This window comes from Rana temporaria, chromosome 8 (assembly GCF_905171775.1).
Source record: "Rana temporaria chromosome 8, aRanTem1.1, whole genome shotgun sequence".
NCBI lineage: Eukaryota > Metazoa > Chordata > Amphibia > Anura > Ranidae > Rana > Rana temporaria.
In genome coordinates, this window is record NC_053496.1 from 29,981,957 (window position 1) to 30,082,894 (window position 100,938).

The 100,938-nt window shown below is 47.5% G+C and overlaps 4 protein-coding genes and 2 non-coding genes across 8 annotated transcripts; 5 read left to right on the forward strand and 1 right to left on the reverse strand.

Moving 5' to 3' along the window:
• Window positions 1–5,428: 5,428 nt before the first annotated feature.
• Window positions 5,429–19,252, forward strand: PRDX3 (peroxiredoxin 3). Its single transcript, XM_040361475.1, has 7 exons — window positions 5,429–5,534; window positions 7,501–7,615; window positions 9,587–9,728; window positions 11,711–11,846; window positions 12,930–13,033; window positions 14,753–14,918; window positions 19,075–19,252. The coding sequence occupies exons 1-7, from the start codon at window positions 5,499–5,501 to the stop codon at window positions 19,123–19,125; spliced, it is 750 nt and encodes a 249-aa protein (XP_040217409.1). The 5' UTR covers window positions 5,429–5,498; the 3' UTR covers window positions 19,126–19,252.
• Window positions 19,253–26,506: 7,254 nt separating this feature from the next.
• On the forward strand, window positions 26,507–51,711 carry SFXN4 (sideroflexin 4). Its single transcript, XM_040361481.1, has 14 exons — window positions 26,507–26,662; window positions 28,822–28,887; window positions 31,048–31,107; window positions 33,771–33,797; window positions 35,523–35,577; window positions 39,093–39,118; window positions 39,234–39,287; window positions 40,436–40,495; window positions 40,568–40,636; window positions 42,127–42,217; window positions 44,025–44,140; window positions 47,225–47,298; window positions 49,872–49,989; window positions 51,405–51,711. Exons 1-14 carry the CDS (start codon window positions 26,636–26,638, stop codon window positions 51,480–51,482), a joined length of 921 nt encoding a protein of 306 aa, XP_040217415.1. The 5' UTR covers window positions 26,507–26,635; the 3' UTR covers window positions 51,483–51,711.
• A 776-nt stretch (window positions 51,712–52,487) lies between these two features.
• DENND10 (DENN domain containing 10) lies at window positions 52,488–65,057 on the reverse strand. The gene is made up of 9 exons (XM_040361480.1): window positions 64,959–65,057; window positions 62,313–62,509; window positions 61,760–61,839; window positions 61,491–61,639; window positions 60,312–60,423; window positions 60,119–60,219; window positions 59,495–59,602; window positions 58,232–58,326; window positions 52,488–52,875 (listed from the first exon to the last, which is right to left on the reverse strand). Exons 1-9 carry the CDS (start codon window positions 65,023–65,025, stop codon window positions 52,699–52,701), a joined length of 1,086 nt encoding a protein of 361 aa, XP_040217414.1. The 5' UTR covers window positions 65,026–65,057; the 3' UTR covers window positions 52,488–52,698.
• A 79-nt stretch (window positions 65,058–65,136) lies between these two features.
• Window positions 65,137–92,288, forward strand: EIF3A (eukaryotic translation initiation factor 3 subunit A). 3 transcript variants are annotated; one of them, XM_040361476.1, is made up of 23 exons: window positions 65,137–65,185; window positions 69,429–69,619; window positions 69,797–69,933; window positions 70,019–70,182; window positions 70,269–70,468; window positions 70,556–70,764; window positions 73,374–73,545; window positions 75,321–75,425; window positions 75,510–75,608; window positions 76,928–77,044; window positions 77,279–77,464; window positions 77,633–77,980; window positions 79,105–79,209; window positions 79,299–79,412; window positions 79,702–79,824; window positions 81,882–82,035; window positions 83,092–83,273; window positions 84,379–84,461; window positions 84,551–85,563; window positions 87,303–87,441; window positions 90,176–90,300; window positions 91,525–91,712; window positions 91,826–92,288. In XM_040361476.1, exons 1-22 carry the CDS (start codon window positions 65,137–65,139, stop codon window positions 91,710–91,712), a joined length of 4,203 nt encoding a protein of 1,400 aa, XP_040217410.1. In that variant the 3' UTR covers window positions 91,826–92,288. The 3 variants fall into 3 exon arrangements, with proteins under 3 accessions (XP_040217410.1, XP_040217412.1, XP_040217411.1); XM_040361478.1 differs by having other exon boundaries at window positions 84,551–85,233; window positions 85,267–85,563; window positions 91,525–92,288; XM_040361477.1 differs by having other exon boundaries at window positions 84,551–84,957; window positions 84,988–85,563; window positions 91,525–92,288.
• Window positions 77,087–77,216, forward strand: LOC120912623. The gene has a single exon (XR_005743153.1). It is a non-coding gene; the product is annotated as a small nucleolar RNA SNORA19 (small nucleolar RNA).
• LOC120912624 lies at window positions 79,444–79,564 on the forward strand. The gene has a single exon (XR_005743154.1). It is a non-coding gene; the product is annotated as a small nucleolar RNA SNORA54 (small nucleolar RNA).
• Window positions 92,289–100,938: the final 8,650 nt, after the last annotated feature.

Sequence of the window (100,938 nt, forward strand, 5' to 3'; positions counted from 1 at the left end):
CTACACCTCATATACTATACACAGGGATGGGAACAGACAGCTGGATGCAGAAGAAATAGGGGTACACACTACACCTCATATACCATACACAGGGGTGGGAACAGAGAGCTGGATGCAGAAGAAATCGGGTACACACTACACCTCATATACTATACACAGGGATGGGAAGAGAGAGCTGGATACTGAAGAAATAGGGGTACACACTATACCTCAAATACTATACACAGGGGTGGGAAGAGAGAGCTGGATGCAGAAGAAATAGGGGTACACACTACACCTCATATACTATACACAGGGATGGGAAGAGAGAGCTGGATGCAGAAGAAATAGGGGTACACACTACACCTCATATACTATACACAGGGATGGGAACAGACAGCTGGATGCAGAAGAAATAGGGGTACACACTACACCTCATATACCATACACAGGGGTGGGAAGAGAGAGCTGGATGCAGAAGAAATAGGGGTACACACTACACCTCATATACCATACACAGGGATGGCAACAGAGAGCTGGATGCAGAAGAAATAGGGGTACACACTACACCTCATATACTATACACAGGGATGGGAATAGAGAGCTGGATGCAGAAGAAATAGGGGTACACACTACACCTCATATACCATACACAGTGATGGGAACAGAGAGCTGGATGCTGAAGAAATAGGGGTACACACTACACCTCATATACCATATACAGGGGTGGGAATAGAGAGCTGGATGCAGAAGAAATAGGGGTACACACTACACCTCATATACTATACACAGGGATGGGAACAGAGAGCTGGATGCAGAAGAAATAGGGGTACACACTACACCTCATATACTATACACAGGGATGGGAACAGAGAGCTGGATGCAGAAGAAATAGGGGTACACACTAGATCTCATATACCATACACAGGGATGGGAATAGAGAGCTGGATGTAGAAGAAATAGGGGTACACACTACCCTCATATACTATAAACAGGGTTGGGAACAGAGAGCTGGATGCAGAGGAAATAGGGGTACACACTACACCTCATATACTATACACAGGGATGGGAATAGAGAGCTGGATGCAGAGGAAATAGGGGTACACACTACACCTCATATACTATACACAGGGATGGGAATAGAGAGCTGGATGCAGAGGAAATAGGGGTACACACTACACCTCATATACTATACACAGGGATGGGAATAGAGAGTTGGATGCTGAAGAAATCGGGGGACACACTACACCTCATATACCATACACAGGGATGGGAAGAGAGAGCTGGATACTGAAGAAATAGGGGTACACACTACACCTCATATACTATACACAGGGATGGGAATAGAGAGCTGGATGCTGAAGAAATCGGGGTACACACTACACCTCATATACCATACACAGGGATGGGAAGAGAGAGCTGGATACTGAAGAAATAGGGGTACACACTACACCTCATATACCATACACAGGGATGGGAACAGAGAGCTGGATGCAGAAGAAATAGGGGTACACACTACACCTCATATACCATAAACAGGGATGGGAATAGAGAGTTAGATGCAGAAGAAATAGGGGTACACACTACACCTCATATACCATACATAGGGATGGGAGCAGAGAGCTGGATGCAGAATAAATCGGGGTACACACTACATCCTATACACTATACACAGGGATGGGCAGAGAGAGAGAGGTGGAGAGCAGAAGAGACTAGGGTACACACTACACCTCATATACCATACACAGGGATGGCAACAGAGAGCTGGATGCAGAAGAATTAGGGGTACACACTACACCTCATATACCATACACAGGGATGGGAATAGAGAGCTGGATGCAGAAGAAATAGGGGCACACACTACACCTCATATACTATACACAGGGATGGGAAGAGAGAGCTGGATGCAGAAGAAATAGGGGTACACACTACACCTCACATACTATGCACAAGGATGGGAAGAGAGAGCTAGATGCAGAAGAAATAGGGGTACACACTACACCTCATATACTATACACAGGGATGGGAACAGAGAGCTGGATGCAGAAGAAATAGGGGTACACACTACACCTCATATACTATACACAGGGATGGGAACAGAGAGCTGGATGCAGAAGAAATAGGGGTACACACTACACCTCATATACTATACACAGGGATGGGAATAGAGAGCTGGATGCAGAAGAAATAGGGGTACACACTACACCTCATATACTATACACAGGCAGGGCCGCTGTTATAAATCATGGGGCCCCATACAGCCTACCTAACGGGGCCCCCCAACCTCACCCTTGACCCCCATCCGTAACTCTGCCCACCCGACTAACCTGAGATTATCGGACAAATTATCTTCCATTTTTTTTATGCATGATAATTTCATATCAGCAGCGCTGCTAATGCATTCCAATGGGCAAAGGCGGTGGAGGAGCGGTGTATACACTGCTCCCGCACCGCCCCAAAGATGCTGCTTGCAGGACTTTTTCTAACATCCTGCAAGCGCACCGCCCCAGTCTGAAAGAACTCAGGCTTTCGCACTGGGGCTGCAGGCATTTTTCAGGCACTTTACAGGCGCTATTTTTAGCGCTAAAGCGCCTGAAAAATGCCCCAGTGTGAAAGGGGTCTATGGGTGGCCAGATGTAAACACACATGTCCATTTACATCAGGCTACCTCTGGTCTGTCACATAAAGGTCTGGAAAAATAGAAAAGAACACAGTCCTTTTCCCTTTTTTTTTCTTGACCTGCACAGACCTGGAGGTAGGCAGGTGTCTATGGACACAAGTCCACAAGGGGAAGGGAGAGGATAAAAACATGGCTCAACTGCAAGTTCTTACTGCCTCCCTTCCCCCAAACACAAGTGTAAACTAGCATGTCATGCTTATTATCATGATGACGATCACAGCACATCACATACTTTAGGGCTCTGGGTCAGTGTCACATGGCTGTTGGGTGCTGACTTCATTATGGCTGTACTGTAATACAGCCATAAGTTAACAAAGCCGGCCCCCAACAGCCATGTGACACGACACAGAGCCCTAAAGTATGTGATGTGCTGTGATCGCCATCATAAGCAGACAGTCGGGGAGTCTGGGAGCTGTACCTTCCTTCCATTGAAGTCTGTCAGTATCACTGTGTGCCACTTGTCTGTGCACCACCACTCGCTAGGGTGACCACGTGTCCCAGATTGCCCGGGACAGTCCCGTCTTTTGCAGGTCTGTCCCGGGCACCTTCATTCCAGGACAATACAGTGTCCTGGAATGAACCTGACACAGCCACCCCCCAAGCCAAACTAATGTCCACAAAAAAGACGGACACAAAGAGATGGACAGCATAGCTCCCAACTGTCCCTGATTTCGAGGGACTGTCCCTGATTTGGAGCAATGTCCCTCTGTCCTCCTCATTTGTCCCTCATTTTGGTCTGATCTATATAGTTGTATATAAAATGCACTTTTTATCTATCAGAAAGTGTTTTCCAGCACTAAACCTTTTATCTGATTTCAAAATTGCTGCATTTGTAAATTCCAGAAGCCAATATAAAGGAAAAGTAGTGGTAAAAAAAAAAGGACTTGTGGGTTTAACCAATCTTGTTTTTTTGTACAATTCTCCTTTAAGGGGGCATGGCAAGGGGTGTGTCCTATGCCTGCATACTTTTGCTGATAGGTGTCCCTCATTCCCATCTCAAAAAGTTGGGAGGTATGGGAGAGGTATCCCCAACAGTCGTTGCAGCTTTACAAAGGGCGCACCCAAGCATGCAACCCCCCCACCTTTTTTTTTTTGAAGAGGGAAGCAGGTCCTAATCAAAAAGGAAACACACTCCCTTGAGTGATTCATTGTATTTTGTTAGGGATGTCGGCCAGCTGACCCTATCGCCCCATACAAGGGAAACACCACTCTTTAGTAAAAGTTTTGAGAGTGACACAAATATTCATTTTCACAAAGTCTGCTGCCTCCATTTTTATGATGGCAATTTGCCATCTTGGTGTTGACGAGGACACGGCTGGAAATCACTCTGTAATGCTGACTGAGATGGAATAACAGACTGGAAACTATAAAAGGAGGGTGGTGCTTGAAATCATTGGCCTGGATTCAAGAAGCAATTGCGCCTGTGTAACCATAGGTTACACAGCGCAATTGCTTACTTGCCCCGGCGTAACGAATGCTCCTGATTCAGGAACCTTGTTACGCCGACTGCATATCTTAGGCTGCATTCTTGCGATGGCCGCTAGGTGGCGTTCCCGTTGTGCTCAGCGTATAGTATGCAAATTGCATACTAACGCCGATTCACAACGTTGCGCGAGCCCTGCGTACGCAGTTTACGTTGTTTCCGTACGGCGGTTTTCGCGTAAGGCTGCCCCTGCTATTAGCAGGTGCAGCCAATGTTACGTATACCCGTCGTTCCCGCGTCGCGAAATTTGAAATTTACGTACTTTGCGTAAGTGATTCGTGAATGGCGCTGGACGCCATTCACGTTCACTTTGAAGCAAATGACGTCCTTGCGACGTCATTTGCCGCAATGCACGTCGGGAAAGTTTCCCGACGGAGCATGCGCTCTACGATCGGCGCGGGAACTCGCATAATTTAAATGATTCCCGCCCCCTACGGGATCATTTAAATTGCGCGCGCTTACGCCTGGCATTTTGCCGGCGAGCCCGCGCAATTTACGGAGCTACTGCTCCGTGAATCAAGGGCAGCGCAGTAAATTTGCGGGGGCGCAGGGCAAAAACGTTGCCCTGCGCCTCTGTAAAATATCCGCAATTCTACCTGAATCCAGCCCATTGTTCTCCCTCAAGGAAACACATGCAGTCGTCATTCCCAGCACAGTTTGGTGATGAACAATGCATTTTCCAGCACGATGGAGCACCATAAGGCAAAGGTGATAACTGAGTGGCTTAGGGAACAAAACATCAACATTTTGGCAAAGACCGGAGTGGGGGAGGCGGGTTTGCAGCCTATTACCTCACCTGCCTTTCACATTGTGGGATTTCCTTGGAATGTAACATTTTATTTGTATATGTATTTATTTATTTATTTATTTTGAACATTCAATTATGTATTTATTTATTATTATGAGAAAATTAAACAATTATTGAAAAAAAAATACACATATATATATATATATATATATATATATATATATATATATATATATATATATATATATATTTACATCCTTATTTGTATTTGGCTGATCACATGAGCCCTATTTAATATTATGAACAATATTGAATTCAGCTCATGTAAATAGCCAAATACAAATAAAGATTGTAAAAATATATACAGTACTGACAGACCTGACCACAAAGAGTGGAGCGAGCGCCCTCTGGTGGTGGGAGGGTGGCAGCGCACTAGACTAGACCCCTTGTTCAGTCACATGCACACCGCGACGCTTGCGATTCTCAGCCCCGCCCACAAAACGGGAATCCCAATGATGTGGAATGTGCGACCAATAGGATAGGTCCTTTTCTTCGACACCGCCCCCTCTGGCTGACAACGGGTAGCCTTCAGACTCTAACTTGCAAAGATGGCGGCCTCCTGGGGAAGGTTACTGGCGACACGAGTGAGTGTGGGGAGATCCCGGGGTGTCCGTACTGGGGGAGATACCACTATGTACATTATACAGGGGGGATTACCTGGGAATATACCACAATACAGGGGAGATTACATGAGAATATACCACTATACACAATACATTGGGGATTACCTGGAAATATACCACTATACAGGGGAGATTATCTAAGAATATACCACTATGTACACTATACAGGGGAGATTACATGAGAATATACCACTATACACAATACATTGGGGATTACCTGGGAATATGCCACTATACAGGGGAGATTACCTGAGAATATACCACTATATACACTATACAGGGCAGATTACCTGGGAATATACAACTATGTACACTATACAGGGGGGGATTACCTGGGACTATACCACTATACAGGGGAGATTACCTGAGAATATACCACAATATAGGGGAGATTACCTGAGAATACACAACTATACAGGGGAGATTACCTGAGATTATACCACTATATACACTATACAGGGGAGATTACCTGGGAATATACCACTATGTACACTATACAGGGGGGATTACCTAAGAATATACACTATACAGGGGAGATTACCTGGGAATATACCACTATGTACACTATACAGGGAAGATTACCTGGGAATATACCACTATACAGGGGAGATTACCTGAGAATATACCACTATGTACGCTGTACAGGGGGATTACCTGGGAATATACCACTACAAACACTATACAGGGGAGATTACCTGAGAATATACCACTATGTACACTATACAGGGGGATTTCCTGGGAATATACCACTACAAACACTATACAGGGGGAGATTACCTGGGAATATACCACTACAAACACTATACAGGGGAGATTACCTGAGAATATACCACTACAAACACTATACAGGGGGAGATTACCTGGGAATATACCACTACAAACACTATACAGGGGAGATTACCTGAGAATATACCACTATGTACACTATACAGGGGGAGATTACCTGGGAATATACCACTACAAACACTATACAGGGGGAGATTACCTGGGAATATACCACTACAAACACTATACAGGGGGAGATTACCTGGCAATATACCACTACAAACACTATAAAGGGGGAGATTACCTGGGAATATACCACTACAAACACTATACAGGGGAGATTACCTGGGAATATACCACTACAAACACTATACAGGGGAGATTACCTGAGAATATACCACACTACAGGGGGATTACCTGGGAATATACCACTACAAACACTATACAGGGGGAGATTACCTGAGAATATACCACTACAAACACTATACAGGGGAGATTACCTGGGAATATACCACATTGTACTGGGGGATTACCTGGGAATATACCACTGTGTACATTATACAGGGGAGATTACCTGGGAATATACCACATTGTACTGGGGGATTACCTGGGAATATACCACTGTGTACATTATACAGGGGAGATTACCTGGGAGTAATACTCCACATAATTACAGGGACATGACATGTATGATGATGACGATTTGGATTTTGTCTATAAATATAAAGTTGCGTGTTAATCCCCCCAACACTCTGTTTGTCTTTGTGTATCAATAGTTGTGAAATCTTCAGGATTTTTGTATAATCTGCACGGACAGTTGGGAGCCATTTTTAGTAATTGGTAAATTTTGTGTTCGGACATTTCTCAGCGAAGTCCAAACTTTCCCTTATCAGATTGTTGTTTTTCACGGCCGGACCCTGCCCCCACTCTCAGGCTGGAGAGATCTGTTGCACAATTCTCCCTTTTGGCGCAGTTATTGCGGGAGGTTATCTCCGCCGGTCCAGTTGTCCTATAACAGATCTCTGCCATTTAATCCCTGCACACAGAGATCTGATGGCGTGTTGGGGGGGGGGGGATTCTCAGCTCTGTTGTGGTGTCAGGGGGAACACAGAGATTTGATTGAGAGGTCTGCTGAAAAGATCACCTTCTTGTTTCTTTGCAGGTAATCCGCGCTGCAGCGGCTCCCGTTTCACGTTCCGTCCAATGTCCTGTCATCGCAGGAGCCAGTGCAGGCCGAGCTGTCTTCTGTGCTAATCCAAAGTTTAATTTCAGCACCAGTGAGTTCTGTTCTTATTGATCTGTGCACCTCTATTTACTGAGTATTCCGATGTCTGCTACCACTTTATAGAATATGGAGGGCTGGGGCCTGGGTTGTATCTGCAGAGCGGAGCCCTACCCTCTAATCCTGCCTCTAGGAGTCATTTCCTGGGTTTATTGGTTTAGCTGCTGTGAGGAGACCTTCCTGTGCCCTGCCCCCTAGGAGTTATTAAATTAGGATGATTGGCTCAGTTGTAGTTGCCAAGAGGAGACCTTCCTGTGCCCTCCCGTCTAATCCTGCCCCCTAGGAGTTATTAACTGGGTTGACCGTCCCGGTTTTAGCTGCTGGTAGGAGACCTTCCTATGCCCTCCCCTCTAATCCTACCCCCTAGGAGTTATAACCTGGGTTGATTGGCTTGGTTTTAGCTGCTGGGAGGAGACCTTCCTGTGCCCTGCCCCCTAGGAGTTATTGATTTCTTAGAATATAAGCTCTAACAAGCAGGGCTCGCTGATTCCACCTGTATTGAATTGTATTGCAACTGTACTGTCTGCCCTAACGTTGTAAAGCGCTTTGCAAACTGTTGGCTTTTTATATAAATCCTGAAATAATAATAATAATATAATAATAATAAACTGGCTCGGTTGTAGTTGCAAAGAGGAGACCTTCCTATGCCCTCACCTCTAGGGGTGCAACGGATCGTCACGATCCGTGATCCGAATGGGTCACCCTGTTCGGATCGGCACACCACGCGATCCGCGGAGCGCTCCGGAGCCTCGGCCGTAGGAATATCCCCGGCTTAGGCCTAGCTCCGGAGCGACGGCCATCTTGCTCCACCCCCGTGTGCTTGTCAGAGCACAGCGTGACATGCCTCAGCGCGCTCACTACAGACCCGGAACTGCCTGCAGACATGTGGAGACAGCATTGGTGAGCTCTGCACCTGCAGGTAGGAGCTACACCATCACCTGGGGACCATGTCTGTACACCAGAGTGGAGGGGGGTGACGCCAGGGTAATGATAGTGATTAGGTGGGTGTAACAAGATTTGGCTTATTTTTTTTTTGCTGATCCGAAAATGATCCGATCCGTGACTCCTGATCCGAGGATCGATCCGATCCGTGATTTTTTTGATCCGTTGCACCCCTACTCCCCTCTAATCCTGCACCCTAGGAGGTATTGCCTGGGTTGTTTGGCTCGGCTTTAGCTGCTGAGAGGTAGACCTTCCTGTGCCCACTCCTCTAATCCTGCCCCCTAGAAGTTATTACCTGGGTTGGTTGGCTCGTCTTTAGCTGCTGAGAGGAGACCTTCCTATATCCTGCCCCCTAAGAGTTATTAACTGGGTTGATTGGCTTTATTTGTAGTTTCCAAGAGGAGACCTTCCTGTGCCCTCTCTAATCCTGCCCCCTACCTGAATTGACTGGCTTGGTTTTAGCTGCTGGGAGGGGACCTTCCTGTGCCCTGCCCCTTAGGAGTTACTACATGAGTTGATTGGCTCAGTTACAGTACCCTCCCCCTATAATCCTGCCCCCAAGGAGTTATGCCGGCTGTAGCGCTCCTCCCCCCTTCAGCGCATGACGGCTGTAGCGCTCCTCCCCCTTCAGCGCATGACGACTGTAGCGCTCCTCCCCCTTCAGCGTATGACGACTGTAGCGCTCCTCCCCCTTCAGCGTATGCCGGCTGTAGCGCTCCTCCCCCTTCAGCGTATGCCGGCTGTAGCGCTCCTCCCCCTTCAGCGTATGCCGGCTGTAGCGCTCCTCCCCCTTCAGCGTATGCCGGCTGTAGCGCTCCTCCCCCTTCAGCGTATGCCGGCTGTAGCGCTCCTCCCCCTTCAGCGTATGCCGGCTGTAGCGCTCCTCCCCCTTCAGCGTATGCCGGCTGTAGCGCTCCTCCCCCTTCAGCGTATGCCGGCTGTAGCGCTCCTCCCCCTTCAGTAAATTATGCCGACTGTAGAGCTCCTCATTTAGTATATGATGACTGTAAATTCTATCCTACAGGTTGCTCGCGGCTCTTCCCCGCCGTAACTCAGCATGCTCCACAATTCAAAGGGACAGCCGTTGTCAATGGAGAGTTCAAAGATTTAAGTCTGGATGACTTCAAGGGAAAGTACCTGGTGCTGTTCTTTTACCCATTGGACTTGTGAGTATTTCTTGGGGAGGGGCTTAGGTGGGGGGATAAATATCACAGGTAGTCTTGTTGTGGGAGATATCACATATGGCAGGGCTCGACAAATCCCGGTCGCCAGGTCGCCATGGCGACTAGAAATAGTGTCCTGGCCACTTGGCTTGGAAGTGAGCTGGCGCCATCTGGTGGTGAGCCGTTGGTTTTACAAGTTATTACCACCAGATGTGTAAGCTGGCGCCATCTGATGGTGGCCGTTGGTATTACAAGTTAAGCATTACAAGTTAAACAGCAATTCTAATGTCATTTTTCACTATTTTCACTGCCATCTTCTTCCCTCTAATTAGAACCCCCAAACATTATATATATTTTTTATCCTAACACCCTAGAGAATAAAATGGCGAACGTTGCAATACTTTCTGTCATGCTGTATTTGCGCAGCGGTCTTACAAGAGCACTTTTTTGGGGAAAAAATTACACTTTTTTTTTTTATTAAAAAATAAGACAACAGTAAAGTTATCCCCATTTTTTTAAATATTATGAAAGATGTTACGCCGAGTAAATTCATACCCAACATGTCACGCTTCAAAATTGCGTCCGCTCGTGGAATCCTGACAAACTTTTACCCTTTAAAATCATAATAGGCAACGTTTAAAAAAATCTACAGGTTGCATGTTTTGAGTTACAGAGGAGGTCTGGGGCTAGAATTATTGCTCTCGCTCTACCAATCGCGGCGATACCTCACATGTGCGGTTTGAACACCGTTTACATATGCGGGCGCTGCTCACGTATGTGTTCGCTTCTGCGCGCAAGCTCGTCGGGACGGGGCGCGTTTTCTGGCTCCTAACTTTTTTAGCTCCTAGATTCCAAGCAAATTTGTCAAACCCTGACATATGGCACAGTTGAGGGATGGGTTGGTGGATATCACATTCAGCTCTGGGGATGGTGGTAAATACCACATACGGCTCTTGTGATGGAGGTGGTCGATATCCTATGCATTTATGGTGGTGAGGAGGTGGTAGACATTGCATACGGCTCTAGTTACAGTGGCAGATGATACAGATACAGCTGGTAAAGGTGGTAGGGGGTGTCGGATGGCACATGGGGCTCCGGTGGTGCAGAGTGGTGGGTGGCACATAAGGCTCCGGTGGTGCAGAGTGGTGGGTGGCACATGGGGCTCCAGTGGTGGGTGGCACATGGGGCTCCAGTGGTGGGTGGCACATGGGGCTCCAGTGGTGGGTGGCACATGGGGCTCCAGTGGTGGGTGGCACATGGGGCTCCAGTGGTGGGTGGCACATGGGGCTCCAGTGGTGGGTGGCACATGGGGCTCCAGTGGTGGGTGGCACATGGGGCTCCAGTGGTGGGTGGCACATGGGGCTCCAGTGGTGGGTGGCACATGGGGCTCCAGTGGTGGGTGGCACATGGGGCTCCAGTGGTGGGTGGCACATGGGGCTCCAGTGGTGGGTGGCACATGGGGCTCCAGTGGTGGGTGGCACATGGGGCTCCAGTGGTGGGTGGCACATGGGGCTCCAGTGGTGGGTGGCACATGGGGCTCCAGTGGTGGGTGGCACATGGGGCTCCAGTGGTGGGTGGCACATGGGGCTCCAGTGGTGGGTGGCACATGGGGCTCCAGTGGTGGGTGGCACATGGGGCTCCAGTGGTGGGTGGCACATGGGGCTCCAGTGGTGGGTGGCACATGGGGCTCCGGTGGTGCAGAGTGGTGGGTGGCACATAGGGCTCCGGTGGTGCAGAGTGGTGGATATCATTTATTGCTCAGTTACATCGTACAGTCACAGCTTTGTCTCTGTGTCTTCTACGTAAAGGGAGGCTCCTGACTGTTTTCTTATCTGACCCCTCCTGGGTCTTGGGCCATCACTGCAGATAAGGGCGGAGGCATCAGAGATGGTGGAAGTGTGTGCGCTGTATAGATATCATTACTCTTAAAATAAAGGAATCTGACTTCCTACATTGTACTCTGACATCTCTGTCTCCTATTGCAGCACGTTTGTCTGTCCAACCGAAATTGTTGCCTTCAGTGACAAAGCCAGTGAGTTCCATGATGTCAACTGTGAGGTAGTGGCTGTCTCTGTGGATTCTCATTTCTGCCACCTGGCCTGGACAAATACCCCAAGAAAGGTGGGTGTAAGATCACTTGATTCCCATGCTTACAGGTTGGTATCCCTGATTTATAATGGCAGGCTCAGGAGTCGCATGGTTTTCTCCGCTTCCTTCAGATGTTGCTGGCAGTGTTTCAACAGATACTCCACCCTGCTACTTTATACACTTTTATCAGGAGTATAATTGGCATAGGCCAGCAATTTACATAATTGTGGTAAAGCATGGGTGCTCAACCTGTGGCCCTCCCAGCTGTTGCAGGACTAGAAGTCCCATGATGCATTGCAAGCTGCTGACAGTTACAAGCTTGACTCCTAAAGTCAGAGGCATGATGGGAGTTGTAGTTCCATAAGAGGTGGAGGGCCACAGGTTGAGCACCCATGTGGTAAAGGGTACTACAGAATAAATTTGTCACTCATGGGTTTTTATGTTTCACAAGATGAACAGTATAGGCAACTTTAATCTAAAGTGCAGGTAACATGTGTTCCTGGTGCCTTCATGACCCTTACATCAGGTGGTAGAGTCCTGGAAATACAAGCCATAGGCTCCCAAAAAAAATAAAGACCTGTTGGCCGTTCAAGGAATTACCCCTCCTGCTCCCATCATGCCTCAGGTTATTGCTGGTGTCCTAGGAGGACATCTTTGCTCTACTTAGAGAAGTTTTGATCTTTTTTTTGTTTTAACTAGCCTTTTTTATGTTCTCTAGATTTTTTATTTTTTTTTCCTCTAGTCAAGACTTCATCTGTGCGCTGCTAGGCTCACTATGCAGCCATCTAGATCCGCTCACCCTCAGGGCCTCCTTGGAGGCTATACTTTGGATATTGTTGGACTGTTAATCCTAGCAGTTATCCCATGAAGGCGGAAGTATAGCCCAGTTGTATCAGAATATCTACTGATTTTGTGCCCTTTATGAACTCCAAGTAGTAAAGGATTTTACAGTAAATACATAAATTGACATTTTCTAACCATTATTTAAGCCTTCAACATATTCACGAAATATGATATTATGTGAGGAGGGGACAATCTTCAAAAGTGAGTGTTCATTCTTTGCCGGCCTTTATTTATGTGAGACTGTCTGAGTGACTGTACCATATTGCCTTATAGAACGGAGGACTGGGACCCATGAATATTCCACTGCTGTCTGACCTAACAAAGCAGATATCCCGCGACTACGGAGTCCTACTAGAAAACCCAGGCATAGCGCTGAGGTAGGCTATGTTTATTCTATTTTTTGACACATGCCTTCCCTTCCCTTTTTGTCTTTGCTCTTTTTCCCCTTGTTCTTACTTTTCCGCTCCTCTGTCCATTTTTTTTTTCTGCTCTGTCCCCCTCCCCTTCTCCGTCCCCCTCCTTTTCTGTCCACGCTTTCCTTCCCTGTCCCTTCCCCTTCTGACTACGTTTCCCTTCCCTGTCCCCTCCCCTTCTGTCCACGCTTCCCTTCCCCGTCCTCTCCCCTTCTCCATCCCCTCCTTTTCTGTCCACGCTTCCCCACCCTGTCCCCTCCCCTTCTCCGTCCCCTCATCTTCTGTCCATGCTTTCCTTCCCGTCCCCCTTCCCTTCTCCCTTCCCTTCTCCATCCCCCTTCTTTTCTGTCCACGCTTCTCCTTCCCCCATCCCCTCCTTTTCTTTCCCCTCCCGCCTTCTGTCCATGGTTCCCCTCCCGCCTTCTGTCCATGGTTCCCCTCCCGCCTTCTGTCCATGGTTCCCCCTCCCGCCTTCTGTCCATGGCTCCCATCCCCTCCCGCCTTCTGTCCATGGTTCCCCCTCCCGCCTTCTGTCCATGGTTCCCCCTCCCGCCTTCTGTCCATGGTTCCCCTCCCGCCGTTCTGTCCATGGTTTCCCTCCCGCCGTTCTGTCCATGGTTTCCCTCCCGCCGTTCTGTCCATGGTTTCCCTCCCGCCGTTCTGTCCATGGTTTCCCTCCCGCCGTTCTGTCCATGGTTTCCCTCCCGCCGTTCTGTCCATGGTTTCCCTCCCGCCGTTCTGTCCATGGTTTCCCTCCCGCCGTTCTGTCCATGGTTTCCCTCCCGCCGTTCTGTCCATGGCTCCCCTCCCCTCCCCCCTTTTGTCCATGGCTCCCCTCCCCCCTTTTGTCCATGGCTCCCCTCCCCTCCCCCCTTTTGTCCATGGCTCCCCTCCCCTCCCCCCTTTTGTCCATGGCTCCCCTCCCCCTTCTGTCCCTGTTCCCCCCTCCCCCTTCTGTCCCTGTTCCCCCCCTTCCCCCCTGTCCTTTTTTTTCCCCTCCCACCGTTTATGGGTCACTGACAACTTTCACAGGTTAAATAACGTGTATTTATCATCGCCATTAGGCTGCATTCACACCTTGGCGCTGCGATTTTGCCCGCCATTTCAAAACACTCTGCTAAAATGTTTTAATGGCACCTAAAAACACGGCTTCAATGGCGGCAAACGGCATTGAACGAAGCTTGACGCCCGAAATAAGCTCCCGACCCTTTTTTGGGCGAGAAGCTTCACGCGGTTTGCTGCAATTGCAGCGCAATTTATCCCGCAGCAGAATGGCACCCTGTTTTTAGGTGCCATTAAAATAAATGGCATCTGAAAAATGGGTTGTGTGATTTATTTATTTTTGTTATTTTAAAGCTTTGAAATTGCGATTCTGCCTGCATTTCAGATGCCCAGGTGTGAATGCAGCCTTAGAGAAATGTTACTTCCGGCTGTCGGGGGTAAAAATGATTACAGGTAGATGATTACACCAGCCAGCTCTGCTCCCATTGGCAAAATCAGAGCAAAAGCCTCTCAACCTGCTGAATTTTAGGGTTCATTGAACACGGTCACCTGCACTTTCACTCCACTAATCTGTGGAGTACATTGCTGGACCACTGGGCATGGTGCTCATTGTGCCCTAATAAGTTACTGGAAGGAACTGTAGCGACATTCACAAGGCTGTCTTCTGTTTTTGTCTTGCAGGGGTCTTTTCCTCATCGATCCTAATGGCATAGTGCGACACATGAGTGTGAACGATCTTCCTGTTGGCAGAAGTGTGGAGGAGACTCTGAGGCTTGTGAAAGCCTTCCAGTATGTGGAGACACATGGAGAGGTGTGCCCGGCCAACTGGACTCCCCACGCTCCTACAGTAAGTATTCTGTCCAACTCCCCTTTCTAGGGAAGTACATGGCTGACACCAGTGAGTCTTTGCTTACCAGCCAAGTTGCACTAAACATCATCCCCCAATTTATACATTTAAAATGGGGGGGGAGGGAAGAAAAGGCAGACCTCCAATTCTCCTACATGGGAGATTGGAGAAGGGAATTGTATTAACTTTCATTACAAACAAATATAAAAAAGTAGCTTTCACATGCTATTGTTAAAAGCTAATCCATATCCCAGAAGAAATGATCACACTAGTATATTAATATATAATATGGTCTAATATTCTTTCTTGTAGATAGTTTACACTGATATGGAACATGATATATCATATATACTCGTGCATAAGCCGAGGTACCTACTTTTACCACAAAAAAATGGAAATACTTATTGACTCGAGTATAAGCCTAGGGTGAGAATGCAGCAGTTACTGTAAGTGGAAAAGAGGGTCAACAATGCCCATTGCAGCCTGACCTCGCTGTGTGCCTGACCTCGCTGTGCCCATTGCAGCCTGACCTCCCGATCTGTGTACCTGAGTCCATGACATGCATATTCAGATGGGGCCGTGCAGTGTTAAAAAGTCACACTCTCTTCCTTGTCTGTGATAGGCGGAACACTCAGTTTCCCAGCAGACACTGTGTTCAGTGTTCCGCCTATCACAGACACCCTCTCGTCCTCTCGTCTATCACGGACTGAACACAGTGTCTGCTGGGAAACTGAGTGTCCTGATTTATCATGGAACAGGACAAGGAGGAGTGCGACTTTTAACACTGCACGGCCCCGTCTGAATATGCATGTCACGGACTCAGGTACACTGACTCGAGTATAAGCCGAGGGGGTCATTTTCATCTAAAAAAAAGGGCTGAAAAACTCTGCTTATACTCGAGTATATGCGGTAATAACGGCTTGTGGCTCCTGATGAAGCCCTGGATATATGCGAAGCACACTGATCCACTAAGCTCTACAGTTATACTGTTGTGATCATTACATCTGGGATATGGATTAGCTTTTAACAATTATTAAGGGGGTTGTAAACCCTTGTGATTTTTCATCTTAATGCAGTCTATGCATTAAGGTGAAAAACCTTCTGTCATGCTGCAGCCCCCGCCGTGCCCCCATTCTACTCGCCCAAACCCAGTCTTTTTCACCCTGGGGATGAGCACACAAGCTCTAGCTGACGTCTCATGTCCTGATTGGATTGATGGCAGCACAGCCATTGCCTCCCGCTACTGTCAATCAAATCCAATGACGCAGGGGCGGGGCCGAGTACTGCTTTCCGTGTCAATAGACGCAGAAGCAGGACACGGGAGCATGCCCACATGGATGTCCCAAAGGACAGTGCTTCTCAGATGGAGCACTCGAGAAGGGGAGAAGCTGTTTGTTATTTAAAAAAGAAAAATTAGGGTTTGGTAACCCTTTAAGGTGCCACTCATGGCCATCATCCATACTGTATATTTGGAGAACAAACAAAAAAGGATCCCAGGCTGTACAGGCCACACAATGAGTAAACAGTTTATGGTAAAATCGTACAATGTATTGGTAACAAAAATGAAAACGTTTTTATCCAATCCACGTGTTGGTTATAAAAACAATACTAGTGCTGGTATATCATTGTGCATTTATCATGCACCAGGAAAGAATGCTGATAACCAAAGTCCTGTTCTGCAAACGCATTTCAACAGACTTGGCTTCATCAGGGCCTATGAAGACATTACAGTGCTATTATACAGTATCCATACATATAAGTTTTCAATATATTCTTGCGTTCACTGTAAGGGACCCACCTCAAGCACAAGAAGCACCATCACTCCCTGAGCGGGCGCTGGAGCTTTAGAGGACTCCACCAATCGCACTCCCAATAAAAAAAGTATACAGTCATAGTTCAGTCAGGATGCTTCAAATGGGCATAATCTATTTATTCTATGTGTCAGAGGAAAAAGCAATAGAAAAAGGGGAGGAAAAGAAGAAGAGAAGAAGAAGAAAAGGGGGGTAAAGATGAAGTAAAGTGGGGATCTCAAAAACAATGGTCTTCCAGCTGTTGCGAAACGAAACGTCCCATGAGGCATTGTAAAACTCTGACATTCACAGACATTACTAGGCATGATGGGAATTGTAGTTTCTAAACAACTGGAGGGCCGTAATTTGGAGACCCCCTGAAGGAAATGGAAGAAAAAGGCGAAGGCACATAGAACTTCCAAATCTATACTTGTATGTCATTTATCATTATAGCCCTATAAATCGGCCATTGCACTCATACCCCATGCTTTTAACAATTTCAGGTGTTTTATTATATGAATAAAGCTACTTTTATATTTTGTTTGTAGCAACACTTAAAGCGGGGGTTCACCCTAAAACTACTTTCTAGTATTACAATGTCCCGACACATTACAATACAATTATGCCTATTTTTTTTTATTTTTTATGCTGTACATACCTCGGTACAGCTAATTCACCCGCGGCTTCCGGGTTGCGAATCCTGCGGGAGTGGGCGTTCCTAACTTGCTGGTGATTGACGTGATGACCAAAAACGAGCTCCCCCCGTCGCGTAAGCTGCGTCACGGTTGCGGAAAAAAGCCGAACGGCGAGTCGGCGCTATACTGCGCCCGCGCACCGCCGTTCGGCTCCTTTCGGCAATCGTGACGCAGCTTACGCGACGGGGGTAAGCTCGTTTTTGGTCATCACGTCAATCACCAGCAAGTTAGGAACGCCCACTCCCGCGGGATTCGCAACCCGGAAGCCGCGGGTGAATTGGCTGTACCGAGGTATGTACAGCATAAAAAAAAACAAAATAGGCATAATTGTATTGTAATGTGTCGGGACATTGTAATACTAGAAAGTAGTTTTAGGGTGAACCCCTGCTTTAATTACACCCCCCCCCCCCCTCCCCAGTCTTCCATGTAGGAGAATTGGAAGTCTGCCTTATCTTTCCATTGACACATTTCCTTTGTATTCCTCATCTTCTAAATTTCTTCACAATTCTACTTTTGAGTATTTTCACTGTTCTTCTGGCTCTGCCCACTCTGATAATCTTCTTGTTGTCTTGGACTGTGTACTTCCTAGAAATCTGAGGATTTTTTTTTTTTTGTAAAATAGAAGTTTAGGTTATAAAATACCCCTCCACGGTGTTCCCTATTCCCTGCAGACATCGCAGATGAATGCTTTTTTTTTTTTTTCACGTGTTTTCTATGCCATCACGTGACCGCATAGCTCTGTCCCCGCTCTGTAAATGTGCAGCTGGTGGGAGGGAAGTCTCTTCCCTGCCAACATCCCCTAGAGCAGCAGTTGCCGGAAAGCGACATCACTGCTTTATAAATCATCTCTGTTGTTGCAACTCCAACTTATCGGTCATATGACTGCATAGATAAACAGAGCTTGGCATTCATGTGACCGCATAAAAAAACAGGGGGGAAACCAGCTATTTACTTTGCCCTGCAGAAATGGCAATCGGGAGTACTAGAGAGAGGTAGCATTTCAAAGGTGGGATATTGTATAGCCTAAAGTTCTACTTTAAATCTCACCCACATGTCATGCGATTCAATTAGCAGTGCAACTAGCTAGGCATATAAATCAATCTGGATGGACCATCTCTGTGATGTTTTGTGAAACACTTGATGAATCTGTGAAGGTGGGGGTCCCCTTTAATCACACTGCCTGTATCTGTCTGCTGGGTGTCATTGTCACAAACACGTCCAGGAAGGCTCTGAGGTTCTAAAGCAGGGAAATGCAAGTAGTGGACCTCCAGCTGTTGCAAAACTACAAGTCCCATCATGCCTCTGCCTCTGGGTGCCATGCTTGTGGCTGTCAGAGTCTTGCTATGCTCATGGGAATTGTAGTTCTGCAACAGCTGGAGGTCCGCTAATTGCATATCCCTGTTCTAAAGTGTTGGGAGAGAGGATGACAAGTCATGTGCGGGAGATATAAAATACTTGCTATGATTTTCCATTCCTGGCACCAATCCAATGTCAACATACATGTGGTAGTGGCCCCCCCCCCCTCTACATAATGGTGGCAGGAAAATCCTTTAGAAAGAGGACATTTCTTTGATTGGTTTTGTATTTCCCATGTATGCTTCTCCCACACATGGAGTCTGCAGCGCTGATCACATGCTCTGTGTTGGAAATAAAGTTTTTTCTCTCTTCCAGATTAAACCAAGTCCAGAAGGATCAAAGGAATACTTTAATAAAGTGAACTGAATGTCCCGCTCACCGCAGATGTCCACAATGCCGCCGGCTATGCCTGTGAGGGGGGTGGGAAACCCCCAACAGATTTTCCGCTGTATAGTAATGTTAGATGATTGCTCAATAAACCACTCAAACCATCCTATTGTCTGTGGATTGATCAGTTGGAGAATGACAGTGGTCAGTTATTGGTGGGGGGAGGCTGCGTCTGCTAAGAAGGAGCCAATAAGGATCCAATATCAGGAAACGTTGGCACTTCATGCGGTAGCGCTATCAAAGTCTCAGCTCATCTGTGTTTTTATATGTGACCACCATCCAACCCGAAGGCGCCCATTGCTACTTCCCACCTGGCTGCCCTGTTTAGCCCCTCCGCTTCTATACTTGGAAATAAGAATGTATGAGTTGTGTATAATTGTACCTTAACCACTTAACGCCCGCCGCACGACTATTTACGTCCGCAAAATGGCACGGACAGGCAGATGGGCGTATATATACGTCCTTGCCTTTCCGCGGGTCGGGGGTCCGATCGGGACCCCCTATTTGTTTATAGCCGCTCCGTCGCGATCGCTCCCCGGAGCTGAAGGACGGGGAGAGCCGTATGTAAACACGGCTTCCCCGTGCTTCACTGTGGTGGCGCATCGATCGTGTCATCCCCTTTATAGGGGAGACACAATCGATGACATCAGACCTACAGCCACACCCCCCTACTGTTGTAAACACACACTAGATGAAGCCTAAAACGTTCAGCGCCCCCTGTGGTTAACTCCCAAACTGCAACTGTCATTTTCACAATAAAGAATGCAATTTAAATGCATTTTTTGCTGTGAAAATGACAATGGTCCCAAAAATGTGTCAAAATTGTCCGAAGTGTCCGCCATAATGTCGCAGTCACAATTTTTGCGCAAACCAATCGATAAACGCTTATTGCGATTTTTTTTTTTTTTTTTACCAAAAATAGGTAGAACAATACGTATCGGCCTAAACTGAGGAAAAAAAAAATTATATATGTTTTTGGGGGATATTTATTACAGCAAAAAGTAAAAAATATTGAATTTTTTTCAAAATTGTCGCTCTATTTTTGTTTATAGCGCAAAAAATAAAAACCGCAGAGGTGATCAAATACCACCAAAAGAAAGCTCTATTTGTGGGGAAAAAAGGACGCCAATTTTGTTTGGGAGCCACGTCGCACGAACGCGCACCCCTCTGGACTTTGCTACACATAGCACCAGTAATGCTCTTTTCTGCTGATCTAGCGGTCTGTGCACCACATTACACAGCCCCAGAGTGAGTATTTATCATAATGCTTGAAATGAAAAGCACTCATTGGCTGGCATGACCATGCTAACCAATGAAAAGTGCATCTGAAGCTTCTAATAGGGTGTCTTAAAAATAAAAAAATAATCACTTATTGGTCAGGTAGTCGCACAGACCAATGACTGCTTCCCATTGCAAGCACTATGATCAATACTCCAAGGTATTCCTATGTATTGTAGTGCACAAGCCACTACACAGACTATCACGGCTGCTATGTGCAGTGGGATCCAGAGGGGTGGCCACTGGCCAGGATAATTTATGTTTTTGTTCACCTTTTTAGTTTTTCTTGGAAAAGGGTGAACTTGCCCTTTTATTATTATTATACAGGATTTATATAGTGCCAACAGTTTGCGCAGCGCTTTAATGAACCTAGATGTCCATGTACTAGCCAGGCAACCAGCATCTTCAGAAGCGGATGGGCAATGGCCCCTGGAAAGGTTTGCCTTAAAGCAAAAATAGTCTGCAATACTTGCTTCCTCTCCAATGTACACAGTTCCCTCACCAGCAACTTCCCCTTGGCTTTTTCTGGATGTTGGTTTTCAGCCGATTTGATTGGCTGGCATGGAATGACATAACTGCCATGCATGCGCAGCCCAGTATACATTCTACAGACACAACAAGCAGGCTGGTACAGCAAGTAGGGTTAAGTTTTGCAGAAGAGACATTGCACATACCTTCTGCAATAAATAGCCCATAAGCTTTTTTTTTTATATTTTACTTTAGTCCTGCTTTAAATCCGACCTATAGATAAATGGAACCTCAACCCTCCTTTTCATCCAGCCCCTGGTATAAGAAATAGCAGAGCAGATCACTGCTGAAGGACAAGGAAAACCCCCTCTAGTTGCTTACTACATCCACCATGCCTGCACAGGAAACCTATATAGGTCTGTCTGCTGGGACTGGGGAGGTGGCTCACTATACTGGTGGGGCCAGCAATGATGAGGATATTGGTAACCGAAGATGAGGAACCTTCCATGGCTGTCCTGCTGAGATAAGTAAGCAGCTTTGGTCTTGGTGTAGATTAGCTCAAGAGGTCAATGAAGGGTGCGGTGCCATACTTTATCTGAAAGTGCACTTGCATGTCCCGAGTCTCTGCTGATACAATGAGGATGATTTACTAAAGTAGCTGAGAATATTCACTGTACATGTGTAAACTTAGAAAGTGAATGAATCTGTGATTGAAGAGCTACATTGTTCCAACAACCTATGTGTGTAAGCAGAGAAGGGGAGCCTGTCGAGGACTGAGCAGAGTCTGTAGTTCAGGCGTGTGACCAGCTTTGCCAGGCAGGATTGTATATAATGTTGCTGACCCTACTGGACTATCCACCAGCCACTCGCCTCTTTACAATGTCCTTTTATCCCCATCATCCCCTCTGTACAATGTCCTTTTATCCCCATCATCCCCTCTGTACAATGTCCTTCTATCCCCATAATGACCTTGGTACAATGTCCTTCTATCCCCATAATGACCTTGGTACAATGTCCTTCTATCCCCATAATGACCTTGGTACAATGTCCTTCTATCCCCATAATGACCTTGGTACAATGTCCTTCTATCCCCATAATGACCTTGGTACAATGTCCTTCTATCCCCATAATGACCTTGGTACAATGTCCTTCTATCCCCATAATGACCTCGGTACAATGTCCTTCTATCCCCATAATGACCTCGGTACAATGTCCTTCTATCCCCATAATGACCTCGGTACAATGTCCTTCTATCCCCATAATGACCTCGGTACAATGTCCTTCTATCCCCATAATGACCTCGGTACAATGTCCTTCTATCCCCATAATGACCTCGGTACAATGTCCTTCTATCCCCATAATGACCTCGGTACAATGTCCTTCTATCCCCATAATGACCTCGGTACAATGTCCTTCTATCCCCATAATGACCTTGGTACAATGTCCTTCTATCCCCATAATGACCTCGGTACAATGTTCTTTATGGCACAATAAATGGTACAGTGACCTTGTTCAATCCCCATCTGAACAAATGTCCCTCTGTCCCCATCAATCCCTTCTGTACAAATGTCCCTCCATCCCCATCATGATGACACCAATGTGAAGTGGTTTCTCATTCCTGCAGTGTTTTGGGAGCATGGACGGCTCCAATAGCTCTCTGGCACCTGGTGTTTGAGTGACAGCAGGAAGGGTCGAGACAAATGGGTTATGTCATCCAATCGGCTTCTAGCTATTATTTTCAAAGCTTAAAGCGGTTGTATAGTTATTTGTTTAACTTTTACCTACAGGTAAGCCTATAATAAGGCTTACCTGTAGGTAAAAAAAAAATATCTCCTAAACCTTTACGATTTAGGAGATATTTCCCTCGCAATGATCCGCTGAATGCAGCGGTGCAAAGGGGATTTTCGGCTTAAGGCCCAGCAGCCGCTGACCCTTGCCGGGAAGAAGTCTCCCGTGGGAGTGACGACATTGCTGCTCCAGCCACTCAGAGCGCTGGAGCCGCGATACCCGGAAGACACGGCGAGGCAAGATGTCATCTCCCTCGGCGTGGACCAGGTAAGTTACTGATGCCTCGTTCTAAGGTAAGTATTTGGTAAGCCTTTTACTTTACAGGGTTAAAAAAAAAAAAAAAAGGTTCAGCGGGTTTACTACCGCTTTAAGGGCTCATTTACACTTGCTTCGGCTTCAATGCACATTAACAGTTCATTTACACTTGCTTGGGACAGGCTTTGTTAAAGCTCTCTGAACGCTGTCACTAAATAAAATGGTTAGCTTGCAGTCCTGTTTACACCTTGCTTTTCTTCAAAAATTATACCCCATGTAGCTTTAGTGGTGCTTCAAAGCCTCCATAGAAATCTATGGCAAAGCTCCCTTGAAGCCTCATTGAAGCACCAAGCAAAAGCAAGGTGTAAACAGGACTGTAAGCTAACCATTTTATTTAGTGACAGAAGCTTTGACGGGCGTTCCTGAAGCCTTGTTTTTGAAGCAAGTGTAAACTAGCCTTTAAAGCGGGGGTTCACCCTAAAAAAAAATCCTAACATTACATTAAGCTCCATTCTGACATTGACTGTACGCTGATCTTTTTTTTTTTTTTTTTGCCGTTCATACCGTTGTATCTTTATTTCCCCCCCCAGCTTCCGGGTAGTGAATCCTGCGGGAGTGGGCATTCCTATGCACAGGCTAATTGATTTACGTATGACGTAAGCTTCCCCCGGTGCATACGGCCGCGTCACGAGTTGCCGAAAGAAGCCGGACTGCGAGTCGGCTTTATACGGCGCCTGCGCACCGACGTTCGGCTTCTTTCGGCAACTCATGATGCAGCCGTATGCGCCGGGGGGAAGATTATGTCATACGTCAATCAATTAGCCTGTGCATAGAAACGCCCACTCCCGTGGGATTCACTACCCGGAAGCCGGGGGGAAAATAAAGATATAACGGTATGTACGGCAAAAAAAAAAAGATCAGCGTACAGTCCATGTCGGAATGGAGCTTAATGTAATGTTAGAATTTTTTTTAGGGTGAACCCCTGCTTTAAGGGGAACTATACTCAACTTCCCTCCAGCATTGTGGTGTCCTGAAGCTCCCCACCGGCCACTGACAACCTCGGTTGGACTGCTTCCATGTGCGGATTGTCATCGGCCGGCTGACATGAAGACTCTTCTGTGCATGCATGTGAGTTCATTAATCTCAGTGTTGCCGAAGTTCAACATGCATAGCACAGTGTATAGGCAGACAGTATACATAGTATGCTTCTTCTGTATTCGCCCTTTTACTACCACTGGTGATGTATGTGGTATGTCAGGGTCAGTGGCGGAGGGGTTGGGGTTACATGCATAGTGGGGGGAATTTAATAAAGCTAGTGCACCACTTTTCTGGCATTAATCCCTTGTGTTAATGTGTTGCACCAAATTCATGAAGCATTTGTGAAATTTTCGGTTCTGAGAACAACATGTGCACCAAGTTCAGGTACAGTGGTTCTAAAATGTGCCACTTTTACATTGTGTCACATTGAATGCGCCAAATAGTGATGAGCCGAAACACACCCGGGTTCGGATTACACCAGAAGGTACAATTTTTTTTTCCTAAATAGCTTCCTTTGCCTTACCTTCCTTTACTTACCTCATCCTTCCATTTTGCTTTTAAATGGCCTTATTTCTGCTGAGAAATCCTTGTGTGCATTCTAAAAGTGGCACAGCCAGGGGTGGACTGAATGTTCGGGCACTGCCTGAGGGCCCCATGCCACTAGGGGGCCCCATCAGGTTTTCCAGCCTCAGTAAAACCAGGGACAGTATGTAAAAAATCTGTGTTGTTTTTTTTTTTTTTACACCTGTCCCTGAAATGTCCCTTACTGACATCCTTTTGGTCTAAAAATCCCAAGATTATAGCTGCTCCGCCTCTCCAGTACCATTTCAGTGTGTGTATACTGTGTGTGTGTGTATATATATATATATATATATATATATATATATATATATATATATATATACATATACACACTGTGTGGCCCCATAATCTCCTATTGTCTGGGGGCTCCATGAGTTGTCAGTCTGCCCCTGGGCACAGCATGAGCCAAATTCAAGTACAAGTTCTACACAGGTACATGAATTTGGTGCATTCTTCGCCTCTTTAAGAATGAAAAAATGCAAGATAAAACGTTGCAATGATCGCCACTTTGATCCTTAGGGTGTCTGCTAAAAAAACATATATAATGTTCGGGGGTTCTGAGTAATTTCTAGCAAAAAAAATATGATTTTTACATGAAGAAGAGAAGTGCCAGTATAGGCCCGGTAGGGAAGTGGTTCAATAGGTTCTTGTCAAAGCAGGAAGAGTGGAGGAGCGGTGCAGGAATGACTAAATGCGTTGAGTTGCTGCCATGTGATTGGCTGATTAGCAATTTGTGTTACCAAGCAATTGAACAGGTGTACCTAATGAAGTGGCCGGTGAGTGTATAATCATGGAGTGTTTATCATTATAGGATGCATGTATATACAGGGAAATTGCTTGTTTACATGGGCATCTCCCTGTTCTGCCACTCCTTGTCACGATCGCAGGCACCCGGCGGACATCGAGTCTGCGGGTACGCTCCCACATCACGTGCCCGCTAGCCATCGATGACGGAGTGACGTACGGGTGCGTCGTTTTGTGCACCTGTGCCACTTTGCCCATGCATATCCGCGTGAGCCGGTCGGCAAGTGTTAAATAGCACCAAAAGAAGCTTTCTGTCTAAAAAAATAAATTATAAGAATTCCATTTGGGTACAGTGTTACATGACTGTGCCATTGTTATTTAACCACTTACCGCCTGGCCTATAGCAAAATGACGGCCGGGCGGTGGTGGCACTCCTGACAGAAGGGGTCTGCGCTGATTGTTTATCAGCGCAGCCCCCCCCCCCCCACGGATGCCCACACTGGACCACCAGGAAAGCCCCTAGCATGTGGATGGCCAGGTACATCCCCCATGGCCATCCACATATGCAAATACATGCCAAATATGTGCCAATCAGTGCCCACAAATGGGCACTGATTGGCACCATTATGAAACAAATTAATTCAGTGATGCCCAGCAATGCCACCTGTAACGGTCACCACCGTTTATGACCTTCCATCAACCCACGACAGCTCATCTGACACACAGACAAACCAGCAGGCATCCCATTTCCCAGAATAACGAGACTTTTTTTTATTTTCGTCCTTTTTTGTTTGTTTTGTGTGTAAAAAATAAAAACCACAGAGGTGATCCAAAACCACCAAAAGAAAGCTCTATTTGTGGGAAGAAAAGGATAAAGATGCTGTTTGGGTACAGTGTAGCATGACCGAGCAAATTGTCATTCAAATTGCGACAGCACTGAAAGCTGAAAATTGGCCTGGGCAGGAGGGGGGTGAGTGACAGTGCCCGGAGTTGAAGTGGTTAAAGATGTAAGAAAAAAAAATATATATACAAAAACAGCTGTGGTAGTAAAAGGGTTAAGAAAAAGTTTTTCTATTCACCAATCTTTTTTTTGGGGGGGGTGGGGGGCTCTAGAGTACCTCTGAACCAGCTGAAGTTATAAGCTGATTGGTTAATGTACACTATACACAGAGCTTCTCCAGCGCTGGTAAATTCCCCTCCCCCTCCTCTATATCATTCAGGTACTAGAGAGGAACTGAGCGGTGCTCAGCCGTCTGCAGTGAGCGGCCCGGAACTGATCTCATCGTGCATTGTTCCCGGGGGGAAGCAGAAAGCGGTGCACACAGCACACAGCAGCATGTCTCTGCAAAGCCCCGATTCTCCGGTGAGTGAGGGGTCATCACAGGGGAAGGGAGATACGAGAAAGAGGAGGACATATGAAAGGGGGGACAAGGAAGGCAGGAAAAGTTTTGCACCAATCACAGCCCTACACATGACCTTATTCTCCCGCCAGAATTCATCTGTCTGACCTCCAGTCTGTAAAGGGGAGGGGCTTAGAACCACCAATCACGGAGCTCTAATATGCTGCAAGTTAATCCTCCAAATCTATACATCCTAGAGAGATATATGAAACAATCTGTATTTATATACCCCATTATAATATACATCCCTGACTATATACCTCCCATGTACATCCTATAATGATAAACACTCCATGATTATACACTCACCGGACACTTTATTAGGTACACCTATTCAATTGCTTGGTAACAAAAATTGCTAATCAGCCAATCACATGGCAGCAACTTAATGCATTTAGTCATTTCTGCACTCTTCCTGCACCGCTCCTCCACTGCTCCTGCACTCTTCCTGCACCGCTCCTGCACTCTTCCTACACCGCTCCTGCACTCTTCCTGCACCGCTCCTGCACTCTTCCTACACCGCTCCTGCACTCTTCCTGCACCGCTCCTGCACTCTTCCTACACCGCTCCTGCACTCTTCCTACACCGCTCCTGCTAGGGTGCCCACGTGTCCCGGATTGCCCGGGACTGTCCCGCAATTGACATGTTTGTCCTGGGTCCCGGGCACCTTCATTCCGGAACAATACAATGTCCCGGAATGAAATGGAGGACACAGCCACCCCATACTAACTGATAACTACATTTCCGGAACTGGTTGCTAGGGCCAGTGCTGCCTGGCATCTTGCAACCAGTGACAATTTACTCTCAGACAGTGAGACTGGGAGCGAGGCCTGCGCCTAGTGCACCTCCTCCTTCTCCGGCATCCAGCGGCAAGCAGCAGGGACTGGTGTGATCTTCACTCTCCAGATAGTGATGCCACTCCTTTCCTTCTACGCACATGGCTCATGCAGAGGGAGTGGCAGAAGCACTGCATCTGGTGGCAGGCTATGGGTGGCAAGTGGCACATATACCTGAAAAATAACCCGCTGCCAAATTCCCCATCAACCCCCGAGACTACATTTCCCCCCGCCCCCCTCATCTTTTTTGGGGAAGGTGAGAGAGGGGGTGTGTCCCTGAATGGCAGTTTGGAAATGTGGTCACCCTAGACACCGCTCCTGCACTCTTCCTGCACCGATCCTGCACTCTTCCTGCACCGATCCTGCACTCTTCCTGCACCGATCCTGCACTCTTCCTGCACCGCACCTGCACTCTTCCTGCACCGCACCTGCACTCTTCCTGCACCGATCCTGCACTCTTCCTGCACCGCACCTGCACTCTTCCTGCACCGCACCTGCACTCTTCCTGCGCCGCTCCTGCACTCTTCCTGCACCGCTCCTGCACTCTTCCTGCACCGCTCCTGCACTCTTCCTGCACCGCTCCTGCACTCTTCCTGCATCGCTCCTGCACTCTTCCTGCACCCTTCCCGCTTTGACAAGAACCTATGGTTCACACTTCCCTACCGCGCCTATTCTGGCTCTCCTCTCCTTAATGTAAAAATCATATTTTTTTTGCTAGAAAATTACTCAGAACCCCCAAACATTATATATATGTTTTTTTAGCAGACACCCTAAGGAATAAAATGGCGGTTATTGCAACGTTTTATCTCGCATTGGGGGGGAAACGGTTTCATGAATTAAAAAATAACAAAACAGTAAAGTTAGCCCAATTATTTTGTATAATGTGAAAGAGGATGTTACGCCGAGTAAAAAGATACCTAACATGTCACTCTTTAAAATTGCGCACACGCATGGAATGGCGCCGAACTTCGGTACTTAAACATCTCCATAGGCGACGCTTTACATTTTTTTACAGGTTACCAGTTTAGAGTTACAGAGCAGGTCTAGTGCTAGAATTATTGCTCGCGCTCTGACGCACGCGGCGATACCTCACATGTGTGGTTTGAACGGAGTTTACATATGTGGGTGGGACTTACGTGCGCGTTCGCTTGTAAACGCGAGCTACTTGGTGATAAATGTGTGTGAATGTGGTGGGTAATATTTGCCTTGTGGTGACATTCATGGGTCATGTGACCATCACATACAGACTGTTGAAGCTGGGAGGAATAATGATTGTATCTTGTCAGTCTTTTCTGCAGAGATGTGACTACTGGCACGATGCTCTGGATCCCGCCCTGTTGCTGTCATCCGATGTAAGTGTGCACGGCGTTCCCTGACCGATCAAACCCTGATGTGTATGTAGTATTAGTACCAAGGGGAGGAGGAGCTTCCTAACTGTTATAACTCCGCCCTCTGTATTGTCAGAATGTTGTAATAGAATTATGGGGAGGAGCTCCTGTCTCTTATGACTCCACCTTGTTCTCATACAATATGTATAGGGGAGGAGCCTCTGTATCACTACAGTAACACCTTGGTTTGAGAGCGTTTTGTAAGACAAGCAACATTTTTTTTTTAACCACTTGCTTACTGGGCACATAAACCCCCTTCGTGCCCAGGTGAAATTTCAGCTTCCGGCACTGCGTCGCTTTAACTGACATTTGCGCGGTCGTGCGACGTGGCTCCCAAACAAAATTGACGTCCTTTTTTCCCCACAAATAGATCTTTATTTTGGTGGTATTTGATCACCTCTGCGGTTTTTATTTTTTGCGCTATAAACAAAAAAAGAGCGCCAATTTAAAAAAAATATATATATTTTTTACTTGTTGCTATAATAAATATCCCAATTTTTTTAAAAAAAAAACTATTTTTTTTCTCAGTTAAGGCCGAGACGTATTTTTGTAAAAAATAAAATAAAATCGCAATAAGCGACTGGTTTGCGCAAAAGTTATAGCGCCTACAAAATAGGAGACAGAATTATGATTTTTTTTATTATTTTTTTTTTTTACTAGTAATGGCGGCGATCTGCGATTTTTATTGGGACTGCGATATTGCGGCGGACGTATCGGACACTTTTGACACAAATTTGGGACCATTCACATTTATACAGCGATCAGTGCTATAAAAATGCACTAATTACTGTATAAATGTGACTGGCGGTGAAGGGGTTAACACTAGGGGGTGAGGAAGGGGTTAAATGTGTACCCTGGGCGTGTTCTAACTGTGTGGGGGGAGGGGGGTGACTGGGGGAGGTGACCGATGCTGTGTCTCTATGTACAAGGGACACAGATCGGTCTCCTCTCTCCCTGACAGCACGTGGAGCTCTGTGTTTACACACAGAGCTCCACGTCCCTGCTGTGTTACCGACGATCGCGTGTACCCGGCGGACATCGCGGCCGCCAGATACACGCATCGGCTCTTCAGCGATGCGCCGGGACAGTGTTTACCTGCTGCGCGCCCCCCAGAGGCGCGCGCGGGTAATGCACTTTAAAAGACGTCCAGTTGGCACCTGAGAGCCGCGCTGTTGATGTCTTTTGTCTATAGCGCGGGTGTCAAGTGGTTAAAATACATTTTGACTTGATATACAAGCGATGTCTTGATATACAAGTAGCGTCATGTTACAACTGAGTATAAAAGAGAAGAGAGGCGCCTGTATATGTAACAATATGGTTACATGTAATGAAGGTTCAACATTTGTCCGCCTGTCAGTTTTGACGGCGGACCTGAACGGCCGCTCCATGCAGTCCTATGGAGCGTCGGATGTCAGCGGAGACATGTACGCTGACATCCGACCCGATCCGATCCGCCAAAAATCAGACGTATGGCGATACGTCCCCATCCGTCCATGGCGGATCGGATCGGGTAAGATCTGATGAAAACGGACATGCTGTCCGTTTTCATCAGATCGCTCCATAGGAATCAGTGGCGCTGCACAAGCCCCTCCCCGCTCAGTGAGCAGAGAAGAGCTTGTCATCTGCCAGCTCAGCGGAGATCTGCGGACTGATCTTCCGCTGAGCTGGCGGTAGCAGGCGGACTCCGTAGCGACGGAGTCCGCCTCGTGTGAATGGGGCCTTAGAGGCTCCTCTCTCCTCTTTTATACTCTGGAGCTCCTGCTGGATTTTGCTTCTAATCCCCTTGTGGAGGCTTCCATTTGTGGGACATTTTATGGTTACACAACCCGGTCACATTGCTATAACCTTTTTATAGGGACTAGAAACTGAAGGACTTATGAATAAATGATTGTGGAACGAATCATCTGCGTTTCCATTATTTTCTATTGGGAAATTTGCTTTGATATACAAGTGCTTTGGATTACAAGCTCGAATTATACGAATTATCCTCGCAATCTAAGGTCTTACTGTATTTGCAATAGAAGGGATTAGAGTACAATACCAGCAGAAGGCCACATTAGTATATACTGTATGTTCTTCCAAAGAGCCAGATCTGCCCTCACCTCCCATTCTGTGTTGTCACAGGTTGAGATAAAAAATCGGAAAGATCTACTGGGGACACACGGAGAGAGCGACGATGAAAAGGTGCCAACACTGCGAAACTCATAGGAGGGCTACACACTGCTGTAACCCACAGATAAGAATCATGACATCAGAGTGTACAATAGTAACCGAGAATCACACACAGAGTAAGAGAAGTGATACTGTGCAGAGTCCATACATACAGAATAAGAGCAGATACTGAGAATTACACCCAGCATACAGGACAGGAGAAGTGGTACTGTGCAGAGTCCATACATACAAAATAAGAACAGATACTGAGAATTACACCCAGCATACAGGACAAGAGAAGTGGTACTGTGTAGAGTCCATACATACAGAATAAGAACAGATACTGAGAATTACACCCAGCATACAGGACGGGAGAAGTGGTACTGTGCAGAGTCCATATATACAGAATAAGAGCAGAGACTGAGAATTACACCCAGCATACAGGACAAGAGAAGTAGTACTGTGCAGAGTCCTTATATACAGAATAAGAACAGATACTGAGAATTACACCCAGCATACAGGACAGGAGAAGTGGTACTGTGCAGAGTCCATATATACAGAATAAGAACAGATACTGAGAATTACACCCAGCATACAGGACAAGAGAAGTAGTACTGTGCAGAGTCCTTATATACAGAATAAGAACAGATACTGAGAATTACCCCCAGCATACAGGACAAGAGAAGTAGTACTGTGCAGAGTCCTTATATACAGAATAAGAACAGAGACTGAGAATTACACCCAGCATACAGGACAAGAGAAGTAGTACTGTGCAGAGTCCGTATATACAGAATAAGAACAGATACTGAGAATTACACCCAGCATACAGGACAAGAGAAGTAGTACTGTGCAGAGTCCTTATATACAGAATAAGAACAGATACTGAGAATTACACTCAGCATACAGGACAAGAGAAGTAGTACTGTGCAGAGTCCTTATATACAGAATAAGAACAGATACTGAGAATTACACCCAGCACACAGGACAAGAGAAGTAGTACTGTGCAGAGTCCGTATATACAGAATAAGAACAGATACTGAGAATTACACCCAGACACAGGACAAGAGAAGTAGTACTGTGCAGAGTCCTTATATACAGAATAGGAACAGATACTGAGAATTACACCCAGCATACAGGACAAGAGAAGTGGTACTGTACAGAGTCCTTATATACAGAATAAGAACAGATACTGAGAATTACACCCAGCATACAGGACAAGAGAAGTGGTACTATGTAGACATGTGCACTGCCAAAAAATTCTTTTTTTTTTCGTTTATGTTATTTTCGATTTTTTTATTTTTTCGGAAATTCAAAAAAATATATTTTTTCCGTTTTTTGTTTCATTCTGTTTTTTTATTATTTTTTCGGAAATTTGTATTTTCGGGGAAATTCGAAAATTCGGAATTCCGAATTATCGGATTTCCGAAAAAGCAAAAATTACATTTCCGAAAAAAAATAATGAAACGAAAATGAAAAAAAAACGAATTTTCGGAAATTCTAAAAATTCGGAAATTTTCCATTTTCGAAATTTAGATTTTTGAATGTTTTTATTTTTAAAATTTTCGAATTTCTTAAATTCAGGTTTTCATAATTTTCGAATTTTTCAAAATTTAAATTTTTTTTTTTCGAATTTCCAAAATTCAGAATTTTCGAATTTTCGATTTTTTTATTCGAAAATTCGAAATCCAAATTTCCATAAATCCGAATTACCGAAATTTCAGATAATTCGGAAATGAAAAACTTCAGAAATACGGAAAAAATTTAATTCGAAAATAAAAAAAATCGAAAATTTCACAATTTCTAAAATTTTCGAATTTTCCAATATTTTAAATTTCCATTGTTTCCAATGTTTTAAATTTTCTAATTTTTCATTTTCGAAAACCATGAAAATTTGGAATTTTCAAATTTTCGATCTTTTTTATTAGAAAATTCGAAATCCAAATTTCCATAAATCTGAATTTCCGAAATTTTGGATAATTCGGAAATGAAAAATGTATTCGAAAATGAAAAATTTGAAAAATCGAAATTTCGAAAATTGAAAAATTCAAAATTTGAAAATCAAATATGAAAAATTTGAAATATAAAATATTTGAATATTCGAAATTCGAAAATTAAAAATTCGAAAATTCTAAATTCGAAAATTCTAAATTTGAAAAATAGAAAAAATTAGAAATTTCTAAAATTAAAAAATTTGAAAATTAAAAAAAAAGAAAAATGTTCGTATTTCCGAATTTCCAAAAATCCGAAATTCGGAAATACGAATATTCGGAAGTTAAAAAATTCGGAAATTCGGATATTAAAAAATTCGGAAATTAGAAATTTCGGAAGTCCGAAAATTCGAAAATGAAAAAATTCGGAAATACGAAAATTCGTAAATTAGAATTTTCGAAAAATTCGTAAATTTTTAATTTTCGGAAGTCCGAAAATTCGGAAATAAAAAATTTGTTAATACGAAAATTCGGAATTAACAAATTTCCCGAATTTTCGTTAAAAAACTAATTGGAAACGAAACAAATTGCACATGTCTAGTACTGTGCAGAGTCCATACATACAAAATAGGAGATACTGAGAATTACACCCAACATACAAGAGAAGTTGTACTGTACACAGTCCATACACAGTATAAAAACAGATAGTGAGAATGACCCAGTGCAGGGCGTGTATTCGGATGGTGACCCTGTGTGTTCTCTGTGCAGGTGGCGGCGGCCCGGAGGTTGGTCCAGGTGAGACACTGTTGATATCTGTGTACATGTCAGACTGTGGTGAGAGTTGTGAGTCCTGTACACTGTCCCCTGGACTGTGGAGTGTCACAGCAGACGCCTCTTATTACATAGTCATCTGGACTGGAAAAACCATAACAAGATAAAGGCCTCCCCACCCTAATGATTCAGATGTAAGAAAGGCCTCCAGCGCTCCCCAATTATCCAGACATAGGAAATACATCCCCTCTATTGATCCAGACAAAAGCCCCCCCCCCCCCCCCCCGAATGATCCAGACATAAGAACCCCCCGAATGATCCAGACACAGGAAAGACTGACCCCCTCATCCCCATCCAATGATCCAGACACAGGAAAGACTAAGGCCCCGTACACACGACAGAGGAACTCGACGTGCTTGGCACGTCGAGTTCCTCGTCGAGTTTTGGGATGAAGCCGCCGAGGAGCTCGGCGGGCCGCCTTCTCCCATAGAACAACGAGAGCAACGAGAAAATAGAGAACATGTTCTCTATTTTCTCGTCGAGTTCCTCGGCGGCTCCATCGAGCCAAAACTGTACAGACGACAGAGTTTCTCGGCAGAATCCGGGTTTTGACCGAGTTTCTCGGTGAATTCTGCCGAGAAACTCTGTCGTGTGTACGAGGCCTGACCCCCTCATCCCCATCCCATGATCCAGACACAGGAAAGACTGGCCTTCCCCCCCCCCACCATCCAATGATCCAGACACAGGAAAGACTGACCTTCCCCCCCCACCATCCAATGATCCAGACACAGGAAAGACTGACCCCTCATCCCCATCCCATGATCCAGACACAGGAAAGACTGACCTTCCCCCCCCACCATCCAATGATCCAGACACAGGAAAGACTGACCCCTCATCCCCATCCCATGATCCAGACACAGGAAAGACTGACCTTCCCCCCCCACCATCCAATGATCCAGACACAGGAAAGACTGACCCCTCATCCCCATCCCATGATCCAGACACAGGAAAGACTGACCTTCCCCCCCCACCATCCAATGATCCAGACACAGGAAAGACTGACCCCTCATCCCCATCCCATGATCCAGACACAGGAAAGACTGACCTTCCCCCCCCACCATCCAATGATCCAGACACAGGAAAGACTGACCTTCCCCCCCCACCATCCAATGATCCAGACACAGGAAAGACTGACCCCTCATCCCCATCCCATGATCCAGACACAGGAAAGACTGACCTTCCCCCCCCCACCATCCAATGATCCAGACACAGGAAAGACTGACCCCTCATCCCCATCCCATGATCCAGACACAGGAAAGACTGACCTTCCCCCCCCACCATCCAATGATCCAGACACAGGAAAGACTGACCCCTCATCCCCATCCAATGATCCAGACACAGGAAAGACTGACCTTCCCCCCCACCATCCAATGATCCAGACACAGGAAAGACTGACCCCTCATCCCCATCCCATGATCCAGACACAGGAAAGACTGACCTTCCCCCCCCACCATCCAATGATCCAGACACAGGAAAGACTGACCCCTCATCCCCATCCCATGATCCAGACACAGGAAAGACTGGCCTTCCCCCCCCCCACCATCCAATGATCCAGACATAGGACTTTGCACATGTGTTTTCTCCCTAATAGTATTGCAATACTTGCCACGTGTGACCTCTGCCTGAATGTATTCTTGTCATATCTAATGTCCAAATCTACCAAACTGACATTTCTCTCATGATGTAAAGGTGTCTGTGCACCCCGATACCGGCACCATCACCCCTTTCCCCTTCAGACCCACTGGTAAGTGACTGATATGTAGAATTTCTGTATAATGTTTTTATTTTAGAGTAATATGTAGAATTTCATATCAGAACAAATCCCCAGAACAGAGTTCTGTAGAACTGGGAGAGTCCCGGGAACATGTATTCATCCAACATGAAGCTGTACCATGTTGTGTACATCCCTCTACCATGTACCTTGTGTGGTATACATCTCTAAACATAGTACTGTGTTATGTAAAGCCCCCCCATGTACTGTGCTGTGATCATATCTCCAGCGTGTACTGTGCTGTGATCATATCTCCAGCGTGTACTGTGCTGTGATCATATCTCCACCATGTACTGTGCTGTGTACATATCTCCACCATGTACTGTGCTGTGTACATATCTCCACCATGTACTGTGCTGTGTACATATCTCCACCATGTACTGTGCTGTGTACATATCTCCACCATGTACTGTGCTGTGTACATATCTCCACCATGTACTGTGCTGTGCACATATCTCCACCATGTACTGTGCTGTGATCATATATCCAGCATGTACTGTGCTGTGCACATATCTCCACCATGTACTGTGCTGTGATCATATATCCAGCATGTACTGTGCTGTGCACATATCTCCACCATGTACTGTGCTGTGATCATATATCCAGCATGTACTGCGCTGTGATCATATCTCCACCATGTACTGTGCACATATCTTTACCATGTACTGTGCTGTGTACATATCTCCACCTTGTACTGTGCTGTGTACATATCTCCACCTTGTACTGTGCTGTGATCATATATCCAGCATGTACTGTGCTGTGCACATATCTCCACCATGTACTGTGCTGTGCACATATCTTTACCATGTACTGTGCTGTGTACATATCTCCACCTTGTACTGTGCTGTGCACATATCTCCACCATGTACTGTGCTGTGCACATATCTCCACCATGTACTGTGCTGTGATCATATATCCACCATGTACTGTGCTGTGATCATATCTCCACCATGTACTGTGCTGTGCACATATCTCCACCATGTACTGTGCTGTGCACATATCTCCACCATGTACTGTGCTGTGCACATATCTCCACCATGTACTGTGCTGTGCACATATCTCCACCATGTACCGTGCTGTGCACATCCCTCTACAGCAGGCATGTTCAAAGTCCTGCCCACAGGCCAATTGCGGCCCGTGTCACGTTTTTAATAGGGCCCCACTGGTAATTTGGATATATATATATCTTTTGTGGCCCCCAACGAGCGCCACTCAGGACTAAGGATGAGCTCAGGCGTGTTCACAACTCCACGTGCCCGAGCCCGCCAGGAAGCTGAGAGCTTGCAACGCAGAGATGGGGAAATGCGTCACTTTAACTGACAATTGCAAGGTCGATATGACGTCGTACCCAAACAAAATTTTCCCCACACAAATAGAGCTTTCTTTTGGTGGTATTTGATCACCACAGCGGTTTTTATTTTTGTGCTATAAACAAAAAAAAAAATTTAGATTTTGAAAAAAAAAACCTATATTTTTTACTTTTTTGCTATAATAAATATCCCCCAAAAAATGTATGTAAAAGAAACAAAATTCTTCATTAATTTCGGTCTATATGTATTCTTCTACATATTTTTACATAAAAAAAATCACAATAAGCGTATATTGATTGGTTTGCGCAAAAGTTATATAGCTAGATTCACAAAGACTTACGACGGCGTATCAGTAGATACGCCGTCGTAAGTCCGAATCCGCGCTGTCGTATCTTTAAGCGTATGCTCCAATTGAGATACGCTTCTCTGTTGCTAAGATACGACCGGCGTAAGTCTCCTACGCCGTCGTATCTTAGCTGCATATTTACGCTGGCTGCTAGGGGCATGTACGGCGATTTACGCAGAGAATATGCAAATGAACAAGATAAGCCTATTCACGAACGTACGCACGCCCGTCGCAGTAAGATACGCCATTTACGTAAGGCGTTTTCAGGCGTAAAGATAAACCACCAAAAAGATGGCGCAGCCAATGTTAAGTATGGACGTCGCGATAGCCGTTGAATTTCACGTAGTTTACGTCAGCCGATTCAGAATGGGGCTGGGCGTAGGTTATGTTCACGTCGAAAGCAAGGAGTATTTGCGACGCGATACTGAGCATGCACGCGCATGCGCCGTACGATCGGCGCTTCATTTACATGTATGGTAATGAATTGTGAATTCATTACCATACAACACGCCCCCTACCTGCCTATTTTGAATTAGGCGGGGTTACGCCGGGCCATTTGCGCTACGCCGACGTAACTTAGGAGGCAAGTGCTTTGTGAATACAGTACTTGCCTCACTATCTTACGTTGGCGAGTGCAAAGGGGATGCGCTACGCCGACCTAAAGAAGCGCCGCCGTACCTGAATCTAGCTGATAGTGTCTACAAAGGGATATATTTATGACATTTTTTTTTTATTATTGTTATTATTATTTTTTTTTACTAGTAATGGTGGTGATTAGTGTTTTTTTTTGTTGCAGCAAACAGATCGGACACTTTTGACACTTTTTTGGGATCAGTGACATTTATACAGCGATCAGTGCTATAAAAGTATAAATGACACTGGCAGGAAAGGGGTCAACACTAGGGGAGCAATCAAGGGGTTAAAGTGGAGGTTCACCCCGGAAATGTTTTTTTTAACCTTAGATTGATGCTCATTTTGTCTAGGGGAATCGGCTAGTTTTTTTTAAATCGAAGCAGTACTTACCGTTTTAGAGAGCGATCTTCTCCGCCGCTTCCGGGTATGGGCTGCGGGACTAGTGTTCCTATTTTGATTGACAGGCTTCCGACAGTGGCATCCATCGCGTCACGATTTTCCGAAAGTAGCCGAACGTCGGTGCACAGGCGCCGTATAGAGCCGCACCGACGTTCGGCTTCTTTCGGCTACTCGTGACGCGATGGATGCGACCGTCGGAAGCCTGTCAATCAAAATAGGAACGCCCAGTCCCGCAGCCCATACCCGGAAGTCACGGAGAAGATCGCTCTCTAAAACGGTAAGTACTGCTTCGATTTAAAAAAAAAAACTAGCCGATTCCCCTTCACAAAATGAGCATCAATCTAAGGTTAAAACATTTTTTTAGGGTGAACTCCCACTTTAAATGTGTTCCCTGGGAGGTGTTTCTAATTGTGGAGGGAGGGGACTGACAGGAAGTAGAGCGAGATCGCTGTTCCTAATCACTAGTACCAGCAGATCACTCTGTACTCCTCTGACAGAACGGGGATCTGTTTGTTTACATTGACAGATCCCCGTTATGGCTCCCTGAGGAGCAATCGCAGGTGGACGGCGGACATCGCGGCCGCCGGCCACACGCATGGTCTCTGGTGCCATGTGTGCTACCACTATGTATTGCACGAAGCGACGTACACCTACGGCGATTCATGCAATAGAGCCGACTGCGATTTAACTATCCCCCGGTTGGGCGGTAAGTGGTTAATAAATAAAACTCTGCACCGTATAGGTCCTTATATGGTCCTTGTATGCCGATTTTCACATGACATCTTTTCTTGGTATTTCAGCGTTCCTGTTTGTGGGGAGTTCACTGGTGAGTACACACGTTTGTTTGTCTGGCATATATGTCGAGGTGTGAATTGTCCCCCTTTTCTGGCCAGGCTGGGTTGGTGTATTATGTACAGCTCTCTCTCTGTGTCCCTTTACAGATACTCCCCACATTAATGCCTCACCAAGGTGTGATGTCTACATTCATCTCTCAGGTAAGATCATTCTCTAAGCTGCTGCAGGGCCCTGAAGACGTCTACATGTATGTAACGCAGGCATGTCCAAAGTCCGGCCCGGGGGCCAAATGCGGCCCACGTTTTGGTTTAATGCGGCCCCACTGGTAATTTGGACATATACATATCTTTTGTGGCCCCCAGCGAATCCCAGAGCATCGCATGGCACTCTGGGATTCTTTGGGGGGGCCACAAAAGATATATACCGTATTTATCGTTCTGGCAGCCTCGGAGGGGACAGGGAGGGGGGTGGGACGAGTACTGTCAGATAACATTCAGGAGAATCTCCTGTTTACTTGGCGGCCTCTGTAATAGGAAGGCCGCCAAGAAAACAGGAGATTCTTCTGTATGTAATCCGTTGGCACTTATCCCACCCCCCCCCCCCTCCCTGTCCCCTCCGAGGCTGTAGATGGGCATTGATCCGGCTGCACTGATGGCAATAGCGAGGCTGCATTCAGAGGATGCATTCATGGCAATTGTGAGGCTACATTCATGGCAATAGTGTGGCTGCATTCATGGCAATGGTGAGGCTACATTCATGGCAATAGTGGGGCTGCATTCATGGCAATGGTGAGGCTACATTCATGGCAATAGTGGGGCTGCATTCATGGCAATGGTGAGGCTACATTCATGGCAATAGTGGGGCTGCATTCATGGCAATGGTGAGGCTACATTCATGGCAATGGCGAGACTGCATTCATGGCAATAGTGGGGCTGCATTCATGGCAATGGTGAGGCTACATTCATGGCAATAGTGGGGCTGCATTCATGGCAATGGCGAGGCTGCATTCATGGGCACTGACCCTTATTTTGCTTCACAGTTCATTATTTAAAATTTAATTTTTTTCCTGAAACTTCCCTCTTAAAATGAAGGTGCGTGTTATACGCTGATAAATACGGTATCTCCAAATAACACGCCCGAGCTCATCCTTAAGACTCTTCACCACACACAGCCGCAAAGGCAACAGAATTCTCGTTGGGCAGCGTATTCGTTAATTTGCATTTAATTTTAATGGTTCAAAGAATGTCAGGCAAAATAGTCGGCCCTCACGCATTTTCACTTCATCGAAACTGGCCCTCTTTGAAAAAAGTTTGGACACCCCTGATGTAACGTGTGCCGTGTGTTGTAGCTTTTCTTCCAGGCGTACAGTGCTGGATTCACAGTGATGAACAGGAATCTCTCCGGGAAGGTCAGTACTGGTCTGGGGCAGGGGATTAGTTGGGGTGATATGTGACCTGACCTTACTCCCTGCTTCCTACAGGAGAAGAACTCGCTATCCCAGCATCCTCTCTACCTGTCTGGGTCTGTACTTAACGTGGCATGTTTTGGGGTGAGTCAAAGATAGTCTTCTATCCCCGCATCCTCTGTACCTCTGTACGTCCGCACTGTAACTGGCATGTGTTTGGGTGAGTGAGTAATAATAAACACTCTCTATACTTAGGGTGAAGATTTATTTTTCTGCTTGATTTCATGATCTGCCAGAAATGTGGACCTTTTTTTTAAGAACTTCTGATTTTCACCATTCTTAAAAAATAACTCCACTTTTGTGTAGGAAAAAAAGCATTCCCCTCTGGGTGATCTATGTACAGTACAAGGATGTTAACAAACTTTGTTACAGATTCCTACCTTGTGTTATTCTGAAGAAATAGCTGTGTGTTTGTCTGTGTCCATTTGCGAAGTGAATCTAATGGGCGTGGTTTTATAATTGTCAATCAGCTGCTGCACCTGCAGGGCTCTAATGCAGAAAAGTGGCAAAGTCTGCATCCCTCTAGACCACAGGTGTCAAACACAAGGCCAGCGGGCCGAATCTGGCCCTCCAGGCCATCATATGTGGCCCTTGCACCCAGGGCCATCTTAATAGCATCATGGGCCCCTGGGCAAAGTAATGCTCTGGGGCCCCTACAATGGAGACAGTGCAGGTAAACAGAAATCAAGTAGGTAGGAGGTAGGGAATATCTAGGGTGAAGAGGGGTCAGAGTGCTGGGGGGACATCTGGGATGTAGAGGGGCAGCCCGGGCTCAAGAACAAGATGCTTTGGGGAAAGGGCAGGGGCCCCCCATGCAGCTGGGGCCCCTGGGCAGTGCCCAGGTGTGCCCTCTCATTAAGACAGCCCTGCTTGCACCTCTCCTGCAGCTGCAGGAGAGCTCCAGCCCTCCTCTGGTCCTCCTCCAGACCCTTACTTTCTGCTTTCAAGAAATGCATAAGGGAAGGGGGGTGCACTGAGATGTAAGGGAGGGTGGGTGACTCAACTTCTGATGGTGGGGTGGCTCTTGACATCCAATATATGGGGAGGGGATGCGCTGGACATCTAATCTTACAGATACAACCGGCCCTTTCTGAGGGCAATCATAATGCTGATGCGGCCCAAAATGAAATTGAGTTTGACACCCATGCTCTAGACATTTCCTATTGGGAGTATCTCACCAAAAATTAAATTTTTGTTGCAGGGGGTGCCAAAAATCTGACTTTTCTTAGTGCAGACTTCTGGGAAAATAATGAAGCGAATCACACAAGCATGAAAATACCTATCTGGGGTGAAGGGTGTTCTGCACATTATCTGTGTACAGAATGCCCCCAGGCAGCCACATTGTATAGCATTTGACATTAAAGTGATCCTAAAGTCTTTTTTTTTTGTTTGTTTAAAAATAACAAACATGTTATACTTCCCTGCTCTGTGCAGTGGTTTTGCACAGAGCAGCCCAGATCCTCCTCTTTTCGGGTCCCTCATCGGTGCTCCTGCCCCCTCCCTCCTGCCTTACAGCGTGTGGTGGAGATATTTTTGTGACTGTACATGGATGCCTCACCTTTTGTCACCCGCAGGCTATGCCACTTTATGTTGTGAAAAGGTTGAAACTTAGCGGTCCATCAACAAAAAGCTTCATTGGTAGAATACTGCCTCCTCCGCTGTTAGGTAAGTAAGGGGTATGTTAGAGTGCCAAGTGAGTGAGGTGTGTGAATGTGGTGGGTGATAATCAATTGTGTGAGTGCAGTGTGTGCATGTGGTGTGGGAGTGCAATCTGTGAGAATAATGTGAGTGCAATGAGTGAGTTTGCTTTGTGTCATCTGAGTGCAGTGTCACCAGTTGTGTGAGTGTGTAGTGTCACCACGTTGTGTGAGTGTGCTTTGTGTCACCACGTTGTGTGAGTGTGCAGTGTCACCACGTTGTGTGAGTGTGCAGTGTCCGTGTCACCACGTTGTGTGCAGTGTCCGTGTCACCAAGTTGTGTGCAGTGTCCTTGTCACCACGTTGTGTGAGTGTGCAGTGTCACCACGTTGTGTGAGTGTGCGGTGTGAGTGTCACCACGTTGTGTGAGTGTCACCACATTGTGTGAGTGTGCAGTGTCACCACGTTGTGTGAGTGTGCAGTGTCAGTGTCACCTCAGTGTCACCATGTTGTGTGAGTGTGCTTTGTGTCACCACGTTGTGTGAGTGTGCTTTGTGTCACCATGTTGTGTGAGTGTCAGTGTCACCACGTTGTGTGAGTGTGCTTTGTGTCACCACGTTGTGTGAGTGCAGTCTGTGACCTCAGAGTGCCAAGTGAGTGAGGTCTGTGAATGTGGTGGGTGATAATCAGTTATGTGAGTGCAGTGTGTGCATGTGGTGTGGGAGTGCAATCTGTGAGAATAATGTGAGTGCAATGAGTGTGCTTTGTGTCATCTGAGTGCAGTGTCACCAGTTGTGTGAGTGTGCAGTGTCACCACGTTGTGTGAGTGTGCGGTGTCACCACGTTGTGTGAGTGTGCAGTGTCAGTGTCACCACGTTGTGTGAGTGTGCGGTGTCACCACGTTGTGTGAGTGTGCAGTGTCACCTCAGTGTCACCATGTTGTGTGAGTGTGCTTTGTGTCACCATGTTGTGTGAGTGTCAGTGTCACCACGTTGTGTGAGTGTGCTTTGTGTCACCACGTTGTGTGAGTGTGCAGTGTCACCACGTTGTGTGAGTGTGCAGTGTCACCACAATGTGTGAGTGTGCAGTGTCACCACGTTGTGTGCAGTGTCACCACGTTGTGTGGTTGTGTGCAGTGTTACCACATTGTGTGAGTGTGCAGTGTCACCACGTTGTGTGAGTGTGCAGTGTCCGTGTCACCAAGTTGTGTGCAGTGTCCTTGTCACCACGTTGTGCGAGTGTCAGTGCCACCACGTTGTGTGAGTGTCACCACGTTGTGTGAGTGTCACCACGTTGTGTGAGTGTGCTTTGTGTCACCACGTTGTGTGAGTGTGCAGTGTCACCACGTTGTGTGAGTGTGCAGTGTCACCACGTTGTGTGAGTGTGCAGTGTCACCACGTTGTGTGAGTGTGCAGTGTCACCACGTTGTGTGCTTTGTGTCACCACGTTGTGTGAGTGTGCAGTGTCACTACATTGTGTGAGTGTCAGTGCCACCATTTTGTGTGAGTGTCAGTGTCACCACGTTGTGAGAGTGCAGTCTGTGACCTCAGTGTCTGTGGTGTGTAAGTGCAATGTGTGGATCTGGGGTGTGCATGCAATGTGAGAGTTTGGCATGCGAGTACAATAGTGCATTGTGTGAGTGCTTTGGGTATGAGCTTGGTGTGTGAGTGCAATATGTGACCTCGTTGTGTGCCACAATGTGTGGTGTGTGTGATTGCAGTGTGTGAGCTTTGTGTACGATTTCGGTTTGGTCTGTGAAATAAATATCTTGTCAATTAAAGCCGAGTGCGCCATAATGTGTGTCGCCATACTGATCATGTGACGTGCATTTTCAGCACTGCTGGGTGGCCTGAACGTTTTACTTGTGAGAATTTCTGAAGCGGATAGCGGAATTCAGGTTGTGGACCGAGCGGGAAATGTTGTCGGCGTGTCTCCTAAAGCTGGGAAAAAGGTAATGTCTGAAATTCCTCCTCTCCAGATCGACTATACTGGCCTGGTGCATCCCTGATATAGGGAAAGACGATCACTGACGTCACACGTACAGCCCCCCCCCCCCTACAGTTAGAAACACATATGAGGTCACACTTAACCCCTTCAGCGCCCCCCTAGTGGTTAACTCCTAAACTGCGATTGTCATTTTCACAGTTAGGCCTTGTACACACGGTCGGACCAAACCGATGAGAATGAACCGAAGTTTAGTTTCATCGGACCAAACCGACCGTGTGTATAGGCTATCGGTCTGTTTTCCTTCGGTCCAAAATTTTAAAACATGCTTCAAAACCGAACCGATGGACCGCTGCCCCATCCGACCAAACCGATGGTTAGTACAGAAAAGCATCGGTTCAAAACCCGCGCATGCTCAGAATCAAGTCGACGCATGCTTGGAAGCATTGAACTTCGTTTTATTCAGCACGTCGTGTGTTTGACGTCACTGCGTTCTGACCCGATCGGATTTTGGACTGACGGTGTGTACACATATCAGGCCGTACGGCCACTTCAGCGGTGAACCGATGAAAACGGTCCTGACGGACCAGTCACATCGGTTTGGTCCGACCGTGTGTACAAGGCCTAATCGGTGAATTTTTATAGCACTTTTCGCTGTGAAAATGACAATGGTCCCAAAAATGTGTCAAAATTGTCCGATGTGTCCGCCATAATGTCGCAGTCACGAAAAAAAACGCTGATCGCCGCCATAAGTAGTAAAAAAAAATATTAATAAAAATGCCATAAAACTATCCCCTATTTTGTAAACGCTATAAATTGTGCGCAAACCAATGGATAAACTATTTTTTTTTTACCAAAAATAGGTAGAAGAATACGTATCGGCCTAAACTGAGGAAGAAAAAAAACGTTTTTTTATATCTTTTTTGGGGATATTTATTATAGCAAAAAGTAAGATATTGCATTTGTTTCAAAATTGTCGCTCTATTTTTGTTTATAGCGCAAAAAATAAAAACCGCAGAGGTGATCAAATACCACCAAAACAAAGCTCTATTTGTGGGGAAAAAAGGACGCCAATTTTGTTTGGGAGCCACATCGCACGACCGCGCAATTGTCAGTTAAAGCGACGCAGTGCCGATTTGCAAAAAGGGGCAAGGTCCTTAACATGCATAAAGGTCCAGGTCTTAAAGGGGTTGTAAAGGTAAAAAATGTTTTCCCTAAATAGCTTCCTTTACCTTAGTGCAGTCCTCCTTCACTTACCTCATCCTTCCATTTTGCTTTTCAATGTCCTTATTTCTTCTGAGAAATCCTCACTTCCTGTTCTTCTGTCTGTAACTCCACACAGTAATGCAAGGCTTTTTTCCTGGTGTGGAGAAAGCCTCTTGAGGGGGCGAGCAGGAGTGTCAGGACGCCCACTAACACACAGCTCTTTTCTCTATCTGCAAAGTAGAGAGCGTCCTGACCCTCCTGCTCGCCCCCTCAAGAGGCTTTCTCCACACCAGGGAGAAAGCCTTGCATTACTGTGTGGAGTTACAGACAGAAGAACAGGAAGTGAGGATTTCTCAGAAGAAATAAGGACATTTTAAAAGCAAAATGGAAGGATGAGGTAAGTGAAGGAGGACTGCACTAAGGTAAAGGAAGCTATTTAGGGAAAACAATTGTACCTTTACAACCCCTTTAGGTGGGTGAAGTTCTTCTTTAACTGACATCATATTCAGTTGAAAGTTCATCCCTTTGATCTCACGAATGTTCCATTGTACAGTATCTCTTAAGTTACAAATACTGTTCAGGGCTTTGCTTTGAGAAGCTATTTTTGTTATACACTGCTCAAAAAAAAAATTAAAGAAACACTTTGAAAACATATCAGATCTCAAACGGGCAAAAATCTCATGCTGGATATCTATACTGATATGGACGGGGTAATGTGTTAGGAATGAATGGATGGCACATCATTTGATGGAAATGAAAAGTATGCACCTACAGAGGGCTGAATTCAAAGACACCCTGAAAATCAAAGTGAAAAAATTATGCAGCAAGCTCGTCCATTTTGCTGAAATTTCATTGCAACAACTCAGAATGGTCCTCAGTAGTTTGTATGGCCCCCAAGTGCTTGTATGCATGCCTGACAACATCAGGGAATGCTCCTAATGAGACGACGGATGGTGTCCTGGGGTATTTCCTCCCAGATCTGGACCAGAGCATCACTGAGCTCCTGAACAGACTGAGGTGCAACCTGGTGGCACCGGATGGACCGAAAAAAAAATGTCCCAGAGGTGTTCTTTTGGAATTAGGTCAGGTGAGCGTGGGGGCATTCAATGGTATCAATTTCTTCATCCTCCAGGAACTGGCTGTATGCTCTCGCCACATGGGGCCGGGCATTGTCGTGCACCAGGAGGAATCCAGGACCCACTGCACCAGTGTAGGGTCTGACAATGGGTCCAAGGATTTCATCCTGATACCTAATGGCAGTCAGGGTGCCATTGTGTAGCCTGTAGAGGTCTGCGCGTCCCTCCATGGATATGCCTCCCCAGACCATCACTGACCCACCACCAAACCGGTCATGCTAAACAATATTACAGGCAGCATAAAGTTCTCCGCGGCTTCTCCAGACCCTTTCACGTCTGTCACATAAGCTCAGGGTGAACCTGCACTCATCTGTGAAAAGCATGGGGCACCAGTGGCGGACCTGCCAATTGTGTTCAATGGAAAATGCCAATCGAGCTCGGCAGTGAGCACAGAGCACACTCGAGGACGTCGGGCCCTCAGGCCACCCCCATGAAGTCTGTTTCTGATTGTTTGGTCAGAGACATTCACACCAGTGGCCTGCTGGAGGTCATTTTGTAGGGCTCTGGCAGGGCTCATCCTGTTCCTCCTTGCACAAAGGAGCAGATACCGGGCATGTGTGGGTGGAGCTGCAATAGTAATGCATTTGCTGAGAATAAAGGGCCATTTAAATGCTGAGGAGTCCGGCAACCAGACGGGATTATTAACTGGAGCACTCAGCAGATCCCCCTCATTTCTGTGGATTCATTTTAATGTGAAGTTTCAATATCTTACTGGAGTGCCCCTTTAACCATCAAATCATTTCTTTCAGGCAGTGAAGGAAACCGCACTCTCTAGAGCATTTCTGTGCGGTGTCACAGCACTCACCCCCTCATTGGTGAGAAAGTAAGTGCCCTCCCCTGCTCAACTATCTCTTCCAACCTTCTCAGAGTCATAATAGACACAGAGCCTCATTTTCCCATGGTGTAAACTGTGCCACATGACTTCTCATTATGGGAAAAATCAGAAAATATGAAGCTTGTATTGCTCAGATTGTACAATACGATGGTCTCGCAGATTGTGCTATATGATGCTCTGGTGGAGTGCTGACTGTGTGACTGTCTGGCAGCGTGTACGATATGATGGTTGGGGGAGTGCAGATTGTACGATATGATGGTTGGGGGAGTGCAGATTGTACGATATGATGGTAGGGGGAGTGCAGATTGTACGATATGATGGTTGGGGGGAGTGCAGATTGTACGATATGATGGTTGGGGGGAGTGCAGATTGTACGATATGATGGTTGGGGGGAGTGCAGATTGTACGATATGATGGTTGGGGGGAGTGCAGATTGTACGATATGATGGTTGGGGGGGGGTGCAGATTGTACGATATGATGGTTGGGGGGAGTGCAGATTGTACGATATGATGGTAGGGGGGTACAGATTGTACGATATGATGGTTGGGGGGGTACAGATTGTACGATATGATGGTTGGGGGGGTACAGATTGTACAATATGATGGTTGGGGGGAGTGCAGATTGTACGATATGATGGTAGGGGAAGTGCAGATTGTACGATATGATGGTTGGAGGAGTGCAGATTGTACGATACGATGGTTGGGGGGAGTGCAGATTGTACGATACGATGGTTGGGGGGAGTGCAGATTGTACGATATGATGGTTGGGGGGAGTGCAGATTGTACGATATGATGGTTGGGGGGAGTGCAGATTGTACGATATGATGGTTGGGGGGAGTGCAGATTGTACGATATGATGGTTGGGGGGAGTGCAGATTGTACGATATGATGGTTGGGAGGAGTGCAGATTGTACGATATGATGGTTGGGGGAGTGCAGATTGTACGATATGATGGTTGGGGGAGTGCAGATTGTACAATATGATGGTTGGAGGAGTGCAGATTGTACGATATGATGGTTGGGGGGTACAGATTGTACAATATGATGGTTGGGGGGGTACAGATTGTACGATATGATGGTTGGGGGGAGTGCAGATTGTACGATATGATGGTTGGGGGGGGGGTGCAGATTGTACGATATGATGGTTGGGGGGAGTGCAGATTGTACGATATGATGGTAGGGGGGTACAGATTGTACGATATGATGGTTGGGGGGGTACAGATTGTACGATATGATGGTTGGGGGGGTACAGATTGTACAATATGATGGTTGGGGGGAGTGCAGATTGTACGATATGATGGTAGGGGAAGTGCAGATTGTACGATATGATGGTTGGAGGAGTGCAGATTGTACGATACGATGGTTGGGGGGAGTGCAGATTGTACGATACGATGGTTGGGGGGAGTGCAGATTGTACGATACGATGGTTGGGGGGAGTGCAGATTGTACGATATGATGGTTGGGGGGAGTGCAGATTGTACGATATGATGGTTGGGGGGGGTGCAGATTGTACGATATGATGGTTGGGGGGAGTGCAGATTGTACGATATGATGGTTGGGGGGAGTGCAGATTGTACGATATGATGGTTGGGGGGAGTGCAGATTGTACGATATGATGGTTGGGAGGAGTGCAGATTGTACGATATGATGGTTGGGGGGAGTGCAGATTGTACAATATGATGGTAGGGGGGTACAGATTGTACGATATGATGGTTGGGGGGAGTGCAGATTGTACAATATGATGGTAGGGGGGTACAGATTGTACGATATGATGGTAGGGGGGTACAGATTGTACGATATGATGGTTGGGGGGGTACAGATTGTACGATATGACGGTTGGGGGGGTGCAGATTGTACGATATGATGGTTGGGGGGAGTGCAGATTGTACGATATGATGGTTGGGGGAGTGCAGATTGTACGATATGATGGTTGGGGGAGTGCAGATTGTACGATACGATGGTTGGGAGGAGTGCAGATTGTACGATATGATGGTTGGGGGGGTACAGATTGTACGATATGACGGTTGGGGGGGTGCAGATTGTACGATATGATGGTTGGGGGGAGTGCAGATTGTACAATATGATGGTAGGGGGGTACAGATTGTACGATATGATGGTTGGGGGAGTGCAGATTGTACGATATGATGGTTGGGGGAGTGCAGATTATACAATATGCTACTATGGTGAAGTGCTGACTGTTCAATTTGATGGTCTGGCAGGGTGCAGTTTGCACAATAGGATGCTCTGGAGAAGTGCTGACTGTACAATATAACAGTCTGGAGAAGTGCTGACTGTACAATATAAGTGCTGAGTGTACAATATGACTCTCGGGTTGGTTGCACAACATGACAATCTTGTAGTCTAGTAACAGCACAGTTGTTGCACTTTATGGTGGAATAGGAAGATCCTCTCTCTGGGTGTTAGATTGGAATTTCTCCGACTGCTTTTATTTGTGGCAGGTGTCATGTGACTGAGGAGCGCTGTCTTTATTTATAGAGAGGCGCATGTGACTGTAACATCCTGACTGAACTCATCCTAATGATTTTTTTTCCTCCTCCATAGTTCTCCTCAAATGCTCCGTAATCCTGGAGTTTTTACGGTTGTTAAACTTCTGATTGCCGCTCTCACCTTTGGGATAATGACTCCGATATCCTTCGCCTTATTTCCGCAGCAAGGAAAGGTATGTTCCAAGGTCATCCCACGGCTTGTTTTAGGACAATCTGTCACAATTATTCAGAGGATGACAATTTTATAAATTTTTTTTTTTTTACTACTAATGGCGGCGATCAGCGATTTTTTTTTTTTTTGTGACTGTGACAATATGGCGGACACTTCACACAATTTTGACACATTTTTGGGACCATTGTCATTTTCACAGCAAAAAAATGCATTTAAATTGCATTCTTTATTGTGAAAATGACAGTTGCAGTTTGGGAGTTATCCACAGGGGGCGCTGAAGGGGTTATGTTTCACCTAGTGTGTGTTTACAACAGTAGGGGGGTGTGGCTGTAGGAGTGACGTCATCGATTGTGTCTCTCTATAAAGGGTATGACACGATCGATGCAGCCGCCACAGTGAAGCACGGGAAGCCGTGTTTACACGCGGCTCTCCCCGTTCTTCAGTTCCGGGGAGCGATCGTGGGACCCCAGCGGCGATCGGATCCTGCGGTCCCGGAGCTTCGGACCAGGTCGCGACCCACAGCTGGGTAGATGGAAAGGACGTGCCCAGCCGTGCCATTCTGCTGACGTATATCGTCGTGCGGCGGTCATTAAAGCGGGGGTTCACCCTATAAACATCCCTTGTAATAGGAATAGTGTGTAACAGGTCCTCTTTAAAGCGGGGGTTCATCCTATAAACAAAAAAAAAAAAAAAAATTTCTTCTAGCATAAAATTAGGCATAGTAGCGTGAGCTACAGTATGCTTGTCTTGATTTTTTTAGCCCGGTACTCACAGTGCAATCGTACATTGAAGATACCGACTCCCCGCGGGGAATGGGTGTTCCTATCCAGACGGAGGATGATTGACGGCCGGTTCTGGCACGTCACGCTTCTCCGGAAATAGCCTTGGCTCTTCACGGCGCCTGCGCATAGTCTGTGCGCTGGCGCCGTATAGCGCCGTGAAGAGCCGAGACCTACTCCGGCTGTCTTCGGGGAGCGTGACGTGCCAGAGCCGGCCGTCAATCATCCTCCGTCTGGATAGGAACGCCCATTCCCCGCGGGGAGTCTGAATCTTCACTATGGGATTAAACTGTGAGTACGGGGCAAAAAAAAAAAATAAAGGCATACTGTAGCTCGCGCTACTATGCCTAATTGTATGCTAAAATGTTGCTATGGAGGGTGAACCACTGCTTTAAGTGGTTAAGAGCGAGTGGGAGCACGTGCTTTGTGAATCCAGTGCTTGCCTCTGTGCGCTGCGCCGGTGTAGCGTAAAAGAGATGCGCTGCGGCGGCATAAATATGCGCCGATGTATGTGAATCTGGGCCTAAAAGTTTATCTCTAGGAATTCTATGGCTAGGGGGGAACCTGATTTTTAGCATATATTTAGGTCCTATAGGAAGTTTTGATGTTCCATTCTTATCTCTTCATTTTGTTTTAGATCAAGAGAGACAATCTTGAGGATGAACTAAAAGAGAAGACATCAGCCTCAGAACTTTTCTACCATCGTGGACTCTGAGTGCCAAGTGGCTGCTGGACCCTTAGAACTTGCAGGGAGAGATGCCTGGGCAGAAGGATTCCCTCTCGCAGCATAATAACCCCAGACCAGGAAGTACGAACTGCTGACCTTAATGGGGAACTTGTGATCGTATATGACTTTCGGCAATTCTGGGACTACAAATCCCTCATCTGTCACCCCTGATTGAGTGATCCTCTGTTTTCGTCTCCAATAAAACATTTTCTAGACAGCTGGTTACAAATTTCTCTCAACTTGAACTGGATTTCCCTCTGCCTCCCCTCTCCTGATCTACAAGACCTCCTTTTACCTCCCTGGATCTCTATAACTTCCCTCAATTCTAGTGTAGACAAGGTTCTGATGTTACAGGTCAGTCCTGGTGTGGACAAAGCTCTGATGTCACAGGTCAGTCCGGGTGTAGACAAGGCTCTGATGTCACAGGTCAGTCCTGGTGTAGACAAGGATCTGTGGTCACAGGTCAGTCCTGGTGTAGACAAGGATCTGTGGTCACAGGTCAGTCCTGGTGTAGACAAGGATCTGTGGTCACAGGTCAGTCCTACTGTAGACAAGGCTCTGGGGTCACAGGTCAGTCCTACTGTAGACAAGCCTCTGAGGTCACAGGTCAGTCCTACTGTAGACAAGGCTCTGAGGTCACAGGTCAGTCCTACTGTAGACAAGGCTCTGAGGTCACAGGTCAGTCCTACTGTAGACAAGGCTCTGGGGTCACAGGTCAGTCCTACTGTAGACAAGGCTCTGGGGTCACAGGTCAGTCCTACTGTAGACAAGGCTCTGGGGTCACAGGTCAGTCCTAGTGTAGACAAGGCTCTGGGGTCACAGGTCAGTCCTGGTGTAGACAAGGCTCTGGGGTCACAGGTCAGTCCTGGTGTAGACAAGGCTCTGGGGTCACAGGTCAGTCCTAGTGTAGACAAGGCTCTGGGGTCACAGGTCAGTCCTAGTGTAGAGTGTTAATGGTCTCCTGACTAAGGAAAGAGAGAACATGACAGCACGTACTCAGAATACAAACATTTTATTATGAGAACTCACTGGGCATCCTATCTGGCCCAAACAAACCGTGTCTTCCTGGTAGGTAAATGATCCACTGTATATTCAGTACTCTCTGGAATTTCCTGGAGAGAAGGACGGCTCCGCCAGGCGCCTCTAGGTAACGCACAAAATGGCTACTGGTCCCGTATCGCACTTCGTCAGGTCTGTCCCTACATCACGTCAGTAACATCTGCTCAGCCGCTGCCAGATGCATCAAGAAATTTTCTGCAGCTGGAGGGAATTTCTTCTGTCTGAGCTGCTCCAGGTTTAAAGTTGGCCTGTCACGGTCTCCCGTCTCCTGGCTGAGCGAGGACAGAATAGAGAGGATCTCTCTGGTCTTCACACATATATCCTGCAGAGAAGAAAGGAGTGAATGTACACAAGGCTGGTCTGCTCTACTCCCCACATGGCCATCTAACTATTATCCCATTCCCGATCATCTGGGTTGAGTACTTTCCAAGTCACAAACCAAGAACAAGAGAAAGTTATAGAAATGTTCTGAGAAAGTGACGTATTTTGGTAGTCCATGGACTGTTATCAGATTTCTGCCTGGATAAACAGTTATTGTATTTTTTGCATTGTTGAACACCTAAACACTTTCAAAGGTTCCTCAAACCACAGGGGAGCAAATGAGAGAAATTCACTGTTAAGAGTTTACACACACTTTAACCACTTAAGCCCCGGACCTTTAGGCAGCTAAATGCCCAGGCCAGGTTTTGCGATTTGGCACTACGTCGCTTTAACAGACAATTGTGCGGTCGTGCGACGTGGCTCCCAAACAAAATTGGCGTCCTTTTTTCCCCACAAATAGAGCTTTCTTTTGGTGGTATTTGATCACCTCTGCGGTTTTTATTTTTTGTGCTATAAACAAAAATAGAGCGACAATTTTGAAAAAAATGCAATATTTTTTACTTTTTTCTATAATAAATATCCCCCAAAAACATATCTACATTTTTTTTTCCTCAGTTTAGGCCGATACGTATTCTTCTACCTATTTTTGGTAAAAAAAATCGCAACAAGCGTTTATCGATTGGTTTGCGCAAAATTTATAGCGTTGACAAAATAGGGGATATTTTTTTTTTTTTACTACTAATGGCGGCGATCAGCGGTTTTTTTTTTGTGACTGCGACATTATGGCGGACAATTTTGACACATTTTTGGGACCATTGTCATTTTCACAGCAAAAAATGCATTTAAATTGCATTGTTTATTGTGAAAATGACAGTTGCAGTTTGGGAGTTAACCACAGGGGGCGCTGAAGGAGTTAGGGTTCACCTAGTGTGTGTTTACAACTGTAGGGGGGTGTGGCTGTAGGACTGATGTCATCGATCGAGTCTCCCTATAAAAGGGATCACTCGATCGATACAGCCGCCACAGTGAAGCACGGGGAAGCCGTGTTTACATACGGCTCTCCCCGTTCTTCAGCTCCGGGGAGCGATCGCGAGGGGGCGGCTAGAAACGATTCGTCCCCCGCGGGTTACCGACCGCCGCATGTACCGGGGGGGGGGGGGGTCCCGATCGGACCCGCGGAAAGGCGGGGATGTACATGTACGCGCCATTCTGTGGACGTACATATACATGCGGCGGGCGTTAACCGGTGAAAAGAGAAGTGTGGGTTTTATTTTATTTTTTCCCAGAACCATACTTACATAGCTGGATGTGGCATCCGTCTCCCGCGGGCTCTAACACTGAGAACCGAACGATTAAACACCGCCAATCACTTGGTTCTCATGGCTCCCTGAACAAAGAGCTAGTGCTCTGCCCCCCTCCTTGCTCACTGGGCTGTAGAAGAGATGGAAGCAGCCTGCTCAGGCTCTCAGTGGCTCGCTGAGAGGCTGAGCCGGGTGACGGTCCAGGCATGTGGGTAGATCCCAGACAATATGGTCGCGGTCTTGCCCGAGCCTGGACCGGCTCTGTGACGTCAGTAAACTTCAGCCCGTTGTCTGCTGAAAACAGGTCACAGGTGTGCAGAACGAACTGATCAACAGGAGAAGTACAGACAGATGAGCTTTGGCTGTACTGCTCCTTTAATTCCCCAGCAGAATTCTCTCACTGTTCCTCTCTGCGCCCATGCTGCCGATTGGATGAGGGAGAGATGTTCCGCACCTCTCTCAGTCTCAGAGAGCACTTATAAGAGGGAAGAGAAGCTCCAACCAGAATCTTGGTGCAGTACCGTTTTAATAAGCAAAGATATAAAAATAGCCACTCACAAAAAGGTGTGTACAGAGCAAGTGTAAAGCCTCGTACTCACGATCGGATTTTCAGATGGGAATTGTGTGATGACAGGCTGTTGTCGGAAAATCGGACCGGTTGTACGCTCCATCGGATAATTGTTATCGGATTTTCCGTCAACAAATGTTGGATGGCATGCTTTAAAAGTTTCCGACAACAAATGTGTGTTGTCGGAAACACGCACGCTCAGAAGCTCACCATAACACAACATTAGCAGAAGTTGCACAAAGGGTGGCGCTAGAGAGCTGAAAAAACACCTAGTTTTGCATTTGTTGGCCGACAATTCTTTGCCGTTTGTATGCAACACAAGTTCATGGCCAATGCCCTTCGGACAAAAGTCCTACGCTTTGTCCACGGAAATAACGAATCGTGTGTACCAGGCTTTAGGCTCAGAGCAATAATGTTCTGCCTGCAGGGGGCCATCAGTCCATGCCGCAGTGGTGGCTCCAGAGAAGGTGAATGTCGGAGGATGCTGGGGAGCGACCGGTCAACCAGGAGGCGAATAGCCAATTGGGACGCGCTTCAGAGGCAAGCCACGCCTCCTTCCTCAGTGTCCTGGACTGATGGCATGTGCGTACTACACCAAGAGTCCGCTTAGCGATTCTCTCCCCTGTACCTCTTGATTTGCAGTATGGGTTTCCCAGCCTGTGTGGATTACAGAATCCTTGCATCCCCCTTGGAATGAGTCACTGGCCCAGATTCAAAGAGATCTGCGCTATATTTGCGGAGGCGCAGGGCCACGATTTTGCCCTGCGCCCACGCAAATATTTTGCGCTGCCCTCGATTCACGGAGCAGTAGCTCCGTAAATTGCGAGGGCACGCCGGCAAAATTGCCCGGCGTAAGCGCGCGCAATGTAAATGATCCCGCCTGGGGCGGGAATCATTTAAATTAGGCGCGCTCCCGCGCCGAGCGCATGCTCCGTCGGGAAACTTTCCCGACGTGCATTGCGGCAAATGACGTCGCAAGGACGTCATTTGCTTCAAAGTGAACGTGAATGGCGTCCAGCGCCATTCACGAATCACTTACGCAAACGACGTGAAATTCTAATTTCACGTCGCGGGAACGGCGGCTATACTTTAGCATTGGCTGCCCCTACTATTAGAAGGGGCAGCCTTACGCTAAAGATGCCGTACGGAAACTCCGTACCTTGCGTACGCAGGGCCCGCGCAACATTGTGAATCGGCGTAAGTATGCAATTTGCATACTATACGATGACCACAATGGGAGCGCCCCCTAGCGGTCATCGCAAAAATGCAGCCTAAAATCTGCGTGGCATAAGAGCCTTATGCCACGCAGATTTTAGGCTGCAGTCGGCGTAACGAGTTCTCTGAATCAGGAGAACTCGTTACGCGGGCGCAAGTCAGGCACAATTGCTTACTGAATCTGGGCCACTGGGTTTTAACCCTCCAGTCATTTATTTGCTGGACTTTACACCCTATTATAATCTATACCCTTTGGTCTATTGACATTCCCACAGAGAAGGGTAGCGCTGTTTGTCAGAAAGAACTTATGCATGTGTAGTCTGAGAACCAGCTATAGCCTCACCATCTAATGTTATGCATTCTTAGGGTGTGGCCCCCCAAGTCTATCATTGTTAGTCTGAGAACCAGGCGATACACAATGCTGCCCATGCATGTGCAGATGAGTCAGATAGATGTCATGCATGTCCAGCGCAGGAAGTCCCACCCCTAGTAAACACGGCCACAACTGTGCGCATAGGTGGCTCAATAAGTAAGTGTTATCACAGCAGCAAAAGACTGAGGAACCTGAATGAAAACACTGCTATGGGACAACGCTACACACTTAAGAGATTTCCACAGAACAAAGAAGCCATCACTGATCCAGGCTGCTGGACTTATGCAAAACCCAATCTTCACCCATCACATTGTGCTTGCCCAGAGGGCCTTTTTAGGGACATGACACCCTCAAAAGATCACTGCCCTGGACCTGTGCTCACTGGGTTCCGTGGAGAGTGCTGCCTGCAGGATTCGGTGCCAACTGGCAACATTACAAGCCTTCCCAGATCTTCCACAGAGGGGTCCATGTACCACTGCTTTGTGCCTCAGACAACCTGGATAAGCCCCTTCCCTATCATCGATTCCTGGCCTTTTTTCTCTGCCAGTGTCACCTGAAGGCAGCAACATAACCCAAAGAATCATGAATATGCATATGCCGTGTCCTGTGATTAAGGAATTGTCTAAAGCTAGTCAATCATATCACGTCCCCTCCCGCAGCTTGGGAGCGGCTTCTTAGCCGCATCGGTTGTTATCCCAAGACAGCCGACCATCGGCTCTAAGAAAACAGTGCTGGGGTGACGCGTGCAGCTGCAGGCATCACCCCGGTACAAACCCTTCAAACTGAGGCCGCATATTTGTGTATAGTCGGCGCGAAGCTGTTAAAAATGTCTGCGGGCCTGGTTAATGCGAATTCATCACGTGAACTGACGGGCCAGAAATTTAGCGGCAGCAGGCCGTGTGCGACCGACCGGCAGTAGGTTGCCGACCCGTGTTAGACCCCTGCAAAGCCCCACAAATTCTTGTTAAGTCAATCTAATGCAGCTTCTTATGGTGCGACAACGGTACTGCACTGCTCCTAAACTCAGAGCAGAGTTTCCACTCTCATGTAAGCTGTGCTTGTTTAACCCCTTCCTGCCGGTGTAACACATATACGTGGCCCCACTGGACTGGGCTTTTTTCTGTGGGGCTGCATATATGCATAGCTCCCTATGTGCTGGAAATGAGCCGCACAGCGCGCTCCCAGCACAGAGAATGGGATTTCACAGAGAGGCTCGGGCTCCGTCCCAACGATTGGGACCCGGAACTCCTGAGTCCAGGTCACCTGATTGCTGTGGTAGCCTCTGATTGGCTACCACAGTGATCAGTCAGGAAAGATACGTTGTATCTTTCGCTTTCCTTGCAGAGAGGAAAAAAAATAAAGAAAAAAAAATATCAAATCAAGGTTTGATCTAGATTACTGTCTGGGTTAGTGTTTGGGTCAAAGGTCAGGTTCAGTATATTTTGGGCAGGATTTTTTATTTAATTTTTAATTGGCATCAGTGTGTTTTAGGGAGGACAAAAAAATAAATAAAAATGTACCACGGGTACAAATAACATACACATAGGTGGTATCACTGCGATCATCAGGAGCAAGAGAATTTATTTTGGGGTTTTCTTTGGTGGTAGGTTATGGTAGCAACAAAATATATACAGCTAAATTTTTTTTAAAATAAACACAATTTGGACCAGTTTTCCTTTGATAATAAAAAAAAATTGTGCAAATTTCTTTCCTGCACTCGGGGTCTGCCTAAAGCTCCGCTTTTATTAAATGAGCCTTGTGCATCCAGTAGCTACATTTAAAACCTGTTTAGACTGCCACATAGGAGCCTTTAAATTCATTTACAGTGCACTCCAGGTATGCCTAACTGATGTTTGTGTATGTCACTTTAGAATGCCCTAGTGCCAGCTGTACCCCTTACCTTAATCACTTGACTCTCCGTTTTATCCGAATCCTCTGCAGACTGCACCATTAACTGTCCAATCTCCTTGTGTAATTTGCCCAATGTCAGCGCCTCTGTGGGGGGGAGAGAGACACAATCAGCTCTATTCTGACCGTCGCCTTGCCTGAACTGGATACATTCATGTAGGATTTAGGTGAAGGGCCGCCCTACAGATCCCAGGAGTGACATAAATATCTCACAAGTAGTCATATTGTTGTACATACACCAGAGATTAGAGTCCTGAGATCTTTCCAGTTTCAACCTACTCTCCATGTGACTGGCACAGGAAGCCTTAGAAGTCGGGCTCCTTTCTGTGAAAGTTCCTTGGTCGTCATTTCAGAGAAAGTCAGGCGATGAGCATTGTGAGGAGATCAGCTATGGTGGCCCCAACAGGAGTACAAGGGATCCAAGGGAACAAGGAGTACACAAGATTCCTGGGGACACGGGGGTACGCAAGATTCCTGGGGACACGGGGGTCCGCAAGATTCCCGGGGACACGGGGGTCCGCAAGATTCCCGGGGACACGGGGGTCCGCAAGATTCCCGGGGACACGGGGGTCCGCAGGATTCCCGGGGACACGGGGGTCCGCAAGATTCGGGTACGCAGGATTCCTGGGGACACGCAGGATTCCTGGGGACACGCTCGATTCCTGGGGACACGGGGGTACGCAGGATTCCTGGTGACACGGGGGTACGCAGGATTCCTGGGGACACGGGGGTACGCAGGATTCCTGGGGACACGGGGGTACGCAGGATTCCTGGGGACACGGGGGTACGCAGGATTCCTGGGGACACGGGGGTACGCAGGATTCCTGGGGACACGGGGGTACGCAGGATTCCCGGGGACACGGGGGTACGCAGGATTCCCGGGGACACGGGGGTACGCAGGATTCCCGGGGACACGGGGGTACGCAGGATTCCCGGGGACACGGGGGTACGCAGGATTCCCGGGGACACGGGGGTACGCAGGATTCCCGGGGACACGGGGGTACGCAGGATTCCCGGGGACACGGGGGTACGCAGGATTCCCGGGGACACGGGGGTACGCAGGATTCCTAGGAACGCAGTATAGACCGGATTGCAGGAAACAGAGTGAACAAGATTGCTAGGAACGCTTGGTACACTGAGAGCAAGAAGTACATAGGTTTCATGGGAACATGGTGTATATTATTAAACATGTGCCAGACACCCAGGAACCCCACAGGCCTGGAGAGGACGATGGCCCCCGCAGGGTAATGTTTACCTTTGGCGCTGTGAGAGATGGAAACGGTGTTCTCTGCCAGATTCACAAAGACGTCGTACAGATCTGAGCGGTTACCGACCTCAGCCTCGTGAAATCCTGCAATATAACCTGAAGAAAGGAAAATGTCAGAGACCCTCACAGGGGTGAGCGCATTATATGTGGCCCCCACCACTAAGGTGAGAGGACCATGTGACCCCTGCCAGTCAGGTGAGAAAGACAGCGTGGCCCCTGACATTTAGGTGAGAGGACCACATGACTCCCCTGCCGACCCTCCACCCCCCCCCCCCCCCATCAGGTGAGAGGAATATATGACCCCATCATTAGGGTGAGACCACAAGACCCCCCGTCAAGTGAGAGGAATGCATGACCCCCCCCTAGTCATGTGAGAGGAATGCATGATTCCCCCCCCCCCCCAGTCAAGTGAGAGCGTGACCCCTATTGGTGACAACATAACCCCTGGCTGACAGTCCGATGAGAAGACTACATGACTCCTCCCCCCACAATCAGGTGGGAGGATGGCACAACCCCCGCCAGCCGGGTCAGAGGACCGCGCAAACCCCGCCAGCCGGGTCAGAGGACCGCGCAAACCCCGCCAGCCGGGTTATAGGGGTTATCTGGTCATACCTGAGACGCATTTGAGAGCGTCAATCTCATCTGGGGTCAGGTGGACGTAAGGCTGGAGAATTGACCAGTCCTGCCGATGCCACACCAGAGCCGGGAGAGACCTGAAACAAGAATAATGTCAGCCAGGAATGCCCCCACACTAAGGATCACTGTCCACTCTTCTCCCCTTGTGTATTGCCTGTGAGAGGAGTACCTGCTAAATTCCAGCACCACCTCCGCTTTGGGGTGATAGACAGCAATACGCTTCTTCAGCATCAGAGCCGTGTACAGAATGACTGACTCCATCCCGAACTGCAACACCACATCTGTAAGACAGAGCCAAAAGCGGTCAGGAGCCCTTTTCATTATACCTTCCCCAATATGGCCTTCAAGTGCCTCGCTAACTGATCCTCTCCCCAGTTTAGCTTCCAGCTACCCCTTTCCACTGAGCCGCCACCTAATTTGAGCTCCAAATACCTCTGAACCCCACAGCAGCATGGCCTTCAACTGACCTTCCCACTGAGCTTCCACCCAATATGGTCTCCAACTATGCAACCTCTCACTCAACCTCCACCCTAATATGACCTTTAACTGTCCCTCCCACTAAGAATTCCAATATGGCCCCCAACTGCCCCTTCCCATTGAGTCTCCATTCAATATGGCCCCCAACTGCCCTTCCCACTGAGCTTCCACCCAATATGGTCTCCAACTACGCAACCTCTCACTCAACCTCCACCAAAATATGACCTTCAACTGTCCCTCCCACTAAGAATTCCAATATGGCCCCCAACTGCCCCTTCCCATTGAGTCTCCATTCAATATGGCCCCCAACTGCCCCTCCACTGAGCTTCCACCCAATATGGTCTCCAACTACGCAACCTCTCACTGAACCTCCACCCTAATATGACCTTCAACTGTCCCTCCCACTAAGAATTCCAATATGGCCCCCAACTGCCCCTTCCCATTGAGTCTCCATTCAATATGGCCCCCAACTGACCCTCCCACTAATAGGGCCTGCAACTGTCGCTCCACCCAATATGGCCTCCAACGGTCTCTTCTACTGAACCTCCACTCAATATGGCCTCCACCCACCTCTATCACTAAGCTTTTGCTCAATATGGCCTCAACTATCCCTCCCATTGAGCCTCCACCCAGCATGGCCTTCAAACTACCCCTCCCACTAATGTCCAACCCAATATGGCCTGCAACTGGTTCTTCCACTGAGTCTGCACCCAAAATGACCTCCAACTGCTTCTCTTACCAAGTTGAAGTGCTCAGGAAACTCACCATAACAAGCAGATGCCCCCTTTGGTCAGAGACTAGCCCTCCCAATAAGCAAACCCTCACTGTGGAGTCTCGGTCAGGTGGAAGTGGGCTGTAGAGCTGAACATACCTTTCACAGATCCAGACATGAAGGCTTTGCGCTGGTCATAGTCGCGGCACAGGAAGGTCCCATTGTCTTCGCTTTGACAGGTCCCCTTGGTGAATACGGAGATGTAAGCCTCCACCATGGGCACCGGACTGCCGTGCGTCTCGTAGATTCTGAGAGAGGAAACGCTGGGTGAGGTCGGAGCTCCGCCTTACTGCCCATCCGCCTCCCCCGACTCCATCCAAACCAGAAGTGGAAGTGGGCAGAGACACAGCAGATTGTCACACACATACCGGCTGAGGATCCGCCCAAACACTGCATACTTCTCCGGATTAAAGTCCTTCGCTGTCAGAACTACACAGAAATGTGTCACCTGAGGAAAGAGAAGAGAGTCAGAGGAGGGCCACGGCACGAGGAAAGTCCCCAGGAGGGCCACGGCACGAGGAGGGTCCGCAGGAAAGGCCACGGCACGAGGAGGGTCCGCACGAAAGGCCACGGCACGAGGAGGGTCCGCACGAAAGGCCACGGCACAAGGAGGGTCCGCACGAAAGGCCACGGCACGAGGAGGGTCCGCACGAAAGGCCACGGCACGAGGAGGGTCCGCACGAAAGGCCACGGCACGAGGAGGGTCCCCAGGAGGGCCCACGGCACAAGAAGGGTCCCCAGGAGGGCCCACGGCACAAGAAGGGTCCCCAGGAGGGCCCACGGCACAAGAAGGGTCCCCAGGAGGGCCCATGGCACAAGAAGGGTCCCCAGGAGGGCCCACGGCACGAGAAGGGTCCCCAGGACGGCAATAATGCTGTGGCCCCCAGGATGTGTGTGTGTGTGTACGAGAGAGAGACTTACCTTGTCCAGTGAGGAGCCACCCTCTACCCGGGTGAGTGTGATGTAGAACCAGGTCCTCCGGTGCTGGCCGTACAGGAAATTGTAGAGAGGACGCTCCTCCTCCTGCAGGCGACATTTCCTAAGAAGAAGCTTTCGCAGCTCCACCGTGACGGACGGGTAACACCAAACCCACAGGGTGTCTCCATTCTGGTCCCTCTCTGGAGTAGGAGGAGAGAGGGGGGTGTCATATATGGGGGAGGGGGTTACATACAGAAGAGGGGGAGGGAGGAAATCGCATACGAAAGAGGAAGTCACATATGGGGAATCACGTACTGAGGAAAGGGTCACATATATCAGAGGAGGGGTCACATATGGGGGAGGGAGTGGTCACATACGGAAGAGGGGGTTACATATGGAGAAGAGGGGGTCACATATGGGGAGGGGGAATCACATATAGGGGAGGGGGTCACATAAGGAAGAGGGGGTTACATAAGGAAGAGGGGGGTCACATAAGGAAGAGGGGGTTACATATGGAGAAGAGGGGGTCACATATGGGGAGGGGGAATCACATAAGGAAGAGGGGGTTACATAAGGAAGAGGGGGGTCACATAAGGAAGAGGGGGTTACATATGGAGAAGAGGGGGTCACATATGGGGGAGGGGGAATCACATATAGGGGAGGGGGGATCACATAAGGAAGAGGGGGGTCACATAAGGAAGAGGAAGTCACATATGGGGGATCACATATGGGGGGGGGGGGGTCACGTACTGAGGAAAGGGTCACATATATCAGAGGAGGGGTCACATACGGAAGAGGGGGTCACATATGGGGGAGGGGGAATCACATATAGGGGAGGGGGAATCACATAAGGAAGAGGGGGTCACATATGGGTAAGATGGGGTTATATTTGGGGGAGGGAGTCAAATATTGGGGGGTCATATATGAAAGAGGGAGTAACATATGGGGAAAGGGGTTACCATGGGGGAGGGACAGTCGTAGATTCGGGGGAGGGGACACTTATAGAAGGGGGGGTCATATAAGGGTAAAATGTCAGGTATGGGGGAGGGGGTCACTTAAAGAAATGGGGTCATGTATGGGGGTCACATATAGGGAAGATGTTAGGTATGGGTGATGAGGTATCTAATGGGGGGGGGGGGGTCATACATGGGGGAGGGGTTACAATGGGGGAGGGCTAGTCGTATATTGGGGGGTCACATATGGAAAGGGGGTGTGAATTATCGGGGGTCACATATGGGGGACAGTCATGGAAGGGGGGGGGGTCACATATGGAAATGGGGTCATGTATGGGGGTCACATATAGGGAACATGTTAGGTATGGGTGATGAGGTATCTAATGGGGGGGGGGGGGCATACATGGGGGAGGGGTTACAATGGGGGAGGGCTAGTCGTATATTGGGGGGTCACATATGGAAAGGGGGTGTGAATTATCGGGGGTCACATATGGGGGACAGTCATGGAAGGGGGGGGTCACATATGGAAATGGGGTCATGTATGGGGGTCACATATAGGGAACATGTTAGGTATGGGTGATGAGGTATCTAATGGGGGGGGGGGGGGGGATACATGGGGGGGGGGTTACAATGGGGAGGGCTAGTCGTATATTGGGGGGGTCACATATGGAAAGGGGGTGTGAATTATCGGGGGTCACATATGGAAAGGGGGTGTGAATTATCGGGGGTCACATATGGAAAGGGGGTGTGAATTATCGGGGGTCACATATGGGGGACAGTCATGGAAGGGGGGGGTCACATATGGAAATGGGGTCATGTATGGGGGTCACATATAGGGAACATGTTAGGTATGGGTGATGAGGTATCTAATGGGGGGGGGGGGGGTCATACATGGGGGAGGGGTTACAATGGGGAGGGCTAGTCGTATATTGGGGGGGGCACATATGGAAAGGGGGTGTGAATTATCGGGGGTCACATATGGAAAGGGGGTGTGAATTATCGGGGGTCACATATGGAAAGGGGGTGTGAATTATCGGGGGTCACATATGGGGGACAGTCATGGAAGGGGGGGGGTCACATATGGAAATGGGGTCATGTATGGGGGTCACATATAGGGAACATGTTAGGTATGGGTGATGAGGTATCTAATGGGGGGGGGGGTCATACATGGGGGAGGGGTTACAATGGGGAGGGCTAGTCGTATATTGGGGGGGTCACATATGGAAAGGGGGTGTGAATTATCGGGGGTCACATATGGAAAGGGGGTGTGAATTATCGGGGGTCACATATGGAAAGGGGGTGTGAATTATCGGGGGTCACATATGGGGGACAGTCATGGAAGGGGGGGGGTCACATATGGAAATGGGGTCATGTATGGGGGTCACATATAGGGAACATGTTAGGTATGGGTGATGAGGTATCTAATGGGGGGGGGGGGGGTCATACATGGGGGAGGGGTTACAATGGGGAGGGCTAGTCGTATATTGGGGGGGGTCACATATGGAAAGGGGGTGTGAATTATCGGGGGTCACATATGGAAAGGGGGTGTGAATTATCGGGGGTCACATATGGGGGGCAGTCATGGAAGGGGGGGGGTCACATATAAGGTGGAGCCGGCACCGATAATAATAATGGGGGTGATATCGGTGTCAGAACACCCTGTATCCGTCTATCTGTCGGTCAGCCGATCCCTCACCGATCAGAGCAACGCTACTCAAGCCCTCCGCCGCCATCCCGCTCCGCCCCCTTTGGGGAGGGTCCATGTGACGAAGTGACGTTCCCGCCAGCTCCGCCCCGGGGATTGCAGGAAGTGACGTACCCATAGACCTCGCTCCTCCCCTTTCTCCCGGCGTGGTGTACGATCATCCGCCGCCATGCCGGCCTATTTCCAGCGCCCGGAGAACGCCCTAAAAAGAGCCAACGGTAAGTGATCCAACGGGGGGACCGGCTAGGTGATCCCCTGGGTTCATCCATCTTCCCGGGAATCCAGGGGATCCGCATACCGACAGCCGGAACTAAGCATTGCCGGAGGGGGGCCCAGCAATGGCGGCCTCCATATTCCTCCGAGCGAGGCCCGACCAATCCTATCCCATCACTACCGGAGGGGGGGCCCAGGAGAGGAGCATGGAGTACAGGGGACACGTGGAGGGGGACGTGGATGGGGCCCAAGGGGACGCACGGGGAGACAAATGGAGTACAGGGGACATATGGGGGACGGAGTGTAAGGCGACAAAGGGAGGGGAGCGGAGTATACACGGGGGAGGATAGCGGGTGCTGTATAGAGACAACGGCTAATTGATGGGGGACTGGGACATATGGGGGGCAGTAGATGGGGTACAGGCGACTGGGACATATGGGGGGGCAGTAGATGGGGTACAGGCGACTGGGACATATGGGGGGGGCAGTAGATGGGGTACAGGCGACTGGGACATATGGGGGGGCAGTAGATGGGGTACAGGTGACTGGGACATATGGGGGGGCAGTAGATGGGGTACAGGCGACTGGGACATATGGGGGGGCAGTAGATGGGGTACAGGTGACAATGGGGGCAGTTGATGCGCTACAGGTGACTGTAGGAGCATATGGGGGGCGGTAGAGGGTTTACAGACGATCAGGGTATATGAGGGGTGTTGATGGGGGGCATATGGGGTACATGTGATTGGGGGGGGGAGTAGATGGTGTACAGGTGACAATAGGGGCATATTGGGGGCAGTAGATGGGGTACAGATGACAATAGGGGGCAGTAGATGGGGTACAGGTGATGGGGACATTTGGGGGGCAGTAGATGGAGTATAGGTGACAATACGGGCATATGGGGGGCAGTAGATGTTCAGGTGATGGGGACATATTGGGGGAAGTAGATGGGGGTACAGGTGACAATAGAGGCATATGGAGTACAGGTGATGGGGACATATGGGGGGCAGTAGATGGGGTACAGATGACTGGTACATATGGGGGGCAGTTGATGGTGTGCAGGTGACTATGGACATATGGGGGGGGATGGTAGAGGGGGTACAGATGACTAGGGCATATGGGGGACAGTAGATGGGGTACAGGTTATGGGGACATATGGGGGGCAGTTGATGGTGTACAGGTGACCGTATGGACATATGGGGGGCAGTTGATGGTGTACAAGTGACAATAGGGGCATATGGGGGGCGGTAGATGTTCAAATGATGGGGACATTTTGAGGGAAGTAGATGGGGGTACAGGTGACCATAGAGGCATATGGTGTACAGGTGATGGGGACATATGGGGGGGGGCAGTAGATGGGCTACAGGTGACAATAGGGGCATATAAGGGGCAGTAGATGGGGGTTCAAGTGACAATAGGGGCATATTGGGGGCAGTAGATGTGTTACAGGTGATGGGGGACATATGGGGGGGGCAGTAGATGGAGTATAGGTGACAATAGGGGCATATGGGGTTCAGGTGATGGGGAAGTAGATTTGGGTAAAGGTGACAATAGAGGCATATGGGGTGCAGGTGATGGGGACATATGAGGGGCAGTAGATAGGGTACGGGGGACATATGCGGTACAGGTGATGGGGGGCAGTAGATGGGATACAGGTGACGATAGGGGCATATGTGGGGCAGTAAATGGGTACAGGTGATGATAGGGGCATATGGGGTACAGGTGACGGTGACATGCGGACATTAGATGGGGTACAGGTGACTGGGACATAATGGGGGGCAGTTGATGGTGAACAGATGACCAGGGCATATGGGGGAGCGTGGTAATAGATGGTGTACAGGTGACAGTATAGACATATGGGGGGCAGTAGATGGATTACAGGTGACTATAGGGGGCAGTAGATGTGGCAATAGGGGCATATTGGGGGAAGTAGATGGGTTACAGCCAGGTGATGGGGGGGCAGTAGATGGAGTATAGGTGACAATAGGGGCATTTGGGGTTCAGGTGATGGGGAAGTAGATTGGGGTAAAACTGACAATGGAGGCATATGGGGTACAGGTGATGTGTACATATGAGTGGCAGTATGGGCGTAAAATGAAGGATGGATGGCCGCACTCCAAACCAAACAGGTTGTCTTTATTTAAACGAACAGCAAAACATACCAGATCACAGCAACAGAAACAGGAGGATAACCGACGTTTCGCACTGACTTAGTGCTTATTCATGGCTGGCAGTAGATGGGGTATGGGGGGCAGTAGATGGGGTACAGATAATAGGGGCATATGGGGGGCAGTAGATGGGGTACAAGTGATAATGGGGGCAGTAGATGGGGTACAGGTAACAATAGGGGAATATGGGGGGGCAGTAGATGGGATACAAGTGTATGGGGGTACAGGTGATGGGGACATGTGGGGTAGTAGAGGGACTACTGATGACCAGGACATATGGAGGCAGTAGATGGGGTACAGGTGACAGTATGGACATATGGGGGGGCAGTCGATGGGGTACTGGTGACAGTAGGGACAAATGGGGAGTAGTAAATGGGGTACAGGTGACAAAAGGGGGCAGTAGATGGGGTACAGATGACAGGGAAATATTGGGGGGCATTAGATGGGCTATGGGGGGCAGTAGATGGGGGTACAGGTGACCGGGATATATGGGGGCAGTACAGAAGGGACATATGGGGGCAGTTGATGGTGACATATGGGGTACGGGTGACAGGGACATATGGGGGGCAGTAGATGGGGTACAGGTGACAGTAGTGAAATATGGGGGGCAGTAGATGGGTTACAGTTGATGGAGACATGGGGGGGGGGGGAGTAGATGGGGGACAGACAGTATAAGGCATCAATGGGGGACATGGTGACAATATATGGGGGATACAGAGTACACAAGGGTAAAAGATAATGGACGCAGTATAGCGAAAACATTGTGAGACAGTAGAAGGGGTACAGAGGGGACATTGGGGGGGAGGGGACAGTAAATGGGGGACAAAGACAAATTTGGGGGGGTGAACGTAGAGGGGGCTGTGGGGTACAGGAATCACATGGGGACAATAGATGGGTGTACGGCATACACATGGGGCAAGATAATGGATGTAGTACAGTTAAAACTTATGGCGTAGATGAGGCATATAGGGGGGGCAGTAGTTGGAGGGAGTACAGGGGACACACGGTGGGACAGTGGATAAGAAACAGGAGAAATATTGAGGGGCAGTGGGTGGGATACAGGGGATACATGAGTAGTATAGGGAACATCCATGGGGACAGTATATGGAATACAGGGGACACATGAAAGGTGGGGTCAGTGGATGGGGTACAAGGGGACACATGGGAAGGAGGACAGGAGATGGGATACATGTGACTATAGATAAGAGACAGATGACACTGGGGTGGGGGCAGGTGGGTGTCGTACAGGGATACATGAGGGTAATATATGGGGGTACAGAGTACACATGTGGGATGATAAAGCAGTATATGAAGTACAGGGGACACCTGTGGGGGGGAGTAGATGGACTTCGGGGGGGCAAGGATGAGAAACAGAAGAAATGTGGGGGGGCAGTTAGTTGGGGTACAGGGGGTCACATGGGGTGGGGGGTAGTATAAGGAAACATCCATGGGGTACAGAAAACAGCCGGGGGCAGTGGATAGGGTAGAGAAACGTGGGGTTCAGGGAACACATGGAGGTGATAATGGATGTAGTAGATGGGAGGGGGGTAGTATAAGGCAACATCCATTTGGTACAGGGGACACCTGGGGGCAGTGGAAAGGGTAGAGAAACTTGGGGTTCAGGGGACACATGGAGGCGATAATGGATGTAGTAGATGGGAGGGGGGTAGTATAAGGAAACATCCATGGGGGACACCTGGGGGAAGTGGAAAGGGTAGAGAAACTTGGGGTTCAGGGAACACATGGAGGCGATAATGGATGGTAGTAGATGGGAGGGGGGTAGTATAAGGAAACATCCATGGGGTACAGGGGACACCTGGGGGAAGTGGAAAGGGTAGAGAAACTTGGGGTTCAGGGAACACATGGAGGTGATAATGGATGTAGTAGATGGGAGGGGGGTAGTATAAGGAAACATCCATGGGGTACAGGGGACACCTGTGGAAAGGGTAGAGGAACGTGGGGTTCAGGTGACACATGGAGGCGATAATGGATGTAGTAGATTGGGGGGGGGGGGGTACAGGGAATACACATGAGAGGGATTGGTGTTCCATGGGCTCTCTGACTCTTGACGTGTCTCTCCACAGAGTTCTTGGAAGTTGGGAAGAAGCAGCCAGCATTGGACGTTTTGTACGACGTGATAAAGAGCAAGAAGCACCGAACATGGCAGAAGATCCACGAACCGATTATGCTGAAGTACCTGGAGCTGTGTGTGGACCTCCGCAAGAGCCACCTGGCCAAGGAGGGTCTCTACCAGTACAAGAACATCTGCCAGCAGGTGAGGGCACCAGCCAATCATGGCCTGGGAGGGAACAACCCGTGGCTGTCATGCCAGACACGCGTGGACTGTGTGTGACTGTGGTGGGGGCATTAAAATGTAAGCTCCTCTGGTGCAAAAACTGAACAGCACTGCAGTGTATGTCGGAACTATAAATGTTGTCTTGTTGTCCGATAGGTTAACATCAAGTCTCTGGAAGATGTGGTTCGCGCCTACCTGAAGTTGGCGGAGGAAAGAACTGAGGCCGCTAAGGAGTCCTCCCAGCAGATGGTTTTGGATATTGAGGATCTGGATAACATTCAGACTCCGGAAAGGTATGGCGGGAAGGTGAAGTTGGTGACGGGATCATCTGATCTTGATTTTCTCTGTAAGGTGAACTCACATCTTCTTCCTTTGCAGTGTCCTCCTGAGCGCTGTGAGTGGAGAAGACACTCAGGACCGAACGGACCGGCTGCTTCTTACACCATGGGTGAAGTTTCTCTGGGAATCGTACAGACAATGTCTGGATCTTCTACGAAACAACTCCAAGGTGGAGCGCCTGTACCATGACATCGCCCAGCAAGGTGAGACATTCTCTGGAGGTCCTTGTCCTCTATCCCATGTTCTGGTGGTTTTTCCATTATGACCTGACCATTCTGTTTGTTTTCAGCCTTCAGGTTCTGCTTGCTGTACACCAGGAAGGCCGAGTTCAGGAAGCTATGTGACAATTTGAGGATGCATTTGGGTCAGATTCAGCGCCATCACAATCAGAGCACCGCCATCAATCTGAACAATCCCGAAAGTCAGTCCATGCACCTGGAAACCCGCTTGGTCCAGCTGGACAGCGCCATCAGCATGGAGCTCTGGCAGGTGCGTTTGGAGTTTTCCTAGGACCTTCAAACCTTGATGATGCTCATGTCAGTTTACTTATCTGAATGTTTTTTTTTCTCTTTAAAGGAAGCCTTTAAAGCTGTTGAGGACATTCATGGTCTGTTCGCCTTGTCTAAGAAGCCGCCGAAGCCCCAGCTTATGTCAAATTACTACAACAAGGTCTCAACGGTGTTCTGGAAGTCGGGGAACGCCTTGTTTCATGCCTCTACCCTACATCGCCTTTACCATCTGTCCAGAGAGATGAGGAAGAATCTGACCCAGGAGGAGAATCAGAGGTTGGTGAAGTCATGCTATGATGTCCAACAATTGTACATACTCGACAACTTCCGTCCAAAAGGTTTTAATGAAAAAGATCACATCACAAAGGACAGTGCAACATCAGACATGTGATGACGAAGGAATCCTGCGTGGCTCCGAAACGTTGCACTGTCTTTTGTGATGTGTTCTTTTTAATTAAAGCGGAGTTCCGGCCACAATTTCACTTTTTAAATATAAATACCCCTGTAATACACAAGCTTAATGTATTCTAGTAAAGTTAGTCTGTAAACTAAGGTCCGTTTTGTTAGGTTGTTACAGCATTTAGACACTTTATAAAATAGAAATTGACTGGGGCCATCTTAAGTGTGGGCATCATGAAGCCAGACTGTATGACTTCCTGGATTTCAGCCTTGCAGATCTCGCACATGCTCAGTGCTGCACAAGCAGTGTAATGGCTTTCAGATCAGGTTTCAGCACCTGTACTGTGCAAGTCACATGATTCTTCGAGACTGGGGAGTGCACAGACTCCTGGAAAGTTACACCCACTACATTCCCAGGAGTCTGTGCGGTGTAGGTTAGGAAGCTTAAGCACCTAGGTGCAGGAAGAGGGAAGATAAGCTATTCTGCCTAGCAACAACACTTTGAAGGCATCTAAAAAAACATTTTTTTTTCTTAAAGGACTAATGATATTTTTTTAAAACTACTGATGTAATGTTATATTTATGGGCGGAACTCCACTTTAAGAACTTTTGGACGGAAGTTGTCGATCCATGGTGTGCTAGCGAGTATGTACAAATATTTGATGTTTCCAGGACCCCAACTGGTGATCGCTGCAGCACCCGCCATATTTGCCAGGAACGTGTGCCATAGGAATATTGATCAGAATGCGCTGATGTCCGGCACATGTCATTGTCTTCCTCTCTCTCTGTGGGAGTTTGGATATTTCTCATGTGCCACATTAAAGTTGAAGGAAATTAGCAGCGCAGCTTCTGTGGTGCTTGCCGCTGTCAGTCACCTTCCGACATGTACTGCCATGAGATCTGGGACTCTGGCTTCCATCTGGACTCCGTCAACCATTCTTGTCTTTGTATTGGCTAGTTGGCAGGCGAAAGGCAGGTATATGATATGGTGGGTGGTCTTTATTTTAAAAGTCAGCAGCTGCAGTATTTGTAGCTGCTGACTTTAATATTTGGTCGGAACTCTACTTTAAGTAGATCTTCTGCCGTATGGATTCACCTAGGAAGAAGAAAAGTGGCTGAGCATACACTGTGCGCAATTATTAGGCAAGTTTTTATTTTTGAGAATTTCATTATTGAGCAACTACAGTGGGGTACTTCAATGCATGCAATGGCGCAGTCCTGCATAAATATCATGGTCTTCTTGAAAAGATGCAGACTTTTCCTGTACCACTGCTTGAAGAAACTGGGTGTAGCTTTGGGAGTTGATTTCGAGTCAATCTTTAACCCGATAAGATCCAACTAGCTCATCTTTAATAATACCAGCCCATACCAGTACTCCACCTCTACCTTGGTGGCATCTAAGTGAAAGGGGAGCTCTGCCCTTTTCTGATCCATCCATCTGGTCCATCAAGAGTCTGTCATCTCATCGGTCCATAAAACCTTTATAAATAAGTCTTCAGATGTTTCTTGGCCGCCCGGTCTTGACGTTTCACCTGGCCAAGGAGGACCTCTACCAGTACAAGAACATCTGCCAGTAGGTGAGGGCACCAGCCAATCATGGTCTGGGAGGGAACAACCCGTGGCTGTCCTGAGGAAAAGAAGTTGCCTAATCATTATGCACACCTTGATATAGAGCAGTGATGGAAAACATTGGCACCCCAGATGTTATGGAACTACATTTGCCATGATGCTCAACTACACTGCCGAGCCCATAAGCATCATGGTAAATGTAGTTCCATAACATCTGGGGTGCCAAGGTTCGCCATCACTGCTCTATATCAAGGTGTGCATAATGATTAGTTAACTTCTTTTCCTCAGGACAGCCACGGGTTGTTCCCTCCCAGACCATGATTGGCTGGTGCCCTCACCTACTGGCAGATGTTCTTGTACTGGTAGAGGTCCTCCTTGGCCAGGTGAAACGTCAAGACCGGGCGGCCAAGAAACATCTGAAGACTTATTTATAAAGGTTTTATGGACCGATGGGCAAATGTAGTTCCAAAACATCTGGGCTGCGATCGCTGATAAAGGGTGTTGATATACTTAGGCCACACCCTCCCTCATTGCACAAATGCACATCAACTGATATGCTTAACTCCAATAAGCATTCAAGTTTATACAGCTTGGACAAAATGCATAAAAATTATAATTTGGTCAAAATACTTGCCTAATTGTGCACACAGTGTATGTCAAAGCAAGAAAGTGAGGCTAATGGAATCGTGAAAAATTGCTTTTAATTTCCTGCGCCTCTCTGGTCTCACTGGGTTTTACCCCCTCTTTTTTTTTTTTTTTTTTTCGTTCTTTTTTTTTCGTTCTATCGTCTTTCTGTTCTTGAGCTTTTTCCTCTCCTCCCTTTTATGGTACCATGTTCTCATTAGTCCTCTTCTACTCCTTTTCCAACATCTTCATACAGTGCTGCAACCTAACTCTTCTGTTCTGTTGTCTTTCAGGATGTCCACCAGAGTCCTACTGGCCACTCTTTCCATTCCCATAACCCCGGAACGCACAGATATCGCCCGCCTTCTGGACATGGATGGCATTATTGTGGAGAAGCAGAGACGCTTGGCGACCTTGCTGGGGCTGACATCACCACCCACTCGTGTTGGCCTTATTAATGACATGGTGAGCTGCTTAAGGGTCCATAGAGATGATTGCTTGCTTTCATCTTGATTGCATTTTGCAGGCTGGTTTATTCTGAAAAGCTCAGTTCTAGACATTAAAGCGGAGGTTCCACGTAAAAAAAAAATATGAAAAGCAAGCAGCTACAAATACAGCAGCTGCTGACTATAATTATATGGACCCTTACTTGTCCTGGGCACCCGCGATGTCGGAAGCCGATCCGTCGCTCGAGGATCGGCTGCTGCCGACAACGTCTTCGGTAAGGGAATTGGGAAGTGAAGCCTTGTGGCTTCACTTTCTCGTTCCCTACTCCGTGTGTCTCCCAGAAGACCCCGGGGGAGGACAGAATAGGCGCCAGAAGTGGCGTAGGTCACCTCGATCACGAGGTGACCTATGCCAGAAGCGATTCAGTTCGCATGCGCCACGCTTCATAAGTTTTTCATTCATTCATTCATTCAAATACCTGTATTGGACAGGTATCTGCTCCCTCCTCCCCCCTGAAAGGTGCCAAATGTGACACCCGGGGGGGATTCCAAAAAGTGGAAGTTCCTTTTTTGGGTGGAACTCCACTTTAAAGTGATACTAAAGTCCAAACATTTTTAAGTAAAGTAACAAACATGTTATGCTCACCTGCTTTGTGCAGTGGTATTGCACAGAGCCGCCCTGATCCTACTCTTCTCGGGTCCTGGTTCCTCTTCTTCGTGTGTCCCCATAGCAAGCTGCTTGCTATGGAGGCACACAGTGTCCTGGGCTGTGTCTCTTTGGAGCCACGCTCCATAGATTTACACAGCAGGACTTGGCGCCGCCCCCTACTTCCTTACCGCGTTTGACAGTAGTAGGAGCCAATGGATCCTGCTGCTGATCAAGTGCTGTGTGAAGAAAAGAGGGGAGAAGAGATGTAGCCTTGCAAAGTGCTGGATCTATTCTCCCCTCTTCATACAGGGAAGGGGGAGGGTAGAGAAATGGGAAACGTTTTTACCTTGATGCGAGGAATGCTTTAGTATCACTTTTCAGTCTCGGTTCACACATATGCAATGCGGGAACCAGTGCGGTTTCTGCATCGTGTCTAACTCTCCGGAAGTTCACACTGCTCTCTGGAAACTGCTGCGGGTGTCAATAAAAAGTAAATGACACCCCTAGATTGGTCTGTAGAACGCAGTGCCAACTATGGAATCGTATCGGCGTTAACACGCGTGCAATCTGATTCCAGTGCAGACCATAAATCGGGCCCTGCGCCATTTTAGTGCGAATGCGATTTTAGCCAAACTGGCTGAATTTGCTTCGCACAGACATCACCAACACGGCAGCATCATTGGTTTACAGATCCCTGTGAAACTGAGAACTACAAGTACCAACAGCCTTAGCAGGTGTTCGCTTGTAGTTCTCAGTGAACTACCATGGCGCTGTTGAGCGTTCGAGTCTTCCTGTCTTTGTGAAATTGCCTGTAAGGGCAGACAGACCACTTGCACCGACGGTCTAGGAGTCCTGCATGGCACTGATGATTGCAATGCTTTCCAGACTCCTACCCAAAAAAAGGTAAGTAAATGCACATTTTTTTTATCTGCAAAAAGGTGCATTTTATTTTTTATTTTTTTTGGAACTGGTCTCCTAATGGCTTGTACTGGGGATAGTGTCTGGGATCTTGGTAATGTGTAGTCTGTATTCAGAGTGGCAGCAGAGTCCGTACAGAGCCGCGTCGGTGGCACCTCGGTTGGAAACGGTTGTTTTTAGTCTCAGGTTTGGAGAGCATGTTGATCTGATGGCTTTTTTTTTCTTAGGTCCGGTTTAATGCGCTCCAACATGTGGTTCCGGAGGTGAAGGAGCTTTACAACTGGCTGGAAGTGGATTTTCACCCTCTAAAGCTTTGTACCCGTGTCACTAAGGTAAAGACGTCTGAACCTGTTGGTCTTGTGTTTCTGGCTGTGTTTTTCTCTATATGCTGACTGTTATCTTCTATCCATAAACAGGTCCTGGACTGGGTGAAGGAACAGGCCGAGAAGGAGCCAGAACTTCAGCAGTACGTTCTGCAGCTACAAAACAACACCATCCTCCGTCTGCTGCAGCAGGTAGTGTAGCCTTTCTCAACTATTGAAAGCGATTTGTTCAGTCTGGGGAAAAAACATTAAGTTAGTAGCTAGAAATACTGTAGCTGGTGACAGTTAATAAAAGGACACTTGCCTGTCCAGGGATTTGGCGCCGCCCTCGCTGGCTTTCAGGATCCCGGCGTCAACATCCTAACTCTGGGCAGCTGGATATGCTGATTTGGGCTTTACAGCCACCTGCGCATTGTGAATGGTCCTGCAGTCTTCTGGGACCTGTGACATGTCCCAGGAGACTGCAGGAAGGGAGGGGGTGGAGAACCTCCCCTTAGATTACCAAAGAGATTACCCCTGCGTGCAATAGGAATATTGATCAGAATGCTCCGATGTCCGGCACATGTCATTGTCTTCCTCTCTCTCTGTGGGAGTTTGGATATTTCTCATGTGCCACATTAAAGTTGAAGGAAATTAGCAGCGCAGCTTCTGTGGTGCTTGCCGCTGTCAGTCACCTTCCGACATGTACTGCCATGACATCTGGGACTCTGTGCAGATGCCCCCCAATACTTACTTGAGCCCCATCACAATCCAGCAATGTGCACGACAGCCTCGATTCTTCAGGGACTCGCCTCTTATTGGCTGAGGCAACAGCGGGAGCCATTGGCAATGAGAAAGAGAGGTCAGGACCGAGCTGCGGCTCTGTGTGTGAATGGACATGAAGGACAGCGTCTCAGGAGTGAGCCTGCTTAGGTGCCCCCATAGCAATCTGCTTACTCTGGGGGCAACTGTGCAGGAGGGAGGAGCCAGGAGCGCTGGCAGGGGACAGGAGGATCCAGGCTGCTCTGTGCAAAACCACTGCACAGAGCAGGTGAGTATGACATGCTTGTTTAAAAAAACAACAACTTTAATATCACTTTAAAGCAGAAACTTCCCTTTTTGTGCAGGTTCCGCTTTCACATGGAGGAATCCACATAATGCCTAAAAGGGAAGCCCTGCTAATGACTATTTCTACAGCTAATAGTACGTTAGACTATTGGTCAGTGGGGCAGAGTGCTTCTTGCTTTGGTGGCCACTGAGAAGAATGTTCTCCTTTTATAGCTAAAAAGATCATTGGGAGATGGTGGTTATATATCTTGGAGTCAAAAAAAATCCAAGAACCCCCCCTAGCTAGCTCTGGCGGAAATCTAGGGTTCCACGGAACCCTGATTGGGAAAGAAGACTAATCTATCATTTTGTATCCACCTGATATCCGCTCTTCTGTATAAATTGTACAACCGGGATCATCTCTAGCCTTAGAGGTTTTCCCCGCTCCTGAGGGTCACAACTAATGACTTCCTTTCCATTTACAGGTGGCTCAGATATATCAAAGCATCGAGTTCTCACGTCTTGCCACGCTGGTCCCTTTCGTTGATGGCTTTATGCTGGAAAGAGCCATTGTTGATGCCGCTCGTCACTGTGATCTTCAGGTGAGCCTCCAGCATTATCCTCTGTGTGCAGTGATGGTTTCCAGGCACATCTCATTGGCGCATTCGGGTTTACCCAGCTGAATGCCGCTATTTCTGGTGTGCCAGATAAATGTGAAGGTTAATTAACAGTGCAACTGGCTGTAGTTGCAGTGCCAGTCCCCTTCCTACATGACTGGCCTTCCGTCGGCCTTTGCCATACAGGATGTTCTCTGTATTCACGGTGTCTCTCCACAGGTCCGGATAGATCATTCATCGCGTACGCTGAGCTTTGGCTCAGACCTGAATTACTCTGCGCGGGAGGACGCCCCGGTGGGACCTTACCTGCAGAACATGCCATCTGAACATATTCGGAACCAACTGACAGCGATGTCCACTGTGTTATCCAAGGCGGTGTCCGCCATTAAGCCTGCCCATATCGTGGTGAGTGCATATTCTAGACCTGGTTTTGGCTTTCTCACTTCTTTGTTGAGCATCAGTATGCCTAGTGGGCTGGAGGAGGCTAATTAGTGGTAGGACTTTCTCTGGTTTCATGCAAGTTTCCTTAAAGTGGTTGAGGCTCATTACTCTGTCAATCTTTTCTCTATTTAGCAAGAAAAGGAAGAGCAAGAGCAGTTGGCCATAACCGCTTTCCTGAAGAACTCAAGAAAGGAACACCAACGTATCCTGGCCCGTCGGCAGACTATCGAAGAGCGCAAGGAGCGCCTGGAGAATCTAAATATCCAGAGAGAGAAAGAAGAGCTAGAGCTGAAAGAGGCTGAATTGCAGAAAGTGCGCAAGGCGGAGGAGGAGAGACTGCGTCTAGAGGCCAAAGAGCGTGAAAAAGAACGAATCCTGCAGGAACACGAGCTGATCAAGAAGAAGACTGTGCGTGAGCGACTTGAGCAGATTAAGAAGACGGAGCTGGGAGCCAAAGCTTTCAAAGACATCGATATAGAGGTAAGCGCGAAGTTGCATGTGGTGCCCTAAGGTGGAGCAGATGTAAGCTCGAGCCTCTGGGGAGAGCCCTAAGGTGGGAAAAAGGGGTAAAAGCGAGCCTCTGGGGAGAGCCCTAAGGTGGAGTAGAGGTAAGAGCGAGCCTCTGGGGAGAGCCCTAAGGTGGAGTAGAGGTAAGAGCGAGCCTCTGGGGAGAGCCCTAAGGTGGAGTAGAGGTAAGAGCGAGCCTCTGGGGAGAGCCCTAAGGTGGGAAAAAGGGGTAAAAGCGAGCCTCTGGGGAGAGCCCTAAGGTGGAGCAGAGGTAAGAGCGAGCCTCTGGGGAGAGCCCTAAGGTGGAGCAGAGGTAAGAGCGAGCCTCTGGGGAGAGCCCTAAGGTGGAGCAGAGGTAAGAGCAAGCTTCTGGGGAGAGCCCTAAAGTGGAGCAGAGGTAAGAGCGAGCTTCTGGGGAGAGCCCTAAGGTGGAGCAGAGGTAAGAGCGAGCCTCTGGGGTGCCCTAAGGTGAAGCATAGGTAAGAGCGAGCTTCTGGGGAGAGCCCTAAGGTGGAGCAGAGGTAAGAGCGAGCCTCTGGGGAGAGCCCTAAGGTGGAGTAGAGGTAAGAGCGAGCCTCTGGGGTGCCCTAAGGTGAAGCATAGGTAAGAGCGAGCTTCTGGGGAGAGCCCTAAGGTGAAGCAGAGGTAAGGGCGAGCTTCTGGGGAGAGCCCTAAGGTGAAGCAGAGGTAAGGGCGAGCTTCTGGGGAGAGCCCTAAGGTGAAGCAGAGGTAAGGGCGAGCTTCTGGGGAGAGCCCTAAGGTGGAGCAGAGGTAAGAGCGAGCCTCTGGGGAGAGCCCTAAGGTTGAACAGGCATGGTTTTGTATTGAATATGTGTGATCTTTGTGATGGGAAATTTCTGCGTAATGAAGGGAATGTGTTGCATTGGTTGCAAGGGATGGGATGAGTAAGGAGATAGCATGTCAGGGGCTTGTGTATAAGGTGAGTGGGATGGAAGTCAAGGACACACAAAGGGTGGGGTGTCTGGAATTGTTGGGGCCACATGGTGGAGATATTACATTTAAGTCTGGTTTGTATTCAATTTGAGTCTGACAAGTGTTCTAATATCCATGGTATTCTGCTTCGCTAATCTCTACAGAACCTGGAGGAGCTGGATCCAGACTTCATCATGGCCAAACAAGTGGAGCAGCTAGAGAAGGAGAAGAGAGAACTACAGGAGCGCCTGAAGAACCAGGAAAAGAAGGTTGGAGTGCATTTTTGCTTTGATTTTGCTTTCTTTGCTTGCAGTATTTGTCGATTCAAATGTCTAAACACTCGGTCTACTTTCTTTAGATCGACCATTTTGAGAGAGCCAAACGGCTGGAAGAAATTCCTCTCATTAAGAAGGCCTATGAGGAGCAGAGGATCAACGACATGGAGTTGTGGGAGCAACAGGAAACGGAACGAGTAAGAAAATGCGTTCAAGTAGCTTCTCACCGCGCACTGTTCGTAATCGGTCATCACCGCCATTGATGATCGGTTCCATTCCGGTGCCACATTAACCCTCAAAGATCAGGCAGATTAGCTTGGGTTAATCTATGTGTCTTTGTGGAACAGTTTACCATCTTGTTTTGAACTTTCTCTATAAATTTGTCCCTACAGTATGAGAAAGGGACCATTTGATGCTAGGTGCAAGGAGGGGGGGTGGTCCTAAAATCTTAAATACATTTGTTTAATAGAAACCTTCTGTCTATAGATTAAGAATCTGTTGCTGGAGCGGGAGAAGGCAGTGGAGCACAAGAATAGGATGTCCAGGATGTTGGAAGACCGAGATCTCTTTGTGTCAAAACTGAAGGCTGCCCGTGTCTCGGTGTATGAGGTAATCCACTTGTTCATTTGTAGACTGATGGTAGCAGGTTTTATATGTGGGGGGGGTGGGGAGTATAAATGATAGCCGGTGCTTTGCAGGGAAAAAAAACAGCTGCTAGCACTAAAGGTTAAATATGTCCAAACCAAGACCAAAGAAAAATAAAATGCGCACATATATATATATATATATATATATATATATATATATATATATATATTCTCTTTGTAATGGGGTGAGTTCCTTCCCTCGATGGGATGCGATCTCCAATGCAATGATTTACTGATTTCTCTTCAAAACATGTCAATTGTTAGAATTGACATGTTTTGAAGAAAAATCAGTAAATCATTGCATTGGAGATTGTGTCCCGTCGTGTTTTTTTCTACTGATACTATCTATCTATCTATCTATCTATCTATCTATCTATCTATCTATCTATCTATCTATATATATATATATATATATATATATATATATATATATATATATATATAATCTCTATTTATCTCTATCCTGTTTTCCCGAAAATAAGACCTAGGGGTATTTTCAGGGATGGCTGTAATGTAAGCCCTAGTTTAAGTCGTCGTAAAAACTTAATCCATTTCGTAAAGATTATATAATGTGCAGAATGTTTTCCTATTTTTGGGTTTACAGAATGTCATAGTGCTGACTCCCGAGCTGACGGGGGGGGGGATAGAAGACAGGGGACATGGAAACTTAAAAAAAAAAAAAAAACATTTTTAATATTTAAAACCTAATGAGGGGTCAGTGGCACAAGCACTGCACGGTCTATCATGCTTTAAAGTAGTGGTCTCCAAACTGCAGCCCGGGGGCCGGATGTGGCCCTTTGCTTGCCTATATCTGGCCCTTGGGGCACTGTTTCACCAACTGACAATGATGGGGCACTATTCCCCCTACTGACACCAACAATGGGCCACTATTCTTCCATTGATATTAACACTGGGGCACTATTTCTCCCTTTTAAAACCCATTAAAAATGTTGGGAACTGATGTGAGGGCATTTCTACTCCCACTGGCCACAGTCCGGCCCCCTAAAGCCTGAAGGACAGTAGACAGGCCATTTGCTTAGAAAGTTTGGCGACCCCCTGCTTTAAACGATCGAGAGAGAGAGAATATAAAATGTCTTTAAATTTGTCATGATATGGCTGTATTTGAATAAATGTAGATTAGTGTACATACCATAAATAAGGCATCCCCTGAAAATAAGCCCTAGTGGTTTTTTTTTGTAGCCAAAATTAATATAAGACCCGGTCTAATTTTCAGGGAAGCGCGGTGTATTATAGATATCTCTCTCTATCACCAAAACGTATATCATAAAGTGATGTAAATTAAAAAATTCATATAGGTGTCACTCTTGACCAGTGATAGTCTATAAAGCCTCGTACTCACGATCGCATTTTCCGACGGGAATTGTGTGATGACAGGCTGTTGTCGGAAAATCCGACCGTTTGTATGCTTCGTTGGATTTTCCGCGGACAAATGTTGGATGATGCAGGCTTTAAAATTTTCTTTGATTAACGGTCTGACGAGCATATGTACAAAAGTTCAAAGTACAAATACGCATGCTCGGAAGCAATGCTCAGCAAACGCAACATTAGCAGAAGGTGGCTCTAAAGAGCTGAAAAAGTACATAACTATGTTTGTTTGCCAATTGTGTGCTGTTTGTATGCAAGACAAGTTTTTGGCCAACGTCCTTCAAACAAAAGTCTGAGGCTTTGTCTGCAGAAAATGCGATCTGGTGTACGAGGCTTAAGTCTCTCTGCACCACACCAAAGCTTTTTATCTATAGCAGGTTTTATATGCTCTTTGGACTGCTTTATCTGTGGCAGGTTCAGTTCTGGCTGAAAACTTTGGACTGTGGACTGGCGCTTATTCTGGATACAAAAATGTTTTATGCATAACCTAATACCTTGATGGCATTAGTTTACTTTTCAACAACCATGGTTAGGCCTGTATTGTATTTTCAGAAGCAAAGAGGGGGAAACATCTGATTCCTCATCTCTAAATTTGTGTAAATTTACATTCTGTTCTAATTGTGACAATCGCAGGAGAAGCTCAAACAGTTCCAGGATCGACTAGAAGAGGAAAGAAGAACTCGCTTGGAGGAACGCAAGAGGCAGCGCAAGGAAGAGAGACGTACCTCCTATTACAGAAACAAGGAGGAAGAGGAGCAAATGAAGCAAGAGGAGGAGATAAAGAAAGGTATGTCTAACCTTAATCCTCAATGCTTTTGGGTGGTGATTGTTGATGCTGGCATAGATGACCAAATTGGCATGTAATTATCCTGGTACAGAGCTTCAATTGCTCAGCTACTTCTAAACATTACACATTAAACCAAAGATATTCCAGGCTCAACTTGCCGACCAGCCTGCGACCAACTGAATTGACCGGTCTAACAGTATGCGTTTTTAAAAACAAAGATTTGGTTGCACACATTTGAAAATAAATGCGTTGGCTGCAGAGCTGCTCCAAGGCACTTCATTACCTGAAGTCCCTACCTCTGAGCGTTTTGTCGCCTGAAGCACGACGCTCAAAAACGCTAGAGGGGAAAAAATACATTATTCTCAATGGAGATGGTTCACATCTCCACTCCAAAACGCCGAACGCCTGAAGCTCAAATAAGTTCCGGACCCTTTTTTGTCGCACAAATCGGGCGGTTTTGAGCGTTTATTTCCCATAGAAAGTAATGGAAACGCTCGATTCAAGCGACTAGCGCGACAACGAGCGTTTGCTACGGGCGTTTTGTCGCTTTAATCAATAGAACATTTCACCCAGGCAGAAGATAAATAAAATCTACCAACATAGCAACAAGTGATGAAAAGATGATGATTTTTCCTATTGGCTAAAATACAAAACGTCGAAGTACAAAAACGCCGGATGACGCTGTATGCAAACGCGCAAATACGCATGAATACGCCGGAAAAAAAACGACCAAACAAGCTACGCTCAGGTGTGAATGCAGCCTAAGAGTCTCCGCAGTGGGGGCACATGTATTCAACTGTGGAGACTCTTGAAAGTCCGAAGTAGGGACTGCAGGTAATGGGATGCCTTGGAGCAGCGTACGCATGTATTTGCAAATGTGTGCAAATACAATTCAGTTGGTCGCAGGATGGTTAGTAAGTTGAGCTTGGAAATTTCTTGGTTTTATTTGACGTGCGTTTGCCTTTCCAGTGCTGCTTGCTGTTGAGGCCATTTTTTTGTACTTACAGCGAGATAAGTTGGCTAATGTTTATATCTTACCTGCCCATTTGTTTTCAGAGCGAGAGGAAAGAGACCGGGCTGAGAACGAAAAGAGAGAAGCAGAGCAACAGGAATATCAAGAACGCGTTAGGAAATTAGAGGAACAAGAACGCAAGAAACGGCAAAGAGAACTAGAGATCGAAGAACGAGAGCGTCGCCGTGAGGAGGAACGACGTGGGGGCGATGACTCCTTTAGAAAGGTGTGTTTGGTATATCGGGTGTTTAATACATTTACCATTGCAAAAGATGCTGTGCTACCCTAACTGTTTTGATATCACCAATCTGCTATCCCCAGTTTTTTAAAGGTCCTATTGTCCCTGCTGCCTTGAAGTAAATGTAGTGTGCCCCCCCCCCCCCCATTAATGTGTACTGTGCAGCTGTCCTGGGCTCTCCTGTTACTCCCTGCCCTCTCCTCCTACCTATACGCCGGTCCATGCATGTGGTAGTGTGGGCGCGCTCACTCTGGCAGACTCTGTCTGCCGGCCACCCGCGATCGCAGTAAAGAGGCAGATCTGACGTTCAATACTGAGATCTGCTGTTCCTAGTGATCAGGAACAGTGATCTCGGTGTTGTCCCAGTAAGCCCATCCCCCACACAGTTAGAACACACCCAGGGAACACGGTTAACCCCTTCCCTGCTGGTGTCCTTTATACATTTTTTTATTTTTTTTTTTGGTTTAGCGCTGGTCCCCAAAAAGTGTAATTTGGGGTCAGATTTGTCTGCCACAATGTCAGTCCCGCTAAAAAAAAATCGCATATAGCTGCCATTACCAGTAAAAAAAAAATATATTTTTAAAAGTCCCTAAATCTGTCCCCTATTTTGTAGACGCTATAACTTTTGCAAAACCAATCCATATACGCTTATTGCGTTATTTTTGGTAATAAAACAAAAAAATTTAGACTGATGAATAAGACCAAATTATCGCTCTTTATTTGTTTATAGCGCAAAAAAATAACCACAGAGGTGATCAAATACCACCAAAAGAAAGCTCTATTTGGTAAAAAAAAAAAAGACGTACATTTTTTTGGGGTACAGCGTTGCACGACCGCGCAATTGTGAGTTAAAGCGACGCAGTGCCGTATCACAAAAAATGGCCGGGTCATTAAGGGGGTAAATCCTTCCGGGGCTGAAGTGGTTAAAGTCAGCAGGCCAAGTTCTTGTCTCCCTCTCACCTATTTTGCCTCATGGTTGTGCTCCATGTGTTCTGTGATTGCCAGATATGGGACTGCATCTTGTGCTGCTTGTTTTGCGTTTGTACTCATGTTGAAATATCAAATTCATTCTCTACTTTGTCACCCTTCACAGGAATCACGCTGGGGTGATAGAGAGGAAGGTGGAAGCGCCTGGAGACGTGGAGAGGCTCCAGATGAACCGAAAGTACCTGACAGGTAATTGGAAAGTTGATGATCTTTGGGTTCAGTTATCTTGATTTTATTTCAAAAATAGTTTGTACAAAAACAATGCAATGTTGTTCCAGGGATTGGCGTCGGCCAGGACAAGATATTGAAAAGCCAGCCAAGAAAGAGGCTGAAGTTATTCCAGATGAAGGTCCACGTGTGAGAAAGGAAGCAGAGCCCCTCGTAGATGATGATCGCGCGCCTGTTCGTCCAGGCCTGACAGAAGATAGAGGCCCCAAACGTGATTTAGATGAGGGCAAGACATCATGGCGCGCTGCAGAAGAGGATCGTGGACCTAAAAGGGGCTTTGAGGAGGACAGAGTGCCCAAGAAAAGCTTTGAGGACGACAAGGGCCCGAGGAGAGGCTTTGAGGAGGATAAAGGCCCAAGGAGAGGATTAGACGATGATCGTGGCCCCAGAAGAGGCTTTGATGAAGATAGGGGTCCCCGGAGAGGATTTGATGATGATGATAAGGGTCCTAGAAGAGGCTTTGATGACGACCGAGCACCCCGCAGAGGCTTTGATGACGACCGAGCACCCCGCAGAGGCTTTGATGACGACCGAGCACCCCGCAGAGGCTTTGATGACGACCGGGCACCCCGCAGGGGCTTTGATGACGATCGGGCACCCCGCAGGGGCTTTGACGATGATCGGGCACCCCGCAGGGGCTTTGACGATGATCGGGCACCCCGCAGAGGCTTTGACGATGATCGGGCACCCCGCAGAGGCGGTTTTGATGAGGACAGGGCACCCCGCAGAGGCGGTTTTGATGAGGACAGGGCACCCCGCAGAGGAGGTTTTGATGATGATAGGGGACCCCGTAGAGGAGGTTTCGAAGATGACCGGGTACTCCGCAGAGGTATTGATGAGGATAGGGGTCCTCGGAGAGGTTTTGATGATGATCGCCCTCCAAGACGGGGCATTGAAGATGACCGTGGCCCTAAAAGAGGATTTGATGATGAGCGTGCGTCTTGGAGAAGTGCTGAAGATGACAGGGGGCCCAAGCCCCCTGTGATTGATGACAGGGGACCAAGGCGTGGCGTTGATGATGATGAACCATCTGCCTGGAAGCCTGTTAGTGCCACTCGACCAGGTAAGCTATATAAACCTGTGTTACATTTCTAAAGTTTACCAATATGATTTTGCTTTGTCCATCTATAGAATTGGTAATGCATGTTTGGTTAGATCTGAGACAACAATTGTGTTCTCTGGAGGTCTGTTTTATGAGGACCACAATGGATGTTCAGGGAATGAGCGATTCCTCACCATGGGTGGTGGTGGAGATGAAGTTTGAAAGATATTGCATAAGAAATGCTTTTAGTATAATAGTGACATTTTTGCTTGTTGCTTTCTGTAAAAAATAATTCAGAATGCTTGAATAATGCTCAACTTAAAAAACTTGTGAACCTTTCAGGTTGCCTTGATGTTTATGTCCTTATCTTGGAATGTATGTACAGGGCAATATTTAACTTCTATGGTTCTATTACATTTTATGGAACATTGGCTGAAAACAGTTACTGTACACCAGGGGTGTCAAAACTAAATTTCATCGTGGGCCGCATCAGCACTATGATTGTTCTCAAAAGGGCCGTTTGTATCTGTAAGATTAGATGTCCAGCGCATCCTCTCCCCTTTACATTAGATGTCAAGAGCCACCCCACCATCAGAAGTTTAGTCCCACCCACTCTCCCTTACATCACAGTGTACCCCCCTTTCCTTATGCTGCTGCTGGAAAGAAGCTGGATGCATTGCTTGAAAGAAGAAAGTAGGGGGTCTGGAGCTCTCCTGCAGCTGCAGGAGAGGTGCGAGGGCCACATAAAATGACCCGGAGGGCCGGATTCGGCCCGCGGGATTTGTGTTTGACACCTGTGCTGTACACTTAAAGCGGAGCTCCACCAAGAAAAAAATGTAAAATGCTGCGTAAAAAATAAAGTGCCTGTTGCTAGGTAGATCGTCCTAATCTGCCACTTCCTGATCCGCGTTCCGTCTTCTTTCTTCTGCTCCTCGGCTGCCTCCTGTGGAATGGGGGAGCGGTGTCTTCTGGGACCTTGTGTGTGTCCCAGGAGACATCATCCAAAGTAATTTTCTAACAAAAAAAAAACGTATTTTTAACTTGTAACCAACAAGTGTCAGAAAAAGGCTTGGTCTTTAAAGCTGTTGAATGCCCTGGGGGGGGAAAAAGAGAACCTGTAGGTAAAGGCATAATGAACTAGTATAAGAGCTGCACGATACTGGCTAAAATGAGAATTGCTATTTATTTTTTTGCTTGGAATAAAGATCACGATTCTCGACTCTCCTGTCGGTTAGGCAGAAACAAACTGAAGCTGCTAGAGCAGAGTGGGGGTTATGCCTGGGGGAGCCACGCCCCCTGGGAGGAGCGGCATGAAGGAAAGTTTTTAACACCTTAAGTGCTGTAGAATTCTGCCTAAATCTCCTGGTAGGAAGAAGAAGCATAACCCTAAGGTCAATGAAGGCTGTGTCCGTCTATGAACGAAAGAGAAAAAAGAGAACCTATATAAGAGCTGCACGATTCTGGCTAAAATGAGCATTGCCATTTATTTTTTTGCTTGGAATAAAGATCACGATTCTCACGGCGTAACATCTTCTTTCACATTCTACAAAAAAATTTACGGAAGTGGTAGCAGATACCTATCAAATTAGAGTCTCTTCGCTTTTCTCTTCTCCTTCTCTTCTCTTCTCTCTCTCTTATCAGGAATATGAGGTGTCGGGGAAACAAACGCTTTAAATACTCCTCTTCTGTGTTGGTTGAATATTTGTGTTTTATACATTTTGTCAGAGCGAAAAGTTTTTTGCTAAACTGTTTTATTTTAGGTGGTGGCTGGAGGGAGCGTGAGAAAGCTCGGGAAGACAGTTGGGGCCCTCCGAGGGAATCAAAGGTTTCTGAAGATAATGCGTGGTCCAAAGGCGAGCCCGACCCGGCCCCCGAACGAGAAAAGGTCCCCCCTGTCAGGTGAGTTGTTTGTAATTTGGAGTCGCAAGAAATACACTTGTATGTTTTTGTTATTGGCTTTAGGATTAGGAGGCATCTGGAGGGTTTATTCAAGGAAAGATGTACTGCTTTTTGGTTCTGTTTTAAAAGATATATTTCAAAGTTTAAAATAACTTCTAAAAATCCTAATGTTACAACGTTGGTCAGAGGAAAGAGATTTGGGGGCACCTTTTTTTAGACATTTGAAAAATGAGCGAACTGTGTGACCAAGCAAGTGGGAAAATTGAATAGAAATCTCGGATGCATCATTAGAGGGATCTCCAGCAGAAGGTCTTATTTTTTAGTCTTCGCTTGAAGTTTCTCCTGGAATTTCTTGGAGTTCCACCCAAAAGTGCAACTTCCGCTTTGAGGACCTCTGACCCCCTGACATGCCACATTTGGCATGTAATTTTTTTTTTGGGGGGCGGGGACCTAGTTTTGACAGGTACCCAGCTCCCACTTCTGCTCATACTGACACAGAGCGGAAGTTCTCCTCTTCCCCCCTCCCTCCCTGCAATCTTCTGGGACACCTCACAGGTCACAGAAGATTCCCCGGCCATTCCGAACGCACAGCACAATTCGCGCATTTGCCGCAAGCTGTCACAGCCATGTGCCCACACTTGCAATGCCAGCACCCGGGAGAGGAGGAGGAGGAGAGACTCAAGGCTTCGGTGTGTCCCCATCACTGGACCATGGGACAGGTGAGTGTTTATTAAAAGTCAGCAGCTACACTTTTTGTAGCTGCTGACTTTTAATAAACACAGAAATGGGTGGAACTCGGCTTTCAGAAACCTTGGTGGAAAGGGGAGACATGTCTTCAAGGATAGGTTGACCTTTCAGAGCTTGTTAAACCTATAATTCAGGTGTAATATGCTTCAGACCTGCCCCCCCTCCCACACAACCCTATCCCCCCCCTCTCCCTGGACTTACAGGGCTCTACCCACATGGCCACGTTATTCGCAGCAATCTGTGAATGAGAAAACTACAAGTATCATCGGCCATTGCAGCTGACAGCTTGTAGTTCTCAATGAACTGCAATGACACTAATGAGCACACTCTGTTTACAAACTGCAGGGCCTGTAAATGAACTGTCATCCAGTATTGGTGGTATTGGCTGAAGGGCTTGTCTGCGGGATCCTGGCATTAAAACCCTGATTCACAGATGCAATGCTTTGCCGGCTGCTCCCTGCAAAAATATGTGCATTTTTTATTTATTTTTTTCCCCCAAAAAAATCCCGTCCTTTTTTAAGGGCTTCTTCAAACATGAGGTGTGTAAAACCCGGTGGATGAGCCACAGCTAGCTATACCACCTGCCTGAAAATGAACGTGCACATGATGCGGAAAATGGGTAAACGTTGTTTTTCTGCAGTTAGTGCTGCCACTCAACACGACTAAGGCTGGATTCACACCTATGGCATTTTTAGTGCTTTTTGCAGATTTGCACTACAGAACGTGTTCCATGGGAAACCATGTTAAATGGATTGTAGTACAAATCTGCAAAAGGCACTAAAAGTGCATAGGTGTGAATCCAGCCCAATGCAGTTCTATGGGGCTGCGCTGAAATTGCTGCCACGCGTAATGCAGTTCTATGCGGCTGCACTGAAACGGCATCGCGTACAATGCACGCAATTGTGGTGCAGTAATACGGCATTGCGTGCAGTTGTGGTGCAGCCCCAAAAACATGCGTTTTGTCGTATTCACCAGTGGTAATGCCAGTCTAATGCAACGCACTGTTTCGTTTTGCCCGCACTGTGTCTGAGAGTAGCTGGTTGTCGATCAACCGCCTAGTTTAAATGCCTCCTGGCTCCTCATGTGAACAAGGCCTTCAAATACCTACCCAAAAACAAAATGTAATATAGCTTACCAGTCCTTAAAGGAGACGTACAGCCAAAGCTTGTTTGGCTGTACTTCTCCCGTGGATCACGGCACTGCAGTTTGTTCAACTCTCCTTTTTTGACCCGTTTTCAGCAGGCTGAAGTCTGCTGATGTCACAGATTCAGTCCAAGCTTGGGCAAGATCTTGACCATATGGTTTGGGGACCTGGCTCAGCCTCTCAGCGAGCTGCTAAAAGACTGAGCCGGCCACTCCCTCCACAGCCCAGCGTGTGAGTGGTGGGGGGAGCAAAGCAGAGAGCCATTGACTGGCCGTCATCAGCTCTCTGCTCAGGAAGCTCTGAGGGCCGAGCGATCTGCATTGTTTAATCGCTCAGTTCTCAGTCTTAGAGCCGTACAAGTTCAGAAAACTACCTGTTGAAATGACCTGAAATCTTATAACTTCCTGTGTACTGTAACTGAAATTTCAATCCCATCGCCTTTTTCTACTGCCGGAAACCTTCCTAGATAATGGGATGGGGAAAGGTGTTTATACCCCCCAGAACTACATCTCCCAGGAGTTCTTTCCCTACACAAAGCATGTAAATAGGCTCTTGAGGATCAAGCCAGCAGTAAAATTTTGCAGGGAAAGAAATCCATGTAGGCATAAAGAAAAGAACAGAGAGGGGTGGGGATTGGCTGAGTTGTGGACTGATAACGGCGCTGCTTGGTATCTTTATGACCGTAAAGGCAGAGTTGTCAGCTCACTGCAGGAAGTTAGGAACTCGCTGGATTTCAGGCAGATCTGCAGGTTATCTTTCTTCAAATGTGTGTGTATTGCAGTGATCTACTGAATGTTTTTATTATGGCCCTAACATACATTTTTAATTGATTTCACTTTTCAGAGAGGAGAATGCCTGGAGACGGGGAGGGGACGATCTCTTCGCTTCCAAAAAAGACCAGGATAGAGAAGAAATTCCAGAGAAAAAGGATGATCGGCGACGTCCTTTAGCATCTGACAGAGATGAGCGTGAGTTTTTCTTCTTCTTCCTGTCCATGTTTTTGGTAAAGGGAGTCCTGCCGTTTTGTACTCCCCAAGACTGCGACCATATAGCGTGTGTAGTACAGTCTGTCCTGCTGCTGTTCTTTATTCCAAGTCTCAAATCTGCAAGCGGACAGCGTGACCTGACAGCCCTGGTTCACACCAGTGCGACTTTTCATGCAATTTGACAGTTCAATATTGCATGACAATTTGCACCCCATTGCCGACAATGGAATCATTCAAATCGTTGTGACTCTGAAAATGGTTCCGGTGATCTGCCAATATGGTTCCGGCTATCCAGATGGTTCCTGTAAGGACTGCGCAGGCGCAATCATTGCCAACGGAAATCTCCGAACCTCGGCCGGCATCCAGGGCGACGTGGAATTTGAGGAAAGTGGCCAGTCGGCCTCATGTCCTCGCTTCGCTCGGACGGCTCCCTCGGCATCCTGGCTCTTTTTTTAACATTCTCCAATCCACGGGGATGTTAAGGAATGAGCTTGGATGCCGGCCGAGGTTCGGAGATTTCTGTCGGCAAGGATTGCGCAGTCCTTACAGGAACCATTGACTGACTTGGGCAGCAGCGGGAGCCAATGCTGCCACACTGCTGTCTCAGCCAATGAGGAGGGGGAGTACTGGGCAGCCAAGTCTTTCATGCAACATCGCTGGCTGTAGATGGGATCAGATGCGTATTAAGGAGGGGGGGGGGGATGCATTAAGTAAAACCTTCTGCCTTTTACAACTCCTTTAAATGAAGTCACAATCCGCAATGAAATCTGAGGTGCAAATCGCACCAATCTGCAGCTTTGAAATCGTGCTACTTCAGCATGATTTTAAAGCTGCACTGGTGTGACCCAGGTCTAAGGCCTTGTTTACACATAGCATACCCTCCCCCACCCCCCCCCCCCCCCCCTGGTTCCATGCATTCCCGTGCATTCCAGTCTCATTGATGTCTGTCTGTGCGACTGCCGTGTTCCAATAAAGACGCTGCTCCCAATTTCACATCCATGTGCATGTTCAGGGACACGCACCCACATGGATGCCAAAATGGGAGCAACGGCTGTGTCCAAGCTTCGTCCTGTGGGTAAACGCAGCCTTGCACGGGCATACACTTTGATATCACCCGTTTGAACGAGGCCTAATGGTAGTTTAGTCTTGTGTCTTCTGTCTTTACCTCATTCCACGCTTTTAATATTCAATGTTTTGATATTCCAGCGGTTATTCCAGCGAGTCCATGGCGAAAAACTGAAGACAAAGAAGTTGGTCCTTCAAAACGAGCCCTGCCCCCGCCAGAGATCAGAGAGAAGCCATCATGGCGAGGAGAGAAAAAGGAAGATAAAGACGGACCTCGCCGTGTCAGAATTGAGACCGATGAAGATGGCTGGACAACCGTACGGCGCTAGGTATATACAGGGCGTTTTAGTGTCTGTATAAGGTCCTTCCCAGAATAAATAAAAAGTCTGGATCTAGTCCCCTGGTTATTGACGCTATCTCCGACCTCTGAATTCACTTGCAGGATGAAGATCTGGTAACGTGTCCAGTCCCTCTACTTACCTGCATGACAGACGGAGCTGAGGAGCGTCCAGCTGTTTAGCCCATATGACCTTCGCTCTCATTACGTGATTTCCCCGCACAAACCTCCCAGCTTCTGTCTATGAGTGTGTTTAACATAACCTGTAAAATGGTACTCATAGATCGGCTTCTACCTTTACTAGCAAGACTTTGCCCATTGTGGCTTCTTCCATAAGCTGCATCAAGTACTTTTACGTGAATGTCCAGCCATAAACCTAAACTTGGGCTAGATATTCACTTTAAATGGTGGTTAAGAAATTGTAGTTTTGAGGTCTGATTTTTAGCCCATCTTATTCCCTATAATTGCTGTGTTGCTGCAATGGGTTGTGTCCATGAGCATTATGGTGTTATTTGGGTCAACGCAGGATCTTTTGCTGCTTATTCAATAAAATAAAACTTGCTGGAAATGTTGCTTCTTTCTCTACACAGCGTCCCCAACAATTCAGAAATCCAGTCATTGGTGGCTCCACATGTTTGGTCCAACATTATCTGATGTTTAGGGCTTTCCATCGAGGCCTGAAGAACTGCTGCCATCTTTTCTATCTCATTTATAGAGGCCAATTTTATTTACTATGTATCATGTGGTGAATGTCGTACACTGGAATTCCCTCTATACCAGGGATAGGCAAACTTAAAGGGGAGGTCTGCCGAAATTTGTATATTTTTTTAAGTCAGCAGCTACAAATACTGCAGCTGCTGACCTTTAAAATAAGGACACTTACCTGGCCTGCACGCCCGCGATGATGGCACCTGAGGCCGACCTGTGCCCCTCGGTCCTTGGATGCTGCCGCCGCCATCTTCACTTAGGGAATCAGGAAATGAAACCTTGCGGCTTCACTTTTCGTTTCCCTACTGCGCAATCAAAATGGTCCCTCCTGTCTCCCAGAAGACAGCGGGGGGGACGACAGGATGTGACGTAGACCCCTGCAGATTCTGCGTCTGTCTATGCTTGGATGTAGGTGCAAATACCTATATTATACAGGTATCTGCTCCCCCCTGAAAGGTGCCAGATGTGACGCTGGAGGGTTCTGAAAGAAGAGGTTCACTTTTTGTGTGGACCTCCGCTTTAAAGAGGTGGAGATCTACCTGAACAACATGGGAGAAGTCAAAGATCACCGGGCACGGTGTCGCCTCCTCACACCTGATTTAAACCTCCAATTGCCATACTACCATGTCGCAATTACGAGCAGTGCACGGCAATCATGGGTTTAAATCAGGTAGGGAGGAGGCAACATATCGCCTCCTCACCACCTGTCAAACGCAGTTGTATCGCTTTTTTAGAGGAGCAGCAGCACCTGTTGCACTTGTGAATGAGCCCTTAGTTGCATTCGGCAGTGGCACCCTTAGTGCTCATTAACATGTAAAGTTGGGGTGTGGTAAAACCCTGAGGTTGAGTTTTTGTTTTTTTTCCCCACCCCCAACCTCCTTTTAGCTGCTGAGGCATTAGCCAAAGATGTACAAATGCTCCAGCAGGAATTAAACTCCCTGTTGCTTTTGGTGGGTTCTACCGCCTGCTAATCGCGACCCATTTAAGTAAATGTGGCCATTCTGCAAGCGCCCCACAACTGCATGCTTCTGCAGGGTCCAGGGGGTTAAAGCAGGTGTTGGGAAAGCAACACAACACTGCCTGCTTTAGCCCTTTGTTTGCTGTACTAGCCCTTTGTTTGCTGTACTGCACAAGGTTGTAGGGCACTTGCACAGTGATCTCATTCACTTGAATGGGTCATGCTTGGCAGGTGCTACACCCACCAACCGTGACAGGGCGTATACGTCCTGCTGTGGCTGCAACATGTGTACACCCCACTGCAGCTAAAGGGGGTGCGGGTGGTAAAAAAAAAAAAAAAACACTTAACTATGGGGGTTTGCAATTGTAAGTTAACCCTTACTGTTCTGACCCCCTTGTAAGTCTGCTTTCACATTGATGTGCTGTGGTTTCTTTCCTGAGTTAGTGGCTCTGTGCCATAGATTTCTATTATATCCTGAAGGTGTGGTTCACGTTCTGAAAGCACACCAAAACTTTTGATCAGGGTCATTTGGGTAGTTTGATGCCATTATGATTTCTAAAAAGAGTAAACGCAGTTGATTGATAATAAATGGCTTCAGTCAAACACTAACCATGAGTGAAAGGGAAAGTTTTTATGTTATTCATATTCCCATTAAAAATGGGCAAGTAAATCTGCTATGGGGGGAGGAGAGGAGTGTTTAAAGTGGTTGTATATTCAGAAAGTTATTTTAGCTTAATAAGTTCTATGCATTAACATAAGCCTTCTGGGTGTAGCAGCCCTCCTCGGCCCCCCAATACTCACATGAGCCCCATCTCTGTCCACAAGTGCCTCAGCCTCCTGGGGCTCTCCTCCTGATTTAGCTAATAGACAGTATCGGTGCCATTGGCTGATTTTTACAGCAGCAGGAGCCAATCAGGAGAGAGGGGGCGGGGCCGAACTGGGGCTCCGTATCAGAATGGACACTCGGAGCTGTGACTTGGCTCGGGTGCCCCCATAGCAAGCTGCTTGCTGTGGGGGCAGTCGACAGAAGGGAGGGGCCAGGATCACAGATGAGGGACCGGAGAAGAGAAGGATCGGGCTGCTCTCTACAAAACCTCAGCCAAGTATAACATGTTTGATTAAAAAAAAAAACACAAGCGTTTACAATCACTTTAATTCTGCTTTACCCACCGTCATGTCAACTCTTTCTAGGCCATTTTTAGGGTTGTAATCAATTGCTCAGTCATGCTGTAGTATTTTTTGAGACCAAGCTTTCTGTTTACTGGATATATTAAAAAAAATAAAAACTTTTGGGACAATAAAAGGTTTTCCATCTGGAGGGAATTATCATGCAAAAAAAAAAAAATGGACATTTTAAAATCTACATAAAAACAAAGCAATGATTGCAGCTCTCAAAAACTCACATATTTCATTTGCGATAGAAAACAAATCAAATGTTTAAACTAAACCACTTAATGGGAAAAAAAGAAGGTAATTTTGGAGTTGATGGCAGCAACACATCTCAAAGTTGGCAGAGGACAACAAAAAGCTGGCAAAGTGGCACTAACAAGGAAGAGCTGGAAGAACATTTTCCAAGGAATTAGAATAACTGGCAACAGGTCAGTAACATGACTGGGTATAAAAAGAGCATCTTGGAGAGTCAGTGTTTTGGAAGTAAAGATGGGCAGATGTTCACATAGTTGGGCACTCCTAATGAGCCTGTGACAGATCCCACAGTTCTAATAAGCCCTGCAACAGCAGAGGAGTACAGTGTGGGGGTCATGGGCGGAGGAAAATTTCACCTAACATGAGGTATTCACACAAGGGATACATCCATGTATCCTGTAAGTTATGTACCTTGTGCTGATGAGTGTTTTGTTTTGGTTGCACTTGGGCTTTAACCAAGTATATGGAGAGATAGGCCTGTTTTCCTGATCTGCCTCCAGAAGGGAAGAGCTCCATCCCTCTTTGCCCTCTGCAGGCCCTTCACCCATTAGCACTAGAATGTGGCTGTGTTCCGGTGGACTCTATGTCTGCCGGCTGCCCGCGTTTGTTTCCCTGCAGTGACAGAATGGGGATCTGCCATAGTAAACAAGGCAGATCTCCGTTCTGGCAGGGGATGACGCAGAGACCCTGTCTTTCTACTACTGTGTGTTATCCCAGGCAGCCCCCCACACACACACACTGAGGAAACATATTTAACCGCCCCCGATATAAACCTCTTCCCTGCCAGTGTCGTTGGTACAATGTCGGTGCATATTTTTAGCACTGATCACTGTAATAATGTTGCTGGTTCTCCAAAAAGTGTAAAATTTTAAGTTACGTGTCGTCTGATCCTGCTAAAAATTGCTGATCTCTGCCATTACTATGGCTTAAATCTATCCCCTATTTTGTAGTTGCTATAACTTTTGAAAAAAACAATCAAGACGCTTTTTTATTGGATGTGTTTTATAGCAGAAAATAAAAAAAGTTTAATTTTTTTTTGTTTATAGCGCAAAAAAAAAATACATTTAGAGGCAGAAGGAAAAAAAAATGTCAAAAGCCTGTAGAATGGGTATTTTTGAGCTGCGGCGCCAATGAGGCCTTGTAAATCTGTTTAGTGGCTCTGTTCTTTCATATAGATTTCCAGATCAGCCAACAGAGGAAGCTTTGTGCTGGTCTTCCCCCTCCTTGCTTAGCAGCTGTTGAGATAAGATATGAACACACAGGGGTTGCATTGTTTTTCGTGACTTGGCTGACTCAGAGAGCAGTATAAAGTGGGACCCAAGTATGTAATGATGAACTATTGTCAGTACAGAGAAACAATTATTTAAGCCAATCAATCGCATTTCTCCAAAGATGTAGGCCAAAATGTATTCTACATGTGGCAAGTGCTGGCAGTGATCAGGGGCTGATTCTGCTAACACTGTTTTTGGGGACAAGTAAAGATCTGATTATGATCTGTACACACTATACTAGTAATGGCGGTGATTAGCAAATTATAGTGCGACTATGATAGTGTGGCGGACAATCTGACACTGGCTGAGACGGACACTAACTGACAGTGACGTCGTTGGTGCCACCAATCAGTGATAATACCACTGGGTGTGACAGAATGGCAATCAAAGTGGTTAACTGTGTGCCTAATAGGTGTATGCAAGACTATGGGGTTGACTTACTAAAAGCAAACCCACTCTTGCACTACAAGTGCACTTGCTGTAGATCTGACGGGAAGCTCTGCTGATTATATCATCCAATCATGTGCAGCCAAAAATGCTGTTTTTAACCACTTGCTGCCCGCCAATGACATATTGACGTCGACAAAGTGGTTGTAGAATCCTGACTGGACGTCATATGACGTCCTCAGGATTCTGAGCCGCTGCGCGCCCCCGGGGACGCGCATCGCGGCGATCGTTGTTGCAGGGTGTCAGTCTGACACCCCGCAACACCGATCTCGGTAAAGAGTCTCTCACGGAGACTCTTTACCACGTGATCAGCCGTGTCCAACCACGGCTGATCACGATGTAAACAGGAAGAGCCGTTGATGGCTCTTCCTCACTCGCGTCTGACAGACGCGAGTAGAGGAGAGCCGATCGGCGGCTCTCCTGACAGGGGGGGGTTCGCGCTGATTGTTTATCAGCGCAGCCCCCCCTCGGATCGTCACACTGGACCACCAGGGAAGCTCACCCTGGATCAGGGAATGGCAAACAAAAAAAAGGGGGGGGGGGGGCAAAAAAAAAAAAAGTCTGGGAAAAAACAAAAAAAAAAAGATGCCAATCAGTGCCCACAAATGGCCGCCATATCAGTGCCCGTAATTGAAAGAGAAAACGTACTTATTTACAAAAAAATTAACAGAAAAAAATAAAAACGTAATTTTATTTCAAAATTTTCAGTCTTTTTTTAGTTGTTGCGCAAAAAAAAATAAAAATCGCAGAGGTGATCAAATACCACCAAAAGAAAGCTCTATTTGTGGGGGAAAAAGGACGCCAATTTTGTTTGGGTACAGTGTAGCATGACTGTGCAATTGCCATTCAAAGTGCGACAGTGCTGAAAGCTGAAAATTGGCTTGGGCAGGAAGGTGCGTAAGTGCCCTGTATGGAAGTGGTTAATTTTCCTTGCATGTCCCCTTCAGATCTACAGCGACTGCACTTACAAGTGTATTAGTAGTGCAAAGTGGATTTGCCTTTAGTAAATACCCCCCAATGTGTGCTGCTTTTACTTACACATCTGCCTGAGTTTCTCCCCTTTCTTACAGTTTTGAACAGCAGAGAGAAATCCAGCCAGAGTCTGTTTTTACAAACGCAGAGCGGTGCTGTGATTGGCCACAGCTGATCAGCAGCTATACTGCCAAAATTATTTTCTGTAACCTGCTGACAAACTCGAGCTGTTGCCAATTGCAGCACAGGTCATCAGGAGGCGCAATTGTGCCCGAAAACCAGGATGTAAGCGGTGACATACGTGTACGTCACCTAGCCTGCAGCTGCTGCTAACTCATAGTAAATGTACTGCAGGTGGTTATTGTAATTATTGGTATAGTAGAAACAGGAATGCACAGACAGGTAAATAAGCTCTAACGAGCAGGGCCTTCTGATCCCTCCTGTATTGATTGTATTGTGACTGTACTGTCTTCCCTGATGTAAAGCGCTGCGCAAACTGTTGGCGCTATATAAATCCTGTATAATAATAATGCAAACCTTCAATCCAAACAAATTTCCCATAGCAACTTGGTTCTTGCCAGAGAGTGGTGCTTATTGGATTCTGGAACTGATGACAAAGTTCAACAGAGTAAAGCCTCATACACACAATCGGATTATCCAACGGGAATTGTGTGACAGGCTGTTGTCGGAAAATCAGATCATTTGTACGCTCCATCAGGCAATTGTCGGATTTTCCGCGGACAAATGGGATAGCATGCTTTAAAATTGTCTGCCAGCAAATGTGTGTTGGCGGATTATCCGATCATGTGTACACAATACAAACACGCATGCTCAGAAGCAATGCTCACCATAACACAACATTAGTTGAAGTTGCCCAAAGGGTGGCGCTAAAGAGCTGAAAAACCACATAGTTTCATGTTTGTTTGCTGACAATTCTTTGCCGTTTGTATGCAATATAAGTTCACGGCCAACGCCCTTCGGCCAAAAGTCCTATGCTTTGTCCGATGAAAATCCGATCGTGTGTATGAGGCTTAACTGTCAAAATAATACAACGATCAGAAGCCTCCAGCGTTCCCAGTTCTTCTGTCACAACAAGCATATGGCCACTCCACCAATGTCTAATCTATACTATGCACCTAGGTGGCTTCCATGCATTCAATATTCCAGAACCTTTCTTTCATAATGCTGTCTAGCAATCCATTATTAAAATAAAAAGTCAGCGGGAGGTGGCGCTTAAGTCCGAGTGCTCTCTTTTGAACTCCTTTGTCTGTAATCCCAAAATACCAGACAGTCTGACCCACCAGATGTCCTGGCCCTGGGCATCCCGGAACTTATTCCATTTTGGTCATGTGGTGGACCCAGGGTCCCGTAGGCTGCTAACATTCTCGGAGCTCCAGGCGAAACACGACCTACCCAAACAGGTGTTCTACAGCTATCTACAGATAAGGCATTATGCCCACACCATAGACCCAAGACTCCAATTCTCACAACCATCCCCGTTTGAACGCATTGTCCTGGAAGGTCGCCATAGACGGGGACTGATTACAGACCTCTACCAGATTCTGAATGCGTATGATTTGCCGGGGCGGGGGAAACATGCCTATATGTTGAGGTGGGAGAGGGAGCTGGGGGAGGAACTCCCGGTGGAGGCCTGGCAGGCTGTTTGGAGACAGGCGGCTAAATCCTCCATGTGCACCCTATACAAGGAAAATTCATATAAGATCCTTTTTTTCTGGTACCGGACCCCGGATATCCTTCACAAAATTTACCCCTCCACCTCTGATCGATGTGGGCGCTGCCTTCAAGAAAGAGGCTCTCTTTTCTACATTTACTGGGCCTGCCCCCTTATTGCCCCGTTCTGGCAATCTACGCAACAGCTTCTCACCCGTCTCTTTGAGACGTCAATTCCCCTGACCCCTAAACTGTTCCTGCTAGGTATCTCTCAGCCTAAACTTGCTAAGCCTTACAAAAAACTGCTCCGGCATATTTTGACGGCAGCTAGGTGCCTGATAGCCCTTAATTGGAAAAAGTGCACGCCCCCGTCTCAGGAAGCACTATACGCCAGGGTTAAAGACGTGGAGCTGATGGAGAGGATGACTGCCAGGATACGCGACAGCTTAGATGCCCATAATGAAGTCTGGGAGGAGTGGCATTGGCGGGAGGACACGCCGGGAGCAGACACGGTAACCTTATCCCCTTTTTGTGGCGTGTCCCATTCCTTACATAGCAAATGCTCCAAATAAGGAATACAGGGAAATACTTTTGCAGTGCTGGGCGGCTTGCGGAACCCAAAAGGGACCGGGTACAACTGGTGCTCCCGCCAAACCCTCAAGTTTATGAGTATCACGCACCGCAGAAATAAGAGCTCCAACAAATTCCCTATCATTTACTGACCCTGAGGCAGAGTCATCCTCACAGTCCGTGTGGGTTAGGCCTGCATCAGATGACATGACAGATCCTGAAGCAAAAGCAGGCAATGAGTCTGTGTCAGAGATATCCCCAGAAGCAGGCTCAGGGAGGGGGCGCTTTGTACCCCCTTCTGGGCACTAGCTGCTTCAAACCTGGCGAGAAACGCCTCAAGTACAGCCGACATTGCCTCAACAGATGCGGCAGGAGCAGGGGGATTAAAGTATAACTCAGGCATTGCTGGGGCAGAAACACCAGGTTCAGGTTCCATGTTGCCCCACCGCTGTGTACTGCAAGACAGAACAACCCACCGGTCACCTTCTGGCTGCAAAAATAGAAGCAGAGGCCTCCCAGGGACTCACCACCCCACCCAGCTGCAGAGAGAGCTGAAAACCTGAGGTGTTCTCTGATGTGCTGGCTGTGCTGTGTCTGTCACCTCAGAGAAGAATCACGGTGTTTCACAGCGCTAAAACTGTCACAAGAGGCCAAGAGATTTCCAAGATGGCCACCGTGTGAGGTAAAAATCACCAGCGGGCTACAGGAAAATGGCCGCCAAGCTATGTAAATCGCGACCATGGCAAAATGGCAGCCGTGGCGCAGTTTAAAATCCCCAGTGACGCCTCATACAACACTGCAGCACCCCCCAGAGTAACAACACAGTCCCCCAACAACACACGGGCCCCGGTGGTAATAAAGAAAACCCAAGAGGCCCCCCTTCACAGCCGCTACCCAGTCAGGGGAAGGAGGGAGAGAAAGGGGAGAGAGGAAAGCAGGGCAGACCCTCAGTGGACCTCCCCAGGGAAAAACACCAGCCATACCACCATGCCAGGGCAAGGGGCCACTACTTACCTGTCCTGCAACCACCGGCTGGAGGCATCCCAGACAGAACCAACATCCACTAACGGCATGGCTGTCGGCCAGACACACTGTGACAAAGCCATAGAGACCGGTCATATGTGTGCCCTAGAACATGAAGTTCCCCGGCCGCCCCTGGAGCAATGGGGCCTGTCGTGGATGACCCAGAGCTGAGC

What these genes read in the sequence shown, in the direction of transcription:
- PRDX3 (XM_040361475.1), top strand. Translation starts at nt 5,499, where the DNA reads ATGGCGGCCTCCTGGGGAAGGTTACTGGCGACACGA. An exon ending in AAAGTTTAATTTCAGCACCA is followed by an intron (nt 7,616 to 9,586) that starts GTGAGTTCTGTT and finishes TCTATCCTACAG; the next exon opens with GTTGCTCGCGGCTCTTCCCC. An exon ending in GGACTCCCCACGCTCCTACA is followed by an intron (nt 14,919 to 19,074) that starts GTAAGTATTCTG and finishes TCTCTCTTCCAG; the next exon opens with ATTAAACCAAGTCCAGAAGG.
- SFXN4 (XM_040361481.1), top strand. Translation starts at nt 26,636, where the DNA reads ATGTCTCTGCAAAGCCCCGATTCTCCG. An exon ending in GAGAGAGCGACGATGAAAAG is followed by an intron (nt 31,108 to 33,770) that starts GTGCCAACACTG and finishes TTCTCTGTGCAG; the next exon opens with GTGGCGGCGGCCCGGAGGTT. An exon ending in TTTCCCCTTCAGACCCACTG is followed by an intron (nt 35,578 to 39,092) that starts GTAAGTGACTGA and finishes TTGGTATTTCAG; the next exon opens with CGTTCCTGTTTGTGGGGAGT.
- DENND10 (XM_040361480.1), bottom strand. Translation starts at nt 65,025, where the DNA reads ATGGACCCTCCCCAAAGGGGGCGGAGCGGGATGGCGGCGGAGGGCTTG. An exon ending in TTTGGGCGGATCCTCAGCCG is followed by an intron (nt 61,640 to 61,759) that starts GTATGTGTGTGA and finishes TTCCTCTCTCAG; the next exon opens with AATCTACGAGACGCACGGCA. An exon ending in CGGAGAGTCAAGTGATTAAG is followed by an intron (nt 52,876 to 58,231) that starts GTAAGGGGTACA and finishes TCTTCTCTGCAG; the next exon opens with GATATATGTGTGAAGACCAG.
- EIF3A (XM_040361476.1), top strand. Translation starts at nt 65,137, where the DNA reads ATGCCGGCCTATTTCCAGCGCCCGGAGAACGCCCTAAAAAGAGCCAAC. An exon ending in TCAAAGACATCGATATAGAG is followed by an intron (nt 77,981 to 79,104) that starts GTAAGCGCGAAG and finishes TAATCTCTACAG; the next exon opens with AACCTGGAGGAGCTGGATCC. An exon ending in GAACCGAAAGTACCTGACAG is followed by an intron (nt 84,462 to 84,550) that starts GTAATTGGAAAG and finishes ATGTTGTTCCAG; the next exon opens with GGATTGGCGTCGGCCAGGAC.